Here is a 115,070-nt window from a genome sequence, read left to right as displayed (position 1 = left end):
AACCTAACCTAACCTAACCTAACCTAACCTAACCTAACCTAACCTAACCTAACCTAACCTAACCTAACCTAACCTAACCTAACCTAACCTAACCTAACCTAACCTAACCTAACCTAACCTAACCTAACCTAACCTAACCTAACCTAACCTAACCTAACCTAACCTAACCTAACCTAACCTAACCTAACCTAACCTAACCTAACCTAACCTAACCTAACCTAACCTAACCTAACCTAACCTAACCTAACCTAACCTAACCTAACCTAACCTAACCTAACCTAACCTAACCTAACCTAACCTAACCTAACCTAACCTAACCTAACCTAACCTAACCTAACCTAACCTAACCTAACCTAACCTAACCTAACCTAACCTAACCTAACCTAACCTAACCTAACTAACCTAACCTAACCTAACCTAACCTAACCTAACCTAACCTAACCTAACCTAACCTAACCTAACCTAACCTAACCTAACCTAACCTAACCTAACCTAACCTAACCTAACCTAACCTAACCTAACCTAACCTAACCTAACCTAACCTAACCTAACCTAACCTAACCTAACCTAACCTAACCTAACCTAACCTAACCTAACCTAACCTAACCTAACCTAACCTAACCTTTTTTTTTTTTTTTTTTTTTTTTTTTTTTTTTTTTTTTTTTTTTTTTTTTCGAGGAGGAAAGGCATTTACGCCTGCCGCCCGGACACGACCGGGACGGGTATGTGGGACTCACGGGGCAGAAGGCCATCGTCCTACCCACTAAAACCTCCTCGTTTCCTTCTCACCGCATGGTGGCGGGGTTACGGGAACGCGTTAGCACACCACCGCGACCCCACCTGCGGCCGTCGCTTTGGGTGAGCGACCCACCTGTTGTTTTTTATTGAGGTTTTCTCCTCTCGACCCGGCCGGTGAAGGCGAGGCCCTCGGTCCCACCACAGGCTGGCGCCTGGATGGGGAAACGAGTTCGAGAAGGCGGTGACCGAAGTCTGTCCGCCCAGCATCGACACCGAAACTGGACGAACCCGCCTCTCCCTCCTCCTCTACTCCTCTACTCCTGTCTCCGGCAGCCCGAAAGGACTCCGGAGACCAACTCCTCCTCTCTCTCTCTCCGGCGGCCCAAAAGGACCCCGGAGTCCTCCTATTTGCCACGGAGCCGCTCGCTGGTCCACTCTGCGCAACAGAGAAGTCCCAGGAGCGGCCCGCGACACTTCCGCCGCGTCAGTCTCAGCCGCGATCGACAAGCATTCCGGAAAAACATCGGATTGCTGGTCGACCCCGTTGCCCAGGGTGCACCACGTGGAGGTGACTGACATGCACCCCAACCTAACCTAACCTTTTTTTTTTTTTTTTTTTTTTTTTTTTTTTTTTTTTTTTTTTCTCGAGGAGGAAAGGCATTTACGCCTGCCGCCCGGACTCGACCGGGACGGGTATGTGGGACTCACGGGGCAGAGGGCCACCGTCCTACCCACTAAAACCTCCCCGGATTTCCGCCTCTCCGCAAGGCGGCGGGGTCACGGGAACGTTGTGACTTACAACCGCAACCCCGCCAGCGGTCGTCGCCATAAGGCGACCCATCTCGAGAGCGCGCCAGGATGTTGGGGCGCGCCTCCCTCCTCTCTGTGCCTCCGTCCTGTTACGTGACGGACTCCCCCGAGTCCGCCACTGGAGGCTGGGCGTCAGGGCTTGAAGCCCCGCGGCGGATCAACAGACTGGCTCCGCCGCCAACCACACCTTAACTCTGCGGCAGCGTCCGGCCTGCGAAGGCACGTCGCCGTCGAAGAGGTCTCCTTCTTCGTTGCGGGAGCGAGTCCACGTCGTCCTCCCGCTCCCGCTCTGCCTCCTCCTTTTGCGACATGACACATGCGCTGAACCGTGACACTGCCGCCCAGATCTCTTCGCTTCCGGCCATCTTCTCGACGACGGCCGGAAGCGACAGGTCCCCACCTACAGCCGTGGATAGGACCGCGCGAGGCTCCGCCCAAGCCGGGCACTCTACGCGCGTGTGTTCCGCCGTATCCACGGCTCCTCCGCCACAATGGTGGCACTCCACCGTCGGCTCCCTACCGACCACCTCACACAGGTACCGGCCGAAACAACCGTGGCCGGTCAAAAGCTGTGTGAGGTGATACGTGGGTGGGCCGTGCTTGCGCTCGACCCACTTCCTCAGCACCGGCCGAATGGCCGCAACGAGGACCCGGCTAGCACCCGGGACACCCAGTCTCTCCGACCACTCGGCGAATACCCTCTCGCGGGCCTCCTCTCGCCACGTCCGAACCTCACGTGGGTGGGGCCGGTTCTCCTCCGCTCTCACTGCCGCCTTGATCCGCCAATAGACCCTCGAGTTAGCCTCGGCCTCGAGGTCCCATGGCGGGCTTCCGGCGAGCAGGCACGCCGCGGTGTACGACACCGTGCGGTACGCCCGAGCCGCTCTGAGCGCCATCGCTCGCTGCGGACGTCGCAGCGAGGCGACGTTACGGGCGCTCAGAGCGTCCGCCCATATCGGCGCCCCGTAGAGCGCCATCGAGCGCACGACGCCGGTGTACAAGCGCCTGCAGGCACCTCCTGGCCCACCCACGTTCGGGAGGATCCTCTCTAGCGCCCCGGCTGCAGCCACCAACTTTGGGGCCAAGCGCCGGAAGTGCTCTTCGAACTTCCACCTGCCGTCGAGCACGAGTCCCAGGTACTTCATCGTCGACCCGACGGCGATGGAAGTTCCGCCCACCGTTATCGCCGCCCCCGGAGGTGGCGCGTTCCGAGGCCCGTGAAAGACGAGGGCCTCGGATTTGTGTAGGGCCACCTCGAGGCCCAACGCGCGGATTCGGTGGACTACGTGCGCCACCCCAGCCGTGGCGCGATAGGCCGCCTCCCGGTATGAACTGCCGCGGGCCGACACGAGGGTGTCGTCAGCGTAGCACGTGACGCTGACCCCCCGCAACGTGGCCCCGCGCAGCACCCAGTCGTAGCCGATGCACCACAGGAGCGGTCCTAGTACCGACCCCTGCGGAACACCGCACGACAACGACCTGACGGCCCATCCGTCCGCAGTCGGGAAGGCCACCGCCCTGCCCGAGAAGTAATCGGCCACGGTACGCCGCAGGTAGCCCGGCACACCGTGGAACCGCAGGGCCTCCATCACCGTTTCCCAGGGCAGGGTGTTGAAGGCATTGGAAATATCCAGCGACACTGCCAACACCACCCCGCCCCGAGACACCTCCTCCTCGGCCAGGCCCCTCACCCTGGCGATCGCGTCGAGCGTCGAGCGGCCGGGACGGAACCCGTATTGCCGCTCGTCGAGTCCCGGCTCCATACTGCCGACGAGACGGGCAGCGAGCACCCGCTCGAAGAGCTTGCTCACCTCGTCGAGCAACACGATCGGGCGGTAGGCTGACGGCTGATCGGACGGACGCCCGTCCTTGCGGATCAGAACGAGCGTGCCCGTTTTCCACCGTCGCGGGAACCTACCCTGAGACAGGCATGCGGTGAAGAGGCGCCGCATGCTCTCGCCGAGTTCCTCCGACGCGATCTTCAGGGCTCGACCGGGGATTCCGTCGGGCCCAGGGGCTGTCTTTTTCGACCCTAGTCTGATGACAGCCGCCTGCAATTCCGCCTCGGTGATCGGAGTCACCGGTGACCCGTCGTCCTCCTCTTGGGGCCTGCTCGCGGGCGGCACCATGGCCGGTGGCACGAACTCTCCCCGCTCGGGGAAGAGCGTGTCCACAACCCTCGCCAAGAGCTGCGGCTGGAGACTGCTGGTCAGCGGAGGAGCCCAGGGTCGGAGCTTTTGTCTCACGACCCGATACGGACGCCCCCACGGATCGCCGTTGAGCGTCTCCAGCCATTCCTCCCACGCCGCCTCTTTGGCCTGTGCTATGGCCTTCTGTAGGGCCTGGCAGGCGGTCCTATATCCGGTGTAGAAAACCCCCTCCGCGTCGTCATCACGAACCCTTCGTCTCCTACACCGAACGTAACGGCGCCGTGCCGCCACGCACGCCTTGCGCAGCCGACGGAGCTCCGGACGCCACCAGTACACCCGCCGACGTTGCGGGTGCGGCTTAGCCCTCGGCATCGCCGCGTCGCACACTCGGGACAGGGCGCCGTCGATCCGGTCGGCCTCCTGGTCGATCCGGAGGACCGGGTCGGAACCGGCCCCCCAAGCTTCGACGATGGCCGCCTCCTTCGCCAACTGTCCGTCGAGGCGGCCCAGGCACCAACGCGGACGACCTTCCGTTCCTCCGACAACAGTGGGCCGAACATCCCAACGAGCCGACGCAGAGACATCGAACCGAATATATCGGTGATCCGACAGTGTCTCCACGCCAGTCTCGACCCTCCAGTTTTGAGCACGGCGGGCCAGGGCGTTGGACGCGAACGTAATGTCCACGATCGATTCGCCCTGCCGCCGCACGCACGTGCTCTCCGACCCACTGTTGAGGACCGCCAGCCCCAACGAGACCGCCCACTCCTCGAGCACCTCTCCCCGGGCATCGGCCACAGGAGAACCCCAAGCCGTTGATTTGGCGTTGAAGTCCCCCGCGACCAACACCGGTGCGGGCGCCGCTTGCCCGATCAGAGTCCCGACCTCTGCCAGCATCTGCTCAAACTCGGCGAGACTCCGACTGGGCGAGGCGTAGACGGCGACGACCGTCACACCGCCGACGACGGCCAGCACGCACCCCCTGCCCCTGGCCACACCCTCGATGGCCGGAGCGCCAGCGACCGCAGGGGCGACGATGGCCACGACCCGTTCGTGGTCGGAGACCCAGTCGTCCCGCGAGGGAACGAAATAGGGCTCCGATACCACCGCCACGTTGATCTGCCACTCTGCCATGCTTTGGACTAGGAGGTCCTGAGCCCTGGCAGAGTGGTTGATATTGGCCTGGAGGCAGCGCAGGGCCATCACTGCGTGGTCTCCATCGGCTCCGCCTCTGTGCGTGGAGACGCGGCTACCGGGCCTTTCGTCGCCACCTTTCTTGTCTTTTCCTTCTGCGCGGCGCCCTTTCCGCCCTGGCACGACTTGCTGCAGGCGGCATGGGCAGCTGGCTTACCGGCCGCAGTGCAGACCACGCAGCTGGCTACGGCGGCGGAGCACTCCCGAGCCTTGTGACCGGGCTGACCGCAGCGGAAGCACAGACGGCTTCGGTCGACGTCCCGGTCACACTTTGCCCCCATGTGCCCCCGCTCGAGGCACCGGAAACAGTGCAGCGGTCTGGGGTCGAGCAGCATGACTCGCGCCGACACCCACCCGACCCTTATGCGACCTACCTCCACGACCTTCTTCGCGGCCGAAACGGGGCAGCTCAGCCACAGAGAGCCCGAGCCGCTCGAGCCGCGAGCGATGATGCCCGCTTTAATGGCCCCGGTAGGGCAGCCACCTTGTTCAGCGACCGCCGCCACGGCTTCCGCCACCGTCACGGAGTCGTCCAGGTCTAGTACCCTTAGTTCGACACACTTTGTGGGTCGATGGATCTGGACGATCTCCGGGCTGAGGGCCTCGCGGAGCTTTTCCGCCAGGGCATCCGCCGCCTTCTCGGCCTCGTTGGTGCCCGGCGGCACCTCGAGCATCCGCGCTCCCGTCGCCGCGGTCCGGAACCGTACCGCCGTCAAGCCGACCTCCCGGAGGCTGATCCGGCTTTTGGCCAGGGCCAGAGCCTTCTCGTAGCTCCACCCCTTTTCCTCAGCACCGGGCTTCAGCGTCAGCGTTATCGCTGCGGTGCGAGGGGGGCGGAGTTTCCTCCTAACCGGGACCTTCTTGGTGGCCCCGGAAGAAGTCGGCTTCGCCGCCGCTGGCTTGGCGCCCGTCTTCTCTGCCTTCTTTGGCCTGTTCCTAGCGACCACGGCGCTCCACGTGGCCGGAGTGGCGGCCGGCTCCGCTGAAGACTGAGGAGCCACCCTCCTGGCTGCCGCCTCTTGGGCAGCCATACTTCTCTTAGGCCGCTTCGGCCTGACAGCAGCAGGCTTGGCGGCGCTGGCCTCGACGCCCTCAGTTGCATGGGAGGCGGCTGGAGCCTCCTTTCCCGCCGCGGCTACGGCCGCTGCCTGCGCTACCCTACGGCGGTCAGCGGCGAGTGGAGGCCGCAGCCGAGGCTCCGGAAGGAGGCGGCCCTCGAGGCCCTCGAGGCGAGCGTTCAGCATCGTGCTGAACTGCTCGCGGTTCGCGCGCAGCGCCTCCTCCATGACGTTTTGGAGGTTCGCCTCCGTCGCCGCCACCGGCCGCTGGCGCATTTCGGCGACTTCCCGGCGCAGCTCAGCCAGTTGGCCGGAGAGTCGCGTGTTAGCCGCCTCCAGCCGCGCCACCTCCTCCGTCACAGTGAGGGCCCTTAGATCCGCCACCGCACCTTTAATGGTGACGGCGGCGGACTTCAGGGCCCGAACGAACGTGCCCTTCAGGTTGCCCGACCTGTCGGCAACCTGCAGAACGACGTCGAGCGCCTCCTTCACCGCCGCGTCCAGCGCGGCAGACGTCTGCGGCACGTCCACGGTCGCGCCGGGTTGGCGTTTCTCTGCTCGGGCCGCCCTTTCTTCAGTGGCCACCTTGGCCGCCGCACTGTACGCGGCCAGTGCGTCCTCCGCCTCGTACCGCCGCTCCTTTGCCTTAGCGGCTTTTAGCTCCTCGCGGGAGCGCCCGAGGCCGACGTATTCGCCCGTCGTGGGCGGTCGACCACGCCCCCTTTTGGGGGAGGGCTTCAGCCATTTGCTGATGCCTGACCCCGAGAAGCCGCCTTCGCTCATACCCGCGTCGCTCTCGGAGCCGGAGTAGCTCTCCGGCCCAGGACGGGGCCGCTTCTCGCCCTTCCGCCGACGACAGGCGGGGTCTCTCGAAGAGACCATCACCATGCTGGTGGCCGACGAGTCGGACTCTGAGAGTCGTTCCAGTCGGACCACCAGTTTTTTGGACACGAGAGTGTCTTTGGTTTCGGCGCGCGCTATTGGGGCGCCCGCCTCCACCGCCATGTTATCTTTGTCCGTATGATCGCCGAGTCCGTTGTTGTTTTTTGTATTCTTTATAAATTCCATACTTAATCCCACGAGTATGGGGGAAATAAAAAGTCCACCAAGGCAGAGCCCCCTGTACCTTGGTAACCCTATATACACCGTGAGGTCGGGTGGTATCACGGGATCTACAAACTAATGTTTTTTATTGAGGTTGTCTCCTCTTGGCCCAGCCGGTTAAGGCAAGGCCCTCGGTCCCACCACGGGCTGCGAGACATGTCCACAACACCCGGACGGGGAAACGAGTTTGAGAGGCGGTGACCTTTTAGTCTGTCCACCCAGCATCGATACCGACACTGGGCGAACCCGCCTCTCCCACCTCCTTTCTCCGGCAGCCCAAAAAGACCCCGGAGACCAACTCTAACTCGACTGACTCCACCATTGGGAGTAACCTCCAATAAATAAATAAATGAAAGATGTAAAGTAAATAAAACAAGAAAATAAAACAAAACAAAATTAATAAAAATGAGACAGAAGAAAAGAAAACGAAACGAAACAAAACGGAAGAAGAACAAAACAAAACAAAGAAAGAAAGCAGAGAGCTTCTTCCTTCCACCTTCAATTTGCCACAAAGCCGCTCGCACAGTCCAGTCTGCTTAACAGAAAAGTACCAGGAACGGCCCGTGGCATTACCGTCGCGTCAGTCTCAGCCGCGGTCGACAGGCACTCCGAGAAAACATCGGATTACTTGTCGACCCCGTTGCCCAGGGTGCACCACGTGGAGGTGACTGACATGCACCCCAACCTAACCTAACCTAACCTAACCTAACCTAACCTAACCTAACCTAACCTAACCTAACCTAACCTAACCTAACCTAACCTTTTTTTTTTTTTTTTTTTTTTTTTTTTTTTTTTTTTTTTTTTTTCGAGGAGGAAAGGCATTTACGCCTGCCGCGCGGACACGACCGGGACGGGTATGTGGGACTCACGGGGCAGAAGGCCATCGTCCTACCCACTAAAACCTCCTCGTTTCCTTCTCACCGCATGGTGGCGGGGTTACGGGAACGCGTTAGCACACCACCGCGACCCCACCTGCGGCCGTCGCTTTGGGTGAGCGACCCACCTGTTGTTTTTTATTGAGGTTTTCTCCTCTCGACCCGGCCGGTGAAGGCGAGGCCCTCGGTCCCACCACAGGCTGGCGCCTGGATGGGGAAACGAGTTCGAGAAGGCGGTGACCGAAGTCTGTCCGCCCAGCATCGACACCGAAACTGGACGAACCCGCCTCTCCCTCCTCCTCTACTCCTCTACTCCTGTCTCCGGCAGCCCGAAAGGACTCCGGAGACCAACTCCTCCTCTCTCTCTCTCCGGCGGCCCAAAAGGACCCCGGAGTCCTCCTATTTGCCACGGAGCCGCTCGCTGGTCTACTCTGCGCAACAGAGAAGTCCCAGGAGCGGCCCGCGACACTTCCGCCGCGTCAGTCTCAGCCGCGATCGACAAGCATTCCGGAAAAACATCGGATTGCTGGTCGACCCCGTTGCCCAGGGTGCACCACGTGGAGGTGACTGACATGCACCCCAACCTAACCTAACCTAACCTAACCTAACCTAACCTAACCTAACCTAACCTAACCTAACCTAACCTATTTTTTTTTTTTTTTTTTTTTCGATGAGGAAAGGCATTTACGCCTGCCGCCCGGACACGACCGGGACGGGTATGTGGGACTCACGGGGCAGAAGGCCATCGTCCTACCCACTAAAACCTCCTCGTTTCCTTCTCACCGCATGGTGGCGGGGTTACGGGAACGCGTTAGCACACCACCGCGACCCCGCCTGCGGCCGTCGCTTTGGGTGAGCGACCCACCTGTTGTTTTTTATTGAGGTTTTCTCCTCTCGACCCGGCCGGTGAAGGCGAGGCCCTCGGTCCCACCACAGGCTGGCGCCTGGATGGGGAAACGAGTTCGAGAAGGCGGTGACCGAAGTCTGTCCGCCCAGCATCGACACCGAAACTGGACGAACCCGCCTCTCCCTCCTCCTCTACTCCTCTACTCCTGTCTCCGGCAGCCCGAAAGGACTCCGGAGACCAACTCCTCCTCTCTCTCTCCGGCGGCCCAAAAGGACCCCGGAGTCCTCCTATTTGCCACGGAGCCGCTCGCTGGTCAACTCTGCGCAACAGAGAAGTCCCAGGAGCGGCCCGCGACACTTCCGCCGCGTCAGTCTCAGCCGCGATCGACAAGCATTCCGGAAAAACATCGGATTGCTGGTCGACCCCGTTGCCCAGGGTGCACCACGTGGAGGTGACTGACATGCACCCCAACCTAACCTAACCTTTTTTTTTTTTTTTTTTTTTTTTTTTTTTTTTTTTTTTTTTTTTTTTTTTTTTTTTTTCGAGGAGGAAAGGCATTTACGCCTGCCGCCCAGACACGACCGGGACGGGTATGTGGGACTCACGGGGCAGAAGGCCATCGTCCTACCCACTAAAACCTCCTCGTTTCCTTCTCACCGCATGGTGGCGGGGTTACGGGAACGCGTTAGCACACCACCGCGACCCCACCTGCGGCCGTCGCTTTGGGTGAGCGACCCACCTGTTGTTTTTTATTGAGGTTTTCTCCTCTCGACCCGGCCGGTGAAGGCAAGGCCCTCGGTCCCACCACAGGCTGGCGCCTGGATGGGGAAACGAGTTCGAGAAGGCGGTGACCGAAGTCTGTCCGCCCAGCATCGACACCGAAACTGGACGAACCCGCCTCTCCCTCCTCCTCTACTCCACTACTCCTCCTGTCTCCGGCAGCCCGAAAGGACTCCAGAGACCAACTCCTCCTCTCTCCGGCGGCCCGAAAGGACCCCGGAGTCCTCCTATTTGCCACGAAGCCGCTCGCTGGTCCACTCTGCGCAACAGAGAAGTCCCAGGAGCGGCCCGCGACACTTCCGCCGCGTCAGTCTCAGCCGCGATCGACAAGCATTCCGGAAAAACATCGGATTGCTGGTCGACCCCGTTGCCCAGGGTGCACCACGTGGAGGTGACTGACATGCACCCCAACCTTTTTTTTTTTTTTTTTTTTTTTTCGAGGAGGAAAGGCATTTACGCCTGCCGCCCGGACACGACCGGGACGGGTATGTGGGACTCACGGGGCAGAAGGCCATCGTCCTACCCACTAAAACCTCCTCGTTTCCTTCTCACCGCATGGTGGCGGGGTTACGGGAACGCGTTAGCACACCACCGCGACCCCACCTGCGGCCGTCGCTTTGGGTGAGCGACCCACCTGTTGTTTTTTATTGAGGTTTTCTCCTCTCGACCCGGCCGGTGAAGGCGAGGCCCTCGGTCCCACCACAGGCTGGCGCCTGGATGGGGAAACGAGTTCGAGAAGGCGGTGACCGAAGTCTGTCCGCCCAGCATCGACACCGAAACTGGACGAACCCGCCTCTCCCTCCTCCTCTACTCCTCTACTCCTGTCTCCGGCAGCCCGAAAGGACTCCGGAGACCAACTCCTCCTCTCTCTCTCTCCGGCGGCCCAAAAGGACCCCGGAGTCCTCCTATTTGCCACGGAGCCGCTCGCTGGTCCACTCTGCGCAACAGAGAAGTCCCAGGAGCGGCCCGCGACACTTCCGCCGCGTCAGTCTCAGCCGCGATCGACAAGCATTCCGGAAAAACATCGGATTGCTGGTCGACCCCGTTGCCCAGGGTGCACCACGTGGAGGTGACTGACATGCACCCCAACCTTTTTTTTTTTTTTTTTTTTTTTTTTGGGGGGGAAAGGCATTTACGCCTGCCGCCCGGACACGACCGGGACGGGTATGTGGGACTCACGGGGCAGAAGGCCATCGTCCTACCCACTAAAACCTCCTCGTTTCCTTCTCACCGCATGGTGGCGGGGTTACGGGAACGCGTTAGCACACCACCGCGACCCCACCTGCGGCCGTCGCTTTGGGTGAGCGACCCACCTGTTGTTTTTTATTGAGGTTTTCTCCTCTCGACCCGGCCGGTGAAGGCGAGGCCCTCGGTCCCACCACAGGCTGGCGCCTGGATGGGGAAACGAGTTCGAGAAGGCGGTGACCGAAGTCTGTCCGCCCAGCATCGACACCGAAACTGGACGAACCCGCCTCTCCCTCCTCCTCTACTCCTCTACTCCTGTCTCCGGCAGCCCGAAAGGACTCCGGAGACCAACTCCTCCTCTCTCTCTCTCCGGCGGCCCAAAAGGACCCCGGAGTCCTCCTATTTGCCACGGAGCCGCTCGCTGGTCCACTCTGCGCAACAGAGAAGTCCCAGGAGCGGCCCGCGACACTTCCGCCGCGTCAGTCTCAGCCGCGATCGACAAGCATTCCGGAAAAACATCGGATTGCTGGTCGACCCCGTTGCCCAGGGTGCACCACGTGGAGGTGACTGACATGCACCCCAACCTAACCTAACCTAACCTAACCTAACCTAACCTAACCTAACCTAACCTAACCTAACCTAACCTAACCTTTTTTTTTTTTTTTTTTTTTTTTTTTTTTTTTTTTTTTTTTTTTTTTTTTTTTTCGAGGAGGAAAGGCATTTACGCCTGCCGCCCGGTCCGGGGGGACCGGGACGGGTATGTGGGACTCACGGGGCAGAGGGCCACCGTCCTACCCACTAAAACCTCCCCGGATTTCCGCCTCTCCGCAAGGCGGCGGGGTCACGGGAACGTTGTGACTTACAACCGCAACCCCGCCAGCGGTCGTCGCCATAAGGCGACCCATCTCGAGAGCGCGCCAGGATGTTGGGGCGCGCCTCCCTCCTCTCTGTGCCTCCGTCCTGTTACGTGACGGACTCCCCCGAGTCCGCCACTGGAGGCTGGGCGTCAGGGCTTGAAGCCCCGCGGCGGATCAACAGACTGGCTCCGCCGCACCTCACAACCACACCTTAACTCTGCGGCAGCGTCCGGCCTGCGAAGGCACGTCGCCGTCGAAGAGGTCTCCTTCTTCGTTGCGGGAGCGAGTCCACGTCGTCCTCCCGCTCCCGCTCTGCCTCCTCCTTTTGCGACATGACACATGCGCTGAACCGTGACACTGCCGCCCAGATCTCAACCTAACCTAACCTAACCTAACCTTTTTTTTTTTTTTTTTTTTTTTTTTTTTTTTTTTTTTTTTTTTTTTTTTTTTTTTTTTTTTTTTTTTTCGAGGAGGAAAGGCATTTACGCCTGCCGCCCGGACACGACCGGGACGGGTATGTGGGACTCACGGGGCAGAGGGCCACCGTCCTACCCACTAAAACCTCCCCGGATTTCCGCCTCTCCGCAAGGCGGCGGGGTCACGGGAACGTTGTGACTTACAACCGCAACCCCGCCAGCGGTCGTCGCCATAAGGCGACCCATCTCGAGAGCGCGCCAGGATGTTGGGGCGCGCCTCCCTCCTCTCTGTGCCTCCGTCCTGTTACGTGACGGACTCCCCCGAGTCCGCCACTGGAGGCTGGGCGTCAGGGCTTGAAGCCCCGCGGCGGATCAACAGACTGGCTCCGCCGCACCTCACAACCACACCTTAACTCTGCGGCAGCGTCCGGCCTGCGAAGGCACGTCGCCGTCGAAGAGGTCTCCTTCTTCGTTGCGGGAGCGAGTCCACGTCGTCCTCCCGCTCCCGCTCTGCCTCCTCCTTTTGCGACATGACACATGCGCTGAACCGTGACACTGCCGCCCAGATCTCTTCGCTTCCGGCCATCTTCTCGACGACGGCCGGAAGCGACAGGTCCCCACCTACAGCCGTGGATAGGACCGCGCGAGGCTCCGCCCAAGCCGGGCACTCTACGCGCGTGTGTTCCGCCGTATCCACGGCTCCTCCGCCACAATGGTGGCACTCCACCGTCGGCTCCCTACCGACCACCTCACACAGGTACCGGCCGAAACAACCGTGGCCGGTCAAAAGCTGTGTGAGGAACCTAACCTAACCTAACCTAACCTAACCTAACCTAACCTAACCTAACCTAACCTAACCTAACCTAACCTAACCTAACCTACCTACCTACCTACCTACCTACCTACCTACCTACCTACCTACCTACCTACCTACCTACCTACCTACCTACCTACCTACCTACCTACCTTCCTACCTACCTAGTTCATATTTTTATCGTCGAAAAATTTCATATCGTTGTCAAGTAATGCATTTTTGTACATTATCTAATGAATCATTTTTGTGCACTAAAGATGTAAAAAGATCGTGAAATGTTGTCCATTCTCCGTATTAACCAGAAAATATTGGGATGGCAATCTTTGGTAGCTTAACAATATAATAACTAGCTTCGACATACATGATGTGTTTTCACTTTGTACTGATCCCTTTGTCAGACAAATTTTGTTAAGCTTTTTTTTTTTTTATAAGACTTTTATAAACTATATAAGTATTCTCAACATCATCATAAATATCACCTAGCATTTGTTCTATGTCCTCCAATTTGAATCTTTCATATATATAGACCAATAATATAGACCAATCCATTTCTAACAATTCTTGCTTGGTTTCTATATATTCTACTGTTAATCTATCTTTACTACATTTTTTAAAGTTAATTAGACCTTTCATTATTACATTTTGTGAATCTTTTAAAACATTAATTATACCTTCCATTTTTAAAAATATCAAATTATGAAGTTAAATATTCTAAAATAAAAGTAGTAAATATTTTTTTTTTTTCAAATCAAATCTCTAACCTTCTCCTCAAAAACAGGAGAGGAGGCCTTTAGCCCAGCAGTGGGACATTCACAGGCTGTTACGGTACGGCAAATCTCTAAAATTTTACAAGTGTTTTTAAATAATTCAACTTTCTTGAAAATCGGGCATAGGTTCCCCGTTCCTCCGTTTTTTTTATAAATTATTCTAAGTTCTTAACTAACATGCTTAAAATTATAAGTAAATGTAAATTATTCAATAAATTTTCTTTTAAGAAAGAAGTTTAAAATTCTTCGTAAAATTTCAAAGTTCAAAATTTCTTTAAATTGAAATATTAGAGATTCAAAGTTCAAAAGACAAGCTAACTTTTAATTATTCACCAATAAATATTGAAAAATAATGTACTCACAAGATTCACACAAACACAATTTGATGACCTGGTGTAAGTGGCGGTCTCTGTAGGCGGCGACACTTTGAACTAATCCGCTGCAGCTGCTCCGTCCACCCAATGCACGGCTGGGATCCCGCTGCTGCGGCCTCTGTTGCGTGTTTCCTTACTGCAGCGATCCACTGCGGAGACACGGGAGAAGCGGCTTCACCGCTCACAAAAAACACTATCCGGCTCGATTGGACCAATGTTTGGGGTGTTACCCGGTAGTCTTGGTACTATGAGACTTCAAAAATAAAACCACCGAGTATGTACTGCTGGTCAGATAGTGTAATTGTTTTCCAATTTGAATTTACAAAAACTTATATTGTACTTTAGAAAAAAAACATTCCTATGCAAAATACATCCAACGCAATCTATTGACGTTAAGGTAAACTAAACAATACTAGGCCTAATGGAATCTGATCTTGAACAATCATTTAAACGACAAATTAAAGCAAAAAGATCAATATTTGTCAATTATTGCCAATAGATAGCGGTATGCAAACAAAAATAATATAATTATTTAAGCGACCGACAAATTAAAACAAAGATAAATATGTATTTAGGAGGTGGACGTTGTAGCAGTAAACTAAAACTTCTTAATGTAGAACAGTAGAAACGGTGGAATATCGGGGAATCCGTAGAATTCGTGGAATGATTTATTGAAAAACGGTACGAGTATATATATAAAAAATGGAGTAAAAATTAACCAATCAGAATACAAGAAAAATATAAGTTGTAAAAATGTAAAAATAATAACAAATGCGCGCGTCTACATTAAAAGTAGGGATTATGATTGGCGCGTAAAAACCTGTTTTGCATCTTACTCCCGCTCTTAATTCCCCATTATCGACGATGCGCGGCTGATTCTACAAATACTCGTTTTACCGCGGCGTCGCGTTTACTCAGTTTGAGCGACGCGTGGAGTGAAGACGTGTTTCAAGAAGTCAGCAAGTTGAGTTGTTTTCGTCGTAGAAGTGAAACCAATTGAAGCGAAAATTATTATATGCAGATAATAAATATAAAAACAGCTCTTTTAAGAGCTTGATATCGTACTACGTACATACGTCATACTACGTCATTGCATGCTGCTTCTTGTTTCAAGTAAACAGTTCTTTTCAGAGCTATTCGTTGTTTCAAACGATGACGTCATATAATGAGGCATGCGTGGAGTGTGTATTGTTGTTGCTATGCGTACTGCTTCAAATATTTGACTGATTTTCGTAGACGTTGAACGTTTGTTTTGTTTTTTTTTTTGTATTCTGAAGTTGTTTTTGGATTTGTTTTTCTTTCGACAATTTTATTAACGCTGAGCTTATAATTTCATTATAATTTCTCTGTAATTCATGTAAATAATAAACACTAGAATCATATGTACGTTTAATGTGTAAATACTTGTAATAATTTACGTGTTTTATATTATAATTCTAAGTTTGTTTTATTTAGAGTTGCTGCAGTTTCAGTTTCTCGACCTTTCATCATAAATTTGATGAAGATACTATCTACATAAGTCCAAAAACTTAAATGATATTAACATGTGTATAGAATTGTGGTTATACTATTATTGACTTTACACAAAGTTACACACAATCTTTATATTTCTCATTGAATAATATTGTACTAACATACTTATTTAATGATATTACTGACAAATCTCAAAACTCGTACGCTCACGCATACATACGAAAGATAGGACAGAGGCCTTAGCCTAGTTGACATTCTACAATCGTAATCGCTAATAGAAAACTAATCAAATGTATGGACATGACGTCATCTCAACGTTAAGTCACGTGGTCAAAACAAACGAATAGAAAAGTCGTAGACAAGTTGTCAATCATCATCAAAGTGATAGAATGGAATGTAATCGTTTCTACAATGTTAATCACTAACTGCATATATATGGTAGCCAAGTTACAGTTTTGACAAGCGCTGACGAAACCTTGTCGAAGTTTTTGAACGATCTAATTTGAACTAAGCGATCTTGGAGACTCAAGAGTTAACGCTAAAAAAATGGCGTCTTATATGATGACCGAGAAGTGTTTTGTTTATGAAAAATAATTTTGGACTAATATTACCTTTTAAAATGCATACTTTAAATATGTTGTGGTGTGCTCATAATGAAGAAGTGTGGCTTAGGCGCCGAAAAAGAGAAAATCGTCAGTGGATGGAGACAATACGCGAAATGTCGGCAACTTAGACAAATTAACTTTTGAAGCCCTTTGTCACGAACTCCGACACAAGACTTCGTTAAAAAGAACAAAAGAGATTCCCCTAAAAGTTAAGGTAAGTGCTTAATAATATGATTGATAATTTATTTATTTATTAAGTACCTTCAGTAGTGATTACACTTACACATGTAATAATAAAAACACATTCAGACTTGACACAAAGCGCGCGACTCTTCAAGACGGCCATAACATGTATTTTAAGGTACAATATATATGAATCTTAACATATATATATTATAAAAAAACAATTATTTTTACACTACAAAAATACTAAAAATTGCTGAATACATTTCTATAATATAGTATTAGCTATTTTTTTGTTTCTTATCTATCATAAGCTTCATTTTCTGAATGTTTGTGGTTTCGTAGGTTTGTGATAGTAATCTTTGAATTTTAAATGTAAACGCATTAATGATTCACATATATGGTCTTCTAGTAGAGTTGAATTATATATGCGTGAACTTCATCAAAATAATGAGCAAGTATGGCTATTAGGTAGGTATTTATAGTAGTAAAAAGATCAAATCTAAGGAGTTTACTTGTGACTAACTAAATTTTAAACTAATTTTTCAGGTAAAAAAAATGATATTTTTACAGTGATTTTTCTTAGAATCTTACTTTTTTCCATTTGTCTCTTGGCTTTAATACTCCTCCACCTATGGAGTTTAACAATTCTTCTAATCCCCGCCACAGTCGGTCAGCTTTAATTCACCCTTGAAGCCCTTGCTGGGGCCTCGTTATATCGCCATAACTAGAACAAGTTAAAACTATTTCAGGAAACAAAGTGTCTATTGATTAAGTAAAGAATCCAACACAATCATTAAATTGTTATTTTCGTAAGTAGTAATATTAGTTCATGTCGCGTATCACGTCATTGTTTATGTTTCAAACTTTCAAGTGCCAGAATATGATAAGTTTTCAAATAACAAAGGAAGATATTTACGAAATAACTAATAATTTACGTACCTTTCCATGAATTCCAATAAGGCTGCAAATTGTTCTGGGCTTGCTCGAGATTTATATTCCATTCTATAAAAGTTATCACATCACTTAATAATAATAATAATAATAATAATAATAATAATCTTTATTTGAAAATATAAGCATTACAGTATTTACACCAAGTCGCTTATATCTACACTAATTACTAAACATTTTTTAATTATTCATACTAATTTAACATAACATACTACAAGGATAAATAAAATAAAATTTAGTAAAACAAAAATAGAATTAAAATTTGTAAACAAAATAAGCTTAAATCTATTTAGGAACCACAAAATTAATTTTTAAAATTCTGAAATATATAAATTTTTTTGAACATAGTATAAAAGGGATCATAAAATATGTCTACATCTCGACAACGTACGAAGTCATTTAAAAGTTTAACAGCCCTAGCAGTGGGGCTGTTGCTAGCTTGGGGAGAATGCCACATAGGTGGATAGCAAAACAATCTATGTTGCCGTCTTCCAACACCACGCATATATTTGTCGGGAACATATAAATATATTGATTCGCGTACAGCAGTGCTATCCACCCTATGCACTAGAATTAAATAGTAAAATTTTATAAGTGCGGCTTCCCGTCTAAGCTGAAGTGAATCTAGACCAACCATACCTGACACAAACATTGAAGGATAGAGAAAAGGGTAATATCCATATTTACGTTTAAATAAATATCTACAGAATTTTCGTTGAATTTTTTCTAACATTATACTATACATTGCCTCAAGCGGACTCCAAACTATTGCATTATATTCTAATTTACTACGGACATAGGCATTATACAATTGTTCTATTACTTGGGTATTCTTAAATTGCGATGATATTCTTATAATGAAACCAAGGCATTTATTAGCATCTTTGCATGTTTTAAGTATATGGTCATGAAAATTTAGTTTTCTATCCATTATAACACCTAAATCCCTGATTTTGGGTACATGTTCCATTGGTGTGTCAGACAGATTATATATATTTTTAATAAGTTTACGAGATCGAGAAAAAGTGATAGTTTTACATTTTGAATTATTAAATGATAATTTGTTTCTTATAGTCCAGTCAACTACGGCATCGATATCACGTTGTAGCGCTACACAGTCTTTAGTCTCGGTTACAGATAGGTACAGTTTCAAATCATCAGCAAACATAAGGCATTTGGCATTAGAGATAACACTAGGTAAATCATTTATCATCATCAAAAATTGCATAGGACCCAAGATACTACCTTTTTTTTTTTTTTTTTTTTTTTTTTTCGGGGAGGAAAGGCATTTACGCCTGCCGCCCGGTCCGGGGGGACCGGGACGGGTATGTGGGACTCACGGGGCAGAGGGCCACCGTCCTACCCACTAAAACCTCCCCGGATTTCCGCCTCTCCGCAAGGCGGCGGGGTCACGGGAACGTTGTGACTTACAACCGCAACCCCGCCAGCGGTCGTCGCCATAAGGCGACCCATCTCGAGAGCGCGCCAGGATGTTAGGGGCGCGCCTCCCTCCTCTCTGTGCCTCCGTCCTGTTACGTGACGGACTCCCCCGAGTCCGCCACTGGAGGCTGGGCGTCAGAGCTTGAAGCCCCGCGGCGGATCAACAAACTGGCTCCGCCGCCAACCACACCTTAACTCTGCGGCAGCGTCCGGCCTGCGAAGGCACGTCGCCGTCGAAGAGGTCTCCTTCTTCGTTGCGGGAGCGAGTCCACGTCGTCCTCCCGCTCCCGCTCTGCCTCCTCCTTTTGCGACATGACACATGCGCTGAACCGTGACACTGCCGCCCAGATCTCTTCGCTTCCGGCCATCTTCTCGACGACGGCCGGAAGCGACAGGTCCCCACCTACAGCCGTGGATAGGACCGCGCGAGGCTCCGCCCAAGCCGGGCACTCTACGCGCGTGTGTTCCGCCGTATCCACACCCAAGGTACTACCTTGACTAACCCCTGATCGTGTATAATACTCTTCCGATTTATACCCGTCTAGCTTAACAAACTGTCTTCGATTTTTTAAAAAGTGAGCCATCAATTCTAAGAGCGAAGTTGAAAATCCTAATAAAGCAAATTTGTTTAAAAGTACATAATTATCTACAAGATCGAAGGCTTTTTTGAAATCAAAGTAGGCGGCATCTACTTGACAACCAGACTTAACTTTAGTACTTATATAATCTAAAAATTCTGTATGATTAGTCAATGTGGAGCGTCCAGGACGAAACCCATGCTGGCAATCACTCAATTGCCCCTTTATTTGTATATAAATGATGTTATTAAGAATCGATTCAAATATCTTTCCAAATACACAAAGAACAGCGATTGGTCTATAATTTGTTATATCCGTGGACGAGCCCGATTTTGGAATAGGTGTTACTCGGGACACTTTCCACTTGCTAGGGTATAAACATTGTTTAATTGAAAGATTATATATATGAAGTAACGGCACTTCCAAAGCTGACAAGCAATCTTTTACTAGAAAGGAAGGTATGTTGTCAGGACCAAAAGCAGTTGAAGCTTTTAGTCGCCGTATTGCAAATCCGAGTTCAGCAACTGTCACTTTTTCGATGGTTACCGTAGATTGACAACCAAAGCGATTAGCCTCTGCCTCGGCTATCTTTACGTCTAACAGAGGAGAAGAATCATGAAACACAGAACTGAAATATTTAGCAAATGAATCAATAGCTTTCTGCCCTTCTACAGCTTTATTCTTATAAGTATATGTTTTTATCTGCTGCCTAGTTTTACGTTTTTCCTTTACAAATTGCCAAAAACTTGATGGTTCTATATATATATTGTTTTCAACCCTAGATATATAATTTTTAAATTCTATATTTATAAGATCCTTTACCTAGACTTTAGTTCTATAGTATTTAAAAAGTTCCCTATTAAACTCCAAATCATAACACTTAAACTTTTTTTTTTTTAGATTAAAATATTTTAATTTTATATAATATATTATTTCTTTGGTATACCATTTTGGGTAATTATATTTATTACTTTTGACTATTGTTCTTGTAGGAACGTGTGTACTAATAACACTATTAAGTTTATTATATAGCATATCTACGGTTAAGTCTAAATTTAAATGATGTTTTTCAAGTAAGTCGGTCCTGTCAATATTAGCAATATCAACGTACAAGCTATGGAGATCTGCTTGCCGAAAGTTCCACTCCGTGATTAAATATTCTCCTGGTGTCGGAGACGTTGGATTTTGTTTTGTTCTAGGAAGTGTGAGCAATATCTCTAGGTAAGGTATTAGGTAAGGTATCTTTCGTCCTGGGGTGCATGTCAGTCACCTCCACGTGGTGCACCCTGGGCAACGGGGTCGACCAGCAATCCGATGTTTTTCCGGAATGCTTGTCGATCGCGGCTGAGACTGACGCGGCGGAAGTGTCGCGGGCCACTCCTGGGACTTCTCTGTTGCGCAGAGTTGACCAGCGAGCGGCTCCGTGGCAAATAGGAGGACTCCGGGGTCCTTTTGGGCCGCCGGACAGAGAGAGAGGAGGAGTTGGTCTCCGGAGTCCTTTCGGGCTGCCGGAGACAGGAGTAGAGGAGTAGAGGAGGAGGGAGAGGCGGGTTCGTCCAGTTTCGGTGTCGATGCTAGGCGGACAGACTTCGGTCACCGCCTTCTCGAACTCGTTTCCCCATCCAGGCGCCAGCCTGTGGTGGGACCGAGGGCCTTGCCTTCACCGGCCGGGTCGAGAGGAGAAAACCTCAATAAAAAACAACAGGTGGGTCGCTCACCCAAAGCGACGGCCGCAGGTGGGGTCGCGGTGGTGTGCTAACGCGTTCCCGTAACCCCGCCACCATGCGGTGAGAAGGAAACGAGGAGGTTTTAGTGGGTAGGACGATGGCCTTCTGCCCCGTGAGTCCCACATACCCGCCCCGGTCGTGTCCGGGCGGCAGGCGTAAATGCCTTTCCTCCTCGAAAAAAAAAAAAAAAAAAAAAAAAAAAAGGTATCTTTCGTCCTTAATTAGGATAATAACATAAAATTTCGAGTCACAGTAATTTTTAAATTTACATTCCGCACTGTGATATTGTTATAAACAAATTACAAGAAGAATCCACCCTATTTCATTTACTTTTTTAACACTTAAACAAATATTCTTCCAACTTCAATTCAAACAAGAGTTCCACTCGCGCACAAAATACACAACTGCGACTTTGACGTTAGTTTGACGTTTGTAAGAACGCTCACCATAGACCATACGCTCACCATAGAAAGTGTAGGTTTTTTTTTAAGTACATACATTGTAGAATAAGCGATCGACTCGGTCGTGTCAAATTGACTAACAACTTATCGTTTTCTAAAATCGCTTATGCCGAGGCGTTAAAAATTGTAGAAAGAGACTCGATATGAAACGAAAGTAACTTGGCTAGGGCCTCAGTTCATCTCCATAACCTTCGATCACTAATAAGAATAATTGTAAACTATTTGCACACAACATATAAATAATATAAAAATATAATAATTATTATAATTTTTTTTCTTACAATAAATTCAATTAAATATTTAATAAATGGTAAAGTAATGTAATTTCAAAAGAAATTTCATGTTTACAGGACGTTGGATGTCAGAGGAAAGATATTTGTATAGAGTATCTTGGAGCTTAGAACAATTAAAAAATATGTGATTAATTGAACCTTCACCTCGCAATCACAAATAGAGCTGTCTTTTTAGTTTTAAATAATTCTTTTTAAAACATCGATTTTTTTAGCGTCATTTCTCATTTTTTTAATTAGCACAGTTAAACTATTACTGAAACTTAAATGCCAGTGTGAAAGGTAACTTAGCAAAAAAAATACAATTATTTTTAAAGATTATATTAAAGATAGCTATTATATATTTCTATTATGTATTACAGTAACAGCCTGTTAATGTCCCACTGCTGGGCTAAGGCCTCCTCTCCCTTTTGAGGAGAAGGTTTTGGAGCTTATTCTACCACGCTGCTCCAATGCGGGTTGGTAGAATTCACATGTGGCAGAATTTCAATGAAATTAGACACATGCAGGTTTCCTCACGATGTTTTCCTTCACCGTTAAGCACGAGATGAATTATAAACACAAATTAAGCACATGAAAATTCAGAGATGCTTGCCCGGGTTTGAACCCACGATCATCGGTTAAGATTCACGCGTTCTTACCACTAGGCCATCTCGGCTTTATATTATATTATGTATTAAGCTGTCTTAAAAAAAAGTAAAATCTTAAATTGATTGAAGGTTGGAAATAAAATACGGTGCAAAGATAAAAGATTTATTCTTACTGAAAATATTAAAAAATAATTAATTTTATCCGAGATAAATGGATATTTTAATCGAAGGCTCGTAATAAAAATATTTTTCGAAATAAATTAAGTCTATATTTCTACTCGATCACAACATTCATAATACCTAAAAAGGGAAGATGAAAGACATCGAGTGGCTTGAGCTCGACTACGAAAATTATTGTCGGGGAGAGGGCTGTGGAAGATCCGAGCTGCCTCGCGGCCGCGGCTACCGGTCGGAGACGTCGAGCGTGGACGTGTCGCGGCGAGTGCGGTAGCGCGCCAGCGGCGGCCGCGTGGGCGGCGCGCGCAGGGCCAGCGGCTCCACATGCGGGACGGGGGCCGCGGCAGGTGTCTCGGCTGCTGCCGCTGCCAACGCGTCGCCACGCTCTAACGACCATTGTCTCCGTAAAGTACGTGCTCCTGACGAAGCCCATCTATGAAATGATACGGCCTTCAGTTATTTAACCAATGATATCACTAATATAAAATATTTCTATTTACAAAATAATGATCCTGTCCGATTTCAGCCACGCCGGCAAGTCTCAAGAGAGATTAGCCAACTGTGCAGGACATATTATAGTGCACCTCCGGGCTGCTACTGAGAATCTTCGATTAAAAATCTCAATAACTTTTTATTGGCCCGACTTGGGATTTGAACCCAGTACCTCGTCATCAGCGGCCTTATATCTAGCCACTAGACCAACGAGGCAATTTCTTCAATCTATTTACAAAATAATTAACTTTTCTATCGCATAATCAACAATCATATTTGAATCCTCTATATTCCGCCTTATAGACATCGTGGGAGTTAAGGCTTAGCTATATATAAATATAATCCGTAACAGCCTGTGAATGTCCCACTGCTGGGCTAAAGGCCTCCTCTCCTCTTTTTGAGGAGAAGATTTGGAGCTTATTCCACCACGCTGCTCCAATGCGGGTTGGTAGAATTCACATGTGGCAGAATTTCAGTGAAATTAGACACATGCAGGTTTCCTCACGATGTTTTCCTTCACCGTAAAGCACGAGATGAATTATAATCACAAATTAAGCACATGAAAATTCAGTGGTACTTGCCCGGGTTTGAACCCACGATCATCGGTTAAGATTCACGCGTTCTTACCACAGGGCCATCTCGACTTTTTATAAAAAGTCGAGATCCTGGTCTCCTCGGTAAGTCGTATATACGTGTCAAAACGTATATACGACAAGAGATGATTTCACTTTGACCAAGTCATAAATATAATATTTTATTTTAAATATGTGTAAAAGCGATTAACAATAAATACTTGTATTTAAAGTCATATTTTGAAAACTCCAATATCTTTCAAACTTTTACGTGATTAGGAATCTGTAGAGAAGTTCAGCTGATGCAGCCCTTAAGTCGTAAATCATTATTATTATTGGCTGATAGAAAGGTTTAGGTAAACAAGTTTTAATTGATTGTCATTTAAAAAAAACCTTTCTAACAACAACGCAATAACTTTTCAAAATATTGCTTCATTGACATGTACGGACAAAGTCGTGTGCCGCCTGCGCCTTACTGACCGGGAAGTCGCGAGGCGCGGCTTAAAGCAATAGTTATTACTATTTTCGATTTGAACTTTTTTATTAAAAATATTTATTAGAGTATAGGCTTTTGTTTGTATTTTAATATTTGTACCTTTTTTCGTTATATTCCTTTATTTAAGCTGTTAATATCGATATATATTTAAATGAACTGTATTAATAGACAGAATCAACAAAATACTTTGTTAAAAATATGTAAAAAAAATAAACATGTACCAATCATACACGTTTTTTTTCAAGACGCTGAAAAAAATCCAAGTACATAAGGGTTAACTTTAATACTTAAATTACTGATATTTAAAATACTACAATGAAATTTCTATCAAAACTTTACCCTTTCGAAAATTGTTGAACGATTCATCCATAGATTTTTTTTAAAATAAAAAGTCTTCGTTTTTAGTTTTACCGATCAGAGAGCCTCGGAGTGTCGAGAAGGCTAGCGACCGTAGAGACAGATGAGCGTAAATAGCGACAGCGCGGTAGAGAGGGCGGCGGGGGACTACTCTCCGCTGAAACTGCACCGGAGCGTTGCCAGGCTGCAAATTTTTGGAAAGGTATTTATAGATCCATTCATTTTGATTAATAAATTATTTAATCGAAGATACTAACAAAATTTATCAACAGTAGGAGACGGGTCCGACCGCTGTCGTTCGACGGATTGTGACGCTGAAGATTTTTTATCGATTGCGGTGGATAAATCGCACGTTTCGATATCATTTTCACTTTCCGCCTCGAACAAGACTTCTTCAGACCTGAATCGGCATTCGTTTAAAATAATAACATAACATTTTTTAGTGTAGGTTAAGTATATTCGTATTTCATATATATTTCTTAAGTAAATATTTTGTACTGTACTTGTAAGTACTTGTCTCACAGTCTGCTCTGTCTGTGATGAGTTTTTTATAATTCCGTTTTATAAAAGACAATATTACTGAATATCCGCAACAATCATAGAACTTTCGTTTAGTTTGAGAACTCTTTATATTAATTATTCACAGTTGAGTCACGCTAAAAAGACTAAACGGAACCTTGGAATACTTCTTATAAAAATTCACTTATTTCAATTTTTAATTTTAACCCTTTCAAAGATTAACCCGGACAAACAGACAGACGAAAATAAAAATGAAATAATGTTTTGGTTTGATAACTCGCAAATAGCCATATTAACTTCAAAAAAGGCAGTAATTTTGAAATCACAGACAGACACTTCAATTTTATTTATTTTTATAGATATAGATTTACAACATCATTATATTACAAAAAAGTAGTTCATATTAATAAATTGCGATTGTACAAATTGCCGGTATAGCGACTAACAAAATACACTAATCGTGTATTTTGTAAGTCGCTAGACCGGATATAACTTACTCGAGCGGTGGCGGTGTCGGTAAAGACTTATCGAAACCATCTTTTCCGAGCAGCCAATAGGTGTGCATGGCACCTTTCCCCTTGATCTGCGTCAGGCCGCGCGAGCGCAGGCGGTATCCCCCCGCCGCGACTAGTCGCTCTGCGGTCGTCGACGACACTTGAATGCGCCACGCTGCTCCTGTGTCCATTATATTCCTGGTCAAAATTAATGAGGCAATTCCAGTAGAGAAAATTAATAACAAAACAAGGGTGACAACGAGTAACAGATTCGATCGTAAATAGCGAACGAAATAAAGAATTATAAATCGAGCAAGATACGCATAGCACAAACCTGTGGACTCCATACGAGAGGCGGTGTTGACAGTATCGCCGAACAGACAATAGCGCGGCATAGTGAGACCGACCACGCCTGCGCAACACGCACCCGTGTGCAAACCGATACGCAGATGCAACGGCGTGACGGGCAAGTGGCGGATACGAAAGCGTCCTGCTAGATGCAACAAGTGCAGAGCCATCGTGGCCACGTTCTCCGCGTGGTCGCTACAACGAATAGGTAGCCCACCGACTACCATATAAGCGTCGCCTATGGTCTCCACCTGTAAACAGTTACAAGTTAAATGGATATCTTATCAGTGTCTGATTAGCCAAAAGTTTTACTGTATGTGTAATAATTTGAAATTTAAAAAACTTCAAAAAACTTAAATTATCTCAAATAAATTTACCCTTCGTTCGCTAGCGTCGGTCGTTCGCTTAAAACTATAAACAATATCAGTTAAACATGTATACTTACCAATCACACGCAACAAATAAAAAATAGTATTTACTAATTAAAATCCATTCTTTATTTACATAAAAAATTGTCCATATTACTGTGTTACATACATAACATTACGTATTATCATACCTTATAGACCCGGTACTGCTCTATTGCTGCGTCAAAAGTCGTGTAGAGGTCGTTCAGCAGGTCTACTACTTGCACGGGTGTGGACCGCGCAGCGAGCGACGTGAATCCCACGATGTCGCTGAAGTATATCGACACCTCCTCGAACTCCTCGGGCTCTACACGGAGTCCCAGCATCAAACGCTCTGCTACTGATCTGTGCCCGTTTATAAGTCTGTTATATATGGTCAAGAATAATTTTCAGTTCGAATGCTGCAAAGTGACAAACCATTACCTTGGCAACATTCTGTTAAGCAGTTGCTCGGTTTTCTTTTTTTCCATATCAAGTTGCTCAGTCCGATCCTTAATCAACTCTTCTAAATTATTGCTATACTTTTCTAACATTTCAAACATAGAATCAACTATGTTTACTTTTCTGTGAATAAATTAACATTTTTGACATTGTTATACATTCTACCACGACTCTTTTCTTGTAAAATATGTTATGTCATATTCTGATAGAATTCAAATATTGAATATGATAATTAAAAGATTTGAAAAAACATACAAAATAGCGTTGGATACCTGCACTGGGTTAAGGTATTCTACTAAATGTATAGTAATTTAGAGTATTTTACCGCCCTCGATGCATATGACGAAAAACTTCGTACAGTCGAATGAAATCAGGCCGTAAGTCGGGCTGTTCACTCCAACATTGTCGCATTACGCTTACGGCTTCGGGCGGGGCAGCACTCATGGAGACTGACGGCCGAATCAGCGGTGGTGCGTGTATTAACTTGTCCACTATCTCTGGAAGCGTTTACATTAGGTTAAACATTTTCCTTATATTATATTTAAATATTTTATTATCTGTCTAGCATTTCTTACCTTCAGGTGTAAGAGATAACATACAATAAGGTTCGCCACGAACTAGAACTTCCTGCATAATTATAGCAAATGAGAAAACATCACCCGCCTGCGTACCACCCGGAACCGTCTCTGAGCTGGTTTCGCGAAGAATCTCTGGAGCTGTCCACAACAAATCTAAGCAAGACAAATAGTTTTACAATAAATCACTCACAACGGAATCTCAAAAAACCAAAAGTTATGGAGGTTCAATTTATTGATTAATATATAAAATTAATGTAATTAAAATATAATGTCTGCAAGTTATGATGTACCTAATAAAACAACAATCCGTGCTTGCAAAAGTGGACTGCAACATAAGGTACAAAGAATCACTTTAGAAACCATTATTAACATTAAGGTACTAACCCCTAGCAGATCGAGGAGGATAAGGCAGTGACTGAGCGGAGGTGAATGAAGGCAGGCCATAGTCAGTAATGCGTAGAACCCAACGAGAATCAACGACGCAGTTTCGCGAGGAGAGACGTGCGTGCACGCGCAAAGGCGAAGTATGCAAGTAGCGCATGCCGCGCACTAAATCAGTGAGCAGAGAGAGCCGAAAAGTCCAGTCGAGCCGGATATCATCAGCTACCAGTACATCCTCCAATGAACCACGTCCACATGCTTCGAATACCAATGCGGGCCGGATTTCCGTTAAGCAACCTAAGTGAACAATCTTATATATAATCATATCGTGTTATATAAGCATATCGTGTTAAAGCGATGCAATGCAATTTTAGATACATTTATTTTTAATTACAGATACAACTTTATGCATTTATAAAAACGATTGACCATTAAGAAATTAATTTATTGCGTACAATTTAAAAAATATTACGTACCAATAAAAGGGTTCAAATTCTCATGTCGCAGACTTTGCATCAAAAGCAATACATCAATAGTTTTACGACGTAACTCAAGCGTCGAAGCGGGTAAGTATTTCATGTGGACAGGATCACCCTAAAAGTATAAAACACTCAATATAGTTAAATATAAAAGATCGCTGAAAAATGTATATCTTGAATAACAATCATACCTTGTACCTGGTACGGCTATCAGGTGCAAGTCGTGTGACACTGCAAGTGGAAGATGGGGCTGATTGAACAAGGGGCTCTGGCCTTTTTAGTAAATCTGGACGTTCTGGTTCCGAGCCACCGAATTCATGAAATTGTTGAAGCCACGAAAGCATGGTTTCCATACCTTCACCTACCCGACGACGTTCATCAGCTGGGAACTGGAAATCAGCAGAAGCGAGAAGAGGAACCACTCGTGGTCTTCTTGGCATATGTCGAATAGATTTGCGTCTCACGTAAAATGCGCCTATCGTCAGTGCACCTAAAAGTGTACATGCGACACAAAGCATTACAACAACTAACTGTGTTATTTCCATTCTATTCATTATTTTCAACTCCTCAAACTTTTGATTGCGTGTTCTACTCCAGTTTTTTAGTTCTAGCTCGCCAGGTAAGTCCACGGCAACTTTTGTAGTCCATTCGTTGGATGAAACAACTGATCTTTCCGACAAAGCTGTCAATTTCGCAACACGCCTCCATATAACACTTGTGTTAAAAATGACACTTTTATATAAGAAAAACTCGTCAGTAGTGTACTGCAGCCTCTTACGTTCTGCTTCTAAATGTGTTAAAGTAGCTTCAAGAACTTCATGATACATAGTTTGACTTGTTGATATGATTTTTGTAACGTCGTCAGTGAGTACTAATAAACGATCACTTATTGCCAGCTCTAAGCTCTTTAGATGTGAATTGATATAATCAGTGTTTATATCTTCTGAATCTCGTTTTTGGAGGAAACTTATGTTTTCCATTTTTGAATGCAAACTATTATTAAACTTACTTCTGTTTGTGCTCGTTAGATTGAGCGAATTTAGCTTTTCCAATAGTATTGTGCGACGTGGAACGCTTCGCTTCAAAGATTTGATTTGTTTTGCAGGCAAAGAATACAGTTCATTTGAATTATAAGATATCGGCCTTGGTAAGTTAATTTTTTGAGAAGAATCAAAATAATCTGATAAAAATTCTGATAATATCATGTTCGAAGTTGGTGGTGATTTTATTTGAAAATTTTGTTCATTTTTGCTTTTTATCTCGTCCGTCGAATCAGAAACCTTGAGTATTCTCGAATCGTCCACGCGTAATATCAATATTTCCGTATCATTTAAATTTCCCGCCAAATTCAATTCATTTATAGATAAATCGCAAAGGATAATCACTAAAAAATAAAAACACTACTATGTAATAAGTTTAACTTGTATATATATATATTACAAAATAATCCAATAACTGGATTTTTTAAAACTTTCAGCAAAACTGGTCTATTACCAGAGTTATTGCCTTGGAAAAATTAAAATTTTGTTTTATATTTTAGAAATAAAGTGTACAAATCTAGACCGTGTAGATTGGTCCCAAATACTTGCCGAATTTTCCCTTTGAATCGCACAGCAATTATGATAAATACAAGTGATACGAAAAAAATATCTAAAACAATGCAACTACCAAGACCATAATGTTTAAAAAATGCATAATGTGGTATTTGAGTTATCATTTCGTTTCAGGGTGAAAATAAAATTCGATTTTTATATCGGTGTGAAATACAAAAGGAAACTAGAACAGCTCAAGAAAAATTTTTAACAACTATTGAGTTGTACCGACATACGTGATATGTTTTATAAGAAGACATGCACTAATATTATTTCTACTTAATTTGATTGAACAAAACTAATTTTCCCCTCGTTTTTAACTACATCTATAACTTACGGTAAACACGTTACCCTTAGTATCTACTTAGATATTTTCTGACAAGTTTTATGAAAAACAACTCCCATGAGGAGAATTAGGCTCCCCGCTACTTAAAAGTTTTAACATAATATATTATAACTCAAGCTCGCAAGAATTTTAGTAAAGTTACAGTTTTTTATACTTGAGACCCTTTTCCAAGGTAATTACTATCATAAAGCGTACTACTTAATTACGAAGTTCCATTTACGTCCAGTAAAGCAAGCGGATAACGGTGTGTTTATTTAATCAATACTTACTAATATTATAAGCTCTGTCTGTCTGTTACAGCTAAGTCACTGGATTTATTTTGATTTTTTCAATTGACGCTTCGATAAGTTAAAATCAAACACACACCCCTATTTTAATGAGACTTCAGTTTTGAAGTTTACATAATATAATGTGTGAGTACCTACTCCATTATTTCATTCCTCTTAAGATTTATTAGAAAGAATATAATATGAAATAAGCATAATGCACGTGAGGTGGCAGTGGCGAGATCTCTTGGCATTTGTAGAATTTAAATTTAACACTAACAGCCTGTAAATGTCCCACAGCTAGGCTAAGGCCTACTCTATTTTATTTGATGAGAAAGTTTGGAACTTATTCCACTGCACGCTGTTATAATGTGGGTTGAAGGAATACACGTGACAGAATTTCAGTAAAACTAGATACATGACATGCAGGTTTCCTCACGATTTTTCCCTTCACTGTCAAATACGAAATCAATTATAAACACAAATTAAGCACATGAAAATTCAGTGATGCCTGCCTGGACTTGCCTTGCCAACGATTATCGGTTAAAATTCACCCGTTCTAACCACTGGGCTATTCGGCTTTCAAATTCAATCATAAACATAATTCTTGCCCTAATTCTCTTTCATAATTTTGAACATTAAATACGTGGACTAAAAAAAACTTTGAAACTAAAATTGATTTGCAAGTATTAAAGAATTACTAATCAAATTAATACGACGAAATATATAAAAATATTGTGATTGTATTTGTACATGAAACTCTCGGGGTTTATATGCGCTGTAATGAAATTTGAAAACATTATTATGACAATATTTCAGAGGCACTCACCATGCGGGCGGAGCGTGGAGTCCTCGGCATTAGTGAGAATGTGTTTCACGAGCACACCTGCCGCAATGAGAGCCCTCTCGACTTCCAATTGTGCCACTGAACACTCGTTCACACCGCTTGTTGGTAACAACAATGCCCGTCGCCAGTGCAAGTCCATAGCTAGCTGAACTACAGCGGCGCCACGCGCATGCGTGTGGCTACACTTGGACGGCTGTGGACGATGTAGCGCTCGCGCTGCTAAAGACACACTATTACACACTGTCGTCCCCGGTCTTCCCGATATGATTACTCCACCGCCTGCTCCAAGTGTCGCCAAGGCACGGCGCGTCACCGTAGTTTCCCAGTTTATGCCACAAGTTTCTATAACGATAAACTTCGACTCAAAGGCATTAGAATAACATATTATACTACAAAATAAAAAAATCCACTCTATAATTTACCTTCGTAGTTAAGAAGATGGTATGGATGAGATATATTAGAATAGCGCGTAATGGAAGCAGCATAGCGTTCGAGACTTTTTTGAGAAAAGAGGGACGGGTCCCCAATCTGACAGCCAGACTGTGCTACGAGCAGCAGTGATGCAAACGTGGGCTCCGGGACATGGCGGGGAACCGCACGGATGACGGCGATAGCGGCGATCGTAGCCAGCAACAGCGACAGTGGCGAGCGGGCGCGCATGGCGCGGCGTCACGTGACCGCCGCCATGCGCCCACCGCGCTCGCGCTCCGGTGCACAGATTACTCGCTCGCCTGACCGCGTCGGATCAAACAGCTGTCTCCTGTTCCGTAAATAAGCTGATCAATAGCTATCCAGTGCTCTTTATTTAATGACTAATCTTTTCGATTAAAAATATTTATTATAAAACATTTTATTATACTAAACACTGTGAGTAATTTTTATTGTTTTTTACTGCTTTTATCTACATACTTGCGTACAAATTTTTATGACGAGAGTATTGAGATAATAATTATAATTATTCTTTGGAAAACCTTCCATTATGGGTATTACTTCCATAATGATTTATAGTTTTTATAACTATTTATTTTTTATTGCCTAAAATCTATTAAAGTTTTGCTTGTAGCCATGACCACGTTCGAGTGATCGAGTGAGTGAGTGTGAGTAGTCGAATGAATGTATGTGCTAATATTAAGAGATATTATGATTCGTCTTCCCAATTTGTGCTCATACATATATTTACCAGTCGATAAGTTCGACTGCGAAAGTAGGTCGCGCAACACGTTGTATGGAAGCTCAGACATATATTCTTTAAATAAAAACGTAGGCGTATTTCACACAACAATAATTATTATTACGTAAGGATCGGAATTGGTTACGAGCGATTTCGCATTACTGATACCACTGAAACATTGTATAGCAAAGTTCGCGGCGTGAGGCCTCGTCGGCCGTCAGAGGCGCGCGAACCTACACGCTGGGCAGCAGGTCGCGCCGCCGGATCGCCGGCTACTGGGACCGCCGACCGGCAGCGTTCGGGATAGTGCGGGGTCGCTCGACCCTCATCGCGTCTGCGCATTTCTTAAGGAACGTTTAAGTCGAGTTTCTCTGCTGGTGCTGTCTTCGTACGTACGTACGTACGTAGCAGCGTAATGTAATGTAGCACGCATATTACGGAAAATAAACGGTGTATTTGAGTCGTCATAATTATGCTTTATTTATGCTTACGTATACGTGGGTGTCCGATTTGTCACAAGTCAATAAATAAAGTACAGAGAAAGACATTCAAGTATGTCGGAATAGATTTAAGGGAATGATGTTTTTCTCATGTATGATTCCAATTGTATATTGCCCTATCTAGATCCGGGTGTGGCAAAAACCGAATAAATACTATTATTTCACGAAAATAAAACTAAAAATTGTGTATATACTGAAATATTATAAGTCTGCTCAGTGATTTTTTTAAGTTATACGCTAGTGAGACCGCGGGCACAGCTAGTTTATTATCTGTGTAGATCATGAAACTATTATTTTCCTTTACTATTGTTTTATTTAATACCAAAATATTTTATATATTAATAACGATTAATGTACTTGTTTTAAATCCATGGTAATTTGAAATTAATATTGAAATTAAGAGCTTTAGTCTTTCTCCTATTTACTAAAAAATTCAATAAATAAATAGTTCCGAACCCAATAGGGGGAGCCAGGAGACCCTTACTACAGGGCAACCTAGTTTGGGTTTCTGCCTCCCGCATACAATTGTATTTATTAATAAGATAAAAAAAAAAATGTCAACATTATTGTCTTTGGGAGAGAATAAATAAATTTATTATTGTTGTTAATTGTTGCCGGTATAAAAGTAAAAACAATGGATTATACTGTTTACTCCAAATGCAGTATTAAGAAAATAATTCTAATTATTAATTGCAGGTTTGAGCGTTTCGTCCTCAGCAGCAGACAGCAAGCGTCCGTCGGCGACGGCCTCGATGCGCGGCCGGTCGAGACGCAGCGCGGCGCGGCCCTCCGTGAGGCGCAGGTCGCGCGCTCCGAGTCGCGAGTAGAACGCCAGCGCGTCGCTGTTGCTCTCCAGCACGTGCCAGTCCACGCGGTGTACGCCCTCCGCTACCGCCATCTGTAAACAATACGACTTTTTGCTGCCGCTTTCTACATCGCTACGTTATCTTGTTGAAAATTTGGCAAATTAAACACAAACTACTTTGCAATTAATACTCAAACTTAATTTTAAATAAACCTGACCAAATTATATAGAGGACTCACCAACTGCGCAGTGCATGTGTGAGCGAACATACAGGCACACTCCTTATTCTCCTAACTAGTATAAACTCATTGCACTAAAACTATAAGTTTACCCTACAGAGCTCTTGCAACAGCCGGCGAGCGACGCCCTCCCGGCGCACTGTCGGCCGCACGTACAGGTCCTCGACGTAGAAGGCACGACGCGTCCAGCTCGAGTATGCACGATTGCACATCGCATGTCCTACCATCTGCCCGTCTTTCTCGGCCACCAGCCCGAAAAACCACGGTGGAGAGCTTTCGAAACCGTCTTCTATTAAATCTGTATTGTATAAACTTGGTGTGAATGTGAATGAAGAAAACAGTATAATGTTTCAAGAAAAGTTTTTCTGTATAGGTTCCATACTATGTTCACGCTTCGTATTTTCGATTGAATGAATAAAGTACGAGCGAACTAATTAATATTATTAACTGATTTATATAAATTATTATTAGAAATAAATGAATTGATTGATTGAGTAAAATTAAAGCTTTTTTTGTCACAATTAAAAAAAAAAGTTCGCAAATTAGGATTATCGACTTATTTTGTTGCATAGGTTATTTCAATCAGTTCTCACTCACACTTGGAACCCCTAGTATCGAATTTTGTAGTAGTACCTGTATCTAATCCCCACTGTACTCCTTAAAATATTCATTGTTTTGAACAGTTTCTTATCTGTACGAAAATTGTTCACATAGAACAAAATATTCCGTGCGAAACTATTCAACTTGTGTGATAACATTGTTAGTGTGCCTTTTGAAATAAATAAAAGAAGTTTAAAACGAGCTTTATACTCGTGATGAGTTTATGAGGTACATTAGCCGGCACTCACCCTGCACACTGAGCTTCGGGCCGTCCGGTACTCCCTCGAACGTCGCTAATTCCTGAAAGTCATCAGAAATGGCGACCAAGTTCTATATATTAACAGTGATCATGTATAATCTATCTATACGATATACAAATAAATAAAATTTAAGTGTCTGTATGTGATTTCAAAATAACCGCCTCTGTAAAAGTTAATATGGCTAATTGCGAGTCATCAAAATAAAAAACAAACATATTTTTATTTTTGGCCTTATGTCTGTCTGTCCGGGGTAATCTTTAAAATGGCCAAAAATTACAAATTGAATTAACAGTTTTGTCTTTATTTCATCAAAATCGTCGTTGAGTCAATAAAAATGTACGTATTTTTGTTCTTATAACATATGTTGCGGCTATGAGCCCATATTTGGCGGTGTGCTAAATACTTTAATTTCTGAACCTCGGTGTCCAGATTTCCCAGAGTGGAGTGACATTCTGCCATAAACAATAAAATAAAGCATTCTGTCGTTGTTAAGTCTGATTGTTTCGAGTTTTTCCATTACTTTCAATATATTAAATACCACAAACCTAAACCTACAGCCACAACGGCTGTAGGTTGCAATTATTATGTCGGGTGTATTATTTTTTTCTATTCTTTATATTTGAGTTTATAGATAATTACTTTTTACTTTTAAGGGTACCTATTCCTTAGTGGCAGAGTTTAATAAAGTTTGCATTCAATTGTTTAGTTTTATTCGTATTTATATTTTAATTAAATTAGAATGGTTGTTTATTTTTTCTATACATTTTTAGTACATCTTTTATTGGAAAATGAAGAATTTGGAAAGTGAAGAATTGAAACGACACATTACGATTTCGAACGCCGACCAGGTCACTTCTCCTAAACGAAACTGTCGGTTTACCTAGTAACTTTTAAGTTTTTATTTTGTTCAAATAAAAATAAACTAAGGTTATACGAAGTGTACATTATCATTTTCTCCGCCTACGCAATGGATCCTATACCACCAACTCAAGATGGAGATAGTAATATCGCTCAGCCGTCGCTCCCGTATATATATATATACGGGACATCTTTCCAACAAGACTATGGGGTATTTACCCCTGGTACTATGATATCCAGTTAAACGGGATAAAAATATCCGTTACAAAACTAAACAAATTGTTTAGTTTGCAACTTTTAATGCAATTCAAACTATAATAAAATCTATAATTTATGCAAGCTAATTATTAATGATCAAACCTAAAAGATAAACCTTATGAGACTAATAACAAAAATAAAAAATGTACTAAAAATTTATAGAAAAAATAAACAATATATAATTATATAAATAAAAATATATATATGACGATGTATATATATATATATATATATATATATGTACACGCTACGAATTAGGTAATCATCGGTATGTAACTGCAGCTATTGTTGAGTGTTGTGCAAACTCCACATTGCCATTAGTAAATGGTATCGAATGGTGTACATGTATACTTAAATAGACTATTGTACCAGTTATTGGTTGTTTTATTATATTAATATTTATTATTTCCAAATAGAAAAGTATTGTTCATTTTACAATATTCAAGTAGTAATCTACTCGTACCCATCGTGTAGCGAGCGTTCGCCAACTAGGTGCCTAAGTATGACAAATATTAAAAAAAAAAAGTTTAAAATATGGAGCTGGAACAGCATCATCTGAAATCAGCAGGATACCCAACTCCTTGCTAACTTATAGCTGAGGTGTCGTTGCTTACCAATGAGCTTGTCATTGGTAAGGACACAATGAATACCGGGCATTCAACAGTGTATAATATAATTAGCATTATGCCGTTAATCAGGTAATCAGCTAATTAGCTATTAAACAACCAATTTAATACAATATTGTTTGCACACGTTATTAATCTACTATTAGGTTCTTGCTTTAGGAATATTCAATTAAGCGACATATTGTACTTTTATTAGGATTAGGAGATACACATAATTGATTGATTAGCAACTGCTCTTAACAAATAACCTCCTACAATTTTCATACTGATTAAAAAGTTTACGCAAAGTAAAACGTTAAAAGGCTTTATTATGGTAAGCATATTTGTTAATTAAAGAAAAAAAAGCCAATACGAGTTTCAATATTATTTCGATTTTTCATTACAATTTTTTTTTATTTTTGTAAGAAAACTCGTGGCCTTGTAATTGTACAGCAACTAGCGTTATGATGACAATTTGAACGCGTCACAGGTGACAGTTGACGGATTGACAGCTGATAGTGACAGCGCTGAGGCTGAGCGCAGTCGGAACTCACATGTATCATCTCGTGCACAGCAGACGCGTCTTCGCGCCGCATCATTCGCACTCGTATCCTTTCCGCATGCCTCGTCGCCTCTGGTGCCGCAAGTTCCGGTTTGCGCGCTGACATCACATCTGAAGATTTATAACCAATAAAATAACACAAAATGTCGCCGCCGAGATGATAAACAACAGTCGACGAACAAAATATAACTGGAGCGAGCAGCAGAGTTTGTAAATGTGTGCTGTGGGCTGCCTGTTAAAGGTGTAGCCTGTTACTAACAGATGTCACTGTTTACAAATTATTTGTAATGCATTATATACATTCAATACAATAAACGAATGTGAGTTTTTATTTCACGTAGACATTTATTTTCATAATTAATTCATACGTAATAAAATAAATTAGAAAACATCTCGTTACAAATACAAGCACGCGCCATCTGTGGGCATGTCGGAGCAATACAAAGTAGACCCGATATGTCATGGCGTCCACAGCCCAGTCTCGAGAACATTGTTGTCCAATTATTATTCATACTAGATGGCGTTACGAGCTTAAATAATAAGACAGGTTTTTAATAGTCACGTTTCTGTTCATGTTACTTCATAACATTTAACTTTTTACTCCTCGTTGTTATATTGTATTGGAGCACGTATATACGCGCGCTTGCCGCATGCACCTTGTCGTGCGGGTGTCTCGCTCGGCACTACTTTCGAGGGGGGGGGGGGGGGGGCGATACCCCGATAAATATAAATTGTCATATTGTTAAAACTGATTTGTAAATTATTCAGTACGCAATAAACAATAATTTCATTACAATTTAGAAGAGAAATTATTTTCAAAAAATAATAGTTATACTGATGGTGCCCGTGGAGCCTGCTGCTGGTGCAGTCGTGCTGCCTATTGGTGAACCAAACCAGACTTATTCACAGAGCAATTCGGATTTTTCAGAGATGCTAGTTTGTTATTTTAAACAAAAAGCTACTGTAATTTTCTTATATTTATCCTTATTTTGTATGTTGTACGCAAATGTAAACTAACTGCCTACAGGTTTTTGGCTGCATATTGATGATGTTGATATTAGTTGGTGTCAAAATATTAGTTTTATAAGACTAGTAACTCATCTCTTATAAGTAAGGTATACCTACATTTCATCGGACAATCGACAATTACATGAATAACATAAATGCGTTCTATACGTCCTAGGCGTCGAAATCGTACCTTCACTGTTCACTAACCGTCACATGACATGTCATGACAGCCTAACATTTTGGATCGATGTGCTAATGTGGACTCAACCATCACAAAGTTCACCATGTGTCAGCAACAGTAAGCCCAGTTCTCAAGTCTATAGAGACTTTATTCATAGGAATACCTAATGCTAACGTTGTTGATTGTATTGTCAACATAAAGATTATCAAACAAAAATTGGTACCGCCGTCAAGATAACTAACTTACTTAGGTAAGACCGTAAACGTATGTACTACTTATGTATATAAATTGTCTTATATATTTCTTCGATAAGGATGTCGAATGAACAGTCGGTTTCGTTAATTAGAAAAAAACTAGCCGGCTCAATTCCTGATACCTAAACTAACAAATACACGAGCAATTTTCGTGCAATGAACACAGATTATTACTTTGGTCATAATTGATGATCTAAGTTTGGAGCTCGATTTTACGTATTGGGTGATACGGGACTTAATTCAACTTTAATTGTTATGTATGGTGGCCGTCTGGCTAGAATGTGGTCTTGTTGACTAGAACCCCGGGGGGATAGGGGGGGTTTATTAGTGATACGTTGTTTTTATTTCGAATTTGCAATGTAAACTAGTGCAAGGGACGCGCAAGAAGAGCGCCGCGGCAGCGCCATCTTACGATATTAATTGTAAATAATTTATTAGTAATTGTCATATTTAAGTATAATAATTAAAATAAAGTAAATTAGATCTTAAAATTAATGTTTTTAATTATTAAAAATAATTACTATTACTTTAATATTGCTTAAAAAAGAGAACTTGTCATTACTAATAAGAACGGTCAATTATTTGGGGGCCAAGATATATAAAAGTGTTGGGCATTGCAGTTACGCCGATATATACGAACATCCGTAATCCGTAACAGCCTGTGAATGTCCCACTGCTGGGCTAAAGGCCTCCTCTCCTCTTTTTGAGGAGAAGGTATTATACGAACATAATTTTACAAAAATAACTCAACAAACCATGACAAATAAAAGTATTACAATAGAAAGTATATTATACCTATTTATCGAAATAATACTGACTTGATTGCAAAATTGAATTGACTGAAAACATAAAATGTAGTCCTAAGTTCCTGAGCTGTGAGCGGGTGAGGGTGGTGTTAAGTGATGATGTGGTGGTGCGCGGTGTGGCGGAGTCTCGGTTGCGTCAGCGCAGCGCGGCGGCGCTGCTGGGCGGCGCGCGGCCCGCGGACTCGCGCGCCGTCCTCCGCCGCGCGCGCGCGCTCTGCTCACGCGCACTGAACACACGTACGACGCTCCCGACGGCGGCGATGCGCCACACGGCCGTGCTCTTGGACCTGTTGACATTCCCTTGCCGTGCTCCACTGCTCTGCCCCTCAGTACAGCGATGGCCGCTACCAAGACTGAATACCATTTCGGTGAGTACCTCGATCACCTGAACGACGCCGAAGACTCTACACAGTTTTAAGTTAAGTTGAGCGATACAACTAAAGCACCTATTTACTACTTAGGTACGAAATTAGATTAACACAAGTAACAAACACATACAACACCATACGCCTAGTCATTTACCAAAACGTTAGGAACACGAAAAATAAATTCTATATGACGTCGTCACGTACTCGACGGTAAGTAGTAGCTAATTGTGAAAATGTAAAATGTTAGCTTCTTAACTTTTCGTGTCTTAAGTTTGTCAAAAGTTAGGTTGGTTGCAAGTCCTCAGCTGCTTACTAAATAAATCGCTCAACAACACTGTGCACGCTGGCTTAGATTAGAACTTCCAAGTAAGTGCCACAACCGACACAATTTGTAGATGAGCGCTTGTGTTATCACGAACATAAGGTGTGCAGATGTAAGTAATTAAGCAGGTTACACCCTTCCTCTTCGTGATTGATGTGAAAGGAGAAAGGCTTTATTGATTTAATGTCTGGGGTCCGTTAGGTCTTGTCAGCTCTCCAATATGACTCCATGCCCAGTGGTATATTGAGCATGATGCAGTGTAGGGGCGGTGCGCAAGCGCATGCGGCGGATTGTATGCGGTGCGCCGGCAGACACGCGGGAGTCGCAACGTTTTATCATCCGACGATTAGATAAAGCGAAATCGCTCAAACTCAGCGAGTGGCAGTAGGCAGCCGCGCGCGCTGCCCGCGGGCCGCGCGCCTCCGTTACGAGTTTCCTTGTTATTGTTAGAGAGTGTTGACCGCGCCGCCGCCCGCGCCGCTGACCCGCTTTGTGTCGCTGCACCTGCATTCACATCGCGTTATCGCGCTAATGCCAATTTAATTGCGTTAGTTTTCCACACGAAGCACTGGAAAAACGGCGGAAAAAATGGTAGCGCGAGTGGTCGGGTTGGGGTCGGAATGGGTCCCGGTGAAGCGGGTGAGTGAGATGAAAAGTCCAAAACATTTGCCAAATGATCATAGCAACCAGAACTAGACAAGCGTGACAGACGGCAGGGCTGGAGGCGATGGCGCGGCTTCCGCCCGGCGCTGATAACAGTACGGGTCGTGTCAGCGCCGCGACTTGCAAGCGACGTCGAAATACGCTTATAATTCCACTTTAGCGTTACTACTTGTGAAAAATTAAACGTACGTTTTCATTATCAGCTACTTGCTGTTTCTTGTTCTTATAAATTATTTGCAATACTTATGCTACATTAACGACGTTTTAACATTATTCAGATTGCAATTATAATGCTATATTTTTATAGGTGTAGTTGTTGTTCGATTCCGTAAAAGAAATGAATGCTTTGAATACATCGTGTAAATAATAACGCTTACACTTCTCGCAGTAAATCTACCTACGTTGTTAGTTAGTAGGTAATATTAATAAAATAAAGGCAACCAACATTGCGTTTAATGAACACAACATTTATTTGTCAACATGTATCAATTGTATACACATTTCGTACTCGTAGATACATCACGTGCTTCCTATCGCTCGTCAGATTACTAAGTTTAACTTCAAGAACCAAAATAACGAGGCAAGGCTTCGGTATTTTTGAAAATATGTAATCTTTTATTAACGATATACGTAACCAAACGACGAGTCTTCCTCTCAAGGCAGTAGCATCTGCCAAGTGATCTCTCGATGTACACAGGCATCCGGCAACTTTCCAAGGGTTAAAGTTATGGCGACTCGGGCTACTTTCTTATACTTTAAAGATTTCGCTGGTTAATAAAATGGCATTAAAGTAATTTAAAATATTTGGTTCGACAAAAGAGGTCGAAAGTTAAGAAATTTTCGCAACAACATTTTTATTTTTACTAAGGTTAGGAAATTAGCTTTGTGACCACCTGAGGTTTTGTTGCTGCTTTAAGCCGATCCTGCCTCAAATCTAAGGACAACTGTTAAATAAATTAAAGTAAATATTTTTTTTATTTTAAAGAACAATGTCTCCAGGAGGCTGAACGGTATAATGTTGTACTGACCAAATTTCGGCAGCTGCAGCAAAACTTAAAGACTTGCTATCTACACAGAAAATATTGTAGTTCACTTGAGTGTAAGCAAAAGTAAGTTCCATAACAATCGAATTAATAGTAATAGTTTCAACACTTATTTGATAATGTAATATATGTAAAAACGTAAACGATTTTATTGCAAATAGTAATGTGTACGCTGTCAATACAAGGAACAAGAATAAATTTGATGCTCCTGTTGGCAGTTTGTAATCTTAAAACACTTTTGCGTGAATCTTCAAATATCAAACAAACTAAACTCATCTGTTTATAATTTTATGTATACTAGCATTTCGATTATCGGCCACGGAGCTGCGATTCTTTCGAGGAGAGAAATTAATCGAAACCCCCTAAATCGAGAAATTTATTAAAAAAGGTACAAATCAAATATTTTAATCTTAATTACATTTTACAACCATAATTTATTTTATTGCTCAAATCGTTTATATTTTCGTTATCCTATAAAAAACCATATTTCAGTGTGACTGATAAAATTTATAACTTCAAAACATTATTCGTTAGGATGATTCTTCGGGATTATCATCGGCTCATCGGTAACCAGGCGTTTCAGTGAAACAAGGTTTTTTTCAATCATGACATAAGTTTGGCGCCATCTTACAAATTCGCCCAGGTTTTGTCCCCCTCCCGTACATTAGAGTGTAACTACACTGTACATTTTATTTATCTAAAAATGTAAAATAAAACTATTAGTTGTTGCACAACTAGAAAAATACTATAAAATAACAGCTCCAAGCCGGTTCATTCCGGAACTTTCCGAATCGGTTGTTTTTTACTTAATTTAAATATGAAAGCGATTCAGTAATGCTTGTCAATAATGTTATGAAGTCAAATATATATCTTGATTTTGAATTTAAACTAAATCAACCAATTAAATTGTCATGTGAACAACGCCAAGATAAATAATTTATTATTAAATATCAAATCTCGCTACGAGTACAACCCACATAATGTAAAGATGTTCTCTATAAATGTTGTACTCGATGCCTTAGATGGTCGGATGTCTGCGCCAGCCCGGCACGTAGATCCGTTTGTTTGGTCTGCGAGCAGTTCTCAGAGCATCAGTTTTGTCCCGCTCACGTTTCCGAGTACGCAACGCAGCAGCTCGCGCTCTCCGAGGAGTAAACGTCTCCAGTTACAATTCATTCATGGCACCACGCATTCTCAGCCTGTAGGTGATTGTATTCGCTTTGCTCATGTATTACTTCGTGCGATTTGTATACGATTATTGAAAGAATTTAAAATCAATCCAGTGCAGTCAACACACTGCATTAGTTTAGTATTATAGTAGTCTAGTAAATAGTATTTTCTTAAGTTTAAATAAGGACATAATATAAATATAAATATTTATTGATTAATTTCGATCAAATCAGTAGCCACGTGGATGGTATTTGAACTATTTTTCTTGAACTGAGTAGTAGTGAAGTATACGTTTGTCACGCACTTACCTGTCGTAAGCGTGTCTTTATGAAGCGTGTCTCAACTCAGATACAGTCGCTTCAATTAGCAGCTACTGCCTACGACATAGGCGATCGTTACATTGGTAAATGTATCATATTTACTTTGTATTTTCAAATGATAATCTGGTGCAATTTTGTTCGATATTGACAAAGGCGAAAAAGTCACATGATTTATAAATACTTTAAGCATATGACACGAGTAGAAAAGATGTAGAGCCGTCGACCTGATTCACATTTAACTCGGCGCCGGCGCAGGCAGTGCGGAGTGGAGGTGCGCGGTGCGGGCGGCGAGGAGAGCGATAAGCGCGCCCTGTGCGCCCGCGCTGACCCGACCGCTCCCCGCGCCGCACTCCGCTTGCCTCGCCTCGCCACCACTTCGCGCTCTACAACGACAGCACGATACGACACGACAGCCGCGACGGCAAACCGAAATACTCAAGCTCGTCAACTTCGCGTTGCAATACTATTGGTTATCAATGGCAGGCGCATTAGAACCTGGTAAACACAAAGTATAAAAATAAATTTAATACCTAAAGCAGATGTATTATTACAAATAAAGTGTGTGTGTATCGGACACGGAGGCAGGCAATATTTCACAACACATTGCCTCAGAGGCGCGAGTACGTGCCGCCGGCCGCTCGGGCCGCGATACGGCGCGACGCGCGTAGACGTGCATGATCATACAACGTCGATTCGAAATTCGAATGAAAAACGTGCACAACACAATGTTCACTACGACGACGACGCAGCGACGCGCGCGTATCGAAAACGTACTAACGGAGACGTCGATAACGCAATAAACGCGGCTACAACAAACATTTTAATATGTTGTTACACCTAGATACCATGGTTGTCGATATGTCCATCAATATTTACCTTAGTTTATTTGTTGACATCTCTAAATGAGATTCTTCTTTCCGAACGATATACCTACAACCTACATTAGGTACAAATAATTTAAAAACAGTAAAAGAAAACTATGTAAATGAATGTAGGAAGTGGGAAATACTACAAGTTCATGGAACACACTTTTACCTATAAAGATCTCTTCTACGATAGAATGAGTATTTAAACATATTGTATCTGCCTACCTGGACAAGGACAAGGTCGAGCAAATCATCAAAAAATCTACGGATGTAGTTACTCTTTTTCTTAAAGGAAATATGTCGGTAGCTAACAATACTAACAAAGTCATCAAATACTCATTTCACTCATTGTGTTTAAATTTTATCTAACAATGAATACAAAGTTAAAAATGTCTGCGAAATTTTAACATAGTAATAAATACTTTGCGTGTTACCTAGGAAACTCAATACGTCGTGTATTAAGTTTGCGGAGTCGAAAACCTAGTATTACATATAACTTAACCTGTACTTCTCCATCAAAATGATAAAAATAAATAACAGACTAAAGAACAGTCGATAAGTGCTCGATATAAGTTGTTTTACTCTTGTTTAGACAACTGTTCGAACCTACGTACAGTACGAAAATATAAGCAAGTGGCTAGTCAATACTTGATACGTATAATTAGTGCGGGCTTTCGACATTTGATTAGTTTCAATTTTATTCAATTCATTAATAAATTAAGAAAATATCATGAGTATTTCAGTTCGTCTGTTTGTTTTGAATTATTGTACCGATCGCTTCGCTGTAACTATAAATTCTTACGTACATAATTTCAGGGCAATTTCATAGTGATTTTGATTACCGAGTGATAAATTCGAAAAACGTTTTAATGAAAATGCGGCCAAATATTAGTTAGTAACACCACATTCACCCGCACTTACCTAATAGTTTTGTTGATCCACTGAGCGATCGGCCGACTTGATAGCTTTTTAGCAGTACGCTGCTCCTAAAGCTTTATTGCCAATGTCCAACACACCAAGAACGACATTTGTACCATGACGTGTATTTAACGTCAGATCCTCGGAACGTCCTCGAACGTCGAGTCCTTTCGCTTAAGAGTAACCGACACGTGAAGGTGGAGGAAAACTAGTATCAGGTATATAATTTACAGTTTTATTGCAGCAGAAATTATCTGATTTTAATAAAGAAAATGTATGACGACTTTGACGCAAACATTTAATAAACGGGTGTGCATTTTATTTTTTACAAAGATTTGTCATGAACGAGAATCGAACTCACGACCCTCACCTTAGTAGTAGTAATCAATGATCGGTAAAAAAATATATTTTTCTTATATTTATCGTTACGTATATAAATCCTGTCAAACTGATTGACATGACTGTTTCAGACATTGCACTCGGTCGAATGCCCGCGCCGCCACCATCGTCCACGGCGGCGATCCTAAATGCAAGTCTAGTCCCAGCACGTATTTGTTACGTATAGAGATTAGTATTTATGAATGGTAATAATGAGCCATCTCTAATAACGTTATCTGAGCCCAGTTCCGTCGTAGCGTCGTTAAAAAGTAGCAGCGAGATAAGACGGTGTTTACGTCGGGAGGTCAGGAGATTACGCGCTTACGTAACGACGTGGCAGATCTTTTCGGGTCTTCGACGATTTTATTCGATAATATCGAATAATAAAAACACACCAAAATTCACAAAAGCAGTTCGTAGGTAATATTCTAGCCTCCATACGAAATAATAATAATTACGTCACGCTCGTACGGCGGCGTACAAAGGCGATAACATTAACTATTAAAATGACTGGCGGCCATAACTTTAAGTACAAAACGAATAGGTAATGCTGTATCCACGCTACAGTTCAGTTGAGAGTACCGACTGTTTGAATTGACATGTAAATATTTATTTGTACTTATATTAGAATTTATTTAAAATGTTAAGTATTGGTAATTGCGAGTGGTGTTGAAGCGAGGCGAGGCGAGGGTCATGCGGCGGTGCAGGCGGGCGCGGGGCGCGGGAGACGCGGAGCTCGCTGATAACAGCCGAGCGCGACCTCCGGCCCTCGCTTCAAAATATTAATATCTTATTTATTTAAACTGTCGCTCACTACCCATCCCTCGTCCGCCGCCCCCCTCGTCTCACCCCGTCGCCCGACTCCTCGGCAACAATGGGTCTTCTTTAATTCTCACAAAAATATCATCGAATGCCTAAAGGCGTGTGTCGCTTTATATGGCATTATACCGATACCCACTACACAAAATGTGTAATTAAATGCTAAATTTAAATTGATAAGTATTACTGTTAAGTATTCTGTATTCCATATCATATAAGCATTACACTTACTTATTGACAATCAAAGTAGAACATCCTTATCGTTCGTAATCCGTTACCGCCGTGGTCATCACGCATGCGCCGTCGACATGTGATTTCAGTTTCGTTTGTTATATGAGTAAGTATAATACCTACCTGATGTGGATTATAGTTGTACTTAAACGGTGAACTTCAAGTTACCTACCACTAACAGGACACCTACAACAGGACGGTCAGACGAAGTACTAGCAAGAATGTTTACTTTTTAGTAGATAGTAAAATATTTAGGTTATGTAAAAAAAATCGTATGAATATAACTAAGTACATATGTACATGCCAACCTACCATATAAAATAGCTGATAATCCTTCAAATTTTCACAAAAAGCCTATTTATGTTCCTGCGAATGCTCGTAGTTTGAGTATAATGTTAAGAAAGTTATAATTCAATATCAAAATATTTAATCATTATCATTTAAACGAACGAACACTTCGACTTATAATAAAACTAACATGGTTAATAGCTGTTTGTAATGGATAATAATAATATAAATGACTAAAGATATTAAAATACCCGTCAGCTTGTTTAGTTAGAAATAAGGTAATTATGAGTTATTAATAATCAATAAATAATTTAAAATACGGCCGAGCTAATTATTTTTATAAAATTTTGAAATAAAATCAATCAACAAAAATAGATTAATTTTTAATAGATTAATTAAAGTTGGCAGTTCGCTTACTTACACGTAACTGCAAAAAAAACCGCATACCTAGGTATATTATATGAAATTTCTCATGTTCTGCCGGCTCCTCCGGTAGAATTTTCAATACAGAAACGTGGATGTAGTTTACGAAACTTGACACTTATAACACTGATTACAATTTACATTCTTGCGCAACAAAAAAGAAATTACTCGCTAGATTATAATATCACCAGCAGCAGTTATATAGCACTGGTTTCAGATCACACTAACTGCAGGAGAAGGACGTTTGTAGGTAATAATAATAATATTATATACTTGAGTACAATATAACAGGTATTTACTTTTTTAATTTTAAAATCAGAGCAAACATTGTATACAAATTCAGAAACCAAATATAACTTAAAGTTCGGACACACATGTCTGTAGAGAAATTGTAATTTAAATAATAAGAAAAACAACACAATAATAAACAAACAATGTCCTATACGTTATTTGTTTATTACCTTTGTTATAAAGTTATAAGAAAAGTGGGCAAACGTTAGTAAGTGAACTTTAATGAAAGCTGCGTTACCATAGGTAGTGCACGTGTAACCTATCACAAGAGTCTGTAGTTCTAAGAAATCGCTGATCCGATTATATATGGAAAAAATAGGCTTCGAACATATTACTACTCCCTTTTTTGTCGGTTAAAAATCAATATCGTACTATTGTTAACAATGTCTATATCACTAAAGTATCATTAAGCTGAATAATTTTTCGACACACCGAAAACCGAGCTGGAACAATAAGTTCGAGTAAAATACTATCAATGACGAGACCGCGAGAGCGGATGTGTGAGGCCGGAAGGGGTCCGCACCCCGGAATGCGCTCTGCGCTCACAGGCGAAGGTCTGAAGAGGGGAGTCGTGAATAATCAGGCAAAAATTTGCAGAAGTCCTACTTCCTTTGTGCCATTGTTTTCGTTTTGGTATCTCCGAACTAATTACTCATCGTAGAATTATTAAGCGTCTGTTTTCTATTATTGTTATTTCGCTCCCTGTCCGAATCGTGTAAAACATTTTGTTTGTATTTTTGTTTCTAATTTGGGTGACGACATTGAGATATAAAACAGACGGCTAATTGTGTAACAACGTTTAATTTCCTGCCCTGTCCATGTAATTCGTTGATCTTTTGAGATTTAGAAGCAGTTCTTATTCACGCTGCCGAGTTAAAAGATCTGCACCAAATTGGCATTCGTTTCGTAACTTGACTAGCAAGTTACTAGATTACTAAAATCCTTTTATTATTCATCTAATAAGAACGAACAAGCCATAGGTAATTAGGATCCCTTTCTAATGACTAAAGTATAATTATTGAATAACAAAAGCCGCAGCTCAAAGGTCAGTAAAAATTTTAATTATGAAAGGTTTTTGATTTCGTTCTTATTTTGAGGAGATAGTTCGCTGTTATCTCGGCTGAGAGCAAAACATAAACGGAATTAATTGCAAAGCTGCGTTATCGGCAATTGCCTGTTGATTTATTAGTATTACAGCTTTGTTATTTAAGTATCATCGAGATATATGTTATTTAAGTTAAGCGAATTAATTATCTTTAATATCGTAATTAAGTACGTTGGAATACTATAAAACAATCTATTATAAAATCGTATTTCGGTCGTTCGAATAACAAAATCTAATCACGCACCAACACAATGTTATTATTTGTAGAAGTATAAAAATGATAATGAACTAACATTATTAGCGCGACTCTCGCTGGCACAACAGACGTGATGTTTGTGTATTGTTACGACACAACGATGCATGGACATATAATGTATAATCTAAAACATAAGAGTCGATTATTTAGTACAACGCATATAAACTGACGAAGTTAACATTTCCGTGGAAGCCTAAAACAACGAATGTCATTTCTTTTCACTTTAACGACTCTACTACTTTCCTCTGCGGTGAGCTCGTAATGTTCTACCGTTCTGAGATAACCGTTTCATTAGTCACGGGAAAGCAACTTCGTCAACCTTAAGAGATTGCTGTTATGTATATAAGTTAATGTTTTAACAGGATTGCTATTAAATACGGCTATTTATATTCTTACATTTTTCTTTATTTAATATATATATATATATATATATATATAACAACAAAATATGTAATGAAAGCATGCGGGTCGAATTAAACTTACTTAAAACAAATGTAAGTACATCTTATTATGCCAGACGGAAATACTCGCAAGTAACTGCGCAGATGTAAATAGAGTTTAGTAACAAAAGCGGGCGGTACCGGTCTAGAGATCTGAAAAAGACCTTAATAAAGATAAGTAGAACTTTATTCTCATTACGACAACGTCATTTACATGAGAACTTATATCTAACTTATAAATATAACAATTCGTTCGGATCAGCAAAACAGATGAGATAACAGTTTCAATTAATTATTTTAACAGAGAATCGTTACACAGAATATGGTTATAAAGTCGAGATTTAAACATAGAAAAATTTGTTAGAGTTTTTACTTGTTTAGGTAAATTGTTATAAAGTTTTGCTCCCTCAAAAATAATCATCTTTTTTCCACTCTTAGTTCTAGTTTTAGGCAGCATTAGATGGCTAGCACGTCTAGTTGCATATTTGTGTAATTGACCTTTGCTTTCGAAAGATATTTCTGTATGTATTTCTTTGTCTAAGATTTTACGTATAAGAATACAAGTAGTGGAGTTGTATAATTGCTTAATATTCATTAATTTGGTTTCTTTATAGACTTTATCTGAAGGTGTTAAATAAGGGTAATGAAAAAGTAATTTAATTATTTTATTTTGAGCAATTTGAAGTTGGGCTATATTGCTTTTTGATGCCACACCCCATATTTCGATGAGATACAAAAGATGTGGTTTCACTAAACTATTGTAAATCATTAAGCGAACTCGACGAGGTAAACATCGAACCGTTGTCGAATCTCAATGAACCGATTAGGCTAGAGAGTTTGTTTGTAATATGTTCTATATGTGTATTCCATGTTAAATATGTATCAAGTCTTAGTCCTAGATATTTTTCTTGCTTTTTCTCTTGCAAAGGTATATTATTTATTGTAAGAGGTGTATGAAGCTGTATTTTTTTATTTTTCGCTTTGAAGATCATATAGCATGTTTTATTAATATTAATAGTGAGCAGATTTGATTGGAACCACATATAAAGATTATTGAGATCTGCTTGCGCTTGAGGTATAATATCATTAATTGAGGATCCGAAATAAAACAAGCATGTATCATCAGCATAAAGAGTGAGTTCACCATGTAAGTCCAATTGATGAATATTATTAATGTATGTTAAAAAGAGCAAAGGCCCTAAAATGGAGCCTTGGGGCACTCCATAGTTTATAATTGCAGGTTTACTTTGGTACTTATTAATTTTAACAATTTGATGTCGATTAGTGAGGTAAGATCGAAACATATTCAAGCATTGCCAGTGACACCAATACATTCGAGTTTTTCTAAGAGAATTGAATGACTAACGGTATCAAAGGCTTTTTTTAGATCGATAAATATTCCAAGAACTATATTTTTGTTATCTATACTACATCTTATTTTAGTCGTTAAGTCAATTGTGGCCGAAAGTGTATTCGATCTGGGTCTAAATCCGTATTGTTTATTGTACAAAAAATCAATTGAATCTACACTTAAGCTTACCTAAAAAAAGTTTAAATTACTCTAAATAAAGGCTTATAACGACAATATTATATAAATTATATTATATTATTACAATACTTATTTGCGATAAGTCATCAGCTGCATATTCATGAACTTGGCGCAAACCCAAGTAAGGCAAGATAAATCTACCTATCTGCGGATATGAACACTAGATTTTTTTTCGACAAACACACCAACGATTCTTGTTGCTACGACATACTGTGTATATATATATTTTAAATATATAAGCTAGCGCTTGACTGTTATCACACCTGATGGAAAGTGATGATACAGTCTAACATGGAGCGCGCTTGCCTAGAAGATGTGTATCGTTACTTATACTATCGGTATAAGTTCAATCACACAATCGTATGTGATAACGGATTGTCGAACATTGAAAATGAATCTTCATAAGTGATGACAATTCACAATGAAAGTCAAACCCGTTTACTCGTATTATCTATGCTAATATTATAGAGGTAAAGTTTGTGAGCTTGTAGGGATAATCTCTGGATCTACTGAACCGATTTTGAAAATTCTTTAATTACCAATAGAAAGTCACATCATTTGTGAGCGTCATAGGCAATATATTAACCCGAAAAATGAAAAGACTGTGGTAGTGGAAGTAAGTATAAGTAGTAAGTGCAAAGTAAGTCGGAAAAAAAATAGTCGAGCGAAAATGTTTCTTACGAACGCTGCCGTAACGATGAGAGATATATGATTAAGTTCAAGAGAAAAGTTGTAAAGCTTGATAATGCCTACAAAAAGTCAGCGACAGCATATGTCTTACTTTTATATTTAAGTCACAAAAAGTAGTTTTTATATAAAAAAAATAATTTAAATCGTTAGGTTATGCTTATTTTACATATTACAACAATTATGAATTCTTATTAAAATAAGTAAACTTATTGTTTCAAGTGAATAAAATAAAAGTCTTTTCCCATTTACTGCATATAATTTGGACCAATGGTTAAAAAGATAAAACAACATAGGTATGAAACTGCGACCGTCTATCTATTAAGTGATATTTCTATTAGATTATATTATAGGTTTTTTCGTATTCAACACGTCTATCTATTTAAAAATAAATTGCTTTATTACCAAGGAAATTTTATTTCGATAAAATTTATTTTTTACAGTAATTTATTTAATGTAATTTATTTTTTCGATAAAATTTATTAAATAAGCGAGACAATTTTTTAATGTTCGGCCAATCCATCACAAGTAAAAACGTTTACCACGATAACAGATTCCTACTTTTGTATGACGAATATCAGTCGGTACAGGTACCTACCAAGGTAGCGGCGGTTCCCACCACCTTCTGCGAACAGCTCATTAGTGAATTGTATTCGGCACAGAACACAAAGCGCCCCCTTCCACTGTGACACAATTGCTCGCTCCTTACAAACGTTAATACGCTCAAGGGTCACGGATATTTGAAGAAGTCAAAGAATTGCCGACGCAAATATTATTTTACGTATTTTATTCAATGCTTTTTAAAATGGGTTTCGAAGAATTCGATCAGTAAATACTTATATTATATTAAATAAGTACGTAGGCTGTACCTACGCGGTTTATAAAACATTAATCCCAAAACACCAAGAGTGTATAGTGAATATATAACTATACGAATATATAAAATATATTTATTCAAATTTCAGCTTTATACTAAAAAATATTATGATAAATATTTTTCAAATAGTTCGTGTTAGAAATAATCGCAACAGGGCATTTAAACCGGAAACATATCTCGATATTTATTATTATTTCTTTACATCAATGAATCCGTTGCAGGTAACGTTCATCCGTGTTGACGAAAACTGGACTTGGTCTTCCTGGACGACGGACGTCCAGACCTAAGAGAATCCGTAGTAGCTAACTTGTTAAGTTCTAATGATATTATGATATTGATATGTCTATGTTGCATATCATTCTAGGCGGGTAGGCTAGGTAGCAGTGAGGCGGTGGTGGTGCGGTATCTTATCGCGGCAAGGACGAGCGTAATCACAATCAGAGTTGAGGCTCTTCGGGTTCACGCCGACTATCATGACGCCTTCTTGGAATCAGTCTTCGATAAAATTATTGTTACCTTTATTGTTGACTTTACCATTACCCTGTGTTATATACTTCTGAAAATCTATATTTTTTAAATTGTAAATAAGATATCGATGTGGGTCTAATAGAGGCATATGTAAACAGATGAACTGTTTACATATCAGTCACATGTGCACAACTCTTTCCAAACATGTCCTATTAATCTTTTGTGCGTCGACGGCACCCATCAGTGTCTCTCATTCTGCCATTGTTTTTAACAATTACTATTTTTTGCAGTTCGTAGTTTGTGTATAAATCATAACAATTGTTGTGGGCAGGCCTGCGTTGTGGTACGTAATCCATGTCTCAAAACAAAGGGTCGGCAGGGCGCGAGCGTCAGCTCGTTAGGGATGTTTGTTGTTGTAGGAGGCGCTGCGGGACGCCCGCGATGCGCTCTCACAACACAACTTTTTTCGCCACGTGATACTTGGAAACGAGAGAAACTGCTCCCGCACAGATTTACTGCACCCTTACCACTAATACGATAAAATTTATTGGTTCCCGGGAGACGATAACTTGCGCGAGTCGAGTCACGGACATGTTTATAGACCGCTCTGCAGCGCTTCATGGAAACATCGCAAAACACAGAACCGATGACAGATATTAAGAATACAACTACATACTAACTCATACTGCGAACCCCATTAGGTATTTTGAAGTTGCATGTAATATTATTCTAAATTAAATAACTCCCTACTTATTTATTAAATAAAATATGTATACCTGTGTATAAGTTTTTAATAGAAAAAAATGTAACTGCTGAGCGAGAAACAAGAAACAGCAAATGTAAGGTTAAATGTTTTTTTAAGAATACCGATTATTATCATTAGTTAGGTACATAATATTTTGAATAATTGACTAAACTGTTTGGAGCGAAATAGGTAACGCCAGGGGAGCATTTTTGCCGAGTACGGGATAGACCCTATAGGTGGTGTAGGTCGGTGTCGTGCGACCGAGCGATAACGCGCAGTACAGCGCGCACGTGCTGATATCGCTTATCAGCGCTAGTGAGCGATCAGCTGAGCGCTTCCGCTATCCCTGCCAGCGCTCCGACTCCACCAATTCTCTTATCTGTGATACAACTTATATAGATACATTTCCGTTTTATTCCATAGCAGTTTCTTACAAAGCTAAAAGTGTCCATTAATACTTAATATGATAGGTACGAGTAACAGGCGAAATTATCATCATAGGATTTTATTTTTAGTTAATTTCTTCTATTAACTGTTATTAATATGTACGTAAAGTAGTAACATACCTGCCTATGTAAATAAACTCCAGTAAGTTTCAATTCAGTCACAACATTACCTAACCCGTAGATTAATAAGCGCAGAAATATTTTTGCAACAATTTTAATGAGTTTCACATATGTCGTTTTAAATCTACTACTATACTAATGCCGACAGTTTCTTTCATTCTCATTAAAACAGCAGCAGGTAGTACAATTTCAAATTTTTCAATTTAATATAAGTCGGAAGTGGACTGTTATGTCATTTATGAAGTACATAACGATTGAATGTACGGTAAGCGTGGCCTAAGGGAGTGTAGGCAGGTTTTCTGCCCTCCCTTCCAGGGTATATACAAGGGGCGGGTCTACCTAACTCGCCGCGCCCGCCGACCCGCAAACATCGCCACCGCCGGGGCGCCAGTCCACACGCGAACGTTGCCGTGACCGCACGCGCACGACAGAGATCAGCGCAACAACGCGAGGGTACTTAGTGAGTAGTGAGCATGTTACACGACGCCTGGCCCTCCGCCTGGCACCGCGCCGAGACCTTCGAGCTGGACGCGTTCATCGCTGAAGTCAACAATAATTGCCTGAAAGGTTAGTTCAATAAGTGATTTACCGAATATTATGTTGTGGTAAACTCGATGGCTGAACTCTAAATTATCGACATTAAATTTCTTTAAGTTTCATTATACCTCACAGGTTATAGGTAAACACATGATATCTTATAGTATTTTGTTTAGTTAGTTAGTAGCTAGCAGTATTTGGCTAAGTAGATCAGTTAGTTGATCATTATTCGATTCGTGGCACTGACTGGTGACTAGTGGCAGACGGCAGTTCAAGCGACGATATTGTTGTTTTGTTTCCATACACGTGAGTGGCGGCCGCGGCCTGGCGTTCGTCGCGACCCGCTATCTATTCGCATCACAAATAAAGCGACGCGGCAGCGGCGCAGGCCAATAGGCGCTCCCGAGTAACGGACCGTTGTGTGCGCAGAGGGCGAGGCGGAGTGCGGCGCGGGCGACGCGGAGAGCCCGCCCCCCCTGTCTTTCGGCTACGCCCCCGGCGGCGGTGGCCTGTCGCCGTCCCACTCGCGCAGCTACCAGGAGTTGCGGCCTGCGCACGCGCATACGACACACGCGCGCGATATGCAGACATACGCACACCTCGAAGAAGCGCTGTTCAAGCCGTCGGCGGGGTTGCCATCAACCGGAGGCTCCACGGATGGCGCATACTTGCGCGGGCGCAGCCCAGAGCTGAGCCCTTCGCCAGAACGCCGCGAGGATTACCGTACACTACACTACGAGCCCTACGCCCCTGCTCCACCTCCGCCGCCCTACACGCACGATCACCATCATCACGTGGATGGGTGAGTACTTGTCTATTTATTGTTTATTGAATAATATTCAATCAGAGATTTGGTTTTCAATTTCCTGGTGTTAAATATTCATTTAAAATACTCATCAGTAATCCTTAAAGCTATTATGTACGTGTACATCCTCGACTTATCTTTCTGGTAAGTATCTAAATAGGAATGATCGGATTAGATAATCGATTACCGATTAAAATGATTAAGCTAAGCAGCTTTAAGCAAATCGGTGATAATCACAGATTTATGATTAAAATTTGAGGGAAAAGATGTTCTCGTAAGTATTTGGTTACTGGGATTACAATGTAGGTGCATTAAGTCACAATAGCCCTGAGAGCGCGCACTAACGAGTGCACACATTAGGTGACGCGCACATTGTCATTAGCCTGTGTATTAGCTACTCGCCACTCTTTGCTTGTCTTTATCTTAATTGTTCCTTCGGTTAAATATTTAGGATTGATAACTTTCAGGCTTATATCGTAACCCCAAATATCTCATTTAGCTACTATTTACGCATACCTATTATAAAAATAAACTTTCTACTAGTTCTAAGTACTACTTTCTTACTATTAAGTGCCAAATTCACTCGCCGTGCTACTTAATTTTTATTTATTAATCGTCAAGATTGCTTAATTGTAAAGCTATAAGATATCACAAGAATGCCCAGAAGTGATACCTGTCGATTAAGATTTTAGGTTTAGGGTAAAGCTTTTGTTTCCATTTGTATTCTAATAGAAAACGAACGAAGAAATCAGTTAACTAAAGATCATTTATTATGTTCCGTTACATTGTTGTTTTATTGAAAATAACAACTAATAATATATGTATTTATCCTCATGCTCAGTTAATGTGACTGAACACTATTCTGGGATGATTGCTGATATCCGCTTAGTGCTGCGGTGCTTTGAGTGCGAGTGTGGTGAGGGCCGCGGTAAATTAACTATTGTTATAATAATCGTTAAGTTCATACATTAGGTATATAATTGTATATAATGTCCATAAATTGTTTTTACCGATAACGACTGATGAGATCTCTTAACTAATTATTTTACTGTCAAACCTCAAAACTCCCTTATTATAATTATAAAAAGGTTGCAACTTCCAAATAACGATATTAACGTACCTACCTATCTAATTTCCAATCCGATTAGTTTCCCTCGTATCTAACAATGACTGGGTGGGGTATCAAATTACCATCTTCATAAATATAATCATTTAATAAAGTCATTTAATGGCATCCTCACAAAGGTAAATAAATATTTTCAAAACTTCAAATTACTTTGTGAAACTTGAATAAGACATTGGACATTTCGGCGCAGAGCCCCTCCGCGTCTCTTACTTGGGTCTCGCGGTTGCGCCAACTGCAAATGTATAATTACGAAGGATTATGCAAGTACTGATAAGATTACGCAATGCTGTGTCACATCTGGATTCTGAACGCGAGGCTTATCGCTCTGTCATCTTCTATCGCAGAATTCCAGTTATCAAAAACTGTTCGTAAATAATATAATCGTTTGTTACTGCTCATCCGTTAAATGTATCACTTTTATTCTTGTTCCGTTTTGTTATCTCGTCGACGAGATTGATCTTTTGTTATATGGGAAACTGTAAGCAACAATTTCGTTTCGACGTAAGGAATTTTTGGCTCACTTTGCACTCAGTGCATACGTGTTTTATTTATTGTTTTCTTAAATAAAATGTTATAAATAAATATTAAACGCAAAACTAAGTAGAGACCATGTTTGAATCGTACTTAATTACTAAAAAGCTTCTCAAAACATGGTACCTTGTTGAAGTAGGTACTTAGATCAAGTTCCGTTTTATGTATTGATTTGTTCCGAGAGCTTTATTACTGGCTAGCTTTATTATTACCCATACCTACACGTCGTATCTGCCGAGCGGAGTAGTTGTTTCTAATAATAGCTATATCTAGATATTAATCAATTACTCAACATCTTTGTTATTTAATAATAATTAATAAAATTGTATTGTCCTTCAGGTCGCTAAGCGCTATTTATAATGAATGGTCTATAACAAATTGTAATATTTGAAACGACACGTTTAGCTGTCACATACATATATCAGTTTGATAGTCGCAGTGTGAGCAGTAGACATCAACAAAACCACTTTGTTCTATCAGGCAACAGTAGCGATGTCGACAGTGGCTAGGCTCTCGACGTAGTCTTTATCTGCGAGGCGCAGCACGGCCGCTACGTGCTCCGGCGGCCTGCGCTTGCGACACGCCGCATTCCGAGCCCTCACGTGCGTCGCTGGCTCTGCAATATGCAGTAGTTTTCCGCTGCCTCACATAATATCAATTTTATTTGCACTGCATATGATTGAGGCGCGTACTTACGTTATAAAAATAAAATTCTAGCTTAAATTAAATAATGCCAGCCTTAAAATCTAATGACACAATATTTAATTTCGTTTTTTATTTTAATAGTCCTACTATGTGTGCAGATGATGGTATTTGTATATCTACTTTGTTTTTCTCTCAAATAAATACAAGGCAATAGACACAACTGATGTCTGTTAGGGTCTTCTGGTTCTGGTGGGGTCGCGCTGTAAACTGCGGTCACAGATGTGTTTTTTTACAACTTTTAATAAGTAATTAAAAATAACATTAGTTTGCGGTCGAGCTCTTGGTAAATAATTTTTGAACATTAGCGTCATGTTTATTGTTCATTTATTTTTAACAATATCTCGCCTTGCGTCTTGTTCTATAAATAGGTACGCCCTAAGAAGTAAGAACTTAGCTAATATTTCGAAGTAGATAGGTAATTTTTACAAATCTATGCCTCAAGTCTTTTGATACTTGTTACCTGGAGATAGCTCCTTGGGCAATGCAACTATTTTAGGTGTCAGCTCATTAGTTTTTCTATCTTCAAACATCAAAACTCTATTGCTATTCAGATTTGAAGAATAAGTGAGCCAGTGTTACTACACTATTAATAATTATTATCGTTCGACGATAGTTTTCGCATGAAATATCGCGAAATTAACGAGAACGAGGATCAACAATTGCTTGCTTTCTGAGGTGTAGTTTGGTGGTGCCAACTACTGTAGAAGCCGAAAGGCAGTTTCCACAGCCGGTTTCTTATCAACAGCCAATCATTATCCATTGCTGAACATAAGCCTCTCCCAAGGTGCGCAAAAGCTCCCTGTCCTCCGCCTTCCGCATCCAGTCGATGCCCGCCACCTTCTTAAGGTCATCGGTCCACCTGGCTGGAGGGTGCCCTAGGCTACGTTTGCCGATCCGCGGTCTTCACTCTAGGACTCGTCTGCTCCAACGGCCATCAGTCCTACGACATACGTAACCAGCCCACTGTCACTTCAGCCTGCTAATTTTGCGAGCTATGTCGGTGACTCCGGTTCTTTTCCGGATAATCTCATTTCTGTTGTTATCCTTCAAAGATACTCCGAGCATAGCTCGCTCCATAGCACGCTGAGCGACTTTGAATTTGTGGACTAGTCCCGCAGTTAGTTTCCACGTTTCGGCACCATATGTCATGGCAGGTAAGGCGCATTGGTTGAAGACTTGTCTTCATACATTTGCGGTATAGACGACTTGAGGACTTGACGAAGGTTGCCAAATGCTGCCCATCCCAAGCGAATTCTTCGATCGGCTTCCTTCTCGAAGTTGTTCCTACCGACTTGTATAATCTGTCCTAGGTAGGTATATTCCCTAACAACTTCGAGAGGTTTCCCTTCGACGTATATCGGTCCCGGCACGACATGCCTATTGAGCATGACCTTGGTCTTGTCCAAATTCATACCGAGACCGACACACCGGGAAGACTCGCCTAGGCTACGCAGCATTTCGGTGAGTTGTTCTAGCGACTCTGCTATGATGACGATATCATTGGCAAATCGAAGGTGTGAGATGTATTCGCCGCTTACATTGACTCCATACCCAGTCCAATCCAGCGTCTTGAAAACGTCTTCCAACGCGGTGGTGAACAGTTTCGGGGTTATTACATCCCCCTGTCTCACCCCTCTGCGCAGTTGAATCGCTTTCATCTTACAGTCCTGGATGTGGTCAGTCATTGTAGCGGCGTTGTACAGACATCTCAGTACCTCGATATATCTCCTGTCGATATGACATCTCCGCAATGAGTCGAGCACTGCCCAGGTTGCTTCAGATTTCAGAGTCGAAGGCTTTCTCGTAACACAAATGCCATACACAGCGGCTGATTGTACTCATCGGTCTTCTGCACAATCTGCCGAACAGTATGGATGTGGTCCACGGTGCTTTAGCCTGATCGAAAGCCGGCTTGCTCACCCCACCGGTTACTTACCTTGCAAAATTAAAAGCCTAATGCTTTTTGTGCTTTTTAAGAAGTTGTTTTGAAAATAGTGTTATATTAATGCTAACTTACCTGAATAGTTCCAAATAAACTACTGGTGTATTACTTACTACATATAAGTGGCTCACGTTGACTGACTGACTGATTGATACCTGTACGTGCCTTATACAATATAATAGGTACCTACAACGTTCCTCTAAGAATTACCAACAAATTTAATTCGAATAATTTAAAGTATTGATTACTTAACATTAAAAGTACTCAGAGATAGTTAAAAGAAAGTATATCCCTAGATATACATACATACATAATATACAGGATATGTTTTAAATCGTTCTAGTTTCCTGATTTATATGAAGAGGAAATATTTGTTTAAAATAGAGCTATATTTACAATAGTCCTACTAGTTGTAGATATTATTATTGTTTCAGTGCGAATACAGGCTCTACACATTTAGTACCATGGCGACAGGCCATTTCTAAAAACTTTGTTTAAGTTAATATTGAGTTAATATTAAAATAATTATAATGAAAATGATACGTTTGTAGAGCTCAGTGCAAGTTTTGGTAGTAGAGTAGTGTCGGTCTGTTATCGCTAGCAATTAGCGGCGCTACCCACACACGCACACGTGTGTCGTGTGGACACGCCGGCACCCACACCGAGTGCGCTATGTAGTATCGTCGTTATGTTGGACTATAGCTCGACGTTTAATTGCCGCTCTGGGTTCGCACTGTAATAGTGTAATAATACTCTCATTGTTTACACAAGCAACATTTATTTTTATAATTTTATTGTTATTTAAACAGAATTATCTAGAAACGTTTCCGAACGTCTCTGCGCACGTACTTACCTACAATGTACGAACGACACTGAATTTTATCATAATAATTAATAAATAGGATCTGCTGCCACTGCGAATAAAGCTCTTTACGATGTTTGGATTTTCATTGTAATTTTTTATAAGTATGTTTCAGTGATTGAGAACGCTAAAGAATACTGTAGTGATTTCCGAATACATTAAAGAATATATTAAAATTTAAACTAAAACCCTAAAAATGATATATTCATTACGCGATAGGGAGAATAAGTATACTGTTATTGTGATTAGAATGTTTACAATAGGTATCCACTTGTTTAATACGTGATTAGTAGTTCGAGTTGGTAATCATATCTAATTGTTTAATAAGTAGCACAATAAAACTGTTGAATCGATGGGTCGAGGTTCCATGCAGTCCAGGTGTCAGCATCAACTCATTTGATTCCTGTTGAGACAATTTCATCTTAGTGCATATATACTCGTAGTTATTTTTATATTATTTAATTGCATTTACTCAATTGTTTATAGTGAAAACTCGTCAGTTGGTTCAGGTGGTATCCGACGTTGAGTAAATTTGGTTTGGATTCGATATGAAGGTATGCGAGACTAAAGAAACTCTTACAATATTACATACACATCTTACACAGATATCTTCTGTATACCGACCTATACGAAAACACGAAACGTCAACATTTGGTAAAGTAACAGCCTGTGAATGTCCCACTGCTGGGCTAAGGCCTCCTCTCCTTTTTTTAGAAGGTTTAGAGCTCATTCCACCGCGCTGCTCCAATTCTATGGTGGAATACACATGTGGCAGAATTTCATTGAAATTAGACACACGGAGGCTTCCTCACGACGTTTTTCTTCACCTTCAAGCACAAGATGAATTATAAATATAAATAAGACACATGAAAAATCAGTGGTGCTTGCCCTTGTTATATTTGGATTTGATCCAAATTTGACCTATTGTTACAGGTATCTTCCGAATTTGCAAAAAATAAAACGAATTCATTTTTCTTTACAAAGTATCAATATAGTTGTATAAGTCCTTGCTAGTTTTATTGCACGTTGACTTTTAACTTCCCAGAATGACCAACGTAGCTGTCATTCATTTTTTTTTTTTCTGGTACGTATAAAAAATGTCACGTGACCCGAACGACCGGATATTTGAACAACACCGCCATCAGTTGTCCAAAGTTTCACAACTATCGGCCATGATGATGAATGCCGTTGATAATAATGTAATTATAAAAATCAATTAGCTTGTTTTCATGAAACACAATCCTCTGAGAGACGGGGGCGTCTGCGACAGAGCAGAACTCACGTTGTCGGAGCTTTGATTTGGTTTATTTTTTAATTAAGTTGTATTCGCATTGCGTCGGTATAACTGCTTCTTTCTGGCGTAACTTCCCCATTATCACTTGACGTTTATGTATTAAATTATATTATTGTATTTGTATTTAAAAAAATCTTGTTTATTTAAAAAAAAGTATTTGTGTTAATAGTAAAAGTTTTATACAACATTCGGTATGAGTATGGATTGCTAATTTTCAAATTATTCATATCAAACTTTGATATTTGATACCCAACACCTTCTAACTCAATAGTTTAACTAATCTTCATACTTAGGCATAACACAATACGAGATTGTTAGCAGACGTGCTCGCAGTTATAAGATTTCCATATAATGGTCGTACCAGTTGTTTGTAATGTAAAGCAAAACAATGTTGTTTCACTATACGGTAAAGTTCACTTTATTGGACTATAACCTACTCATCTCCTAACACACTACCGTCATAAGTTTATTTTTGTACCATTAACAACACCACATGCCCATCTATTATATGTTTGTATCTACATTTAATTTGCTCATTGAAGTGACAAGCTACATTATGGATTGATTTCAATTGTACAATAATTAATTTATATTTTTTTATAGAAAAAGGTACGTTTTCTTGCACAGAACCTCGTTTTGGAAAACTTCAAATTTTAGCATGCTTAGCATCAAAGGGCATGAAGTAACCATTAAATCTCTTAGAAATGGACTAATTTCAAATCGTTCAAAACCTTTTTGTTTGATTTATTTGTTTGTGTTAGATAGACGTAGGTAAGTTAGTTACCTTTATCAGTTGATAATGTTAAGATTCTCAAGCGATTGAACTATATTGCGATGACACAAACTTGTCTTCGTAATACTAAATATCTTTAATTGTTTCCAATTTCCGCAAAATAATAATATTGGTAAATATATTTTTTTTCATTATCTATTATTTATTACTTCAAACGTATCTAAACTTTTTCAAGTTTATACAATAATTTATTCGAGAGTTCGGACAATTAAGTCTTTTATTATACGTTAGACTCCAACCGTCCGATTTCAATTTGGTAAACTTAACAACAATAAATAAATGTGTCCTACTCCACGACATCGCTGATTCCAGACCGAACGCCACGAGATCGGACACCCAAAAATAAATACACAAACACAATACACATATTCTAATTCTAAATATTGACTACATCATTTATAATCAAATCCATTACTTTGTGTATATTTATTATGAGTTAATCATTACTATATACGTAGGTAGGTTTACAGAGACGTAGCTATTTGAGTATACACTTGAACATTAACAAACTAACTTCGGTAACTGTCGCGGCGACAGTATATATGAATTTATGTAGTTTAATAATAAACAATATTAGCCATCGTCACCCGACCGCGGGATGAGATGGCACGGCAGTCGGCAACATTCGGGACGGCAACAGGTTTCCATACCTACACCTTCGAGTAGGTTTAAGATTATTCAGAAAGTAATTTGAGGTCTACGTTTTAAATACCTTGTATGTGTAGTACATATTTATGAGACAGTAGGAATGTAGAAATGCGCGTGTAACTTATTTTCTATAAGGTAACTGAACGATCATCTTCATGATCAAGTATCTTTAGAAAGCTTGCTTGTACTTATACAACATGGATGCTAGTGATTTGTATCTGAATAGAAAGAATAAATAAGGAGACATGATCCTCAGCATCTCGTACGTAAGCATAAATGTGAGCCTTAGCATAATACATAATACTTCGTGACTATTGATACAGTCGCAGACCCATTTCGAACTATTCATATTAGTGTGAGACTAAGGACGCTAGTGTGCGTGTTCTGCGAACCAGTAATGATTCGTACTTCCTGCGCCCGCGCCGCGACAGTTAACCCACTAACGTCCGTACCTAGTTAACGACATACTGCAAATATACAACTTACGAAGGCTTTCACAAATATATACATTCGTTAAATAACTGACGCCTTCTGTTTTTTTGTAATGTTACTATTTAACTTGTGAATAATGTTAGATTAGACGCACATGTGTACCTACTTAGTATATATTGCTTTGATATGTACAACATAAGCAGCACTTCGGGTTCGGTCGTAGTACGACGACAACAAACAAATAAGTTCTACTAAAATTTCTCAGTGAATTTATTAACGAAATGCGTCCACAAGCCAAACTTCAGTGCTAAGTGTATGCATTTAACGACCCTGTTTTTGTGGATGGTTACATAGACCCCGTGTGACGATCTGGAAATTAATTTATAGCAAATGCGCTAAGAAGTTGAACAAACGAGCTCGAGGAAACAGCTTGTGCAAATACCTGAGGGGCTGAGCCGTTTTCGACTCGGCGCGGGCGGAGTGGTGTAAAAACACTTTGTTTGTTTGCGCTTGAGAAACAAAGATAGCGTAGCCTCGACGAAAGCGGCAAACATTATATACCTGTCGGAATTAAAATAATTTATAGTTTCGGCAGAGATCCAATGGATGTGCCATTGGATCTCTGCCGGATCTCGAGTGACAAACTCGAAAACTTTATCACTCGCAATCAAAGTTCATTAATTCTTAAAATATGTACTCGTTCATAATACGTTCTGGAACGCACCGAGACGCGAGCTCGCGCTGGTTGTGTGGTGGATCTTCTTACAAGGAATTCAGCGTGAACAGCGTGCATCACTAAAGTAGCCCGTGGATACAGTTGTGCTCGGCGTTAGGTGGATAGCATGTAGTTATATTATATTAGTACTACAATAACATACGCTCAGAGATCGCGAGTCGCCCACGCATTCTCGCCGCACGTGGGAACCGAGACACGGCGCATTTTATCGCTTGGCCTTGATCTATTGTAAACAACTGAAATGAAGTCATTTATATTCACCAACATTTTATTAGAAAGTAAGGATAGCTTTCATATAAAACATAATTGCAACAAGGCCGTGCCTGTACGAATATTCGTATAATATTATATTAAACATCTCCGAAAGACGTGAATACTTTTAAATGTTTTTTTATTTCCCAGAATATCGTTTCCCGGATATGGGACAGGTGTTTTTCTTGATGGTACGGTGGTACCTGATCGTTTATATAATGCAGTAGTACGTGGGTTTATTATTATGTCGACAATATTATACTACTTGTCTCACGAAAAATACTCAATATATAGTCGTCTTGATTATTTATGAGACTACTCGACTGAAAGAATACTAACTGTAACCATCTCAGTTACAAGTATAACCATATTACAATAATAATATAAAATGTTTTATAGGCATTTATTACAGGATTGCTAGAATATATGATAAATTACAAGCACAAAGAACATAAAATCTTAGTTCCCAAGGTTGGTGGCGCATTGGCTATGTAAGCGATGGTTGACATTTCTTAAAATGCCAATGTCTAAGGGCGTTGGTGACCACTTACCATCAGGTGGCCCATATGCTCGTCCGCCTTCCTATTCTATAAAAAAAAAACAAAACATTGTTTATTGAAAATAATATTGAAACCGAACTGCCTTAACAGACAGACGTATAGAACTGGCACTTTCAATTAATATATTTGCATAAATATCTCGTAGAAGGCTTGACGTATCGAGATACTCGTATATAAGAAATAAGTATTAATTAGCTTAGATCATGTAAGATAACTATGTGGAATATGATTTAAATTCGTCTCGATACGCGCTGTAGCGTGCGGCGCGACGACACTAGCGAGCCGTATTCGACGTTTTCCTCGTTTTAATTGGAACAATAAGTGAACTGAAACATTGAACAGGAAAAAAAATAATATTATTATGTAAATGTTTGTTAATTACGACGTTGAATAAACAAAATTAGGAATGATCAATACATACGGAGCAAATAAACAACACAGTTCTTGCAATTAACATTAAAGCAAACTTTAAATGTAATTGGAAAATTACCCTAATTATGTAGTCTCCAAGTCGACAAACACAATGTACATTTACAAACTAATAGTCGCCACTCGCCACTCGCCACTCGCCAGCCAGGCTATAAGAAAGACCTGATGCCGATAGACTCGAAACAGGCGAAACGATCTAACTATTTTGACTAATGAGGCGTCATCTAGAATTGTTTTAAAAGTCATTATCTTGATGACGTCACCAGTAATTGATATGTTGTTAAATCTGTTACTTGAGGCACTTCGTGGTTTTGCATTTACGACGTATGCATTCTATTCCTTGACTTGGTTGACGAGACGCCCGAAGTCAATCCCCTCGTCGAACTCCTCGATGGCCATCAGCTATGCGCCGTACCTACTCGGAACGTGCTCGTAACTAGTACGAACATCGTCAGGCAGGTGACGGAGAGGCGCTAGCGCCGTGTTTACTTTCGCCCGGTTTTTGTTCGTCTCTAACGCGCTATTTTACACGTTTTAAGAGCCCTTTGGATCGTTTCTAAATTTGTTGTATTTATTTAGTTTTTGTTCGTGTCGAGTGACGTCTTAAGTGTCTTGAAATGAGTTATTTGTATAGGCTCTTAGCGCTCCGACGCGGGACGAAGTCCATGATGCGCAAATACGGGCCGACTTGTTGGCTGGGCTGGAATATAGTTTCTTTGTTTGTATCACTTGCACGGCGCGTATGTCGCATACGGCATCGGACCGAGTGACGTCACGGACTTCCGGTGACTTAGCTCGCTGTAGGTATCGATAATGACTACTAACCCCAAGAGGCTCGGCTGCGCGCTGTTTTGGTGGTCTGTGTGTGTAATGTCAATGTTGGTGGATGTAATCCCTCGGGGCTACGACTTAACACTGAAAGTGGTCTTCCCAAATTCGTAGAAGTAAGGGGTTAATTATACGTGGACGCATGTAGGAAGTGCGCGTACTGTGGGCGCTGGAAGGATCACTGATCGTGTTCATAGAGGCATGGCGGGGTGTATGAGCGGCGCATGCGCACGTGCGCAACATACCATTAAGTTGAATGTTAGCTTTTGTCCATATGTCACACTGGCGGCGTCCTGCGGGCGACACGCCGCACCTAACACTTAGTGCTAACACGAAACAAAACGCACGTTAGGCTGTAATGCGGGCGTCTCTTATATTTCATTAGTAATTACCGACACTTTCATTAATGCTAAATCAACCTTAACGTACGCCGAATTCATAATAATATCTACTCGCTCTACCTAATTGTATTTGTGTATATTTTAAAAGTTCTAGTCTTACAAATCTCATTGATCGCTATTGAAATGCTAACCGAATTAACGTAAAATCTGGGGCTTTATTAAGTCGTGGTATGTTTTGCTTCGAGGTGTAGGTAAATAAATGGATTAAGCGTCAGTGCGGTGGCACCGAGTGCGGCCTGTCGTACTTGCATGTTACTACATCCGGGTTCGTGTTGCAGCCTTAAGCGGACCGAGTGTCGCCCGTTCCTTGACCGTATCGGTCTATCATCGCTACAAATGTGTTTTGTTTACATAAGATTGCTTATTATGTTATATCTACGAGAGTAACAACTCTATGGAATATAAAATACGTTTCGAGTCGATGTTACATTTTCGCAAGCGAGTAGCGACATAGAATGTTTCTTGCTCACCAGCTCGCCTGTTTTGTGTTGCCTCGAGGTGCTTGTGTGTAGGTATTGTGATGTAACGGAATTGCAAACGGCAATAACGAGCGTTGAAGTTAGTACATGTAAATGAATGTAAGCGGGCCGAGGGCGCCGCGACGGTGCTGGGAGAAGGGGGACGGGGCGGTACGTCGACGGGGGGTCAGAGGGCGGGGGACGAAGAGAGCCGAACGATAACACATCTACTTCCGACACGTTCCGAACCATTCAAGCCGCGCTCTACTTGCATCTCTGAGTTATGAATATCCTAATTTATAGGCATACCCATTGATAGGTCCCTCCATCGCCCTTACGTAAGCAGAGTAGTGACAAACTGTTGGTAACGCTCTGCGTCGAGTATGTTAGCTACGTTTTTACGTTTTAACGTATATTAAAAGTAAAATCGAACTAAAGGAGATGTGAGGCTCCCTTAATATTATTGGCTTACACTAAATATTCAATACTCAAATACGCATTAAGATCCGAAGATAAGTATCCTAAGATTTAAAACAGTCCCTCGTGATTAATAGCGAGCTCGTTGTGACACATCGCTCTCGTGTTGTCGTCCGCCGACACGACCTCGTCCATTCCATACTCGGCCGCAATCGATCATATAAGACCAATTTTGAACTTTGATTCGAAACATACCTACGACTCGCCTACCTACTGGCATTCGATATTTTATTTCCCTGTTTTTGTTCGAAATCACATCCTCCATAATTTAGCTGAAATCTATCTTTCTATTTAAAATGTTTTAGTTTAAGATTTGCATTATCACAATAAATTTGCTTAAATGAAACTTATAACTAGCACTTTGAATTGTGTTTATTAATGTAAATGTATGTAAAATGTAATACCTACAATTAAATTTTAAGCTAACGACAACAGGTGATCTCAATGTCGGCTACATTCTATAGTATTTTAAAGAATCACTTTACAATCGAAGCCCTGTTTCACTTTTCAATAACCCTTACATAAAGATCTCCGCAGCATTCGCTTTGAGTAAATTTGGATAACTAATTTATAATGACTGATAACTTCGGATACAGATATGTCAATGTATTGCGTAGCTTAGAGTAAAACTTTGCTTAAAAACACAATACCAGACAAATTAACATAGTATTTGAAAACGAACACGATGTGGATATTCATATAATAATATTGCCACACATTATTATTATTCACAAGAGAGTACCTAATTAGCAAATCTGATGAGATCCTCGTCGATGCATCCTGGAGGCTTATAGCGACCGCAGCTTCATACATCCCGTTAATTATATTTAAGTCCTTCAACAACCTACTTGTAAAAGTATTTTTAATAGACTGTATTCTGTAGCTTCAGCAGTGCTAAACTATAAAACCTAAAAGATTTTTATATTCTAATAGGATTTGATTATTAGTTCTCTAGGTGCCTACATACAACCGAAGAAAAGAGAAAAGTTTTACAATATACATATTTGTCGCAGCGGAGGCGGTGGAGGCGCTGCGTATACGCGTTGCGCGTACCCGACCGCCGGCTCGCCTTACTTCGGCAACGGCGCCGACCTAACGCAGCCGCAGATATGGACCTCGGCCGCAGGTACACAAACCCTCATGACGACGATCTCGTTATTGCACAACTAAACACTATAGTCTGTGCGTAGCCTCAATCGTTATAATACTGGGGGACATTCTTCTTGTATATAATAGCTGTTTATTATGGTACGTAACGCACGCATTTCATTGTTTTTAAATCAGGAGGATCACCGAACTACGGTACTGCTAGTGGTACTGGCTCAGTGCTTGGTGAAGAATACGGTGAGACAGGCGAGGCCGGCGAGGGCGGAGGCGCGGGAAGCGGGGGCGCTCTACCCGCCTTCAGCGCTCGCTTCGGTGGCGCCTTCGCCAGTGCCACCTCCAGGCCGTCTACTGTATACGGCACCACCTCGCTGGCTACGAACGCTTATGCACAACCCGTAAGTGTGGAGATCATATAATGTTATCTTTTTTTTTATGGAATAGGAAGTTGGACGAACATATGGGCCACCTGATGGTAAGTGGTCACCAACACCCATAGACATTGGTATTGTAAGAAATGTTAATCATCGCTTACATCACCAATGCGCCACCAACCTTAGGAACTAAGATGTTATGTCCCTTGTGCCTGTAATTACACTGGCTCACTCACCCTTCAAACCGGAACACAACAATACCAAGTACTGCTGTTTTGCGGTAGAATATCTGATGAGTGGGTGGTACCTACCCAGACGAGCTTGCACAAAGCTCTACCACCAGAGGCATCTGTCTCAGATAAATTGTACAAAATTATGTTCGGCACCTTTAGTCGTCCACGTTTACGAATGTGTCCCGTACACTCAAAATAACATCGATCGTTTTGAAACAATCACTTGTGATCACTGTATGAACGCGAGCAGAAAGGATAAACGAATTGGTGATAATAACACTTTTGGGCTAAAGCCTCCTCTCTCTCTTTGAGGAAAACGCTTGGAGCTCTTTCCACCACGCTGCTCCAATGCGAGTTGGTTGAGTACCTGATGCTTCAATGTATGTGCCTAAAATAATTTATTTTCATTTAACCAAAATGAGTAGAAATAGACGCAAATTTATATTGCGTACTCAAAAATACCAACTATAATTTCTGATAAGCCTCTTACGCAATGAATCGAAACGCTCGCAATACTAATAGAAAATAATAATACATCACGCGTAACACGAATTGGTTTGCTTATTACCTAATTGTGTTTCATTACTTCGAAGCGATCTTTAATTTCCAAAATTACTGCGAATATATTTCATAGTAACTTCGTTAAGTGTTTCAAGTTCCATTGAACCGTGCGAGCGTCGAACGGTACGAGTCGGAAGCAGGTTCCGCGACGGCAATAAGTCACTGATAACGCCGCCGTGCTCAGCGACGCCTGACGAGCGCTTTCCAAACCTCCCCGTATCTACGTGTATACATTACCAATTCACAGGCGACGTACATTTAATTGTTAATACTGTCACCGCGGGGGGCCAAAAGTTTGCCGATCGCGTACACTCGCAATCACAATAAAATAACCATGGTTACTCTTTCGGCTGTTGGTCGTTTTCAAAATAAAGCAAATCACACTATCTGTCATTGTTGTCGACTGGAACGCGATTGTGAGTGTTTGACAATTAGCTGCGTACTGCTGTGTTTACACAAAATAAAAAGCAAATATAAACGATATAGATTTCCTTGTTCTAATTCTAAATTGAAATTAATATTGTAATTTAGTTTTAACAACACACAAAAATAAATAAATGATGTATGTATTCTTTTAAATAATATACGTACATAAGTGTGGTGGACGTGACAAGATGATTGGATAAAATCGTAAACAGGCGAATCAAGCAAGAATAATTGCATCGTGTGGTGGCAAGCGAACGAATACCTACCTATTCCTTTATTTAACTTTACTGATTCACTGAAACAACTTTTCGATAATTAATTGGCGTGTGGTTGTTGTTTATCCCAAAATAGATTAACCGAAACAATTGATTATAGGGCACATGGGTTATACAATCCCATAAAGGTTAAAGTATGATGCCAGGATTTGTATGAACTCTGGTCCCACCTCCAATACTGTGTAACGATGTACGTTGAATCGTATTTAAGCTGATCAAAAGTTACTATAGCGCTAAGTTTCGAATCTTAGTCCGTTGAGAGTTATAATTATATTATTATTCATTACTAAACACATCAGATTAACAATAATCTATTAATTTTTTACCCCAATACAATGCATTCTGTTAATTCAAATCAATCAATCAATCAATAAATACTTGTATATTTAATTGGTGATAAGGCTTTGTGCAAACTCGTCTGGGTAGGTACCATCTACTAATCGGAAATTCTAACGCAAAACAGCAGTACTTATACTTTGTATAAGTTTCCCAATTGAATGGTGAGTGAACCAGTGTAATTGCAAGCACAAGGGACATAACATCTTAGTTCCCAATGTTGGTGGCGTATTGGCGATGTTAGCGGTGGTTAATATTACTAACATCGCCAATGTCTGTAAAGTGTATCATTAGATTCATACGTAGCTTTTTATATATATAGCCGAGATGGCCTAGTGGTAAGAACGCGTGAATCTTAACCGATGATCGTGGGTTCAAACCCGGGCAAGCACCACTGAATTTTCATGTGCTTAATTTGTGTTTATAATTCATCTCGTGCTTAACGGTGAAGGAAAACATCGTGAGGAAACCTGCATGTGTCTAATTTCATTGAAATTCTGCCACATGTGTATTCTACCAACCCGCATTGGAGCAGCGTGGTGAAATAAGCTCCAAACCTTCTCCTCAAAAGGGAGAGGAGGCCTTAGCCCAGCAGTGGGACATTAACAGGCTGTTACTGTAGCTTTTTAAATATGGAATACAATATATAAAATATAATATAAAAATAAGCTATTTTAAGGTTGCGTTTATTTATTTAGTAACGTTACTGTTTATAAAAATTACACATTTTTATTCCTACTGTGTATTTATTATGATCTCATTTAAAAATAAGCTCATCCTACAAATCCCTCATGCCTGGCGAACCCTAGGTACCAAACGATTATTAAAAAGCTCTATTTGGATATTACTTGAACTGCCATGTTTAATTAGTCATGACTCTAAACGGACTAAGATTCAAAACTTGGAACCATCGTAACTTTTGTTCAACTCAAAAATACCTGTCCAACGATGTAACGTCGCACACGTCGCCATTGGACCCCGGGCACAATTTCCATCATCCTTTATATTTTTCATAACCAAGCAAAAACGGGCAAAGTTTCAAACAGATATGAAAATGATATGAAATTTTATTATGAGATAATGTATATTTAAGATATAAATAATTGATACAATATACAAGAATGTAAAACACTATCTACAAATCTACATAGTGTAAGCGTTACATTCTTTGGTTTTCAGGAGGTCTGGAGTCTAGACGGCAGCCGACGGCCGCAGCTCTCCGCCGCCGCCAGCCTCTCAGCCAGTAAGTACTGTGATCATTACAAGATACCGAATTTACTTAACATTATTATTGATTCTTTGACATTGAATAATTATTAATTATTCAAAGGATGTTATATTACTAAAGTAAATATAAATATCGAAAACAATACAACCTAATGTTACATTATTTATTACGATATACCTGATTTAAATGTATGAGACAAAAAATACTTTGAGCATACCATGACCCGTGTGGCAGTAATTAGACTAAATACGTAAGTATGATGTTTGCGTGGCCTGCGCTGGCGCACGCGCCGTCGCAAACACGCCGCGATCGCCTGAAGTCCGCATGATTCACAAGACGACTGTTTACATGTCCTTTGTTCATTTGACAGTTCCCGCTTAAACAAAGTATTTAAGTTTGACGATTGTGCAGAAATATATGTTCAGATTATTGTTTTATGAGTCAACATTTATATTGACGTTTGAGTAAAGGAAACAACTTACGAACGATACTCAAATGTGGCTGCGTGTGAAGGCGAGTCAAAATATATTGCGTAAAATGTTATGGCTCTTAAAATCTATGATGTTTTGTAAAGGATGCACATCGATAACGCGATCCACTCATGTACACGCGAGTGTGTGCGTCAACTAGGTATGCGGTGTGCGGACGTGTGCGTGTATTTTTTTTTGTTGAGGTCACGCGATAGCCCGCTGTCAAAACTTATTATTAATACCCGCCTTCTATAAAAAATAACAGCTTTATGACAAGTCATCTCCGTAAGACAGAGGCGATAAGCGCGAGCCCGTTGTCTAAAATGATGTGATGCGATGTGATAATGACATCACCATTATCTGAGGGTGAGTTTTTTCGTCGCAACCACTTGAACCTTCGTCCGTCCTCGAGAAACGGCGCGTTTAGTTTCAGTTTTGTAGCCCATTAAATAATTAATAGCTTTTCTTTGAAAGGTTACTCCAGCAGTTAAGTGCTTTAATAAACATTTGAGTTTTTGCGACTGAACTGTAAAACTAATAAATTAACACTATATTCGTTTTTACAGATTTCTTTTTTTGGAAATGTATCACCTAAATGTTCGTCGCTTAATATTATAATTTAGCCGGTAAGTTGGTAGTCGCTGGTGGATACTCTCGAGTATTGTTCGCCATAGGTATTTGAGTGTGTCTAAGTGTAAACTGATAGATATTACAATAGTGTAGATGCGGTTCAATATAAAGTCTCGACGTCTCGGCCGCGCTGTTTGCCTAGGTCCCGACAAAAAACGATGTCCTCTTTCAAAATAAACTCGTTCCCTTTTAAGCGCATTAAAATCGCATTCCATATACGGCGTCGGATAAGGCACGTGCCTCGCGCAAACACCGCGACGTCTGGCGACCCGTCCGCCCCCCGCTCGCCACCCCTGACTCCCCGCAATGTGATACAAAAAAACAATGTTGTCAAACACTAGGCTTGTGCCTGTCCCGTTGCCGTTTCTTATATATTATAAAAAAATGACCAAATGTTAAAATGAAAGACACTTTTTTGAGCTCAGCTACAAATACATTTTAGTCAGATTTAAAAATAATTACAGTTTTAATTTAAATTCCTATTAAAATAACTGTTTGACAATTGTTTAGCTTCCTGGAAGTTTAATATTTCTTGACTATTGTTGTACCTACACACCCTTATAGGTATGTAAATTAATTATTTTTTATGGTTATAATATAGCCAAAGTTTCTAGGAGTAGGCTTGAGGTTAAGGGAAGAAACCTTCTCAAAAAACGAGAGGAGGCCTTAGCCAAGCAGTGGGACATTCACAGGCTGTCACTGAATATGGCCAAAATGACAAACGAAAAAAACATACATGCTATGCTGCACGGCCTGCTATCGAAATGTAGTATCGTCTTTTGTTTGTTTGTCATTTTAGTAAGTTTTAAAAGCGCAGTATTAGCTACCTATTATTTAGGCAGCCAGTTCACGCTGCGTCAGCGCAGAGGCCCGTGCTTATCTCAGCAGAGAAAGCTGATGCGTCTCTGGCCGTTAGGACACAATTAACACCATTAGGACGAGCTTACCCGGTGACGTCACTGAACATTTAAATTTCAAGCTCTTGTTAGACATCGGCAGTGACACATTTCGCAGTCACGTTTCGCTCAAAGACAATCTGAACTGCTTAAAACAATCGCATTAATGAATATTAATAATCACAACATAATTGTTACGAATCGTCAGTCATACGTCAAAAATGTGTCTTTAACACTTGTTGGCGCATGCAATGGAACATGCAAGTAACATATAGATAGTAAAGTAGGTACTTCGATTACAAAAATATGCTTAGCAATGAAAAGTGGTAGGAAATTTGATAAACTTTCCGAATCCCAATGTAACGAAGGACATATCGGCCGCCAGCTGGGCACATGGCCCTCTCGCGGCGATACGATCTCATCTCTGATTTCGGGTAATCCGACACTTCATGATTTTAGTTCGTTCAATGGTATCGTTACAAATGACCACAACAACATTTTAACACTGTTAAGTTTAGAATAAAAAACGTGACGATATGTAATTAATTACGAACATACGTATATATAATATCGAGACAAAGTATATCGGTATCTTTGCGAAATATTTTTAATTGGCGAAACCTAGACTGCGCCAGCGTCGAATTCAGTTTGTGATTTTAATCATTAATAAAATATTTAAATTATCAGGTGGGCCCTACCTAGTCTAAATTGAAAAAATATATTGTTTTGGTATTGACAACTCGCAAATTGTTAAATTAACTGAAAAAAGGGGCGGTTGTTTTGAAATTAGAGACAGACACTTCAATTTTATTTATTTGTATAGAAAAGGTCATGTCATGAGAGACATTACATATTATAATACAACCAAGCCCTTACAACATTTTAGTTGTAGGTATGTATTTATAAACAGAATGTAAGTATAGTAGGAGCGGTATCTCTATTCTGGGTCAACATATTTTTCTTTTTCCACAGGCAGAAGTTTGTATGTATGTATGTTTGTACTTCACTGCACTTTATGGAAAAAATATTTAGCATTCCTCTAACAGTGTTTCAATGTGTTCCTAAAAGCAATAAGTAACGACCAGTGAGCTAGTGATTGCCTAGGTGGCAATAATGTCGTGGAACATGAGACTATGGCGCATTCTCGTATGTAATGCGTTTCTGAGTAGAGCGAACGGCGTGTGCGAGTGACCCAGCAGCACAATGGCATGAATTAAGTCACGAGCGAGTCGCGAAGCACGCGCGGCCTTGCGCCTGCGCAGCAAAGGTATAGCCCGCCGACTCAGCGCTTCGTGTTTGACTCACCGGCCATTGCCAAGGTTACGGAGTTCGACGCTCTGCCCGGAAATTGCTGATCGCGAAAACAATTACCATTGTCAGACTCGATCTATAGTAAGCCGTAATCATAACATTTACATTCAAAATGAATTAATACAATTCGATGCCGTGATGCTGGTCTCGACTTTCTATCTTCTCGCGTTAAAATCTTTATTCAACAAAGAAGCCTTCCACTCAGGCCGATACTTTTTAATTGTTCACCGCCCCTTACAAAAGACAATCACAGATGTAAAAATCGTTTCCATTTCGAATTTCTGTTTACAATAATCATCAATTTTTATAATGCAAAGCTCATGAGAAATAGAAAGACGGGTAATTATTTTAAAATCCTTTCTTTTATAGGTCCATTAATCACACAAACGTACTCTACCTAAGTAATATCCATACAATAAGTTATTTATGTTTTATATGCACGATTAATGTTATGCTCAAAATATTTCCGTATCGTAAAACTTTGCGCGAAAAAACTATATTATACTAAGTGTAAGTGGGACGCTCGGACGGCTCTGTCGGGTGCGCGAGCAGGGCGAGGCAGGTGTGAGCTAATGGTGTGTTGCGCATGCGCAGTCGATATGGCGGAGTTTTTCACGGAGGGTCGCGAGTGCGTGAACTGCGGGGCCATCCACACGCCGCTGTGGCGGCGCGACGGCACCGGCCACTACCTGTGCAACGCGTGCGGCCTGTACAACAAGATGAACGGCATGAACCGACCGCTCAAGCAGCCGCGGCGGCTGGTACGTCAGCGGCACGCGGCGCACGCGCTGGCGCCCGCTCCCGACGTACGCAGCCACGCCCTCCGCTCGACTAACCCCCCGCCCCTCTCGCCTCTCGCCCTCGCCCCGGTCTCGCCCGCGAGGAATCCGCGCCCGAGCGTCCCCCGACCCAGGCGTCGCGAGCCGCGAGCGTGTCAGTGACAATGACGCTTGACTGTTGGTTGCAGTGGCCGCGGAGGGGGCCCCGCCGGGCGCGGATTTCTACAAAGGCTTCCTGTTTAACGGCATCGGGACGCACGCCTTGCCCGCTTCCGGCCAACTCTGTACGCCCGCGCTCGCCGTCTCCACTCCCCCCGACTACAAACAGAAGAAAGGGGTACGTTCGCCCCAACCCCATCCAACCAGAAACCCTCCTGCGAATATCTTTCGACCCGTTTCCTAGTTGGACGACTTCTTTGTGATTAATATTCACTACCCACGAATAGTTTCCCGATTTTAAACTGATCCCGTTCAAAAATGCCTGCTCCTCCAAGTCCTGAAACATCCGTAATAAACACCTACATCTATACCTACATCTTTCATCTTCATTTCGCTTCTAACACAAAACAAATAATATTTTCGCCTACTAACACACATTGCTTGTATGCTATCTCATCATCCTCAACTGATATTAACCTGTAGTAGTGTACATGTAGATTACATTTGATCAATCTGGGAGTTTTGCAAAATATAAAAATAAAACCTCGTAATCAAAATTTCTATGCAAACCTCCCAGGAAATCGGATGTGTCGATTTATTAAACTGCTTACTCTTAAAAGTTACTTCGTTTTAATCCAATTTACAAATAATGTGAAAATTAAAAATATATTCAATTCAGAAAAAATATATATGGAGCATGCTAGATTCCTTCGAATTTGATCTCTATTTCTTAAAATTTAATTACATATAATATAATTGTTCATTTAATGATGGTTCAACTCTACTGTATAGTTAACACATTGGATTGAAACATCGCGTCAACGCGGTTGTAAGTTTAGTTTTGGTGCGCAGATGGGCACGAAGCGGCCGGGTATGTCTTGCAGCAACTGTCACACGACCACCACCTCGCTGTGGCGACGCAATGCGCACGGCGAGACCGTTTGCAACGCCTGCGGCCTGTACTACAAGCTTCACAACATCAACCGTCCGCTCGCTATGAAGAAAGACTCCATACAGGTATATATTCAATCTCAATTACCAGCGATCAACGACTAGTAACTATTGCAATATAGTAATTTATGCAAAATTTTAAATTTCAGACGAGGAAGCGAAAACCTAAGAACAGTATGAAGGCGGAGAGAAGTTTGAGTAAAAGTTTAGTGAACGCGGCGCACGCGGCGCACTCGGCGCACAACACGCACTCAGCCGGACCCGCTGTTAAAATCGAGAATCTACGTAAGTACCATTCACCGTCGGTGCGCTGATTACTGTCGCTAGTGGTGAGCGCAGACAGCCAGCAGTCTAACACGACCACTCCCCGCAGTAGAGGGCGGCGCGAATGGCGGCGCGGGCTCGGGCGGCACGCGCTCCCCGCTGACGCTCGGCTTCTACGTGCAGCAACACGCAGCCGCCGTCAAGCTGGAGGAGCCGCCGCCCGCGCACGCGCACCAGCACGCGCACCAGGTGCACCACCCGCACCAGGCACACCACGCGCACCACGGGCAGTCCTTCTACGACGAGACGGAGTACCGGCGCGCGGAGCCGCAGGAGCGCCTCGAACGCCCGACCGTCGTGTCGCTGGGCAGCTGAGCGCCGTACGCGTCTCTCATAATAATCTCAGCCCCGCGACCGGCCGTCGCGAGCGAAATAATAATAAGAATCTCAGTCGTTTAAGCTTAGTTAATCGTAGAGTAGCGGACGTGAGCCGAGGAGTCTTCGCTAGTTGACCAAATAGAGCGCGCGCGGCCGGACGCGCGACCCGGAGGCCGGGCTCGGGCCGAAGCCGAGATCCGTGCTCTATCCGAATTTGAGTAGTTTTATGATAGAATTTTATATATTAAAATATATATGTTAGAGAGGAGTCTATGAGTACGAGCATTTATAGAAAATTATTTAAATATTTACAATGACTTTTTAATATAGACCAGTACTAACTAAGTCTAACGTTCGAGATAAGTGACACGGATGTGGATGACGATCCAACTCGGGAGTTAAGATAGGAACAAACCGTTCGGAATGTGTCACTGCTCACATAGAACATTACTAGACCTAAACGGATGTTTATTAGAATCTCTCTGAAATATTTAATATACCTTTATAATAAGTACGCAGATAATGAAACTCCACGAGTCCCTGCGACGAGCTCTCCGCCGTCGCCGCGCGCAGACGGCGTGTTCTGTTACCAAATAATTATTATACCTATGTTTAAATACTATAAGACTGTGCTTAGGCATTCCTAAAGTGTTGCATTCCTAAATAGATATATCGCGATAGTTACTTCATGTAATGTTATACAAGTTGTTAAAGGGCACCGCTGAGGCCGCTCGTGCGAAACAAAATCTACATTATGTTCGATATTATTGTGTGTTAATTTTATTATATTTTTTATTTAACTCCATGACTTCAGAAAGCATTCCACGAATTTATAAATGTAATAAGACTTTATATTAAGATATGCGTCTATGAGGCTATAAGAAAATAAGCAGCAAATAGCGTTCGAAGCATCTCGCGTCACCTCGTCATCTCATCGCCAACTCGCCTCCGATATATCTGTCTTGACAACCACAAGTTGTTACATCCCGAGATTTGATAAGAGTCGGCAGTAATCACTCGGCGGTCCTGTACGGGCTTGCTTCATTCCAATCGCTTGCCGGTACCTTCAGAAGTGCGAGTGCGTTCAGTTTTATTATTTTTAATATATAGTTATTAGAGTACCGGCGAATATTGATGGCAATAAAGACCACGACGGCAGGCGAACTTCTTGCTATACTTCTGCTTTTCAACAATTGGCATAATATCTTAAACATTACAAGAAATATTTTAAGTAACGTAAGAAAATCGCTTCGTTGTTTAACTACAAGTTCGTAATGTTGCGAAGCCGATGCTACAACTTTTGTACATAACAAATATATCTAAATATATAAATAGATTAATATAATATTACTTTTATGAGACATGAAAATCTCCAATTACCTACTGTTATTTTTAGTCACAAAATTATAATAAATATTTTTATACTGACTAATAAAATTTACGAATTAAAATGAATTTAGTAATCTTGTTGCTCACCGGAGGCGACCGGAACTGTTCCGGGCGCCTCGCATGGTATATAGATATAGATACAAAGATACACATAGCGTGATGTTTATTATTATTTATGTACGATAGTCCCGCGACAGCGATGCGCTGCTTGCGGTCAGCAATTACATTTCATGTAAATATAATATAAGCAATGAAAGTACACTTTGAATAAAGCGAATTATTAATTAAGATATTGTTTCATTTACCTTTATATTGATGATGACACAATCCAGACGTCGGCCTCGAACACACACACTTTACACTACGAACATTAACATACATTGTTACAGTAGGCTCTAACGAGAATTGTGGACTCGCCATTTAACAACAATAATAAAATGTAAAATGGCCATTGAATCGGTAGGTAGGTAGGTACACAAGTGAGATCGGTATGTTTAGGTATTAATTGTACCGAGACAAACAAACGTCGACGACCGTAGTTGATAGTTTATTATAAAATATATTAAAAACTATAAAGCCCTTCTTTTTATTTTTCTATTTCCTCAAAAATATTTATTTATTTTAACGTCTTTATTTTAGCCAAAAACAAAATATATTGTCAATAGTTATTTGTTAACTTTAAGAGCTGTAACATAGTATCGAACTGTTTTGTCTTTGTTTATTGTACAATGTAACTAATATATAGAAATGAGTCATTTAAAATATAATAAAATTAGTCATGTCTTTCCTTAGGGTTCATACTTGCTTCATACCAATTTCATTAAAATCAGTTCAGTGGTTCAGTTGTGTTGTCTTTGCATTTATATTTTAAGTATCACAAATACGAATTTATTATAAAAAGATTCTTATTCAAAGTGTAAAAAAATTAAAATAGTGATATTTAGGTATATCTATAGGAGCCACTTATATAAGGATTTTTGTAAGACTTGTCATACCTTAACCTACAAAATACTCAGAGCTACAACGTAATCATAATCTTCACTGCAGTTAGATTGTAGTAAGTAAGCAGTGTGACATGTAACATTAGTTTTAGGTATACATGAACCAAATACTCTTTCAGCGAAGTTGTTCTATACTCACTAACTCCCAATATAGTTAAGAAAGAAAGTTATTGTGTATCTATGTTATATATGTATGTATGTCTACATATTTTCGTTATTATATAATATACTTATACTTACTTCATTATTTTCTTTATATTTCCGTTTTCTGTGTATCTGATTTGCAATAAAAACCCCTTGCCGCATACCACTGCAGACCCGACAAGACATGACATGACAATCTGAATTTGTTAGTCGCACGCTTGAATATTAAAATGATTGTGTCGCAACTTATTCAGATACGAAGCACAATACCGCGGTCGTGTGACGTGAAAAGATACTTAGCTGATCTCTATTTTGCGTCATATAATAATAATTTATATACCTAGATAAGCTTACAATTAATTACAATTTTTATATTTTATCTTATAGGTTGGCGGACGGGCATATGGGCCACATGTTTAGTGGTAGCCACCGCCCATAGACATTGGCGATGTAAGAAATATCAACCATTCCTTCCGTCGCCAATGCGCCACCAACCTTGGGAACGAAGATGTTATGTCTCTTATGCCTGTAGTTACACTGACTCACTCATCCTTCGAATCAAAACGCAACAATACAAAGTATTGCTGCTTATCATTAGAATATCTGCTGAGCAAATGGTACCTACCCAGATGGGCTTGCACAAAGCCCTACCAACTAGACGTACCCTACCATTGTAAGGCTATCAAGATTGTTATTTGAAGCGAATATTTTATACAGTAAGTATTGGTAATATTTATTGATCAGGACGGGATCAGGGCCTGGCTAAAGGTCCAGGAAATTAATAAAGACTTGTAAACATCTAAATAAAATGGTCTGTAACAGTATTTCCTGTTACAATATGCTAAATTTTTTTTTTCAGCCTTTTGCCGTCCACTGCTGGACGAAAGCCTCCCCCATAGAACGCCAACCATCCTGATCTTGGGCAGTCCGTATCCATCCCGAACCTGCCACCTTTTTTAAATCGTCGGCCCATCTTGTCACAGGGCGTCCTACATTACGTTTTTTTTTTTTTATTTTTTTTTTTTATTGTGGTCACCAAACGCCCTTAGACATTGGCATTGTAAGAAATGTTAACCATCGCTTACATCACCAATGCGCCACCAACCTTGGGAACTAAGATGTTATGTCCCTTGTGCCTGTAATTACACTGGCTCACTCACCGTTCAAACCGGAACACAACAATACCAAGTACTGCAGTTTTGCGGTAGAATATCTGATGAGTGGGTGGTACCTACCCAGACGAGCTTGCACAAAGCTCTACCACCAGTCATGCCTAAGCGTGGTCTCCACTCCAACAAGTGTCGGCTCCATCGGCCATCAATGCGCCTGGAGACATGACCAGCCCACTTCCACTTCAGCGAGCTAATTCTAAGCGCGATGTCGGTGACTTTAGTTCTCTGGCGAATGTCCTCATTTCGGATTCTATCTGCCAGAGAAACCCCAAGCATCGCACGTTCCATTGCTCGCTGAGCGACCCTAAATTTGTGGACCAGTCCTACGGTAAGTGTCCACGTTTCGGCACCGTAAGTCATTACAGGTAGGACGCACTGATTGAAGACCCTGGTCTTAAGCGACTGTGGGATCGACGATTCAAAAATATGACGTAACCTCCCGAATGCCGCCCAGGGCAAACGTATTCTTCTTTTAGCCTCCTTCTCAAAGTTGTGCCGGCCAAGTTGTATAGTTTGGCCCAGGTAGATATATTCCTGCACAACTTCAAGTGGAGAGCCATTTACGACCACTGGTCTCGGGGATACATGACGGTTTGCCATAATTTTGGTCTTTTCAATGTTCATCCCGAGACCTACTTGTCTTGAAGAATCGCTCAGGCTGTTTAGCATCTCTTCCAAATCCTGCAGAGCCTCCGCCATGATGACAATGTCGTCGGCAAATCGCAGATGTGTAATGTGTTGGCCATTTATATTAATGCCGCGTCCGTTCCAATTGAGCGTCTTGAAGACGTCCTCCAATGCATTGGTAAAGAGTTTCGGTGATATTACATCTCCCTGTCTTACCCCGCGATGCAATTGGATTGGTCTTGTGCTCTGATCTTGTACTTGGACGGTCATGGTTGCGGCTTCGTACAAACACTTCACCACCTGGACATACCGACAGTCAATTAGGCATCTCTGCATGGATTCCAGAACAGCCCAGGTCTCGATGGTATCGAAGGCTTTTTCGTAGTCCACAAACGCTAGGCATAGAGGCTGATTATATTCCTCGGTCTTCTGTATTATTTGCCTTAGTGTGTGTATGTGGTCTACGGTACTGAAGCCTTTTCGAAACCCAGCCTGTTCCACGGGTTGGAGGTCATCGAATTTTCGGGCAAGACGATTCGTGATTACCCTCGAAAACAATTTGTAAACATGGCTTAAAAGTGAAATGGGGCGGTAGTTTTTCAGAAGAGCTTTATCGCCCTTCTTGAAAAACAGCACCACCACACTTCTGCTCCATGTCTTCGGTGTTATACCATTGTGGAGGACGGAATTAATTTACTGGTGGTAGGGCTTTGTGCAAGCTCGTCTGGGTAGGTACCACCCACTCATCAGATATTCTACCGCAAAACAGCAATACTTGATATTGTTGTGTTCCGGTTTGAAGGGTGAGTGAGCCAGTGTAATTACAGGCACAAGGGACATAAAATCTTAGTTCCCAAGGTTGGTGGCGCATTGGATATGTAAGCGATGGTTGACATTTCTTACAATGCCAATGTCTAAGAGCGTTGGTGACCACTTACCATCAGGTGGCCCATATGCTCGTCCGCCTTCCTTTACTATAAAAAAAAAAAAAAAAAAAAAAAAAATTAAAGATGTTAGCCAGCTCTCTCAGAACTGGTGTGCCTCCTGCTTTGAGAAGCTCTGAGGTAATTCCGTCATCTCCTGGAGCCTTGTTGTTTCCAAGTTGCCCGAGAGCAATCCTAATCTCGCCCAAATCGATGTCGTGAAGATCATCTGATAGATGGATTAATATGAAACATTAATTACATTCACAGCAAACGTTTTTTTAATTTATTTAAAAGAAATAAGGCAAGGTTTATAAAGGTTTTCTTTTCTTTGATTTATGATATCTTTCGAATAAGATTTAATTTGTGTTTATAATTCATCTCGTCGCAGTCGCTTGAAGGTGAAGGAAGACATCGTGAGGAAACCTGCAAGTGTCTACTTTCACTGAAATTCTGTCACTTGTGTATTCCACCAACCTGCATTGGAGCAGCGTGGTAGAATAAGCTCCAAATCTTGTCCTCAAAAAAGGAGAGGATTCTTTACTGGTGGTAGGGCTTTGTGCAAGCTCGTCTGCGTAGATACCACCCACTCATCAGATATTCTATCGCAAAACAGCAGTGTAAGGTGAGTGAGGCAGTGTAATTACAGGCACAAGGGACGTATAGATGGTTAACATTTCTTACAATGCCAATGTTTTTGGGCGTTAGTGGCCACTTACCATCGGGTGGCAAATGTGCTTGTCCGCCAACCTATACTACAAAAAAAGGCCTTAGCCCAGCAGTGGGACATACACAGACTGTTACTTTTTTAGTTCTAGTTATTTATTGTCACCAACATTTTTACCGTCGGCACTTTACATCGTCGCAACATTAAAGAGTAATGTATATGAAACATTTATTCCAAATTTATTAATTTATTAATAAGTTTGCAAGTGACGTGAGCATATGTTTTAAATTAAGTATTCAGTTTTTTTTTCGTCTCTTATTCCAAATTATATTTTTGTTCCGTTTGCAATTGAAATGCTTGAACCTTGGAGTAATAGTGCAAAAACTTTTATCAAAAATACTATACCCCGTCTTACTGCCTCTACTGGTGATAGGAGGGCTGGTTCGTTCTTCGCCCAAAGAATCGGAATTGCAATTTAAAGGGGAAATGCTGCTATGCTAGCAGAAAGAATGCTTCTTGCCACCATTCCACGCGGTCACGATTTGTATGGTAATTAATTTGTATGGTAATTATAAAAGTTACTCAATGGATTTAAAATATATAACGGCCAACATCCCTCCGATAAACTTAGCACCAAACACCTACAAATAAACGGACCAGATAGACGTATCTTCATCTCCGAGTCACTTACCTTTAAAACAAAAAGAATATTCCGTATGGCACGCGACTTCGCAAATGAAAATAACTATAAGTTTTGCTGGACATCTAACGGTACTGTGTATCTGAGGGAAAAAGAAGGCGCCAGAGCTCTGAAAATAGCTGATGAAAATGATCTTCCAAATATAAGTTCGAAGAGACAATGACTAGTCATTAAGTATACTATTTTATATTTATTACTAAATACATTGTTAATACTAACAACATTTAAAAAGTGTGCTCCGTATTTTGAATGCAATATATTAAATTTTATAGTATTAAGTATTGATAATCTAACTCAAATATTCTCTCTCTTATTCTACATACTACACACGTTCAGAATACACTCATCGCAAAATAAACACACACAAGACACATCCATACACTACCATATAACAAGCGCAAACCATATCGAAATAATAGTAACTATATTTGTAAAACTAATGGACTACACAGTATATTACACTTGGTCTCAGTCAATAATTATTTATAGCAAATTAAAAAATGGCATTAAAAATACTATACTTCTAGTAAACACTGCACGTTTCACTAATTTAAGACTAATTAGCTCACCTAAAATATTCTATAACATTAAAACTTACTTATGGCTACTACAAATAAAATATTTACAGAAGTTATAGATGATACTGATATTATAAAATGTGATCAATTACAGGACCCTAGCAAATGCTCGCAGGTATTAAATAGGTATTCTAGATTTAACACTAAAACACTATGCGTACTGAGTCAGAATATCCGTAGTATAAATAAAAATCTAGACCGTTTCTTAGTATTCTCATCGTATCTTGATATACAGGTCGATGTGTTTGTTTTAAGTGAATGTTGGACAAACATTAATTACATGGCACCAACAATTGACAGCTATACTATGTTCTACACAAAAAAAAGCTATAATAAAAACGATGGAGTAGTAGTATATGTTAGGGATTCAATAAAATGTAGTGTTTATGAACCGGAAACTTTAATTGACTGTAACTGCCTTGTAGTTAATATGGAAGATAAAATATCAATCATTTGTTTGTATAGATCACCAAGTTTTCTAAACCTAGCAAATTTTCTAGACTCCATGGATATACATTGAATATACACACATTTCCTTGTAATCTTCACCCTGACACTCCACCTAATTGCAACTGCCCCTCTTTAAGCCGCGTTAAAACCATCAAATATCTTGGTATCATGATTGATGAACATTTAAAATGGGATTCTCATATATCTCTTATCTGTAGTCGTATAAGAAAACTAATTTTTGTCTTTAGAAACCTACGCACAGTAGCTAATTTTACCTTACTTATTAGAACATACAAAGCACTGGGAGAATCACTATTAAGTTATTGCATATGTGCTTGGGGAGGTGTTGCACAAGTGCATTTAACCAGACTAGAAAGAGCTCAGAGAGCAGTATTAAAGGTACTTTTGGCACTTCCAATTCGCCACCCAACCACATTATTGTATGATACAACTCAAGTATTGAATGTCCGTAAGCTATTCATATACCAAATAACGCGCAGATTCCATAGCAGTGAAGGTTTAATAACACAGATTAATGATAAAAGATTAAATAAATGTCCTGTTCCATTTTTTAGGACAAGATTTGCCCAAAGATCCTATAATTACCTAGCTCCTAGAATATTTAACATATTGCATGCCAAGCTTAACATTAGGAAATACACAAACAGACAATAAAAGCAATTCATCTTTAAGTACCTTTTGCATTTAAATGACACAAATGTAAACAGTTCATTTACACCTTTAAAATTGAATTAAATGCAACACACATACACACACACACAAACACACACACACACACACACACACACACACACACACACACACACACACACGTACCAACGCTAACATAAGCATGGACGTCTTATTTACTTTATTTTATATTTTGTATTATTTCTTACATCCCAGCTTATACATTTATTTTTATTTTTTGTTCATATAAACGGGAGTGGAGGCCTGGTGTCTTGTAGAACAGTTTATCTATTGCAAGTACCAGTCTTCACATTAATTAGCTGTTATGTAAATGTTACATTTTACTTTGTAAGCTGTTTGTGAAGAAAATAAATAAATATATTATTATTATTATTAATTTTTTTAAATTTATATTTGTACATATTTAAGGCTTTATTGTAAATAATTATGTAATATATAATAAAAAAAAATTGTCTTTTAATTGAATCATATTTCACGAAAATAAACGCATTAATTTTAGTGGGAAATTTATGCTAGCCGTTAGAAAAGTACCTGTGAGTAATCTAGCACGGCTTGTGTACGTGATTCAGAGGTGACGGGAAGCGAGGGGTGACGGAGGGGGGGGGGCTTCACTGAAACAATATGGCCGCTTATCGCATCCATAACGTCAAACCACCGCCCGCACCACACCCGCCCGCGCTTTATTAGCTTTTCACGGAAAATATTCGACGAAATAACAACTGATAAGATCGTGTTGAGGTCGATCGGCGCCCATCAATAATCCTTGGACGTATCGAGCGCCTATCAGATCGCCGGTAGGATTACGATCGTCGCAACGGCGCCGACGAACGTACTGCACTGTATCGCACTGTATTGCACTGTGCTGCATTGCAGCCACACCACTTCGAAAACTACAGTCCCAAGAGTCTACGTCTACGCGATGTATCACTAGTAATGAGCCGGCGGCGAAGATACGCGCTCTCGTAATCAAATCTCTGGGCCTTCTATCTGATAATTAGTCAGTATCGGGGATGGTATCGCGATATCTCAGCTACCGTAGATACGGCTTAATATCATGAGCACTTTCAGCTAGGGGAGAGGGTTAGCGGGGGCGGGAGCCGAGGGGAGTGTACTCGACGGCGATGCCTACAAATATTTGAGTAGAGCTCGTCGGCGCTGTTTGCTCGTCTTATCACGTCACTCGCGAACACACCCAGCGTGCTCGGTTCCCTCACAGCACCGACCCCGACACCGGCGTACGCACTCGCGCGTCCTCCGCTAGGTGACGCCGAGTTGAACATTCCGATGTCTAGGCGCGTCGTACAGTCTTATCGCGTCGTACTCATTACGGGCATTCTCGTTCGGAATCCTTCCTGGTACAAAAATGACTCAGGACATATCGGATTCAGAGAGCCACAGTAAACATAAGCACCGATAGCGAGCCCGTGGCAGTGCGCGCTGCTCATCAGCTGTTCGGCTAGATACTGTATCTGTTAGATACGATTATCAAAACTCTAAGATAGGCAATCTCACATTAACACCTAGTTAAGATAAACGAGATAACGTTTTGCATATCTAAGGAGTACATGATACGAGCGCACCACGCGGCTCGGGGTCGTTGCACTCTGCACGCTACTAGACCAACTGTTACCACCACTTTACACCACAGATTCGTAGAACATATCTGGGAAAACTTTCATGCACATTTCTGATATTCTGTCATAGTGATTGCTGTATTCTCATTTAATACATAATATGATATACATTTGTCAAAACAGGCTATAAATATCATAAATCAAGTATAATTTATAAAACATCTATCAAGTACTAACTTAGTATCATCACACACATATTCATAATAATGAATCCTCCGAATATTGAAATATTTAAAAAATATATTTCAACGTGCTAGGAAAATACTAATAATAATATTGTTTTTATAACACTTGATATTGTGAGTATAAAGTGAACGGCATAAACAAATAATGTGTATTGACAAATGCTCTTTTCAACTTCTCTTTAACCCAAGTCTCCTGAGAAGTCTGAATGCCGTGCGTGTGCATCAATGAGCAGACGGCGAATGAACATCGGAGACTTACTCCTCAAAGGCTGGTCTATCCGTAGTTAGTTGCATTTTTATATGAAATAACTTGCTATAAGATTATCACTATGAAAATAAATATAATAGTGTGTGTCTGTGTGTGTGCTGATAACATAAAGCGAATGTAATTAATGCGATGTTGTCGCTAGATACGTCCGAAGGTACTTGTACCTACCGAGTCTATAGGTACCTACCGTCACCGCTGTTGCGATGATAACAGCTTGTTTATATGCTTATTTTTTTTATAATGACTCAGCCTGATTTACACTCCTTTTAAAATTCTTCGTGAGATCTAAACATTAAAAACACGAGTTAAGAGCTCGAGGTAACTTAAGAAACACGTAGAATGTCAAGCTTCATCATTAGACATTTGCTACCACGCTGTACCCGCATCTGCGAAGTTCATTCATAAATACCTACTAACAATAGTAGTAAGCTATAATTATAATCTTCTTAATTCTGTTGTGACCCAGTGGGATACTCGGAAATTACCGTTAGTATTTTATTTTTTTAATAATGAAAATTTTACGCTGTAGTAACTAATAACTGCAAACATTACATGTTGCGCATCTTATCCGGTCAAATAGCAAGCCTTAAAAAATGAAAAAATAAATAGTGAATATAAATAACTGTCTATCGTTTAAAAATATACTGTAATATATGACGTTTGGTTTGCAGTGGAGTGGAGGGGGGGGGGGGGGTAGAGATCCACGTGATAACGCCAAGCACGCACTCACGTGCAAACATTGCTTCGTTCTATTAAATCACAAGCTTGCAAGCAATATGCCGCTGAGTACTGACTTTATTAACTTAATTGCTGTCTACGTGTATGGTACAGTAAGTGTAATAATAATGTCGTCCAGACCGATTTACTCACTCAAGAGAGATTAGCCAACTGCGCAGGAAATATTATAGCGCACAGGTGTGTGCGCAAACTCAGGTGCACTCGCTATTCCCTAACTCTTATAATCCGATGGGACGGCAATCCGTCATGAATCCGGAAAAAGTTCAGGCGCAGGACCACGACGTCCCGTGCAGGAAAGCACGTAGAGTTGTGTACACACTTCCAACTTCCAGACTCCGGGCTGCTACTGAGAATTTATTGACAGAAAAACCCAATAACTTTTATAAGCCCGACCTGGTTCAATTAATTCAGGACCTCCGTCGACTCTGCGGCCTTACATATAGCCAGTAGACCAAATACTGTCTCGTTCAACAGTACGTGTATTACAGGAATAGTCCGCAAGTGGCCCAGTGCTGGGCAAAGGATTTCTCTGCTGTTAAAGAATAATTTGGAACTTATTAGCTTAAAACCACGCAGCTCCAGCGCGGGTTATGGGTGGATCATGGATGTAAATGGGATAAAATTTTAATACACCAATATATATAAAAAAGTTTTAATAAAAAACGCCATTGAGCTATTTTTCACTTTTTACTAAAAATTGTGATTTGAATAACCTCCATTCTTTTGCACGGGTAATACGAGGTTCTATGGATTCTCCGCTTTGGGTGTAAAGCACGTCGCTTTCGCATTTCGCGTCGGAATTTCGGCATTTTGTAAAATTATGGATACCAGTTCATTTGAATTGATGTAGATGATTTAAGTTATCAGTAGACACAATCCCCGAATAGTCCCATATATATATTTTTTACGCAAAACATACTGTTTTGCATTCTCAGAAAATCGGGAAATACCATATTTGTTAGATTGTCATCAAGGTAGGCTTCTCATAGATTTTGTTACATTTCTTAATACAACAACCGATCGCGATGATTTGTATTAACTATTTATATTACTATAACAATTGAATTATACTAAGCTATAAAGATTTTGCCAAAATCTTGAATGATTTTTTTATTGAAATCGGTTCATTAATTTCTTAGTTATATAGTATAAGCAGCTTACATTACCGCTTATTACCTACGTTCGCCCGCTGCCGATAACTTAAGGTCAAATTATTTGACACACAATTTTATTTCTTATCAAAATCAATAACAAATTAATTGTAAATATTTTCTATGAGCAAAAAAAATATTGTATTTATTATTATAATTTATACTTTAGACTGGTATACTTTCGAAAATATTAGGTACTTACTCGATATTACAAAAGGCAATTATTTTGCATCCAGTTTCTCCTTTTTTCATTAAAATGAATATTTCGTTTGTAGTCTTTGTTTTGAACTAGTGTTCAAGTTGTTCTGAGCGCGCTGCTCTAGGGAGTGCTTCTTTAGAGTAACGTAGTTGTTTACCTTTTTCCACGAGACCAGCCTCAAAAATCTACACATTAAAAATTGATTAATCGAAATGAACTTACAATCGACGAAGATACATCACAATGCACAATAAGTGACGATTTTTCATTCTTATTCCACTGTAAATGGTGGACTTCCTTGAATATACATGGGACCACTCCTAGTCTTCTAATCTATGATATATATTATATCCCATCAAAAACATAAATGTGAAATGAGAGCCAAGTTCAATATTATGACATATAGCACTTTCAATATTATGATATATACTACCATCGAACGTAGGGCTCTTCCATTACTGTTTTAGTAGATACTTAATTATAATTCATATATGACATTTAGAGAATATATGTATCTCGCAAGTTTCAATATATAAGCCAAATTTGACATGTTTATTTAAATTAATTTTTTAGTTATGAGGGGGTCAAAAGTGGCCCCAAATGTTTCATGTAATATTACACACGGTGCTGTTCGCCAGTTTTGTTAGCTTGAGATTGGCTTGACACGCTACCGTGTCTAGATTTAATGAAATAAGAATCGATAAAATTGATTCACAATAGGCTTACATAGTTGGTAACGCTTTTAATATTTTTTAGTTTTTTATATTGATTTTACATAATTAAGTAATATTGTTTATACCTACCATGTAAATATAAATATTTTTATTAGAAGCCAGGCGCATGTCATTTTGAATCAGTGCTTTTTGTAAAACTGACGAAGAAATGACTTGGCAGCCATTGGAATGCTGTTGATTGTGGGATGGCAAACCAATAACGGCTAATTGTTAAAAATCAAACTGGTTCAGACGGTAAGCTATCTACCTCAACCTGACAACAATCGGCTAAAGAGACTAAACGAGATTTTTTTCCAACAATTTTATTGTTTTCAAACGGCTACTAAATTACTACTTTATAATATTACAATAGATAATACAAAACCTCACGCCTCCTTCATCTTATGTTTTGTATTATCGTTTACTTATAACACAAACGTGTTTCAAGATTGTGAGGGTTCCCTCACACATTTTCTGGAATTATGGAATCCTTTGCAACAGCTTATAAATTGTAGCACGAAAGAGTTACCAAGCCTGCGTAGTCGGGTAGCATAGATCTGTACGTATTATGTGTTTAGGTACTAAATTCTGAAGGTAATGCACAAGCGGTTAACAGAAAATGTTCCTTTATCGAGAGGTACGGCCTTGCTTTATTCTACGGACACCGCGGCGCAGCAGTAAATATATATCGCCAATATGTCAAATTAAATATACATTGGTATACATTATTCAAGACTTCACATGTGACACAAGATTTTTAGATTACACGTTTTTTAATGTATTTCCTATTAAATATCGCATTAGGTATATAAATTTCAGTAACCTCAAAACGATCGTCGTGATCTTTCGAAATCCGGAGCAGTTATCAAGTGGTCCCATATATTGACGGCTGTCAGCCTGTCAATCGGACAGGCGATAAGCAGCGTGAGCGCCGCCCACCTGCCATCTCGTCTAACACGCTTCTTGCGTATGACCTATTATTTAGCGCAAGATAAATGCAAATAAACCTTTAATTACATCTTTATATACAATATCACAGGTATATATTTATTTGGTGTTTAAGTTTGTATCGTTAACTGGTAAGTATAGTGTTTTCTAAGTTTCATGAAAAAGTAAAATTAATTGTATTTTATTGACCAAAACAATAAACAAAATCTTAAAAAATATAATAAGGTGTCTCTCGCAGTTCGTCACTCAATAAAACTGTTTACCTGTAAACAATTTATTTTCGAACGATCTTGGAACAACAAGGATGACAAGAGATAAGCGCTGATCTGTGAATCATGAAGACGCCATGTCGCGCTCGCGGCCGCTGGCAGCGTCGAGTTCTGCAACTATCGAGTCGAGTGGCCGATAACGGCTCGGAATAGCGCTTGTGAGCTCGTACGTAACGTCGCCCGGAGACTCGGCTGGCGATGGAAAATTTGTTCAATTTTCAGTCTTTTTGTACTTTATATCAATCTGTACCGACAGATGAAGTTGTCACACTCGACGGCCTTCACTTGATATCTGGTATAAGTTCATAAAGTTGCTAAATTTTGACAGAAACAATGTTCACAGTTTGATTAGATTAGTGGCCTCTGTACCTCACCTCGATGAATGTCGACGAATAGTGACTACTATAATCGACTACTTGAAAAAATAAAGGTTATGGGTCCGAGTGCTAACTTACTACATACAAATAAACGTTTAATCGAATAAACTATATCTATAATTGTACGGCTACAGTCGTATTATAATTTTAATAACATAGCGAAAAGGCTTTGAAATTAATTAATTTTAATTGTCGTTTTAATTAGACAGATATATTCAGTAGAAATACGTCTCTACGTAAATTAAACATTATCACTTACTAGTATGGTTACTACTATTGAATGGTTATTTATAGTCGGTATTACTAGAAATAAGAACGTTTATATTTCTATTAAACAACACGTTCCACTTCAACTAAAATCCACTTCGAGACAAGTGGGGGAATAGGAGGAGCACCGTGGCGAGGCTCACGAGTCTTTACTCAGCTAGAAGTGTTATTTAAAGCCAGTATCCTTTCATTGTCATCATCATCACACAAAATTGTCTTATAACTCCATAGCTGAAATTGTGCTACGCTGTTGATATAATGAAATAATGAATCTAAAAGAGATCTTTGTTAATTTCCATCAATACAAACAGTCACGAATGTATATAATATGTACATTAATATCTGATGTTTATTTGCGACCACATGCGTGTTCATTGGCAGAGTTACTTAATCGAACTATTGTGACAAACCATGCCAAACCGCTGGCAACTATATTGCCTGTTGTATTCCTCGTGTATACGAGTAAATATATCTACCAATATAACTGATTCGCCAATTCTTGGGTGTGTTGTAATTTGACAATAGGGAGCACCTACTGTTCAAAAGACAACATATATAACTAAGAAAAAATCGTAAAATGTACTATTTTATAACATATTTCCTTTAAAAATATATTTTGTAATTGTATTTTTAATTGTTTATTGCCTATCGCCTCATTAGATATATCCGTGACATTTATGTACTCAGATTACATACGTATATGTATAATCGAATATCACAAATATTTTTAATGGAAATTTGTATACAAACGTTAACTTTAAATGCTTTGGAATGACAATTAATTGCGCACGAAACACTATTTAAAATAGTTTTCAGTCGAAGAAGTTCGCGTAATCAAATACCCTATTTATTATTATTTTTCGTGTATTTTTTTCCTCTATCTATATCGTGCGATCGTATCTGGAACTGTATCGAATATCACAAATATTTTTGTACTGCCTATACTTGTAAAGTAGTAAAATTTATGACATACCTACTGGTATTTCGACGATTTAAGAAGTTTTTTGTTTATAAAATTGATCGTTTCAGTCATTGGATAAGATTAAGGTCGACTGGACGGCTTTTCACAAGCTGTTCATTGACTATAGGTACCTATATATTAAAGGACTCTACGGCTGTGAACACAAGTAAAAACAGGCAGCAGGCAGCAGGCAGCAGGCAGCAGGCGGCAGGCACGGCTCTTCGACGCTCCTACAGAACTATCGACATCGACTATCGGCAGTAATTAGAGCGATGATCGATGTCTCAAGTAAGCCCTGATAAGATAACGCCTCAGCGCATTACCGGCTTATCGAGCATTTTATTGTTACATAGCCATTGTAAAAATTATTGTTTTAAACCAAATTATTATAGCGACATAAGTTCGAGCATAAAAAGGATTACAAACGATGCTTCAAGTATAACTATTGCGATGTTCTCTGGTGTTAAGTTGATTTATATTACTAAAAACCAGTTTACGTTGCTTTTTACGCTAGATCGCACACATCGAGGCATCTTAGACACAAAGAGATACATTGAACATTCCTTAGCTCCAAGTTGAGAGTGGTTGGACGATCGTGTCCCGCAGAATTGATAACTTAGAATATTTAAAATATTTATAAAACGGTGTGTACTCCTATTATATCTTACAAGAACGACTGACACAAAACCTCTATGAAGTTTGCAGGCGGGCGTTGGCAACGAAGCTCATGAATTATTATACTGCCTAACAGCAATAGCTTGTATCACTGCGCTCCGACATAAAGAGTAAATGAGCCAGTGTACTTACAGGCTCGGGTGTTAGTATAGTAGGTAAAAAATGTCTATGTATGTCTCGTAAATCGTCTTCTTACTCGTAAAGCACAATAAGAGATCAGGTGCGGAAACATTGGCGTTGCGCGCAATTCCTGCAGATGAACATGTAATAAATGTAACAGAATTCATTGTCAACAAACACATCGCATAGCGTATGTGTGTGTACGCAGTTGTTTAAGACAACTACGTAGCTCAGGTAAACTCTTTATACCTACACATATATTGAATCGAAAGTATAAAAGTCGCAGGTGCGACCCTGATCTCTTGGCTTATCGTTGTACGCTCTGCTAACAAAGCTTTTCGCGGTACCACTTGCGGCAATAATACCTTTAAATTTTTGTAATAGTTAAAAGTCTCTTGAAGACAATATTCCATTAGGATGATCAAAATTGCACATTTGAATAAACGAATGAAATAAAATTATTACAAATATAATCTTGATTGCATAAATATATATTGTAATGATGCTTGACAGCCGTGTTAACCAGACCTCTGCCCAAATATTTTTATTCCTATGGGTCACCTTATAGCTCTACCTTATCGGCCCGGCTTACTTGCCGACCTACAAGTTTGCGCGGAGAAAACAGCTATTCCACAAGATATGACACGTCAGGCTTTGATAGATTTCAGAATAAAAGTAATATAAATAATACAATATGTTCTGTTTAATTCACCTTTCAGATGTGGGAAAGCTTATTAGCTGTTGTAATTGCCGAGCTCTATATGAACTTCTTATTTTGATGAAAACTTCAATCATCTGCTCCAGATATAAGCTGAACTTTATATTATAAGTACTTGTATGTTAAAGTATGAAGGTATAAAAGGTAATGTTTCGAAAAATCGCTATGTTTAGCAAGGCGAACTATTTTCGATGTTTGTAGCTGTGAGGTAAACATTAGTCAACTGATAACGCTAGCTCCAAATTTTGTTACTATTTGTTTAATAAAAATATACTTGTATTTATGAAATAAAAGATAAAAAAATTAAGTTTGAAACTAGCAAACCGATTTTCAATTCAGTAAAAATAACGTTGTTAATTATACCTAAATATTACCTTCTCGAAACATAAATATTTTAAAAGTAAAAATACCACAATAATCAATGTATGAAAAGTGGTAATTAGTCAAAGTAAAGCTAAAAGTAAAGCATTTTTCTCGGACATCCACACGGATCCCTGAAAAGTAACCGCTGTACAAAGCGAGGGCAGAAAATGGTGAAAACCAATCCAACCAATCGTGTGCCGCTCTTGAACGCACACAGGCGCGCTGGCCCTCCTCGCGTCCAAGCCCCTCCCGCCCCTTGTCCCTCGCCCTCGCTGCGTCGCCGCAGATAACACTCGATTTGACGATTCCGTGAGTGATAGTGAAGCCGGAGCGATGCTCCTCACGCTTACGAAAATAGTTTTTTAATAATAAATCGGACTTGCGAAATTTTAACAACACTTAAGGTGAGTCTTGTCAATCTTCATCTTTACATATAGAGTATCTAATGCTGTCATTACACTGTTTGCGAGACTGTCAACGGATCGGCGTAGACCAGTCGATGCAAATACGACTTCAATAAGTTTTCACGACACGTTAATAATTGACAGTCATATCATGATTCACTCTAAGCCGAATGCTCCGACAACGTTACCCGTACAAACGCAAATATCGAATCACAACGGTCTTACTTCTATATCTAAAAAATATTACTGTCGTTTTTTAAAACATTTATAAAAAAAAATTAAAAAAAAATCTAAATAAAACTTATTAGAATATGAATAATTGTTTATATAATTTTGCACTTGGAATCGATAGAAAATAATAATAAAAAAATTAAGGAAAAGCAGTAAATGAAATGATGTTTATAACGTAAAAGTTTCTTAACAAAATATAACTAGGTATATAATATTCGTGTCGGACAGCTGCCCTACATATACACTTAAAGTTTTGATACATAAACTTATACATAATTTATATTTAAAGAAATACTAGGCAAATAAAGGGTTTTTGTCTGGGTTTGTGCCACCCATTCTTCAGATATTCTACCGCAAAACAGCAGTACTTGGTATTGTTGTGTTCCGGTTTGAAGGGTGAGTGAGCCAGTGTAATTACAGACACAAGAGACATCACATCTGAGTTCCCAAAAATGCTGGCGCATTGGCGATGTAAGCGATATTTAACATTTCTTACAAAGCCTATGTCTATGGGCGTTGGTGACCACTTATTATCAGGTGGCCCATATGCTCGTCCGCCTACCTATAAAAAAAAGATGTCTCCATTGTGAGGAGTATTAATAATCCAAATAAAAAAACAGATATTCAGAAACCTATATTTCTAAGAGTAAAAATACGTACCGTAATTGTAAATTCAACCGTATGATGCTTCAAGTGCATCATACATCTTCATCGTCATACATACAGGGCTCACTGCAACATAAACATTTTTTTTTATTTTAGCGTTGAAACTTCATCAATTTTCTTTTTGTATTAATGGTGAACTAATATATTTATGATTTATTTCAGAGATTTCTTTATACCTATTTTATATATCTGCTGTTGTTCAATAGTCATAAAATAGAGAGGTGGCGTACCTATATGACTATGTTACACGATGTACTGAATGTTCTTAATCTTTTTTTTATTAATTGTTATAAGTATTCTATTTAAAGTCTAGTATATTTAATACTAAATTATACTAAAAAATTATGCTTCATATTTAATACATAAGAAATGAAGAACGGCCGTCTTTATTTAATTTGCGTCTGTCGTATTTCAACATTCATTTCATGAACATAATATTTTCAAGTTTGGTATTAACTAAAACTAAAAAAAAATCCTAAAAATATAAATATGTAGTATAATATATGGTAATAAACATAACATTTAAAAAACTTTGCTTCATCATCTGATTTGCTATAAGTTATTTATAAGTAAAATTAAAATTTTTATAAAGTGAACTTTCACACGTTAGTTGGTTCATTGACTTCGTCGCAAACAGCATTCTGAACGCTCTGAGCTACAATAAATATTTTATTAATATGGCCGTTATCAAAAGATGTAGGGCCCGGTGTGGTTATCGCAGGATCAGCGTGTTGAGCAAACACGCTTGCCATAAAGTTCCATGAGCTCTGCAGTGCCGGAAACTTTACCTCGTGTCAATCGAAAACCTACTCTAGATCGTAACGTTGAAGCTTAAATTTGTATTTCGTGATCGTAGACCTTTTAAAGGAAACAAAAGTTGTCGTATTGCAACCAGCAAAGGTATAAATTTCTACGGAGGATCCAATGTTTGCTCATGATGAGCACACAACGCTTGAACGTTCATGTATGTGTACATTGTAACGTTTGGATCCACAAGCAGAATTAAACATATTTAAAGTCATTAATAGTTTCACGATATACCTCAGGGTAATTTATCGATTCTATACAGTAACAGGTACAAAATACGTACATTCTTTGGAATTTCCAAAACAAGTACTCTCGATCAGTAAACAGTCAAACACCGGTCGGCCAGACCGCGCCGGACGAGCGAGCCGGCGCCGGCGCCGCGTGGACTTGTTCCCTATTTGTATTTCCGAGCCGTCATCGCTCTTCCGGTTCAAAGCCTTTACTTTTATTTGCTTCATTTCTACGTAAGGAAATTTGTCATGATGACTTTTAACCAAATATATTATACAAGCTGTTTCGAGTAGGTACTATTTTAATTTGATTAAAGGTGATAAAAGTGCGCGATAAGCTTACGGTATTTTGACATTTTTGCAGAATCAATATGGAGAATGTTAGTTCTATGATTCAAAGAAATGAGGAACAAAGAGATGAAGATAATAATGAAGCGTTACAACTCGTAAAGAATGAAGAGCGACAGGACATGGCGGGTGGGGAGTCAAGTGTAAGCGGAAATAATAATGAAGGCGTGTCTGGAGCAGTCGCAGTATCAGGATCAGAGTCGAACGCAGAACCACACTCAGTGATCACATCGCGACGGGCTCTTAGGACTATTACGACAGCTGGTCACATCACTGACAGCGCAGACCTGAACGACGAAAGTGTTAAAGATGAGCCCCCTGAACAACAACAGCTAGAACACGAGCAACTACAGTACGCACCCAAGTTGGAAGATACAGACGGTCGGGGTGCCGCTTCTCATTATGACGAGGAGAGATTGCGCATGGCTGAAGCGGAAACTGCTCGATACTTAGCATTTAAGCAGGAACCGTATCGTTCCTTACAGTCTCCTACGCCGGCACCTCAGGACAAACGACTCCAGCCACAGCCACAATACGCGCGAGGTCCGCCGCCGCGGTCGGCGTACGGTCGCGGGCTCGCTTTACGTTACGGCACACCTCATCATGTCATAGTAGCACAGGATGGTGATGCTGACGAGCACTCACATGAAGCATTTCTACAAAAAGAAAAGGCTGAGCAACTACAACAGGCCTACGCAGCTTCTGAAGCTGCGAACGCTCAGGACGGCAGGCAGTACGCGGCTGTTCTCAGCGATCAAGTGGCCGTCTCTTCCGCCTTAGAAATGATTCAAACTACATCGTTAAGTAATCAACAGGCGGTCGGCGTTGCTTACCAGCAGGTGGTTATTATTTATTTTGTTTACATTGTAATTTATTTTTGAATTTCTCAAAAATATAATTATTTCAAAAAGGTAAAGTATGAATCGCGCGGTGAGGGGGAGCCTCGGCCGACTACGTACGCGAGCCTACAACCTGTAACCTCCGTGCACAGCGCGAGTGGGTACACATACGCGGGGCAAAGCCCGCAGTACGCGGCAGCAGGATACAGCACGTACAACAGTAGCAAGGAACTGCTGACGCTGTACGGAGCGGGGGCGGCGGCGCCGCGAGGTGACGACTCGCCACCCGGACTACTGTACCGCAGCGACCCAACCCTCTCCTCGTCCTCACTTAACACTCGAGGCGCCCACGTCGTGTACGGCTCTGTGGTGCCCCAATCACAGGCCGTTTATGAAGCACCTCCTAGCCCTAACTCGCAGCAAGTAAGTTTTAACACTATCGTTCCTTTAATAATAATACATATTACGTGAAACTTCAACGTCGTAAGACTTAAACATAAGTCATTAAATGTCTTAAGCGTTTTAAGCGTCTTAGAGTATGTTATGTGGAATATGAAGTTGAATGTAGTAATGTTTATCTAAGGTGAACGTATTGTACACACACGGCAACACAGTGCAATACAAGGTGGGCGGAGAACACTACCTGGGACAGGGCGGTGGCGTGGAGTACGTGCCGGTGTCGGGCTACGAGGGCGGACTACTTGTCGAGAGCTACGCGGCGCCTGCGCAGGCTTGGCCCGGCCATAACCTGCTTCCCATAGACGACAGCTTTGATCCCAGTGCGTGTTATTTTAACCATATACCTATACACAAATTCATACTTCAAATCATTTGATTCATTTACATTAAACGTATTTTTTAATTAGGTATGGCAGGGATGGGCGAGGTAAAGGAGTGCGTGAATTGCGCGGCGGCGACAACTCCGCTGTGGCGGCGCGACGGCACTGGTCACTATCTTTGCAACGCGTGTGGCCTCTACACGCGTATCAACGGCGTCAATCGACCACCTCTCAAGGGTCAAAAGGCGAAACCTCAGCAAGCTCTCGTAAGATTCACAGCATGATTACGTGCGCATCAAAGATTAATATAATGATATGTATTAAATTACACTGAATTATCCTACAGCCGACGAACGGCAATCGCCGCGTAGGAGTGACTTGCGCGAACTGCCGCACGTCCAACACGACGCTGTGGCGACGCAACAACAACGGAGAGCCGGTCTGCAACGCCTGCGGTCTCTACTACAAACTGCACAACGTACGTTACTTAGTCATACTGTGTCTTACATGCCGATCGATGTTTGCAACTCATTATCTATCAGTTGATGAATGAACGCAGATGATAATATAGGAAGTATACCTATAGTATTTACAATTGGTATAAAATCGTAATAGATAGTTCCATATCGCATAAGTAGGAGCGCGATTGTTCATCGATTACGGCGGGCTGCGTTGATTAAATGGCACCGGAGCAGCGCAGGTATCTAATCGCAGCTCTGCAGCTCAGTTATCAGGGAACTCCTCGGCAAATATTGGGCCTGTATAAAAAATCAAAACACAGGGTCTCATCTAATCTCTCGAGATAAAACGACCGGGGCTACCGACTGATAGAGAATTATCATCGCGTCCACGAATATTCATAATGAGATAAATAATCTTTTATCAATTATCTCCTTACGAGTAGATACGCTTGTTTAAAGGATGATAGGACCGCATGACGGCAGATTACGAGGAGTTTCCCCGTCTGTCGGGGGCAGGACCGGCTCTCGGACGGACGTCTGCGCCTCGATCACTTTGACGATTCTTTAAGTGTCGTTTATGATGACAGGTTAACCGTCCACTGAGCATGAAGAAGGATGGAATCCAGACGCGTAAGCGAAAGCCGAAAAGCATGGGCGGAGGAGGGGGCAGCGCAGGAGTGGCGCGAAGCGGCGCTCTCTCCGGTACGTTTCAACCCTGCCTTTTTTGAAGCTTTTGTGCCGCAATATAGGGCAGACCGTTCGCAAGATTCATAGCATCACACAACCCGAAAAGTGAAATTATTGGGCTTCGGTTTCGTTGAGGTCGGCTCGAGTGATTCGAGAGACCAAAAAGACCGAGCATAGGGGAACTGTGTGACGCTAGGGGTCTGATAGTGCGCGGCCGCCTAACCGGTGTGTGGTTGTGCGCAGTGGAGGCACACTCGCACAAGGTGCTGCCTCCGCTGTACGCGGCGGTGGAGGGCGCGGATGCGGGCGCGCCGCTGCTGTTGCTGCCCGCCGCGAGACACCACGCCGACCTCGCGTGAGTACGCCCTCCTACCTACCACCTTCGGAACTAGACACCGCTTGCACTCTTCAGATACTGTCCTTCTATTTTCTTACCCACTACCTATTGCAACAGTAAGTTTCATTAGACATAGAATAGTTAGTGTATCGTTGGGCAATTTAGAGTTGGGCAATAAAGACATTTTATCTAGAGCGCACTTTCTGCGCCCCTTGGCGTAATATAAGAGTACTGTTATATTCGTTTCGTAATGCGAAAGACCCTAAATGGTTTTCTATTTCGTAATTTGAAAATATATCTGCACACTCGCTCTGCCTTAGTGTATAATATCGCACGTCGTCTATTTGCACGTGTCTTACGTTATCTCAACCTTTACGACGGGCTTACATTCAGAATAGCTGTCTACGACAATTTGTGTGTTGCGGTGCGCTATAACTCGGTCCTGTTTCAGGGTACCAGCGCTAGAGCTCTCCGGAGCGGCGTCCTCCACGCAGCACTATCGTCCGCCCTAACGAATCTACTAAGGGTGTAGGAGGTACCTCGTTGCGCGTTCGTGTCGAAACATTACAATGTGAGTGTCGTAAAGTGAGGTTGGACTATGATTATTATTCGTTCCTTGTCACCAAAGCGCTACCAAAATAGCATTTATGATTACGATATCTCGAGCGGATTATCTTATGATCGCTGCCGATAGTGCTATCGCTGTACAGTGTTGTAATATACTAGTTTAAAATGCGCAAACATAGCGTTTGTGAGGAGATTTTATATTAATATTTAAGTGTAACTTAAAGTACCTAATGTTATGTAAACTTTTGTAAGGCCAAAGATGCCGTCTTTGCTGATTCGAAGATGACCCAGTTCTTAAATATTCACTGAGTTAGAGCAATGAGAATAAGGATGATTTAAAAAATATATAATATCATATATTGAACTACGTACGTCGTAATGAAATCTTGTTATTTAATTTTGACTGCCTCGTTGGTCTAGTGACTAGATATAAAGCCGCAGAGCTGGAGGTCCTGGGTTCAAATCCCAGGTCGGGCCAATAGAAAATTATTGGGTTTTTCCGTCGAAAATTCTCAGTAGCAGCCCGGAGTCTGTAAGTTAGAAGTGTGTACACTCCTATACCTCGGAAAGCGCGTAAAACCGTTGGTGTGTCGCCTGTATTACAAAATGAAATAAATAATTTTAAATCTAAAAATAGCTTGACAGAGAATTATTTAAATAAAAAGGAAATTAGGTTCACTCAAAATAAAACATAAAAAAATGTATAAATGTTTTTAGCTACGCAATTGTGTTCTTGATGCGTTTTATTTGATAATATTTTAGTGTAAATAAAACGTACCATCATCGCTTGAGGTGAGGCTCTTTGTAAACAATCAGATAAATATGTATAAAGCTATTTACTTGAGGAGATATTGTATAAGACCACGGCTATCAAATATGACGAATTTATTAATATATTTATATTAGATGTAATGTGTACGTGCGAGTGTATTTGTGTGTGTGTGTGTGTGTGTGTGTGTGTGTGTGTGTGTGTGTGAGTAGCGAGTGAACTCTGTACAGGTTTTTTATTTATACTCTACAAAAAACAACGAATAGATTTTGTGTGTAATATATATACCTGTGTGTTTGATTTAGTTTGGGCTGTAATTTAAATAAATTCCTTGCCAATTGTGTGTATTTTTTTAATTTATTTTTTAAGATATACATTATTAGTTTTAGTTTAAAAACTTCATCTAAAATTACGGGCTTTGGCAACAAGCCTAATTACAAATTCTAATGTATGTACGGGCCTTTCAAGAAATACTCAAAACTCGAAGGGCTTACTGGGAGCCATTGAATAGTTCAACAGATCTATTTGTTCATAAATATTTATTATTTAATTCCTTTTTTATTTTAATGGAGAAGGCAGGCTGGTAAATAGACTATTTGATGTTAAGTGGTGACTAACGCCCGTAAATATTGGCACTGCAATATATATTAACAATTACTGACGTCACCATTGCGCAACGAACCTTAATAACTAAAGTTCCTTATACCTGTAGTTACTATGGCTTAAAGGCGGGTTAGCTTAAAGCACCGACTACAAGTACTGCAACTGCTTAATGACTCGCTTATTATGCTCAAGTCTTAATCTCAGGAGGGCGTTTTATATACTGACAATAAAAATAAATAAGAATTAAGAAGAAACTCTTTAAATATAAAATTGTCCGTACTGGGCTACTTTAAAGTTGGCCGAGTACGTATTGCAGTAGGTGTAACAACGCATATACAATCTTGTTCATTATTATTATTAAAGAAACCATTCATACGTTGACATAACATTTCTTACATAGATTAATTGTCTTCTCTATATGTTTGCGGATCTTGGAACAATAATAAATCAATTGTTTTGCTAAATAATACCGAGGGCCACCTGATATAATAGGAAGGCGAACGAGCATATGGACCACCTGATGGTAAGTGGTCACTGAAGCCCATAGACATTGGCATTATAAGAAATTTTAACCATCGCTTACATCACCAATGCGCCACCAACCTTGGGAATAAGATGTTAGACATAACATTATACACCCTTCAAACCGGAACACAACAATACCAAGTACTGCTGTTTTGCGGTAGAATATTTGATGAGTGGATGGTATATACCCAGACGAGCTTACGCAAAGCCCTACCAGTCAAGGTCTCGTACATTCTATAAACGAGACCCCAATGGATCACTCTCGTGTCTGTTGTTGTTGAATTCACGAATATATTTCTTATGTTTTTTTTTTCTTTGAAATTCGCATTGAGTTGTAGTAGGCTTGTTTTGTTCATATTTTTATTTAGTATTGCCATGTTAAAGTTAGTTTATATTTTACAAATGAATTTATCGTAATGAAGATACCTAACTGAGGACGCAAATTGAGTAGTTACGAGCAATATAACAGAAATTTATTCTACTGCAATGTTTTAAGACAATGTGTGTAGCGCCATCTATAGTAATAGGATGTAGCTACTGCTTTCTTTATGTGTCCATAGATGGCGCTACAAGAAAAAATATAATTATTTTACAACAATAATTACGAATGTTTGATAAAATCACCATTGTTGATGGCAGAATAAAACAAGATATAAATAAGTTGATGAATTATTAATTATCATGATAATATGTTATAAATTATTACTAAGTAAAAGTACTTTATTTCATTTTGAAGAGACTATTTTACACCTGGCCATCGTAATATCACACTACATCCCAGAGAGGGCGCTACTTGTCACAAATTTAACAAAATTTGTATTACATTTTTTTAATTTCGTTAACCGTGCTTAAGTTGTCTGAGTTGGTTTTTGAATTAACAATTCGTACATTTCTTTTGTGTATGTTCGTGAACAAGAGTATCTACCTTTACGACGACGACAAGCAATATGGAATGAAAAATACAAACATAATAACCTGAACATTAACTCGAGCGAATAATGCCGAAGCATGTCAAGCGTTTTTTTTAACGCTGGAAAAATGCGTTACGCGTTTCCTCCACGGGAACAGTGGGGGGGTATGTGGGGCTCGCCGGTGTACAAGGCGCCGAGTGCGCCCCGAACATCGGAATACCCACTAAAAACCAGCGGTACCCTTTCCGTCTTAACGAGGAGCGCCACGGGATCGCTTTGGCATGCTACCTTAAAGGCATGTCAAGCCTAGGACAGCTATAATAATAATAATTGTGAATCATTAATTTCCATAACATAAGTAAATAATTGTGATTAACTTCGATATGTTAGCAAATATTATTTGAAGGCAAAATATGATTAATTAAAATAACCAGTTCTCCAATGCGCGTACATTTAAATAATTTGTTAAATTAATAATAGTTTTTATTAATTACCGCTCGTAAAATATCAGGTGTTAACTATCTTCATCCCGGATGTACCGATTTTAATGATAATTTTTTGTTTATTACAAAGTAGTCCGAGATAAAACTCATTAGGATCTAATGAGGTATAATACTTCTCGGAAACAATTTATCTGCATTTGAATATACGAATTTTCATGGTACTTTATATTTTATTCAAAAATCCTATTTATAACGCACACTCTTTTCTCAAAAACACAAGTAATTGTATTGTATAAAAAAGGGATTTATATATAAAGTGACTGAGACCTATTTTTCGTATTCGAAGTATTTTTTGTTTTTAAAACATGTACATTTTTCACATAAATTCTTAGCTTATTAGGTACGAGTGGATATTTTACCGAATATTAATCATCATCAGCTATTTCGCCCAAATGTAAAATTACACCAAAAATCTAGATATTAATTCGTTTAGTATATTCACATGTTTATATAACGTGAGACATAAAAACTAAATGTAGGCACGTTTAGTTTTTATAGGTCTCATGTTGTATTTCATAAAAGTAATATTTCATTTTTTTTAGTATCATACTTATATTCTATTTAATATATTTTGTTTTGAATTTATTTACATCGGGCTTATGACGTCCTTGTAGAATAATGTATGATAATTTAAAACATAAAATACGAGATTGTTATCTAATTTCATCTTTTGGTCGCTTTTAAGATCAAACAAGCAACGGAATATTTAAAACTGGAGGAATATAAATGAAGACTTAACTTTGTTAATACCGCGTGTAAAGTTTACGTTGTCGACACAGCATTGTTTCGAGCGTGAGACGGTCGTATGACGTTTGGGGCACCGGTACCGAGTGCCGACTTACCACCTACGCTATGGAAAATAAGCGGCTGCTGTAAAAAACTGAATTGGCGAATATCTCGACTAGATACTCGTGCGTCATTCCAAATCACGTCATTGTGCAGCTTAGCGTCGTAACGCTACAAAAAGGTAAAGACCCAGCAGAGAAAGAGACATGCTAGCGTTCAACACGAATTTACATTAATAACATTAATTTAGCTCTGATAATTACAGCTGTAACATAGTTCGGTTTTATAGCCGCGTTGTTATCTACTATTCATGTATTAAAAGTAACTTTATATCACAGCTGATGCGGGAAACCTGAGCGTCGGCCGATAAATGATTCGGGCTAAAATTAAAAGTTTATTGAAGTTTCTGATGCATTTATGTAAATATTATAAAAAGTTTTTTAAGAAGTAACTCAAATTGATACACAAATGAATAGTAAGGTGTGTTTGATATTTACTCAAAACAGTTGTCTCATGAATATTTTCCGTTTACAAATCCTGCTCTGCGGTCACGAAAAACATACTGAAGAGACACATGCCTGATGTTATTCTACCACGTTTGTGTCTATTCTTATCCACCAACCCACGTAGAAGCAGCAAGGTGGAATAAAACCAAACTTTCGTCCTAAAACCTCAGGCTTTTGTCAAGCAATTTAATATCTGCCTCACCTAGTATCTGTATTCTGTTCGGTAGAGATCGAAATAATTGATGTTGTTCTGTCATAACACAAATATATACTATTGATGATATTTAATCTCGGTTTTTTTACCTGTTAGCTGTTAGTTAGTGTTGCAACTGAAATTCGAACCTGTCTCACGCTACATTTAAACTGAAATTTTGATGTTGATAATTCAATTTCTAAATATTATCCGGAAAATCATTACAAAAAACATTTTATAACATATTTTTTTAACTTGATATTACTGTTTAAACTGCAGCAGCGAGCAGTAAATTAATAAACTTCTAGAAATATTAGGTGACACAGTGTTTTTGTGTTGATCTATCGAATGCAATTTCTGGTTTAAGACATTTCTTTCTCAAGAAATAATACAATTCACTTAAAATGAGAAATTCATGTTAATCATATAAGTAAACGAACAAGCGGGTATTAGTAAATTCTTAAACTAGTTTGTTATAATTTGACATTGTTGTCAGAAATAATTGTCGTTGATCTCCTGCTGACGGGTCCCGAGACGTAAAGTATGGGAATGATAGTAAATGATCGGAGGCCACTTAACGAGACGACATTTATTTTGATACAGGTAAGGTACGTTTTCCTCTTTTAATTACTTCTCTATACTCTTTAGCCACAAACCATTGAAAATCAGCATTGGGTTTTCGAAGCCGAATGTTGCATTTATTTAGGACGCATCATGGTTACAGATATTGTCTTTTTTTCAATTAAGTATAATAGTTTTCGTTTGTTTTTCGGTATAATATTTTGTATTACATTTTGTCCTAACTAAAGATTTTTTTCGTATTATATTAGAAACTAATAACTAACAAACTCTTTTCAATTAAATTTAATCTTATAAAATGAACCTACATAAGTGTTTGTAATGTACTTACGAGTGGACGACAGACGACCGGCCGCTCTGTGACAATATTAAATACTTATTTCATTGATAATGTCTGTATATATATGTTGATATGATACATGTTTCGTATTGACGGCTTTTAACATTAATTATATTCCTACAATACTGCATTAAACTTAATTCTGTATTTTTTTCTTAAAATAAGAAACCACTCGATACTGAGAACACTACGAAACCTACACAGACATACAAAGTGAGTCTTTTTGAAATGATTGTCTATTCGTCTGACGAGGAGCAGGCGGCGCGCACGCAGACACGCAGACACGCCTGGACAGACCGTTGCCAACATTAAAGACATTAAGTTAAAAAACGAATTTTTTAATTATAAATTAAAACGTAAGCTAAACAACAAAACAAAGAATTTTAAGTGTATACTTGGAATAAAGTATATGTTACCTTTATATAAAAAGTATTATACAATAATACTACTTGTTATTTATCTCTTTAACTTTTATTCATTATATTTAGTTTCATTTTTTTGTTAATTTTTTCAAAACTCAACACAGTGAGTCCTGATAGCTATAATCTGTGCTATTTAGAAACATCTTTATATTTTTAAATGCGTGCTTCAATCTCCGACCAACTCCAAAGCCATTATACTCTTTCCAACCTTTTTTTAACGCTGGAAAAACGTATTAAGCGTTTCCCCCATGGGGGTATGTGCGGCTCGCCGGTGTCCAAGTCGCCGAGTGCGCCCCGAACATCGAAATACCCACTAAAACTCAGCGGTACCCTTACCGTCTTCGTTTACGCATGCTACTGTGACGCTCTCACGATACTCTTTCCGACCTAACTTAACACTACTTCAAACACTTCTTCTTTCTTCGCTACTGAGTGTTGGTGATCCAAAACTTAACTTGTAACGATTAAATCGAAGGCAACCTCGGGATCTGCAGCTGTATTACGTAGACGACATTCGAATGAAACCTTTTAATACTCGTTTCAATCTTTCAAATTATTTTTGTTGACAAGTTTTTATAAAGTCGTCGTCGCCACCGGAGACCTTATAATGAGTTAATACGCGTGTCCGTCTGCCGCCGCTGACAGGTCTTTATCTTCTACGACGGATTTTAATATAACATAAGGGAGTGTTCAATATCTTCCTCGCTTAATTCACTTATGAGAACTTCCATCAAATAAAAAAACACTAAGGAGACAAATTACACTCTTAGTTTTTTTTACAAATAAATGAATAAGTACTTGTTAATTTATTTTATTATTATTTTAATAATTGTAAAACTTCAGTTCGTTACAACTCTTGCTAATAGTAGAACAGATTGAAGCTCTATGTACGTACGTGTGTACTACGTTTCAATAAACATTTGCGTATACACTTATTAAACAAATGATTGCCTTATTGTTTGTGTTAAATCGTATTTTGTTCAAATCATTAATGGATCACATGTGATGTCTTTTCTAAGCCATTTTAATATAATATTTTGTCTTATTAGTTTTTCGTCCTTTACCGTCGGCCTTAGTAGTGAAACCTCAGTCGACCTCAGTAAAAGAAAGTAGACACATGCTCTCAACACCACTACGGCCTTTCGCGAAATATTTTTTTTATTATTAGTAGGTATATTTGTATTATATTTACATTATATTTATACAGATGTAACTTCACAACAAATACAATAACAAGTCTTATCAAAACTGATGAATTTCAATATTCAAAATAGTAGTTGAAATTTATTTCTTACAGAATGTTCATTTGAATGTTACTTTAAAACATATTATTTTACTGTACTGCAATTTCAATTTAAATATTGAGAAAATCCTTCAACGTTTGTAGGTATATCTTTTTGAATTAAAAGTTTTTTCAGATATGTATTCTGAATATAATATTTTATTTACATCTTCTATCATCAGTTTCGCGACAAATAAGTATCATGAATATAAAGATACGCAGCAGCCCAGATAAAAATACAACATTATACCGAACCGTTATTTGCATTACGTGAAATACCAAAAACCAACACTTTATTGAACTATAAAACTTCGTCATTTTATCGAAGTGTAGCGCCGTATCAGCACCGTATCAGCGCCCCCGAACGCCGAGCGCGGTCGGAGCGCGGTCGGCTCGTCCCGGCAGATTATGTCAATGCATTCATTGTTCCGAGCATTCCTTCGACCTACTGTCGTCATCGTGGCCATCAGTGTCGTCCGGAGATAAGCAGATGTTAGCAAGCGTCGCCGTGTCACCGACGGCCCAAGCGCCCGCCGCGCCGATCTCAGACGGACGAGCGGACGGCGGTTCATTAGCGCGCAGGCGCGGGCCGCGCTCGCTTGATATATTATACGTACGCACGTATCGACTAAATTGTCCCGTCGATAAGTGGGCGTGAGATGACTCGCAAGATGTAGACATAACAGGAGGAACGCGATCAAGCTAATATACACCCTAATTAATGGATACACGACTTCATTTCCAGCAGCGGTAAATGTATTTGTGACTATTTAATACGCGCCACATTATGGACTATAAAAGATAAAATATTGTAAAATTATTTTTATTAAAAATAAATTTGAACTTTGTTTCAAGGAAAATAGAGTTGTTTTCAGATATTCGTATCGTGTCAGTTATGTCTTTCGGAGCGGCGTCTCGCGTACGCGAAGGGCTAATGTGTAACCGTTGTCGCGGGCGAGCGCCACTAATGCGGCCGGCGCCGGCGCCCGCCTAAAACAAAAATCTACAACATTCCTGCGTTTAGGCCGCGAGCCTTTATTCCTTTTTTATCGGCTCATGAAATAATAGAATAGGCACAAAGCGGCCGGCCGCCGCTTATCGAGCGCTATTCAATTTATTAAGCATACCATTACCGCAGGCATTAGACCGACTATTGGAAGTTACGTAAGGAGCAAAGACACAGTGCTAAACAGAGCATCGGAGACGTCGAATCCGGTCTTCGGAGCCAGAGCACTTGTGTGGAATTGTGTCCGGTCAGAAACATACAAGAAAGCGTGTTTTATATTCTGCAGTTTCGTTTTATTGCGGCTTATCTTAATACTGTATGCAGAAATGCTTCTTAATGCGCATCAGAACTTCGGACACAAAAATAAGTTTATTAAAATGTGTTTAAAATTACAACGCTTATAAAAGAAATTAGCGCGAAAATAATATCGTTGCGGTATAACGAGAAACATACCAAAACTCTAATGTCGAGTTCAGCGTGAGGTTCTACGAATATGTTCTCAGCGGTGTTGTTTATGTTCTTAATTAAGAAACATCGGTGCGAGTGTGCGCTCTCTTATCGAGAGGTCGTGGATTCGAATTCGGCCAATTACCTCTGAGTTTTCAAATGCTTAATTTGTATTTGAAATTTGTGCCATACATTAAAAACAAAATAGTTTTTTTTTACCAGCCCTCTGTTAGCGGAGTTGCGGTCCCAAGTCAAAACCTTCTTTTTAATAAAAGATAAATACTTCTTTACTTACTTTATTTTATTATTCTGTCAATTTCGGGTCCATTACATGATGTTATTAGTAACAACATTGGCTCTAGACCTGTGTTCCCCGACAGGACACGTTAACGAGTAACAATAAAAACAAATATCGCGGTCTAAGATTTCTGATTCGGTCGTTACTCGGTATGTTTACTGTCATATGAGTATTTTTTAAATTGATTTCGGAAGGCAGACGAGCGCATAAGACTTACTTGGTTCTTAAGTGGTCACTTTCGTTCAAAAATCCGGTCACCATTAGTTACAAGTATTTTATGCATAAACTACTTGTTACCTACATCTCAATGCGATTCCAACCACATCATTTTACATGTATTCCTTGGGCCTGTAATTACACTGGCTCACTTACGCTTATTAACCGAAATAGAGAAATACAATGTATTGCTGTTTAGCGGTAGATATGACGGTGATGGGGCTACAACCGGTATTATAGGACTCGCCTATATGATTTTAATTTTGCAATTATTATGAAATTCAATGATAACGTTATATATCATATTTCATAGGTATCTATTCTGTTTGGCGGTAAATTTCATTAGAAATACACGGATTTTAACTTCAATAGTTCCTGTAGTACCCAGTAGTTTAGTCTAAGTAACGCAGGATATTTATTTTATACGGCTTACCCGGGACCATTTTAAAATATTTATCAAGCTAAATCCCTCACAGTACGCGCAGTAAGAAAATGCAACTATAAACATTAAGAGTGTTCCTAAAAGTTCTAATTAATCGTAATGAACCTCATAAGGGGAAACCTTGTTACGTCTCGATGTTAATCTGATGTAACATCTCGCAAATCACACTCGGCTCGATAATGTTCTTTTGGACGAGACTTTTATTGTTTCCCACGCGGCGCGGCGGACGGCGGCGGCGGACGACAGCGGCGGACTACGGCGGCGCGCGTTCCGCGAGGAATAATCTGCAAGTGCGATTCCATTTATACCTAAGCAAATTTTATTTTATGCATAAATCTTTGAATAAAGAGATTTATTGCCATTTACGAAGAGATCGATCAAACTTAATTGATTGATATTTTTTACAAGAGATAGAGTTAGTACGTCGAGATTTTTAAACTATAGTAAGGTATATGATATTTATGATACATTAAGTATCATAAATATCATATACCCTATGCAACATTATCACCAACGGGCAATTTTTATTTTGCAATAACTTTTCCCTCAAAATTCGAATGTTTTTTTTTTAATGTGATAAGGGAAATAGGAACAGCTGAATACTGCCATGCGATATCTTTAGAGCAAATACCTACTTATTCAAAATAATGATCTACAATAAGATCTGTTCTATTAAGTTTGATAAGTGAACTATAAATTATTAATTGCCAAAAATAAATTGTAAAATCATCAAATTACCCATTTTTTGCCATCAAAAAAATAAAACAAAAATACGTTGTACAAGTATTACCTACCTTAGTGGAAACCGAAGCACAGGTTGTGATTCTTAGCGCTGTTTTCCTTCAATTTCGTTTGATATTTCATTATTTGAAACACATCGAGACAAATAAATGCGTTTTTGGGATGAAACAAACTTGAGAGGTTAAACTCAAGAAACGAGAACAAAACAGAAGGCTGCGACAAAGCGACAACCGAGGTTTGGTCAGCGAGCATTTGCCAACTGCCGACCTAATTATCAGCGAGCAAATTGTTAACATTTAAAATATTTCACTTAAGCTGTAACAAGTTGTTAAATCCCTCAGTTGATTTTTCATAATTTTGTTAGTAGACAAATGCTTGTGTTGCTATCATATAGTTTATAACTTTACCTGATGGTAGGGCTTTGTGCAGGCCCATCTGGTTGGGTACCACCCACTCTTCAGATATCCTGCCGCTAAGCAGCAATACTTAGTATTGTTGCGTTCTTGTTTGAAAGGTGACTGAGCCAAAACTAAAGGCACAAGGGACAAAACAGCTTACTTTACAAGGTTGGTGGCGCATTGTCAATGTAAGGAATGGTTATTATTTCTTACATCGCCAACGTCTGGGCGATGGTGACCACTGAACATCAGGTGTTCTATTTGTTGCTTGTCCGCCTGCCTATATCATAAAAAGTATATAACGTAAGACATAGACAATTTAAATTCGACATGTCAATAAATTTAACGATTAACTTAAATTGGTAAATAGCCCACGTCCGCACATCGCAACGCGGTACATGAGCCGGATACCTTATGAAGGTTTCACCTGCATGACAAAAAGGGATTATTCCATTTTACCACTAAAAATAACTAGTATAACGAGCAACTGAACGAACTAAAAATTCTTGTTTTAAATAGTAGCAAATAGTTATACATATAAAAATATAAATATCCCACATAATTATTTTCTCTGGCTTCTTAAATTGTATATAATACCCAGCAAGTACCTAAACATTATGCGTATAATATTATCATACTAATATTACAAAGAGATAAGTTTTGTTTTTTATTGTTCCTGTGTGGTGTTATCGTACATTTTATAGTTTCAGGTTAATACGTTACATGCTTGATATATAGCTTATATATAATATGCCGAAGAACTGTAAATATGACGAAAAAAAAATTACTTTTAAACATATGATGTTAAAGGATTTGGCGAATTAAAAAGTAAGGAACATATCTTAGCCTACTCACACTTTTATTATATAGGTCAAACTGTTGTACTGTGAACAGTAAGTGATTATACATATTTATAGATTGTTATGATATATATATATATATATATATATATATATATATATATATATATATATATATATTGTTTTTATCATATATATATATATATATATATATGATAAAAACAATAGTGATATATGTATATGATAAAAATAATTATAGGCCTATATCACTAGCTACGATAATTTCCAAAGTTTTTGACAGTGTACTCAACAATCAAATTAATAAATATTTTATGCCGAATGATAATCAGTTTGGTTTTCGATCTGGTCTCTCGACTGAAACTGCAATATTAAGTTTAAAGCAAACTGTAAAATACTATACGGACCGTAACACACCTATTTATGCATGTTTTCTCGATCTGTCGAAAGCATTTGATTTGGTTGCCTATGATATCCTTTGGACAAAGCTGGAACAAACACAAATACCACCAGAGGTTGCTAGAATTTTAAAACATTGGTATAGCAATCAAATCAACAATGTCAAATGGGATGGAGCGCTATCTCGATCATATAATTTGGAATGTGGGGTAAGGCAAGGAGGGCTAAGCTCACCTACGCTCTTCAATCTTTATATTAACGAGCTCATTGATATACTCAGTAACCAGCATGTTGTTTGCCATATTGATGGAGTTAACGTCAATAATATCAGTTACGCTGATGATATGGTTTTGCTTAGCGCATCAGTTTGTGGTCTAAGAAAACTATTAGCAACTTGTGAAGGCTATGCCAAAACACATGGACTTATAT

General features: G+C 40.4%; 4 protein-coding genes across 14 annotated transcripts; 2 read left to right on the top strand and 2 right to left on the bottom strand.

The window, feature by feature from the left end:
* Positions 1–22,449: 22,449 nt before the first annotated feature.
* LOC126776334 (receptor-type guanylate cyclase gcy-12) lies at positions 22,450–33,008 on the bottom strand. Of its 3 annotated transcripts, none has more exons than XM_050498792.1 (15): positions 32,243–33,008; positions 31,485–31,822; positions 31,045–31,404; positions 28,203–29,395; positions 28,009–28,126; positions 27,536–27,829; positions 27,149–27,304; positions 26,899–27,070; positions 26,556–26,696; positions 26,285–26,477; positions 25,712–25,976; positions 25,381–25,558; positions 24,622–24,764; positions 24,419–24,548; positions 22,450–22,880 (listed from the first exon to the last, which is right to left on the bottom strand). In XM_050498792.1, the coding sequence occupies exons 2-15, from the start codon at positions 31,720–31,722 to the stop codon at positions 22,673–22,675; spliced, it is 3,789 nt and encodes a 1,262-aa protein (XP_050354749.1). In that variant the 5' UTR covers positions 31,723–31,822; positions 32,243–33,008; the 3' UTR covers positions 22,450–22,672. The 3 variants fall into 3 exon arrangements, with proteins under 3 accessions (XP_050354749.1, XP_050354757.1, XP_050354766.1); XM_050498800.1 differs by having other exon boundaries at positions 32,402–33,008; XM_050498809.1 differs by lacking the exons at positions 22,450–22,880; positions 24,419–24,548; positions 24,622–24,764; positions 32,243–33,008 and having other exon boundaries at positions 25,441–25,575; positions 31,485–31,907.
* Positions 33,009–33,297: 289 nt separating this feature from the next.
* LOC126776862 (thialysine N-epsilon-acetyltransferase-like) lies at positions 33,298–37,146 on the bottom strand. The gene is made up of 4 exons (XM_050499707.1): positions 36,913–37,146; positions 34,626–34,677; positions 33,870–34,075; positions 33,298–33,631 (listed from the first exon to the last, which is right to left on the bottom strand). Exons 1-4 carry the CDS (start codon positions 37,024–37,026, stop codon positions 33,413–33,415), a joined length of 591 nt encoding a protein of 196 aa, XP_050355664.1. The 5' UTR covers positions 37,027–37,146; the 3' UTR covers positions 33,298–33,412.
* A 2,154-nt stretch (positions 37,147–39,300) lies between these two features.
* LOC126776578 (transcription factor BCFI-like) lies at positions 39,301–79,830 on the top strand. 8 transcript variants are annotated; one of them, XM_050499234.1, is made up of 10 exons: positions 40,253–40,498; positions 54,138–54,529; positions 54,929–55,301; positions 68,792–68,904; positions 69,063–69,280; positions 72,267–72,330; positions 76,217–76,428; positions 77,413–77,577; positions 77,661–77,796; positions 77,885–79,830. In XM_050499234.1, exons 2-10 carry the CDS (start codon positions 54,436–54,438, stop codon positions 78,148–78,150), a joined length of 1,641 nt encoding a protein of 546 aa, XP_050355191.1. In that variant the 5' UTR covers positions 40,253–40,498; positions 54,138–54,435; the 3' UTR covers positions 78,151–79,830. The 8 variants fall into 8 exon arrangements, with proteins under 8 accessions (XP_050355226.1, XP_050355191.1, XP_050355183.1 ...); XM_050499226.1 differs by having other exon boundaries at positions 54,135–54,529; XM_050499269.1 differs by lacking the exons at positions 40,253–40,498; positions 54,138–54,529 and adding an exon at positions 39,301–39,537.
* A 16,571-nt stretch (positions 79,831–96,401) lies between these two features.
* Positions 96,402–103,567, top strand: LOC126776518 (transcription factor GATA-6-like). 2 transcript variants are annotated; one of them, XM_050499113.1, is made up of 9 exons: positions 96,402–96,505; positions 98,804–99,626; positions 99,699–100,049; positions 100,210–100,405; positions 100,493–100,671; positions 100,752–100,883; positions 101,454–101,568; positions 101,797–101,908; positions 102,342–103,567. In XM_050499113.1, the coding sequence occupies exons 2-9, from the start codon at positions 98,811–98,813 to the stop codon at positions 102,400–102,402; spliced, it is 1,962 nt and encodes a 653-aa protein (XP_050355070.1). In that variant the 5' UTR covers positions 96,402–96,505; positions 98,804–98,810; the 3' UTR covers positions 102,403–103,567. The 2 variants fall into 2 exon arrangements, with proteins under 2 accessions (XP_050355070.1, XP_050355078.1); XM_050499121.1 differs by lacking the exon at positions 101,797–101,908.
* Positions 103,568–115,070: the final 11,503 nt, after the last annotated feature.

Source organism: Nymphalis io, chromosome 2 (genome assembly GCF_905147045.1).
Source record: "Nymphalis io chromosome 2, ilAglIoxx1.1, whole genome shotgun sequence".
Lineage (NCBI taxonomy): Eukaryota > Metazoa > Arthropoda > Insecta > Lepidoptera > Nymphalidae > Nymphalis > Nymphalis io.
Note: the sequence above shows the minus strand (reverse complement) of the source record. Positions and strands in the feature narration are given on the sequence as shown.

Excerpts from the sequence above, each read along its gene's own strand:
- LOC126776334 (XM_050498792.1), bottom strand. The coding sequence starts at position 31,722 with ATGCGCGCCCGCTCGCCACTGTCGCTGTTGCTGGCTACGATCGCCGCT. Across the intron at positions 27,305-27,535 it reads TCCTCCTCGATCTGCTAGGG|ATTTGTTGTGGACAGCTCCA; the intron begins GTTAGTACCTTA and ends TGTCTTGCTTAG. Across the intron at positions 26,478-26,555 it reads CTTAACAGAATGTTGCCAAG|ATCAGTAGCAGAGCGTTTGA; the intron begins GTAATGGTTTGT and ends AAACGGGCACAG.
- LOC126776862 (XM_050499707.1), bottom strand. The coding sequence starts at position 37,026 with ATGTCAGCGCGCAAACCGGAACTTGCGGCACCAGAGGCGACGAGGCAT. Across the intron at positions 34,678-36,912 it reads CTGTGCACGAGATGATACAT|GAATTAGCGACGTTCGAGGG; the intron begins GTGAGTTCCGAC and ends GATGACTTTCAG. Across the intron at positions 33,632-33,869 it reads TGTTGCAAGAGCTCTGTAGG|ATGGCGGTAGCGGAGGGCGT; the intron begins GTAAACTTATAG and ends TATTGTTTACAG.
- LOC126776578 (XM_050499234.1), top strand. The coding sequence starts at position 54,436 with ATGTTACACGACGCCTGGCCCTCCGCCTGGCACCGCGCCGAGACCTTC. Across the intron at positions 68,905-69,062 it reads GATATGGACCTCGGCCGCAG|GAGGATCACCGAACTACGGT; the intron begins GTACACAAACCC and ends TTTTTAAATCAG. Across the intron at positions 77,578-77,660 it reads TGAAGAAAGACTCCATACAG|ACGAGGAAGCGAAAACCTAA; the intron begins GTATATATTCAA and ends TTTAAATTTCAG.
- LOC126776518 (XM_050499113.1), top strand. The coding sequence starts at position 98,811 with ATGGAGAATGTTAGTTCTATGATTCAAAGAAATGAGGAACAAAGAGAT. Across the intron at positions 99,627-99,698 it reads TCGGCGTTGCTTACCAGCAG|GTAAAGTATGAATCGCGCGG; the intron begins GTGGTTATTATT and ends TATTTCAAAAAG. Across the intron at positions 101,569-101,796 it reads GCGAAGCGGCGCTCTCTCCG|TGGAGGCACACTCGCACAAG; the intron begins GTACGTTTCAAC and ends GGTTGTGCGCAG.